Source organism: Tachysurus vachellii, chromosome 20, assembly GCF_030014155.1.
Source record: "Tachysurus vachellii isolate PV-2020 chromosome 20, HZAU_Pvac_v1, whole genome shotgun sequence".
NCBI classification, from domain to species: Eukaryota; Metazoa; Chordata; class Actinopteri; order Siluriformes; family Bagridae; genus Tachysurus; species Tachysurus vachellii.
This window is the reverse complement of record NC_083479.1, coordinates 9,738,552-9,861,526: the sequence shown is the minus strand read 5'-3', so window position 1 is coordinate 9,861,526 and position 122,975 is coordinate 9,738,552. Positions and strand designations below refer to the sequence as shown.

Here is a 122,975-nt window from a genome sequence, read left to right as displayed (position 1 = left end):
AGATGGGTGGAGTTCGGGACCTTTAAAATGTCACAAACACCACCAATCCTTGGTCAGATTTTCGGGACAGCTTAGAGACAACTCCATCTTCCTTCAGAGAACTTCCGGCAAGTTCCACTTCCCAGAACCATCTTCAGGAAGAATGTCTGATGCCATCCTGACTGAGATTTCTCAGTTACATCCAGACTCTTGTGCTGCAAGCCAATGCAAGTAACCGTTTCCTCTACCAATCAATTTAGATGCGTATTTTAAGTAGGAATCTCGCATTGAATCGTAAGGTAAATTTAAGTTTCTGTGACGATTTCCCAGTCAGGGTGTGATTAATTTTGGAGTCTAAGCTTGCCATTCCTTTCCTTCCTTTCTAATTTCTTCTTTTCCAGTCTCTTCCTCCCTTTCCCCAATCTCAATTTCTTTTGTGTAATTTTATTTTCATTTTTGTTTCCTCTATTTCTTTTGTTAGTTTGTGTAGTTAGCTTTATGTTGTGTTTGTCTCATTCATTAAACGCCATATGTTTGTTCCACAAGTGATTGTCTCTGAGTATCGCTCACAAACATAAGGTACCTGCAACATCTGGTCTGAACTACATGCTCTATTAAGTTAATTTAATCAAAATTACTGTATAAAGTAAAAGGGAAGATACCGCCTTCATAGAATTAATAAAGGTTACACGGCCTGTTCGCCGGACGAACAGACCAAATAAGTGTAACGTTAATTCCATTACCGTCAATTTCAACTTAGGTTAAAATATTTAGGAGTCACTATAACACGTTATAATTATAAATATTTACCTTGCTTTGCGAGCCAAAATCGCTACATAGACATCGATGTTGGTCATGGGCTAGTAAATCCTGACCTAACAGATTGCTCAGCTGTGCAAGAGAGAACGACATGACACTGAACATTGGTGAGGATCACCTGAGCCCTGCCAGAGGTTACAGACACCATTCTCCAATGCATAGATGCTGTCCCACCATTGCACCATACTAGCAAATGAGATGCCATCAGTGGAGTGACAATGTATGGGCCCCTGTGTGGAGATCACTATCATGACTTCATGCTGTCTTGTCCACAATGCTTGAATGGACTCCCAAGCCCCCAACCAACCACTTAAGAAGACATTTGGCTAAATAAACCACACTCAGTTCCAGCTGGTTAAAGTACTCTACCCTCACAATGGACCTCCATACTTAATTTCTCTTGCATGCATTCCCAGAGCCCAAATGGTGCTAGAGAGGCTGAAAGACTTTGAAACCTTTATGACCAGCACTGTGCATAAGCAAAGCTGTTTTGTCAGCATTTATACAATCTGGGCAATTGCCATTTTGATTCTTTCTGATACAAAAGGTGCTAAAGTAATAGTAAAAAGATCCTAAAAACCTTTTTCAGAAATATCTCCAGTTGCAGCTACAGTCTGCTCATTAGTTGACGTTGGGCATTGGACATTCACAATTAAAAGGTTTTTAAGTCTGCGTAAGTTTAGGTTTAAGTCTACTGTGAAAGTAAGCACAGAGGACCAGAGACAATCCATGGCAATAGCAGATAATGAGAGAGCAGATAACTGGTGCTCCTTGGTATACAGGGAGCTTAGACACTGCTCACTGCATCTGATTGGATACTGTAGCAAGGCTCGTTAGACACTCTGAGTCAAAGCTGTGTATAATGGAAACCAGCAAACTTGGTGTCTACTATAAAAATTATGCAGAACAATCATCCTCTGGAGAAATGGGAACAGAGGGAAACCCTACTCCAGGTCCTCCATGAGTGGTAACTGAATCTAGACACACTAAGAAAAGGACGGACAGCCAAGTGCCATACTGTGCAAGAAGACAGTACATACCTAACTAACAATGGAAACCAACTCAGTCCAGTAGCCATGCAGTTCTAAATGGCTCACTGAAGCCTGAAGAGATGAAAAGAGATGCTAGAAGTCTAACAGTAACTTTGGAAAACAGGTAGGTCTAATCACTGTAACTCCAAAACAGTCAAGTGTCATGCTTTGAGAGTGACAGTCACACATTTCGGTCTTTTGTCACACTCTCCCGCCACACATCGTATTTCTCACACAGAAAAACTTTTTGACTATTTATCATATATTTAAAATGCCGCAGCGCCCAAAATGTATCAGTCCGCACCGCTGTCTCTATGGAACCAGGCAGGAATCAAAGCGCGGACATTCACTAAATTCCAGGGGTTTTGTTTCCACGACGCCTGACACTTATCAGCCAATCAAAAAAAGAGGCTACACAATAGCAAATCAGAAAATAGCACTATTGTATATGGGTAAGATTTAACGCAACAACCAATGAAACAAAAAACATATTCATTAGCGAGGGTATTTTCGATGGTTGGTTTGAACAAAACCTCAACACGAAACAGCTTGTCTCTGGACATTGGGACATTGTCCTGAATCATGACATTAAAAATAGCTGGTCTTGAGCCGAACTGTTTTAAATGGGAGCAACACTACAAATGATAAAGGAGTCCAAAAAGGTGTCCACACACACACAGAAATTAATAAATGGAAATTAAACAAATACTTTCGGTCAGTGATCCTTACCAAACACAACTTTGTGGGGTCTCTTACCACAGATTAGATTGAAGAAAAAGAATGGGAATGGAAAGGATGTAAATGCAAGTAAGTCCAGTCGGGTCCAGACTTGATAATAATCCTGATAAAAACAAAAAAGGCATAAGGCATACCAACAACACTATTCTAATATGGGATGTTCAGGTTAAAAGGAGCTTCCTCCCTCCATGTTCCTGTGTCAAGGGAGATGAAGAGGCATAGACATGTTTGCACATTTTGTAAAAAGGAATAAAAAATCTTTCATTTTATACCAGCATCTGTTCTGTACAGATGAAAATACCAAAACCCTACAACACTTAAAAACAATTCTTTAGCAACATTAGCTTTGCTAACTAGCTACATAAAACAGCACTGTACAGTACTAATGTTGCCAGCTAGTTAGCCAGCTGTTGTTTAAAACTTGGTAACTTACTGTTCCTGCGAGACAGTCCGATCCCTCCGTTGTGCGGCTCTTTGTCTCTCCTATGGATCATCGCTGAGAAGTGGTGTCGAAATGATCGTAAAACACAAATATTTGATACATGTTTGATATAAATAAATATATAGAGTCTGTTGTGGGTTTATTTAAAGCAGTCCTGGAATAAACAGTTTTGCAATGACAACATCAGGCTTGTCAGACCCTTTTGTAGGGCTGTGAGTCCTATTGTAAAATCAACACATTTCACATTTCTATTTAACATTGATAACTCAACACCACAATGCATGCACTCAACAGTAATCGAATGTAGCTAAATGATTGTTCTTTTTCTCTGCCTACAACGTAGACACCGTAGAGGCCAAAGAATAGATTACGTACTGGGTTGTGCAAGTTCCTGTCTCAGTATTGGTTTGGTCTGTTTGTGGTTTCTGCCGGAAATCACCGTCAGTAGCCATGCTGCAGTTTACTCTATTTGGAGAGGAAGTCTTAACTTGTACGTTGTTAAAATGGTAAGTGGTATCACTAACAAGTTTTTTCCTTAAAAAAAATACCACATGTTTGTTCAGGCTAATTATATTCAGATTATCAAGGTAACATCATTTACCTGAAACACATACGCTTTAACTGAGATATTTCTTTCAGCATGTAATATCATTGCTGCTGCTGTGTGTGACTTTCTTATCAACCTGGTATACTACCTATGTAAAAATGCTCAAATATTTTATTAATTTTCTCTTTAATATTTAGACATTGTTAATCCATCAGATTCTGGGATTTTTGCTTCTGTCTTTTTTCTCAGGTATTACATTTATTTTACTTCCTTTTTCATAAAGTTATTGCCATAGCAATGATTTATTACAACAATTTATAATTGGTTTAACAATTTAAAACCATATGTCCAATTTTATTTTTGAATTTTTGTTTTATAACTTAAAAAAGAAACTTTTTTCCCTGTCTTTTATTATAACAGCATTACATAAAAACATAGACTTATTCGATGCAAACAACAATCTTCTGGCTCACACTAAGCAGTATAACAATTTTAAATCACTTCTCAAATTCTCTTTCAGCTGTGAAAACATGGACTTGCCGTAATTTTAATTCAACACAGGTAGTTCGTCAAGGATCGTCAACCACCATCAATTGTTATCAAAAACAGAACTTTTGTCTCAGAGACAAGGGTGTTGCTTTTGCAGTTGATTTGAGAAGCAAACATTTACTTTGTGCATACTTCTATATAAACCAGTCCTGGAATAAACAGTCGTGCAATAACAACATCAGATTTGTATGGATTCCAGAAACAGAGCAAATATCGTTTGACTTGCTAAATATTCAGATAAATCATTCTGCTGATTACACATGTACAGTAATTCAGTACTTCCCACCTCCTACACACTGCGTGTTAATCCAGAGGACATTCATTCAAGTAATAGGTAAGAATTTAATCATTTTATTTATTGATTTATTTATTCATTCATTTGCTCACATGAACATGCTTGCATATAGCATCGCATTGTAATGAATTATACATGTACATATATCTTGCTTAGTGCATTATTACATTATTACAAAAACATCTACTTTTAACATCTTGATCTTTTAAATTGTTTGTGAATGATCTTTGCTGAATATTCTTTATATAAATTTAAATAAAAAAATTGATTTTCATGGATGAAAGTACATTCAGCTACTCTGCAGAATTGATAGAAAGTAAAGATACTTCGCATAAAATTTTAAAGAGTCATTCGATTATTATATAACAAATACATGACCGTTATGCCTATTAAGCCTATTTCTAGACACATTTACTAATTAAGCCTAAAATAGTCTGTCACATAATTTTGCTTTTTTTGTAAAATAAATAAATAAATAAATACATGAACAGTTGAATAGAAATCATTAAAAAATATCTAGAAATTGGTTAAATAATCTAAAATTTATTTACAAACAATCTACTAATGAAAAACATTAGTTAAATTTGTGGTGTAGGTGGAAGCTGCTGGAGGAAATACAGCTGAGGGGTGATGTGCAAAAACTCGGGTAGATTAAAAATAAAATAAAAAAAAATACAATTCTGACTAGGAGTAAGTTGCTGTAGTCTACTCTGTTAATAAAAATTGGCTTAAACTACAAAAGTAGCCAAAATGGTGGAAAATGTTGCAAAGGAGAGACCTGTTGTGTATTGAGTGTATAGTTTTGCTAGTATATATTTTCTAAAGTAATCTACAATTGTAGATAACTCCCCTACCTATAGCTTTTATTGTTTTGACAAAAAAGTTCGAAGGGCAGTTCATGTTTACCCCACCCCCCACCCCCCTTTGGTCACTGCAGCATCTCCATCTGTTTCTGTGGCATGTGTGAAAGAGCCTGATGGAACTCCCACTATGCTTTGTGCTACTGAGGGCTTTTACCCTGCTGATCTGAAACAGGCCTGGCTCAGAGATGGAGAGTACATCAGTTACCTGAACACATCACTTCAAAGACCAAATTACGAAGAAAATCTGAGCACTTCTCACATCAACTGGACCTTCAAAAACAACACAGATGGGTCCTACAGCCTTATGTCATACCTTCACCTGTCATCAAACATAGCAGAGCAGGTGATGTACTTCTGCTGGGTGAATCACTCAACACTGATTGAACCAATCACTGTTATCATGTCATCTGATGAATGCACCGAGACAGAAGCGGAATTCACAGGTATGAATCTTTAATCTGATGCTTTTTATGTTCAAAGTTTGTATATTGTATATTTGTATATTAGTATCTGTTTATTGCTTTAAAAAGTTTTACTGCTACCCCACCTCTGGTATTCAGTTAAGTGCAGAATAACGAGTAATAATGTATCACGTACTGTTGATATCTTTACAGGTATTTTTGTTCGTTGTATAGTCGTGGGGCCCATCTTTGGCTTGTTGATTTGCACTGCTTTGTTCATTGAAATTTACTTTCAGCACCTCAGTAAGTTTTTCTTCACACACACACACAAATACATATGAAACATTTATATCTTATATTATTTATAACATATATTATAACATATAATCCATTAGGGGGGCACGGTGGCTTAGTGGTTAGCACGTTCGCCTCACACCTCCAGGGTCGGGGTTCGATTCCCGCCTCCACCTTGTGTGTGTGGAGTTTGCATGTTCTCCCCGTGCCTCGGGGGTTTCCTCCGGGTACTCCGGTTTCCTCCCCCGGTCCAAAGACATGCATGGTAGGTTGATTGGCATCTCTGGAAAAATTGTCCCTAGTGTGTGATTGCGTGAGTGAATGTGTGTGTGCCCTGTGATGGGTTGGCACTCCGTCCAGGGTGTATCCTGCCTTGATGCCCGATGACGCCTGAGATAGGCACAGGCTCCCCGTGACCCGAGGTAGTTCGGATAAGCGGTAGAAGATGAATGAATGAATAATCCATTAGTAAAAGCAGTAAAACTCTTTTCTGTTTATGAATGCAGCGACTGTCTTGTGCAGTTTTTTTTGAGCATCTTGCAGAATCTGTCACAGTTCTTCTGGTGATGCTGACTGTCATACCTTTTTCTGTATTTGCAGATAAATCAAGACAGACTTCATTATGATTTTTGTCTGAAATGTGGTGTATTGTGTAATATATATATATATATTTTACTGCCATACATGTTCTTTTTTTGATGCTAATACTGAAGACATAAAATAAACATGTAAAACAAATGAATATTAAAAAAAGTCAGTGTGTATCTTTAATATTTTAAATGGGTTGAGGTTTGTGAATTGAACCACTCTATATCATCTTTGGTCTACTTCTGATGCTGTGGTTACATCTGAACCTCTCTCACTCTCTCAGTTTTGGCTATTAACAACATGAGCTGAAGCAAATGCATCCAGTTCAAAAAAAGAGGTTTTGATTACTGTAAAAGTGTCATTACTTTCATGTGAGTGTATCTCCTGTGCACAGTTCTCTTCAAATCACTACACAGATTTTCAGTTGAATTCAGGTCTGGACTCTTCAAAAACTTTAATCTACTTCTGGTGAAGCCATTCTTTTGTTGATTTGGATGTATGCTTTGGGCCTTTGTCCTGCCGAATGATGAAATTCCTCTTCATCTTTAGCTTTCTAGCAGAAACCCGAATGTTTTGTGGCAACACTGACGGGTGTATGGAACTGTTCATTATTCCCTCTACCTTGACTAAGGTCCGACTCCCAGCAAAAAAAAAAAAAACAGCCTCAAAGCATAATGCTACCACCACCACGCTTCACTTGTGAGTATTGTGTTCTTTTAGCGACGCACAGTGTTGTTTTTGCTCCAAACATGCTCCTGGAATTATGGCAAAATGTTCAACCTTGGTTTTATCAAACTATAACATATTTTCCCACATGCTTTTGGGAGACTTTAAATGTGTTTTTGAAAAATTTAGCTTGGCTTGGATGATTTTCTTCATAAGAAAAAGCCTCTGCCATGCCACCTTACCCCATTGCCCAGCCAGTACTTGCCAGAAATTCCTGCAGCTCCTTAAATGTTTCCGTAGGACTCCTGGCAGCCCTGACCAGACTTCTTCTGTTATTTTTTAATCAATTATTGAGGGACATCCAGTTCTTGGTAATGTCACTGTTGTGCCATATTTTCTCCACTTAAAGATTACTGTCTTAAATGTGTTCCATGGTATATCTATTGCCTTGGAAATTCTTTTATACACTTCTCCTGACTGATACCTTTAATAATGAGATCTCTCTGATGCTTTGGTAGCTCTCTGCAGATCATGGCTTTTGCTGTATTATACGACTAAGAAAATGTCAGGAAATGCCTACTAGAACAGCTTAACTTTATTTGGGGTTAATCAGAGGCACTTTAAATTATGGCATTAAATTGTTTTTACTCGTCCAACAAAGAATTCAGTTTGTTTTTTGATTGAGTTTTACAGGTTATTAGGTTTACAGATTCATTCATTCATTCATTCATTTTCTACCGCTTATCCAAACTTCTCGGGTCACGGGAGGCCTGTGCCTATCTCAGGCGTCATCGGGCATCAAGGCAGGATACACCCTGGACGGAGTGCCATCGCAGGGCACACACACTCTCATTCACTCATGCAATCACACACTACGGACAATTTTCCAGAGATGCCAATCAACCTACCATGCATGTCTTTGGATTGGGGGAGGAAACCGGAGCACCCGGAGGAAACCCCCGAGGCACGGGGAGAACATGCAAACTCCACACACACAAGGTGGAGGCGGGAATCGAACCCCCAACCCTGGAGGTGTGAGGCAAACATGCTAACCACTAAGCCACCGTGCCCCCGGTTTACAGATTTATTGGTCTCATTTTTACTTACAGTTCCCTGCCAGACCACCAGAGGGTGCTTGCAGGCGTTTCAACATAGCTGGCGTTTCTGTTTGTTATTCCCTACAAGTTGTGCCACACCCTTCCTATTGTTCCGCTTTTCAACCATGTCACCAGTTCGCAGTTTTTTTTGTTTGTTTTGCCCTCTATACCAGTCTTTTTGTATCTCTCTGTCAGTTGTTGTTTTGTGTTTGCATTTACAGGTTCCCATGTTATTGTTACATTTTGTTACTTATGTTGTATTTGTCCCATTTAATTACTTTTGGTAATTAAAGTCGTGTTTTTACTGAATCCTGCATTTGAATCTGATTCTCTGTTCACGGGTGATCAAGATGGCCGTGCCTATCTGGGTTTGATTCCCACTTAGGGCTGTGTCCCTTGACCATCAGAGATAGTCATATTTTGTGTGTGTGTGTGTGTGTGTGTGTGTTCCTGGTATGAATAAATCAGGTAGAAAAATAATACTTACATTCTAAGGAGTGTTTTTGCTTCTAGTTTAAGTCATGTACTGCTGTTATGAAATACTGTGGCCAGTGTTTCTTGTATTCCTTAAAAGGAAGTACCATTTCAAAGACTTCTTCAGAAAGCAGAACTGACCTAAGAGTAAAATTAAGCTATTCATTAAATATTTTCATTGATTCTGTATATCTCTGTTTACAATTAGTCTCAATTTATAAATGTAAACTTTAAATACTGGCAAATCTATCTTTTAGATATTTGAATAATTTATTCTGTATATAAATGAAAACCTTTTTGTGCTCTTTACCATAAATTGTTTAAAGATTATTTTTACTGTTGGAATAACCCTAACCCTAATCGGTGTTCAGTCATCCTAACCTGAATATACATCTCAGTTATTTTTTCACTTGTAGTGGTTGTGGGTTGGTGCTCATCTGGACAGGAACTGATGTGATGTGTGTGTGTGTGTGTGTGTGTGTGTGTGTGTGTGTGTGTGTGTGTGTGTGTGTGTGTGTGTGTGTGTGTAGTAGGGCACTAGACCTAATAAATACTCCTACATATGTTTGTTTAAAACTTTCTGTAAAAATGTTTTCAGGGCTCTTGTTCTTTCTTCTAGCTCTTCATTTTTGCTACTCAAATACTGGTAAGCTATTTCATTCCCACTTTTAACTTTTTTTAAACAATGAGCCAATTTATATCATTAGGTTTTAAAATGTAGACAATAAATCTAAAATAATGGTATTTGCTTTCATTTGATTTAGATTTAAACCACATTGCAGTGTTCGTGAACTTTTGTGAAACGTTAACTGAAGTAATATGTAGCATTTTTTAAAGATGCTGTCAATCTGTTAAAAACAAAATTGTTGCTGCCAGTTAATGTGTAGCATTTGCTTTGTAGCTAAAATATACGGTATGTTGTATCATTGAAATATTTTGTTTGCCAGAAAAACAAAATTGCAAATGCGAAAATGCTTACTTTTTTTCCTAAAGTGTACCATAACTATTTATGGCAATAATAATTTAACTTTCTTATATTGTATGGCCATTATAACTGGAGAGTATGTATTTGCATCACAATCAGTTATAAAGTTCCTTAAGCATAATTCTTCATGACTGTATGATATACTAATTTACTCTTTCACTCTCTAGATGTGAAGAGCATTACAGTGTCTAGAGGAGATTCTGCCTTTCTACCAAATTCTTACAAGTTCACATACAATAATTTCCACAGGATCAATGTGAAGTGTGAAAAGGATGGAAAGAGTTTATGTGAATATGTAATTGGCTGTAGTATAAGTAATATATGTCTCCCTGAATGTACAACTCGGTTTAAAGTAATTAAAGAACCTTTAGGGCTGAATATAACAGATGTTGAAATCAGTGATGCTGGTAATTATACGTGTGTGAGTACCAGAGTAATACCACCACCAACGGAGAAAGATTCTACAACCCTGCTGCTCAAAGTTATTGGTAATTATAATCATATTTTACTCTTCATTTGCTCTTGAAAGTTTTTCTGCCACTCACTCTACTAACAGTGAATATAATATTATGTTTATCTTATTCACCCTGTATGTTGTATGTTTGCTTTAAAAAACACTTCTGCAGATCCACCATCTCTCACCCTGCAGCTGATGAACAGCATTAACTCCTCCTGTGTGGAGCTGTTCTGCTCTCTGCAGGGTTTGATACCACAGCAGGTGAACTTCACATGGACCAGAGCAGCTCAGCTTCTTCACTATTATGAGTCCAGCAATATGAGCAGCTTCCTGATGCTCTGCAAGCCCAACTGGACAGATGGAGAAACGCTCACTTGTCGTGCCGATTACTCAGTCAATCACACACTCTACAGCAGGAACATCAAACTCCCATATAACTCAGGTGAACCTTTTACCTACTGTCTGATGTGAACATTTATTTCATCAAACTAGTCCATGTGAGAATGTATGTGAATATACTAAAAGATGTTTTTATTTAGCTATAATTTCACTCATGCCCTTGATGTTCTTACAGTATGTGAAGTGTTCACAGCTTTGGAAAATACACACAAAATAATAACTACACAGCTTTATACAGTGATATGTGCCAAGGTTTTCAAGAGGCTGAAGATGTAACTGGTTGAATTCATATTAACTATCTATTGTTACTAAGGCACTTTATTAAAAAAAATTGACTCTTAATTGACTCTTATTTTTGCAGGTATTGAATTAAGTGCAGAATACAGAGTGCTCCTCTTACTATTGATATCTTTCCAGGTTCTCCTGTGCGTGTTATAGTGACTGGGACACTTTTGGGCTTATTGATCAGCACTATTTTGTTCGTCGAGATTTACTACCAATGTTTCAGTATGTTTGTGTTTATACTTATTATTACATATACATATTTGTCATGTAATATTATAAACTACTACTATTGGTGTTTTTCAGCTGCCCAACGTGGCCAGTCTACTGTTGATGGGACTGTTGCACCTGAACTTGTCTCTCACACTCAGGTCTAGTCCTTCAACACTGCAAACTGCAACCAAGAAAGACGTTTTGATGACGAGGAGTACTAGTACTATTGAATAACATGAGAGGGTACTCCTCCCTGCCAGTAGAGGTCACAATCTCCCTAATTCTAGTTCAGCCTCCACCAGCAAAACTCCATGTCACAGTATACTGTACAGTAGAAATCCATTAAGTTCAGCAACACATGCTTTGCTGAAGGAATTATGAGCCTTGGAGCCTTGGTTTTCTCTATTTGATTTTATTAGTTTGTATGCTTGGCCTTCATAATAAAGTGCTTCTGAATTTCACTCTAATCTCTGAATCTCTCAATCTAAAGGCAGTTTGGAAATTTGGAAATAGATTTACACTTACTTCTCTCAGGTCACCCAGAAATACAGAGATCAACTGTTTGGTAAACAAAATATTATGGTGGCCTTTCTTGAACAATTGCATCATAATTGGTCGAGCCTTCTGTCATCTGCCCACAATGCAGTGAGATCTTCACACTTGCCACAATGTCCCTTGTTTCCCATTATCATTGCACTCTGATCTGCCATTATCACAAGGTTTCACTACTAAAAAAACATGTTGACTTCCATCTATCTGAAGCTCTGGTCATCAGGAATAGATGAGGAGACGCCAAAAGACCTGTGAAGTGGTGTGTCTGACTACAACAAACAGTGCTTAGACAAAATTTTCAAATAGACAAGACATGAAGATTGCATTCACAGCTATGGTCTGGTTGTTCACTGGGTAACCTTTACCTGAGACAAAGTACTTAGACAAGCTGGTCCAGAATTAAACCACCTTAAACTACCATCAGCCTCTAGGCTAGCCCTTACATGTCACATGCAGTGTCTGTGCTGAAAATGTTTTCCTCTGCCTGGGGCTTGTGAAGGCTATAGAATTGAATAAGGACAGTATGTCAGGTTTGTTTTTCTGTCACAAACTTCCTGTGTTCTCATGAACTTTGCAAGTCCACCCCCGCATGTAAAGATCAAAAAAAGATCTTATGTCTCATCTCATGTAAAAATTACACTTCTGTTGTAACTCTATAAAATAACCTCGGTCTCAGACGCAATCTGGATCCGTATAAACAAAGACATTAACAATATGCCCATTGTTTCACAATAATGAAAATATTCTGTGAATGGTATATGCAATATAAGATCTATTTAAAGAATGTATGACCACTTTAGGTCTGTCCATATTATATACAAGATTATTGCTTGGGTCAAGCATTTTCTGGAGATTCAAGGGTTTCAGTTTACAGACTTTTATTTGTTGTTTCCAGGTTCTGCTAAACTGTGAATGTGTCCTGCCAGAGCTTTAAATTAAATACAGATTAAACAAAATAATTTTAAATAAAATACTGCTATTGATGCTTGGATTCAGACAATTCAACACAGTTGTAATAACGTTGTAGCTGTAAACACACTGGCAATGACTTACAAACTGCATTTCACAACAAGTAAACCGTAGCAACAGACCTGCTTTAGAGTTCACAGCCCCGCTTTATTTCACAATGTACAAGGCAGAATGATAGCCAGAAAAAGTGACATATACAGGGTGCTGTTATGCTAGACACAGAGGTGGAAGCCGAAGTGAAGGCAAACAGAGTTTTAATGCCATAAACACACTGGTTAGCAGAGACAATGATATATCCGGTGGTGTGCTAGGGAGCACGGCCCACGAAGTCCGGAAGTGAATGCAAAAGGCAGTCTGTGTCCAAATCCTAGGGAGCGCTTTAGCCGAAGCGCGAAGCTGGGCATTTACACAGGCGTGTAGTGAAAAGCACAGCCGAACCATAGATAATAACGGACGGAGGTTAGAGTGAGAGAGGGGATTATATATGGCGGTTGATGAGGTTGAAACGCGAGTCCGGTGTGTGTAATTAGTACGCCGGCGAGCCGCTCCGTGGGGGCGGGGCATGCACAGGAGAAGAGTCAGGTAGCTCCCTGACACCACCCCCTCCCTCAGGGGTGGCTCCGGACGCCCTGACCCTGCGACGAGGACGACCCCTAGCCCTGCGCGCCGGGCGGTGCGGGTGGGCAGCATGAAACTCTGCTAGCAGACCCGGGTCCAGCACGTCCTGCCGTGCTACCCAAGACCGATCCTCAGCGCCGTACCCTTCCCAGTCCACCAGGTATTCGAGGCGACCCCCGTGCCGTCTGGAGTCAAGAACCTCCCGCACTGCGTAGACGCCAGGCTGAGCTACGACCTCCGGCTGGACGGGCGCCACGGGGCCACCTGGAGGGCGAGAAATGGGCAAGACACACGGTTTCAGCAGGGACACATGAAAGGTTGGGTGTATGCGGTACCTCTGTGGCAGCTCCAGCCGGTAGGACACGTCACTGATCTTCCTGGAGATCCTGAATGGCCCAATGAACCGGGGGCTGAGCTTGCGGCACGGCAGTTTCATCTTCAGGTCCTTTGTAGAGAGCCACACTCGATCCCCGGGGCGGTAACTAGGTGCCTCCAGACGTCTCGCGTCAGCGTGCCGGACCCGGTTGCTCTCCCGGAACCAGGCGTCCACCGAAGGCACGCCGCTGGGCTGGTCCGACCATGGGAACAAGGGCGGCTGGAACCCCAGCACGCATTGGAAAGGGGTGAGGCCCGTGGAGTCCTTGCGAGGCGAGTTCTGAGTTCCGAGTTCTCCCTGATCTTCGCTGCAGTAAGTCCTCAAGTACCTGTTCAGCTCCTGAATCTTGCGTTCCGCCTGGCCGTTGGACTGAGGGTAGTAACCTGAGGTCAGATTCACTGACACCCCCAGGAGCTGGAAGAAGGCACGCCAAACCCGAGATGAGAACTGGGGCCCACGGTCCGAAACTCTCCTCCGGGAGACCGAAATTCCTGAACACATGATGAAACAGGGCCTCGGCTGTCTCGAGGGCCGTGGGCAGCCCCTTCAGAGGCACAAGTCGGCAGGCTTTAGAGAAGCGGTCCACCGCTACCAGGATACACGCGTTACCCCCTGACCATGGCAAGTCGGTCAAGAAGTCGATCCCTAGGTGTGACCAGGGGCATCGAGGGACGGGGAGCGGCACCAACTTGCCGACGAGCAGGTGGCGAGGTACCTTGGCCATGGCGCAGGTGGAACACTCCTGGACCTAGCGGGTAACCTCTTCTGCCATCCCCGGCCACCAGTAGCGAGCCTGAAGGAGCTGGACTGTCCTCTTCTCTCCTGGGTGGCCCATGCCCAGTCCCTCATGCACCGACTGGATTAGCCCACCACAGCAGGATGTGGGAACAAAGACCCTTCCCTCAGGGCAGCCTCCGGGGGCGGGCTCCTGGATGGAGGCAGCACGGATCTCGCTGTCCATGTCCCAGACAATAGGCCCCACGACGATCGAAGGGGGAAGAATGGGGTCCGGATGTCTGGGTTCCTCAGGCCCGAACAGCCGGGACAGGGTGTCGGCCTTTCTGTTAAGTGCCCCAGCTCGGTAGGTGACGTGAAATTGGAACCGAGTGAAGAAGAGGGCCCAGCGAGCCTGCCTGGCATTGAGTCTCCGGGCCTCCCGCAGATACTGGAGATTCTTGTGGTCTGTGACCACAGTAAACGGGTGCTCTGCACCCTCCAACCAGTGCCTCCACTCATCCAGGGCGAGCTTAATAGCCAGAAGCTCACGGTTGCCGATGTCGTAGTTCTGCTCTGCTGCCGAGAGCTTGTGTGAGAAGAAAGCGCACGGGTGGAGCTGTGGTGGGGTGCCTGATCACTGAGAGAGAGCGGCCCCCCACCCCCGTTGAGGAGGCGTTCACCTCCACCACAAAGGGCCTCCGGGGGTCTGGATGACGTAACACGGGAGCGGAGCAAAAGGGGAGTGGTGATCTGGCTGTAACCCTGAATGAACCGACGGTAGAAGTTAGCGAAGCCCAAGAAGCGTTGGAGTTCCTTAATCGTCCCCGGAACGGGCCAGTTCCTCACTGCTTTTACCTTCCTGTCGTTCATCTGTATCCCCCGTGCACTGATGACATAGCCCAGAAACTGCACCTCCTCACGGTGAAACTCACACTTGGAGAGGTTAAGGTAGAGCTGTTGGGAACGAAGTGCCCCTAGGACCTCATGGATGTGGTGATGGTGCTCCTCCAGGTTCCTTGAGTATATCAGGATGTCATCGATGTAAACCATGACGTAGCTTTGTAGGAAGGGTCGGAGCACCTCGTTCATGAATCCCTGGAACACAGCTGGGGCGATAGATAGGCCGTACGGCATGACCTGGTATTCGTAGTGTCCGGAGGGCGTTATGAAGGCGGTCTTCCACTCGTCCCCCTTCCTGATGCGTACCAGGTTATACGCGCTCCGGAGATCAAGTTTAGTGAACACCCGTGCCTCCCTTAGGGCTTCCAGAGCTGCTGGGACAAGCGGGAGAGGGTAAGGGAGAGGGGAGATCTGGGCGTTAAGCTGTCGGTAATCAATGCATGGACGTAGCCCCCAGTCCTTCTTCCCCACAAAGAAAAAGCTCGACGCAGCCGGGGAGGATGACTTAGTGATATACCCCTGCCGGAGAGCCTGCTGGACGTACTCCTCCATAGCCTGATGTTCTGGAGTGGAAAGGGGGTAGACTCGGCCCCTTGGCAGCTTAGCCCCGGGAAGCAGGTCGATGCAGCAGTCCCCGAGCCGGTGAGGGGGGGGAGACGAGTAGCCGCCTGGGCACAGAACACGTCCTTGAAGGCCTGGTACTCCGTGGGGATCTCTGCCTGCTGGGATGTCGTAGCTTCCTCCACCCTGGTGGCGCCTACCAGGGCATTGGGGACCCTGGATGGCAGCCGGGAGAGGCAGTGTTCCCGGCAGTGGTCACTCCATTGCAGGATATCGCAGGGGTCCCAGGAGCATGCAGGGGCATGCTGTTTCAGCCAGGGCCTACCCAGGATCACGCTGACAGTGGTCTCGTCGAGCACCATGAACCTTATTTCCTCCCTATGGAACAGCACCACGCATAGAGTCACTATGGGCGCACAGTACTTCACCCAGCCCCGACCCAGTGGGCATCCCTGGATGGTCTGGACGGCTAAGTCCTGGGAACCCCTCTCCCGGGGGAGCTGCAAGCTGTTGAGGCAGGCTTGAGAGATGAAGTTCCCTGCCGAGCCGGAGTCCACCAGCGCATCCACAGAGAGAGAGAGTTAGAAGCGTCAACGGGAGTGTGGACAGAGTAGAAATGTCAGATGGAAACTCTACCGTACTCACCGCTGCCGGAGCAGGACACGTGGGGCATCTGGCGCTGGAGTGGCCAGGGCTCCCACCATACTGGCACTTGCCTGAAGCCTGGCGGCTGTTCCTCCCCCACCGGGGAAGCCTCTGAGAACCCAGCTGCATGGGTTCGGCGTCAGGGGTGGCCGCCAGTCCAGGCTGTTCCCCCAAGGTTGGTGACATGGGGTGGCATGCGGACAGTCGCTGAGAAAGGCCGATGGATTTCCCAATGAAGTCCTCCAACCCCGTAGCGTCAAACACCGCCATGGCCTGTTTAATCTCGGGAGAAAGACCCAGCCGATATACCCCCAGTAGCGCCGCCTCGTTCCAGCCACTAGATGCCGCCAAGGTGCGGAAACGCAAGCTGTACGCCGTGATGTCATCCTTCCCCTGGCGCAAGCTAAGCAGCTGGTCCGCTGTGGATAGGATCCCGGAAGCGGCACTGAAAACTTCGCGAAAGTGTGCCGCGAAATGAGCGTATACGTCCATCTTGGAGCGCTCGGAAGGAAAGCGCTGAGGCTGCATCTCCATGTAGAGGTTCACCTGGAGTAAGGCACGCTGAAGCTTCTCCCGAAAAAGTTCCCGGGAGCGCCATGGGACTGCCGGTGATAGCGGGGGTGTCCGGACGAGCGGCGGTGGGGGGAAAGGCGGCTCGAAGCGCGGCGACTAGATCCTGAACCGGATCGGAGGATGTGCTGGGTCGGTTCTCCATGTTCCGGTAAGAAAAATCCCCTCTTTTTTCTTTTCTTTCTTTTTTTTTTTTGAGGTCCGTTATTCTGTTATGCTAGACACAGAGGTGGAAGCCGAAGTGAAGGCAAACAGTTTTAATGCCATAAACACACTGGTTAGCAGAGACAATGATATATCCGGTGGTGCGCTAGGGAGCGCGGCCCACGAAGTCCGGAAGTGAATGCAAAAGGCAGTCTGTGTCCAAATCCTAGGGAGCGCTTTAGCTGAAGCGCGAAGCTGGGCATTTACACAGGCGTGTAGTGAAAAGCACAGCCGAACCGTAGATAATAACGGACGGAGGTTAGAGTGAGAGAGGGGATTATATATGGTGGTTGATGAGGTTGAAACGCGAGTCCGGTGTGTGTAATTAGTACGCCGGCGAGCCGCTCCGTGGGGGCGGGGCACGCACGAGAGAAGAGTCAGGTAGCTCCCTGACAGGTGCATGTTCTGCGGTTTGAGATGATAAGAAAGAGTATAGTGAGTATGGTTTTCTATGATATGTCAGGAAAAAAAGTATTTGCATATACATCATTTCTACAGATTGAGTGCAATTAAAATTCTAACTTATTTTTAGCAAATAAATAAATAAATAAATGATTTTGTCTTGTCATTCTAAACCTTATGTTTTCTCTACAATTTATAGGCATCAATAAGGAAGTGCTGTTTTATCTGCTCTGTGTGGATGCTTCTGTTATTTCCCTCAGTTTATACACCCCCATTTCTTCATTGCATTATTTAATAAAGAAAAGAATTTAATATATATCACTGTTTTATTTATTTATTTATTTATTTATTTATTTAGCCACAAAAACACAGAATTGCAACGAATTGAATGCAACACAGACGGCTCATATGGGAATGTCTACACTCAGTTGTATATTTTCAACATTTCGGTATTTCAGCATATTTACTGTGTTCGTACATGTTCCTAAATAAATCCTGGATTAAAGCATCCTGTGAATGCCACATCAGATTTATTTAGATTCAAGAAACAGAGGAAATAGATGTTGGGCTGGTAAATCTTCAAATAAGTAATTCTGGTGTTTACGACTTAACTGTGGAGGAGCAGGTACCACCTCCTACAAGATGTGTAGGAAAGAAAAGGATGTTCGTTCATGTACTAGGTAAGATGACGACTATTCAAATATATTAATATTGAGATTCTGTGTAATATTGACATGATGTGTCGTCACCTGACATTGTTCAATTTATTGCAGTATTGTGTAGTGTGTTTAGTTCTGTATTGTTTTATGTAGCTCTGCACTTTATGTAGCAACATAGTTCTGGAGCAGCAGGGTTTAATTTCACTGTCTACTGCAGCAGATAAATAAGGTTAAAATGACAATAAAACTTCTTGACTTGAGTTGGAACTATATACTTAAGCTAGTCTCTTTGTATTTATAAAAAGATCCTGAAAGGTTAGTACAGAGTCCACAGTCAGTAACAACACAAAGTTCAAACCCAAGCCCTTAAGCAGAGATTGTAACCACAAAACCATGTTCAAAACCTTAAAGCTGTCTATGAAGAAAAAGCAATAATTTTCATTGCTTAAAATACAGAATCTGTAACAATATAGGGGAAGTAAGGGGAATAAATGGTAAGTGGTATCACTAACAAGTTTACCACATGTTTGTTCAGGCTAATTATATTCAGATTATCAAGGTAACATCATTTATAACAGCATTACATAAAAACATAGACTTATTCGATGCAAACAACAATCTTCTGGCTCACACTAAGCAGCATAACAATTTTAAATCACTTCTCAAATTCTCTTTCAGCTGTGAAAACATGGACTTGCCGTAATTTTAATTCAACACAGGTAGTTTGTCAAGGATCGTCAACCAACATCAATTGTTATCAAAAACAGAACTTTTGTCTCAGAGACAAGGGTGTTGCTTTTGCAGTTGATTTGAGAAGAAAACATTTACTTTGTGCATACTTCTATATAAACCAGTCCTGGAATAAACAGTCGTGCAATGACAACATTAGATTTGTATGGATTCCAGAAACAGAGCAAATATCGTTTGACTTGCTAAATATTCAGATAAATCATTCTGCTGATTACACATGTACAGTAATTCAGTACTTCCCACCTCCTACACACTGTGTGTTAATCCAGAGGACATTCATTCAAGTAATAGGTAAGAGTTTAATCATTTTATTTATTGATTTATTTATTCATTCATTTGCTCACATGAACATGCTTGCATATAGCATCGCATTGTAATGAATTATACATGTACATATATCTTGCTTAGTGCATTATTACATTATTACAAAAACATCTACTTTTAACATCTTGATCTTTTAAATTGTTTGTGAATGATCTTTGCTGAATATTCTTTATATAAATTTAAATAAAAAAATTGATTTTCATGGATGAAAGTACATTCAGCTACTCTGCAGAATTGATAGAAAGTAAAGATACTTCGCATAAAATTTTAAAGAGTCATTAGATTATTATATAACAAATACATGACCGTTATGCCTATTAAGCCTATTTCTAGACACATTTACTAATTAAGCCTAAAATAGTCTGTCACATAATTTTGCTTTTTTTGTAAAATAAATAAATAAATAAATACATGAACAGTTGAAGAGAAAGAAGTAAAAAATATCTAGAAATTGGTTAAATAATCTAAAATTTATTTACAAACAATCTACTAATGAAAAACATTAGTTAAATTTGTGGTGTAGGTGGAAGCTGCTGGAGGAAATACAGCTGAGGGGTGATGTGCAAAAACTCGGGTAGATTAAAAATAAAATAAAAAAAAATACAATTCTGACTAGGAGTAAGTTGCTGTAGTCTACTCTGTTAATAAAAATTGGCTTAAACTACAAAAGTAGCCAAAATGGTGGAAAATGTTGCAAAGGAGAGACCTGTTGTGTATTGAGTGTATAGTTTTGCTAGTATATATTTTCTAAAGTAATCTACAATTGTAGATAACTCCCCTACCTATAGCTTTTATTGTTTTGACAAAAAAGTTCGAAGGGCAGTTCATGTTTACCCCACCCCCCACCCCCTTTGGTCACTGCAGCATCTCCATCTGTTTCTGTGGCATGTGTGAAAGAGCCTGATGGAACTCCCACTATGCTTTGTGCTACTGAGGGCTTTTACCCTGCTGATCTGAAACAGGCCTGGCTCAGAGATGGAGAGTACATCAGTTACCTGAACACATCACTTCAAAGACCAAATTACGAAGAAAATCTGAGCACTTCTCACATCAACTGGACCTTCAAAAACAACACAGATGGGTCCTACAGCCTTATGTCATACCTTCACCTGTCATCAAACATAGCAGAGCAGGTGATGTACTTCTGCTGGGTGAATCACTCAACACTGATTGAACCAATCACTGTTATCATGTCATCTGATGAATGCACCGAGACAGAAGCGGAATTCACAGGTATGAATCTTTAATCTGATGCTTTTTATGTTCAAAGTTTGTATATTGTATATTTGTATATTAGTATCTGTTTATTGCTTTAAAAAGTTTTACTGCTACCCCACCTCTGGTATTCAGTTAAGTGCAGAATAACGAGTAATAATGTATCACGTACTGTTGATATCTTTACAGGTATTTTTGTTCGTTGTATAGTCATGGGGCCCATCTTTGGCTTGTTGATTTGCACTGCTTTGTTCATTGAAATTTACTTTCAGCACCTCAGTAAGTTTTTCTTCACACACACACACAAATACATATGAAACATTTATACAAAAATCCATTAGTAAAAGCAGTAAAACTCTTTTCTGTTTATGAATGCAGCGACTGTCTTGTGCAGTTTTTTTGAGCATCTTGCAGAATCTGTCACAGTTCTTCTGGTGATGCTGACTGTCATACCTTTTTCTGTATTTGCAGATAAATCAAGACAGACTTCATTATGATTTTTGTCTGAAATGTGGTGTATTGTGTAATATATATATTTTTTTTACTGCCATACATGTTCTTTTTTTGATGCTAATACTGAAGACATAAAATAAACATGTAAAACAAATGAATATTAAAAAAAGTGTGTATCTTTAATATTTTAAATGGGTTGAGGTTTGTGAATTGAACCACTCTATATCATCTTTGGTCTACTTCTGATGCTGTGGTTACATCTGAACCTCTCTCACTCTCTCAGTTTTGGCTATTAACAACATGAGCTGAAGCAAATGCATCCAGTTCAAAAAAAGAGGTTTTGATTACTGTAAAAGTGTCATTACTTTCATGTGAGTGTATCTCCTGTGCACAGTTCTCTTCAAATCACTACACAGATTTTCAGTTGAATTCAGGTCTGGACTCTTCAAAAACTTTAATCTACTTCTGGTGAAGCCATTCTTTTGTTAATTTGGATGTATGCTTTGGGCCTTTGTCCTGCCGAATGATGAAATTCCTCTTCATCTTTAGCTTTCTAGCAGAAACCCGAATGTTATGTGGCACTACTGTCGGGTGTATGGAACTGTTCATTATTCCCTCTACCTTGACTAAGGTCCGACTCCCAGCTAAAAAAAAAACAGCCTCAAAGCATAATGCTACCACCACCACGCTTCACTGTGAGTGTTGTGTTATTTTAGCGACGCACAGTGTTGTTTTTGCTCCAAGCATGCTTCTGGAATTATGGCAAAATGTTCAACCTTGGTTTTATCAAACTATAACATATTTTCCCACATGCTTTTGGGAGACTTTAAATGTGTTTTTGTAATGTAAATGTGTTTTTAAATGTGTTTTCATAAGAAAAAGCCTCTGCCATGCCACCTTACCCCATTGCCCAGCCAGTACTTGCCAGAAATTCCTGCAGCTCCTTAAATGTTTCCGTAGGACTCCTGGCAGCCCTGACCAGACTTCTTTTGTTATTTTTTAATCAATTATTGAGGGACATCCAGTTCTTGGTAATGTCACTGTTGTGCCATATTTTCTCCACTTAAAGATTACTGTCTTAAATGTGTTCCATGGTATATCTATTGCCTTGGAAATTCTTTTATACACTTCTCCTGACTGATACCTTTAATAATGAGATCTCTCTGATGCTTTGGTAGCTCTCTGCAGATCATGGCTTTTGCTGTATTATACGACTAAGAAAGTGCCAGGAAATGCCTACTAGAACAGCTTAACTTTATTTGGGGTTAATCAGAGGCACTTTAAATTATGGCATTAAATTGTTTTTACTCGTCCAACAAAGATTTCAGTTTGTTTTTTGATTGAGTTTTACAGGTTATTAGGTTTACAGATTCATTCATTCATTCATTCATTCATTCAATCATTTTCTACCGCTTATCCAAACTTCTCGGGTCACGGGAGGCCTGTGCCTATCTCAGGCGTCATCGGGCATCAAGGCAGGATACACCCTGGACGGAGTGCCATCGCAGGGCACACACACACTCTCATTCACTCACGCAATCACACACTACGGACAATTTTCCAGAGATGCCAATCAACCTACCATGCATGTCTTTGGAATGGGGGAGGAAACCGGAGCACCCGGAGGAAATCCCCGAGGCACGGGGAGAACATGCAAACTCCACACACACAAGGCGGAGGCGGGAATCTAACCCCCAACCCTGGAGGTGTGAGGCAAACATGCTAACCACTAAGCCACCGTGCCCCCGGTTTACAGATTTATTGGTCTAATTTTTACTTACAGTTCCCTAAAGTCGTGTTTTTACTCAATCCTGCATTTGAATCTGATTCTCTGTTCACGGGTGATCGAGATGGCCGTGCCTATCTGGGTTTCATAGGTTTGATTTATCTGAATATTTAGCAAGTCAAACGATATTTGCTCTGTTTCTGGAATCCATACAAATCTGATGTTGTTATTGCACGACTGTTTATTCCAGGACTGGTTTATATAGAAGTATGCACAAAGTAAATGTTTTCTTCTCAAATCAACTGCAAATACTTACATTCTAAGGAGTGTTTTTGCTTCTAGTTTAAGTCATGTACTGCTGTTATGAAATACTGTGGCCAGTGTTTCTTGTATTCCTTAAAAGGAAGTACCATTTCAAAGACTTCTTCAGAAAGCAGAACTGACCTAAGAGTAAAATTAAGCTATTCATTAAATATTTTCATTGATTCTGTATATCTCTGTTTACAATTAGTCTCAATCTATAAATGCAAACTTTAAATACTGGCAAATCTATCTTTTAGATATTTGAATAATTTATTCTGTATATAAATGAAAACCTTTTTGTGCTCTTTACCATAAATTGTTTAAAGATTATTTTTACTGTTGGAATAACCCTAACCCTAATCGGTGTTCAGTCATCCTAACCTGAATATACATCTCAGTTATTTTTTCACTTGTAGTGGTTGTGGGTTGGTGCTCATCTGGACAGGAACTGATGTGGTGTGTGTGTGTGTGTGTGTGTGTGTGTGTGTGTGTGTGTAGGAGGGCACTAGACCTAATAAATACTCCTACATATGTTTGTTTAAAACTTTCTGTAAAAATGTTTTCAGGGCTCTTGTGCTTTCTTCTAGCTCTTCATTTTTGCTACTCAAATACTGGTAAGCTATTTCATTCCCACTTTTAACTTTTTGCTGAATAACATGGAATTAAAAATGGCAATGTTTTAATAATTGAAATAACTTAAAAATAGCAAAATAAAAGCATGATGAAATATGCCGTATCATTGTAGAGCATTATTTATATAGTATCATATATGATTGTTTATTGTTTATCATTTTTGCAGCATATTATACTTTCCTTGTTTCAGTCCTCATTTTCAGTCCTCATTTCCCTGTTTTTTGTTGGCATAAACACACAAGTACATTTACATTTTCAGCATTTGCCAGACGACCTTATCCAGAGCGTATATACTGTAATACCATAAGACTGAAACACTGTTTAAAGTTTGTTTATTTATTTTTTTATTTTTATTTTTTTAATTTTATAAATACATACACACACAACACACAGGGGAGAAAATGCTAGTTCAAGCATTTCATGAAGAAGTAGGTCTTCTTAGTAGGCCCCCTAGAGGAAGTTCATTCCACCCATCTTAAGTTCCAACTTCCTTCTTTTACTCTGCAACCTTGAGGTGGTCACAAAGATGATTTGCATAATCTGAAATCTAGAAAATCAAAGCAGCCGCAGAACCCGTCTTTAAATATGTTTAATTGCTTTTAGACTTGGGGGGCACGGTGGCTTTGTGGTTAGCACGTTCGCCTCACACCTCCAGGGTTGGGGGTTCGATTCCCGCCTCCGCCTTGTGTGTATGGAGGTTGCATGTTCTCCTTTTGCCTCGGGGGTTTCCTTCGGGTACTCCGGTTTCCTCCCCCGGTCCAAACACATGCATGGTAGGCTGACTGGCATCGCTGGAAAATTGTCCGTAGTGTGTGATTGCGTGAGTGAATGAGAGTGTGTGTGTGTGTGTGCCCTGCGATGGGTTGGAACTCTGTCCAGGGTGTATCCTGCCTTGATGCCCAAAGACGCCTGAGATAGGCACAGGCTCCCCGTGACCCGAGGTAGTTCGGATAAGCGGTGGAAAATGAGTGAGAGTGAGAGCTTTTAGACTTCACTATATATATAATATAATATATATACAATATAATATTATGTTTGTCTTATTCATGCTGTATGTTGTATGTTTGCTTTAAAAAACACTTCTGCACATCCACCATCTCTCACCGTGCAGCTGATGAACAGCACTAACTCCTCCTGTGAATATACTAAAAGATGTTATTCATGTGGTGTGTACTCTTCAATTGTTTTCTGTCACAGTTCAAGTTGCAGGCAACATGAAGAACATTTAAGGTTAAGGCCCCAATGCAAACCAGAAAATACACTCAAAATAATAACTACACAGCTTTATACAATGATATGTGCCAAGGTTTTCAAGAGGCTGAAGAAAGACGTTTTGATGACGAGGAGTACTAGTACTATTGAATAACATGAGAGGGTACTCCTCCCTGCCAGTAGAGGTCACAATCTCCCTAATTCTAGTTCAGCCTCCACCAGCAAAACTCCATGTCACAGTATACTGTACAGTAGAAATCCATTAAGTTCAGCAACACATGCTTTGCTGAAGGAATTATGAGCCTTGGAGCCTTGGTTTTCTCTATTTGATTTTATTAGTTTGTATGCTTGGCCTTCATAATAAAGTGCTTCTGAATTTCACTCTAATCTCTGAATCTCTCAATCTAAAGGCAGTTTGGAAATTTGGAAATAGATTTACACTTACTTCTCTCAGGTCACCCAGAAATACAGAGATCAACTGTTTGGTAAACAAAATATTATGGTGGCCTTTCTTGAACAATTGCATCATAATTGGTCAAGCCTTCTGTCATCTGCCCACAATGCAGTGAGATCTTCACACTTGCCACAATGTCCCTTGTTTCCCATTATCATTGCACTCTGATCAGCCATTATCACAAGGTTTCACTACTAAAAAAACATGTTGACTTCCATCTATCTGAAGCTCTGGTCATCAGGAATAGATGAGGAGACGCCAAAAGACCTGTGAAGTGGTGTGTCTGACTACAACAAACAGTGCTTAGACAAAATTTTCAAATAGACAAGACATGAAGATTGCATTCACAGCTATGGTCTGGTTGTTCACTGGGTAACCTTTACCTGAGACAAAGTACTTAGACAAGCTGGTCCAAAATTAAACCACCTTAAACTTCCATCATCCTCTAGGCTAGCCCTTACATGTCACATGCAGTGTCTGTGCTGAAAATGTTTTCCTCTGCCTGGGGCTTGTGGTTGAAGGCGATAGAATTGAATAAGGACAGTATGTCAAGTTTGTTTTTCTGTCACAAACTTCCTGTGTTCTCATGAACTTCACTTTGCAAGTCCACCCCCGCGTGTAAAGATTAAAAAAAGATCTTATGTCTCATCTCATGTAATGTAAAAATTACACTTCTGTTGTAACTCTATAAAATAACCTCGGTCTCAGACGCAATCTGGATCCGTATAAACAAAGACATTAACAATATGCCCATTGTTTCACAATAATGAAAAGATTCTGTGAATGGTATATGCAATATAAGATCTATTTAAAGAATGTATGACCACTTTAGGTCTGTCCATATTATATACAAGATTATTGCTTGGTTCAGGCATTTTCTGGAGATTCAAGGGTTTCAGTTTACAGACTTTTATTTGTTGTTTCCAGGTTCTGCTAAACTGTGAATGTGTCCTGCCAGAGCTTTAAATTAAATACAGAATAAACAAAATAATTTTAAATAAAATACTGCTATTGATGCTTGGATTCAGACAATTCAACACAGTTGTAATGACGTTGTAGCTGTAAACACACTGGCAATGACTTACAAACTGCATTTCACAACAAGTAAACCGTAGCAACAGACCTGCTTTAGAGTTCACAGCCCCGCTTTATTTCACAATGTACAAGGCAGAATGATAGCCAGAAAAAGTGACATATACAGGGTGCATGTACTGCGGTTTGAGATGATAAGAAAGAGTATAGTGAGTATGGTTTTCTATGATATGTCAGGAAAAAAAGTATTTGCATAGTATATTTCTACAGATTGAGTGCAATTAAAATTCTAACTTATTTTTAGCAAATAAATAAATGATTTTGTCTTGTCATTCTAAACCTTATGATCGTTTTCTCTACAATTTATAGGCATCAATAAGGAAGTGCTGTTTTATCTGCTCTGTGTGTATGCTTCAGTTTATACACCCCCATTTCTTCATTGCATTATTTAATAAAGAAAAGAATTTAATATATATCACTGTTTTATTTATTTATTTATTTATTTAGCCACAAAAACACAGAATTGCAACGAATTGAATGCAACACAGACGGCTCATATGGGAATGTCTACACTCAGTTGTATATTTTCAACATTTCGGTATTTCAGCATATTTACTGTGTTCGTACATGTTCCTAAATAAATCCTGGATTAAAGCATCCTGTGAATGCCACATCAGATTTATTTAGATTCAAGAAACAGAGAAAATAGATTTTGGGCTGGTAAATCTTCAAATAAGTAATTCTGGTGTTTACGCCTTAACTGTGGAGGAGCAGGTACCACCTCCTACAAGATGTGTAGGAAAGAAAAGGATGTTCGTTCATGTACTAGGTAAGATGACGACTATTCAAATATATTAATATTGAGATTCTGTGTAATATTGACATGATGTGTCGTCACCTGACATTGTTCAATTTATTGCAGTATTGTGTAGTGTGTTTAGTTCTGTATTGTTTTATGTAGCTCTGCACTTTATGTAGCAACATAGTTCTGGAGCAGCAGGGTTTCATTTCACTGTCTACTGCAGCAGATAAATAAGGTTAAAATGACAATAAAACTTCTTGACTTGAGTTGGAACTATATACTTAAGCTAGTCTCTTTGTATTTATAAAAGGATCCTGAAAGGTACATACAGTAAAAGAACTAAATATTCTTCCACAGTCAGTAACAACACAAAGTTCAAACCCAAGCCCTTAAGCAGAGATTGTAACCACAAAACCATGTTCAAAACCTTAAAGCTGTCTATGAAGAAAAAGCAATAATTGCTTAAAAAAAGAAAGAAGAGACAACTGGATAGTGATTAATACAGAATCTGTAACAATATAGGGGAAATACAAATTTTATTTAGCTTGAGTTTACATATAAATAACATTTATTAGCATGATTGTCTTTTCATTTTGATCCATGTCATGTGTCAAGAGGTCTGGCAGAGCTCCCACAATTCTTTGTGCTGCTGAAGAATTTTATCCTGCTGATTTGGAGCAGGTGTTGTTGTGAGATGGAAAATACATCAGTTACATGAACACTTCACTTGAATGTCCATTTGAAGAAAATCAAAACACATCTGACATCAACTGGAATTATAGAAACAACACAGATGGATCCTACAGCCTCACATCGTGCCTTCACCTGTCATCACAAACACCACAGAAAATGATATACGTCAGCTGGGTCAACCACTGCACCCTGAGCCAACCCATCACTGCCAACATATCCTCCACTGAGTGTACTGAGAGAGAACAGGCATCAACAGGTATATATGTCTGTTAGGATACCTTAATTATACAGGTTTGGTCAAAACTTTGTACATAAATATAATTTTATTTAACTTTATTGTTATGTTTGTTTGCAGCACTTGCTGGGATCAGTTGCATTTTGTTTACTGGCATAGGACTAATCATCACAGGCTCCTATCAACGTATTAAAGGTTTATGTATTGTCTTCATGCATTTACCTGTATATTATTCTCTTTCTTGTACATATGAAACATATTCATAAATCATTATAACTGTTTCTAATAATAATATAATCTGCTTCTGTGCTTCTATTTCTTTTTAATTTGGTAATGATTTGGTGTGGATGTTTAAAAACCTCTATTAATCTCTAATAAATCACTAATAATGCTTTATTATTAAAAGCGTTAAAAGCCGTGGATGGCTGCTAAAGTGCGTGCACTGCTATAGACTAGAGCCCTAGCCTTCAGAACAGGGGACAGCAGCCCTAAGAACAGCAAGGGTCAAACTGTCCCGAGCCATCAGAGAAGTAAAGCGCGCACATGCCCAGACAATCCACACTCGACGCATGTGGCAGGGCATACAGGCGATCACGAACTACAAGACAGCTTTAGCGGCCGATGTGAGAGGAACTCTATGCAGAGTTAACCCACGGAAGGTTGCTGGACCAGACAACATTCCTGGCAGGGTGCTCAGGGAATGCGCAGAACAGCTAGCAGATGTCTTTACTGACATCTTCAACCCTTCCCTGAGCAGCGCAGTTGTTCTTATGTGCCTCAAGACAACCACCATTGTCCCTGTCCGAAAGAAGTCTACAGTGTCCTGCCTCAATGCCCATCGCACTCACACCCATTTTAATTTAGTGCTTTGAGAAGCTCGTCATGAGGCACATGAAGACCCAGTTACCACCCTCACTGGACTCCTTACAGTTTGCGCATCGTCCAAACCGCTCCACGGACGATGCCATTGCCACGGCCCTTCATTTAGACTTCACCCACCTCGACAATAAAGACACACATACGAACGCTGTTCTTAGACTCTAGTTCAGCATTCAACACAATCATCCCTCAGCAGCTGAAGGCTTCCCTCCCCCCCATCCTGACTACGTTCTACAGAGGGAACATAGAGAGCATCCTGAGCAGCTGCATCACTGTCTGTTTTGGGAAATGCACCGTCCTGGATCACACGTCACTGCAGCAGATTGTGAGGTAAGTTGAGAAGATCATTGGAGTCTCTCTTCCCTCTATCATGGACATTTACACAACATGCTGCATCCGCAAGGCCAACAACATTGTGGATGACCCGATACACCCCTCACACACACTCTCCACTCTTCACAGAATCTTTTGGGCCTTCACGACCAGACTGTGTAACAGTTTCTTTTCACAAGCCATAAGACTCCTCAATAACTGAACTGAACTGTATCAAGCACAATACACACACACACACACACACACACAATCAACTGTATGGACTGCAATGACCCATACCAAACACTCTTCCAATTTATATCAATGTCTACAGCACCATCAAATCAAATTGTTTACATGTTGTTTTTGCACACTGTTTTTGCTATTTACACATGCTGTCTTTCACATTGTAGTTGATTGCTGTTTTGCACAGTACTTTACAATACCTCATGTAACTGCTGCTATAATACTAATGTGTTCATTCCTGTATTTCTGCACATGTAATATTGTAATATTATGTAATATTACAATAATAATAATACATAATAATACATACAGTATTTACACTGGTCTGTTTTTTTGTGTATTGTCTTTTGTGTAATGTTTTGTATTGTTTGTCCTGCACTGTCTTTTTTGTCTTTTGGTCCTGCACTGTTTACACCAGGTCACTTTATGTATCTAGGATGCACTTTTTTGTCTTTGTTCTATGTAGCACCATGGTCCTGGAGAAATGTCTAATTTCACTGTGTACTGCAACAGCTATACTGTATATGGATAAAATGACAATAAAAGCTTCTTGACTTAATAATGCACTGTAAAAAAATTCTTGAAAACTTATAATCATGTTATAATACAAGTGTAAACGTTTTAAGTTATAATGTATACATTATAAGTTGTAAAGGAAGTTCAGGTTTGTAAAGTAATATGGAATCTCTTATTTTTTCTTATTAAATTATTTAATTGTATGTTGATTTTTAATTGTACTCACTGGTGTGTGTTGCTGTATGATGCCATGTAACACTGCATAAGAAGCAGTTTGAAAAGAAGCTTAGGTATTTGTCTCATATGTGACATTGCTGTTGTTGTGGGCTTTTTATGTTTTTGTTTTCACCTTCCTTGTTATTATGATTGCTATGTTGCCTAATTAACAAAATTAAAATTATTAGTGTAAAAAAAGATGCAGCGGTTATAGAGAAAGCAACTGTTTTTCACACCCTCCATGAGAGTTAGGGAGTGGGCGGAAATTTGTAAGTACAGTCTGGTAAGGAAATGACTCTTGCATTTATGTCTTAGAGGTTTTTACTTAAGGAAATGCAGGTGATTTGCATAATCTATCTAAAGAGCTCAGAAATACCTGTGTATACTACAGTTCATTTGAGTGCGTGCCACTTTACTGTGAAAATACTGATGTAACTTTTGTTTACTTCGAAAATGTTTATAACTGAAGTTGCAATTCTGACTGTTGTAGGAAGTAGACTTTATTTACTAGAAGTAGTCTCCAGTAGGAGCTTCTCCATTGCCTGAGCTTGTGTCCCAGTGTGCATCACAGACCCAGGTGTACTCTACACTGGGAAACCTTCGGCCTGTTCCATGTAAGATCAACAGCAGCCTCACCACGTCTGACTCTGTTTGACACACTAAGAAAAACACTTTAACTTGTTTGACATCAAGAAAAACAAATCCGTATACAACTGCATGTATAAACTGTTATTAGAGACACAAGTGTGAATTCACTTCAAATAACGTATGTTCTAATTGTTCTTTTTGTTCAATGTTTTCCATTCTGTTTAACATTCTCATCAAACCTGCACAGAATCAGCTTCTAGGCAGTTATCAAGTAAAAGCCAGATTATTTTTGGCTTTTTGACTCATGCCAACAAATTCTCAAAGCAAAGGTGATGCAATTTACTAGATTCAGTTCTCCTATGTACTCGTGGTTGTTTCCTGTGCTACTGACTGCCACACAATCTCAAACATAATAAATCCACTCACATGCTTAAAATTAGCAAGGGGTTGTTTTTGCTATTGCTTTAATTTCTTTAAACATACATTTGATCATTTTGGCCAAAGACTTCCATTTTTAATGAATCAGTCTATGTTTCTTGTTTCCAAAGTTCTTGCACATATACAGTACTATTGTTTTGGCAACATCAGACATTGTCTCACATTTGTAAGACAATGAGTCACAGGTAAGGGTTCCTTCTGGGGACTCTTCTGTTCAGAGCATTTATCTCATTACTCTATATAGGAGTTCTAAGTAAGAGTTTTATAAATCTTCCAGATTTTGCCTTGACTTCACTTACACACACACTTACCCACCCACCCACACACACACACACACACACACACACACACACACACACACACACACACACACACACACACACACACCCAGTTGAACATGAAATCTGAGCTCTACAGTACAGTAGTAATACTTCTCTTTTCATTCTTTTCTAATTTATAAGTATATTTAAAAAAAAGTAGAATTGAGAAATGTAGAATCTTAGGTCCCATTTTTGCTTTGTGACAGCGTGCACTCGAGCTGACATGGACTAACAAGCTGACAAGTTTCCATTTTAGACTTAAGATCCATTTTAGAAAAGACATTGGTCAAGAACACACAATTTGCTTAAATTCAAATAGTGATATATAAATATATAAATATTAAATATTCAATATATTTATAAATTCATTTATGTACAGCAACACACATACAGTATAGAGAATTAACACGTCTTACCTGACAACAGAAATATGTGCAAAATGTGATTTGGTATTTAGTCTGATAAGGTGCAGTACAGAGAAAGTTTAACCTGTACAGTAAGGTTTTTGTTGCCTTTGTTATCCTGTGGTGGGCTTTTTGTTTTTGTAGAAACTTTTTGCACTTTACTTAACCGTTATCTATGTGTGTGTTTGTGTGTGTGTGTGTGTGTGTGTGTGTGTGTGTGTGTGTGTGTGTGTGTGCAGTGTTTGTGTGTCTTGGCTAAATGTCAACATATTTTACATGCAGGAAACGCTGACCACTATGATATACCTCAGAGCCCACAGCCTTTATGTCAGGCTAAATAAGGCTTAGCAATAATAATGACAGTAGATGCAGAAAAAGGACCTATTAAACAGCGTGCGCTTGTTTTTAGCTGCAGATAAAAATGTTTTGCAGTTTGTACATTTGCTGAAAATTAATTGACAAAAATTTTCATTTCCTAAATTCTTCAGTAAACATCACAGGAAAAAACTCAGAAGGTTATGACTTTTTCCCACTTCTTGATTACATTTCCATGTATAAATGCATTAATATAATTTTCACTTAGAAATATGTTATAATATTAAAATATGGGTCATGTTTACATTTAAATTTTTTTAAATAGCAAGTTAGGATGAAAATCGAAGATAATGTGGCTAAATGCTAGAACAGCCCTTTACAGCTACCGCATGACCTTTGTCTTCTCATGATAGAATTAAGAAGGGATAATATGTATGGCACATCTTTTGCCCACTTCCTGTGCTCTTTATAACGTTGATTCGCAAGTTCACCTCCACATATAAAGAGGTAAAGGTTGTTGTATAACACATTTCCTTTGTCATCATTATCTTAGGTATCAGTTATTTTAAAAGAACCTTGTGAAACTAGACCCCTGTTTGATGCTGATCATAAATTATAAAAATGTAGATCTTGGTGAGCAGTCAATATTATATATGTGATTGTAGAGACATTTCTGATTGTGTGGTACACAGTATTGGCATTAAAGAAAACTGAGCTGTGATTTATCCTCACTATCCTCGTATCATATTATGATACAGAATAGGAATATAATTTGTATATATTTATATTTTTCACCAAAAGAAAAGTCACTCTGAAGAGTATACTATGCAGTTACTCTAGTCGTAAAGAAACTCTTGCTGACTTGCATTTCAGATAAAGGAAACTGTAGCCACAAACCTGCCTCAGAGCTAAAAGTCCTGCTTTATTTCAGGCTGCATGAAGCAGAATAATAACTAGAGGAAGGGGTCTATACAGTAAATGCTGCATCGTCTACAATTTTGAGAAAGATGTTACTGTATCGGTGTACAATAAATTTCGTGTTTTATACATCAGTAAGTATTGAGTATCACCTGTAACATCAAACCATTTTATAACCATGACTAATTTCTGTATCATTTATAGGTACCAGTAAGAAGATGCTTTATCTATTCTGTGTGGATTCTTCTGTGTTATCATTCAGGTAATATAATATTCTGTATAATATAATATATTTATTATTTTTACTATTATAAAATAATATATTTAATAGTATAATAGATTGTATAATTTACACAGATGTTGTTTTATGGCTTGTGGATGAAAAATAATACATTCATAATAATAATAATTTTCTGAACTGTTTTGTTTTCCCCAGCCGTAAGTACACAAAGTTGTACTGAGGTCAATCAGACAGAGTCCATTGTCCACCATCAGATCTCTCAGGGACTGTCAACCACCATCAACTGCCATTACAGAAAAAGCAACAGTCAATCTCTAACAGCATCTTTGAGAACAACACATAACCTGTGTATATACCTCTATTTAAATACATCCTGGACTAAACAATTCTGTACTGATGACATCAGATTTACATGGAATCCAGAAACAAAGGAAATATCATTTCAGCTCTTAAATCTTCAGATAAATAATTCAGGTCTTTACACATGTACTATCGACAATATCTTCCCACCTCCTGAAAGGTGTTTGGGACAGGAGACGATATTCATTCATGTAAAAGGTAAGTGTGTTTAAAAGACAATAATCCTTAAACTGGAATATATGTTAAACTGTGGATTACAGGCTTATAAATCTGTTTATATGATTCATAGATCATTTATTTTACATTATGGTACAGTATGTTGTTGCTGATGTTACTTAAGCAAATTAAAATATAATCTGATAATGACCTAGTAAAAGCAAATAAATAAATAAGGTGCATAATATGGATAGATGCTTTATCTATTCTGTGTGGATTCTTCTGTGTTATCATTCAGGTAATATAATATTCTGTTCTGTTATTATGTTATTTAATAGAAAAGATTACTGTTACTTAAATAATATATTTAATAGTATAATAGATATTATAATTTACACAGATGTTGTTTTATGGCTTGTGGATGAAAAATAATACAACCCTTTTTCTGAACTGTTTTATTTTCCCCAGCCGTAAGTACACAAAGTTGTACTGAGGTCAATCAGACAGAGTCCATTGTCCACCATCAGATCTCTCAGGGACTGTCAACCACCATCAACTGCCATTACAGAAAAAACAACAGTCAATCTCTAACAGCATCTTTGAGAACAAAACATAACCTGTGTAACTACCTCTATTTCAATACATCCTGGACTAAACAATTCTGTATTGATGACATCAGATTTACATGGAATCCAGAAACAAAGGAAATATCATTTCAGCTCTTAAATCTTCAGATAAATAATTCAGGTCTTTACACATGTACTGTCAACAATATCTTGCCACCTCCTGAAAGGTGTTTGGGACAGGAGACGATATTCATTCATGTAAAAGGTAAGTGTGCTTAAAAGACAATAATCCTTAAACTGAAAAATACAAACTGTGGATTACAGGCTTATAAATCTGTTTATATGATTCATAGATCATTTATTTTACATTATGGTATGTTGTTGCTGCTGTTACTTAAGCAAACTAAAATACAATCTGATAATGACCTAGTAAAAGCAAATAAATAACTAAGGTGCATCATATGGATGTTTTAAATGGAAATTCACTTTTGGAAACTAGATTATATGACTATTAAGCAAGTAAGCATCTTTCTTTATTCCATTGTAATTTATTATGTAAAATTATTGAATAAGTAATTTTTCAAGAGGCCAAGGTTTTCAAGAGGCTGAGGGTGTAACTGGTTGAATTCATATTAACTAGCTATTGTCACTAAGGCCCTTTATTAAAAACAAAACAAAAAAAAAACAAGCAAAAACTAGATTCGTAAAGTTCGTCGAGACAAACTTTGATGTTGGCTTTGACGGTGCAAGTATTCGCAAAGGCCGGTGCTTTTTGGAGGCGAGTGGACATAAGGGTTAGTGTTACTTTTGGAGGCAAGTGGACAGAAAGATTGTGAAAGCTACTGGACCGCTAGGGTGCCAATACTTTTGGAGGCGAGCGGACATGAGCATGTGACATGATCCGAATACCCATGAGGCAGTTTCCCCTCATTGTGCTGAGTGTTTTGATATGTCACATGTCCATGTTGTGCAAATTTTTTATTTTCATGTGATGACACGTGACGACACGTGACGTGACGTGACCATAACACAAGTGAGGCACTTCCCCTCATTGGGCTGAGTGTTTTGATATGTCACATGTCCGTGTTGTGCAAATTTTTTATTTTCACGTGATGACACCTGACGACACGTGACGTGACGTGACCATAACACACGTGAGGCACTTCCCTTCATTGGGCTGAGTGTTTTGATATATGACATGTCCATGTTGTGCTAATTTATGATTTCGCTTATTTTGGGGGCGGGGCTACACGTGACGTCACGTGACGTGACCAAAATACACGTGGGGCAGTTCCCCTCATTGTGCTGAGTGTTTTGATATGTCACATGTCCATGTTGTGCTAATTTTTGATTTCGCTTATTTTGGGGGCGGGGCTACACGTGACGTCACGTGACGTGACCAAAATACACGTGGGGCAGTTCCCCTCATTGTGCTGAGTGTTTTGATATGTCACATGTCCATGTTGTGCAAATTTTTGATGTCGCTTATTTTGGGGGCGGGGCTACACGTGACGTCACGTGACGTTACCAAAATACACGTGGGGCAGTTCCCCTCATTGTGTTGAGTGTTTTGATATGTCACATGTCCATGTTGTGCAAATTTTTTATTTTCACGTGATGACACGTGACGACACGTGACGTGACGTGACCATAACACACGTGAGGCACTTCCCCTCATTGGGCTGAGTGTTTTGATATGTCACATGTCCATGTTGTGCAAAGTTTTGATTTCGCTTATTTTGGGGGCGGGGCTATACACGTGACGTCACGTGACGTGACCAAAATACACGTGGGGCAGTTCCCCTCATTGGGCTGAGTGTTTTGATATATGACATGTCCATATTGTGCTCATTTTTGATTTCGCTTATTCTGGGGGCGGGGCTACACGTGACGTCACCAGTATACCCGGTGGGGTGCCAATACTTTTGGCAAAAAGTGGCTACTGAGGGTTTGGACATTTCATGTCAATACTGCAGTCATTATGGGATTCTACTTATTATTATACTGCATAGAACACAGGAGAGAAGCCGTGCCTGAGCTCTGCGCACGCTGCGTGTGTGAAAGCTTAGAGGAATTTTAGGAATTCCCCATTCAAGTCTATGGGACGTTCCATCGTCGACTACGGGAAAACCGAAAGTTCCGTCGGAACGCCGAGTCCGGAACTTTGTCCGGAGTAACGTCTTAAAGAACCTGTCCGAGTTTGGTGTAAATCGCTCGAAAACTTGCCGAGTTATAAACCTCCAAAATTTATAATGGAAGTGGATACGAAAAAAGGCCACTTTGAGCTTCCGTACCGGGAATGCCGGAATTCCGATCGCTTAGAAAAGTAGTAGCAACAAACTTCAGACCAGGGTCTACGACATATCCGAATTTGGTGCATGTGGCTCGAAAGCCCTAGGACGAGTTACTCTTGATAAATTTGTGGCTAAGAATAATAATAATAATAATAATAATAATAATAATAATAATAAGCTTATAAAGGAAATCAGAATGTTGGCTTCTACAAAGCCAACATAATTAATTGACATTTATTTTTGCAGGTATTGAATTAAGTGCAGAATACAGAGTGCTCCTCTTACTATTGATATCTTTCCAGGTTCTCCTGTGCGTGTTATAGTGACTGGGACACTTTTGGGCTTATTGATCAGCACTACTTTGTTCGTCGAGATTTACTACCAATGTTTCAGTATGTTTGTGTTTATACTTATTATTACATATACATATTTGTCATGTAATATTATAAACTACTACTATTGGTGTTTTTCAGCTGCCCGACGTGGCCGGTCTACTGCTGATGGGACTGTGGCACCTGAACTTGTCGCTCACACTCAGGTCTAGTCCTTCAACACTGCAAACTGCAACCAAGAAAGACGTTTTGATGACGAGGAGTACTAGTACTATTGAATAACATGAGAGGGTACTCCTCCCTGCCAATAGAGGTCACAATCTCCCTAATTCTAGTTCAGCCTCCACCAGCAAAACTCCATGTCACAGTATACTGTACAGTAGAAATCCATTAAGTTCAGCAACACATGCTTTGCTGAAGGAATTATGAGCCTTGGAGCCTTGGTTTTCTCTATTTGATTTTATTAGTTTGTATGCTTGGCCTTCATAATAAAGTGCTTCTGAATTTCACTCTAATCTCTGAATCTCTCAATCTAAAGGCAGTTTGGAAATTTGGAAATAGATTTACACTTACTTCTCTCAGGTCACCCAGAAATACAGAGATCAACTGTTTGGTAAACAAAATATTATTGTGGCCTTTCTTGAACAATTGCATCATAATTGGTCGAGCCTTCTGTCATCTGCCCACAATGCAGTGAGATCTTCACACTTGCCACAATGTCCCTTGTTTCCCATTATCATTGCACTCTGATCTGCCATTATCACAAGGTTTCACTACTAAAAAAAACATGTTGACTTCCATCTATCTGAAGCTCTGGTCATCAGGAATAGATGAGGAGACGCCAAAAGACCTGTGATGTGGTGTGTCTGACTACAACAAACAGTGCTTAGACAAAATTTTCAAATAGACAAGACATGAAGATTGCATTCACAGCTATGGTCTGGTTGTTCACTGGGTAACCTTTACCTGAGACAAAGTACTTAGACAAGCTGGTCCAGAATTAAACCACCTTAAACTACCATCATCCTCTAGGCTAGCCCTTACATGTCACATGCAGTGTCTGTGCTGAAAATGTTTTCCTCTGCCTGGGGCTTGTGAAGGCGATAGAATTGAATAAGGACAGTATGTCAAGTTTGTTTTTCTGTCACAAACTTCCTGTGTTCTCATGAACTTCACAAGTCCACCCCCGCGTGTAAAGATTAAAAAAAGAGCCTATCTCTCATCTCATGTAATGTAAAAATTACACTTCTGTTGTAACTCTATAAAATAACCTCGGTCTCAGACGCAATCTGGATCCGTATAAACAAAGACATTAACAATATGCCCATTGTTTCACAATAATGAAAATATTCTGTGAATGGTATATGCAATATAAGATCTATTTAAAGAATGTATGACCACTTTAGGTCTGTCCATATTATATACAAGATTATTGCTTGGTTCAGGCATTTTCTGGAGATTCAAGGGTTTCAGTTTACAGACTTTTATTTGTTGTTTCCAGGTTCTGCTAAACTGTGAATGTGTCCTGCCAGAGCTTTAAATTAAATACAGATTAAACAAAATAATTTAAAATAAAATACTGCTATTGATGCTTGGATTCAGACAATTCAACACAGTTGTAATAACGTTGTAGCTGTAAACACACTGGCAGTAACTTACAAACTGCATTTCACAACAAGTAAACCGTTTCAACAGACCTGCTTTAGAGTTCACAGCCCCGCTTTATTTCACAATGTACAAGGCAGAATGATAGCCAGAAAAAGTGACATATACAGGGTGCTGTTATGCTAGACACAGAGGTGGAAGCCGAAGTGAAGGCAAACAGTTTTAATGCCATAAACACACTGGTTAGCAGAGACAAATGATATATCCGGTGGTGCGCTAGGGAGCGCGGCCCACGAAGTCCGGAAGTGAATGCAAAAGGCAGTCTGTGTCCAAATCCTAGGGAGCGCTTTAGCCGAAGCGCGAAGCTGGGCATTTACACAGGCGTGTAGTGAAAAGCACAGCCGAACCGTAGATAATAACGGACGGAGGTTAGAGTGAGAGAGGGGATTATATATGGTGGTTGATGAGGTTGAAACGCGAGTCCGGTGTGTGTAATTAGTACGCCGGCGAGCCGCTCCGTGCGGGTGGGGCACGCACGGGAGAAGAGTCAGGTAGCTCCCTGACACCACCCCCTCCCCCAGGGGCGGCTCCGGACGCCCTGACCCTGCGACGAGGACGACCCCTAGCCCTGGGCACCGAGTGGTGCGGGTGGGCAGCATGAAACTCTGCTAGCAGACCCGGGTCCAGCACGTCCTGCCGTGCTACCCAAGAACGATCCTCAGCGCCGTACCCTTCCCAGACCACCAGGTATTCGAGGCGACCCCCGCGCCGTCTGGAGTCAAGAACCTCCCGCACTACGTAGATGCCAGGCTGAGCTACGACCTCCGGCTGGACGGGCGCCACGGGGCCACCTGGAGGGCGAGAATGGGCGAGACAGACATGTGAAAGGTTGGGTGTATGCGGTACCTCTGTGGCAGCTCCAGCCGGTAGGACACGTCACTGATCTTCCTGGAGATCCTGAATGGCCCAATGAACCGGGGGCTGAGCTTGCGGCACGGCAGTTTCATCTTCAGGTCCTTTGTAGAGAGCCACACTCGATCCCCGGGGCGGTAACTAGGTGCCTCCAGACGTCTCGCGTCAGCCTGCCAGACCCGGTTGCTCTCCCGGAACCAGGCGTCCACCGAAGGCACGCCGCTGGGCTGGTCCGACCATGGGAACAAGGGCGGCTGGAACCCCAGCACGCATTGGAAAGGGGTGAGGCCCGTGGAGTCCTTGCGAAGCGAGTTCTGAGTTCCGAGTTCTCCCTGATCTTGGCTGCAGTAAGTCCTCAAGTACCTGTTCAGCTCCTGAATCTTGCGTTCCGCCTGGCCGTTGGACTGAGGGTGGTAACCTGAGGTCAGATTCACTGACACCCCCAGGAGCTGGAAGAAGGCACGCCAAACCCGAGATGAGAACTGGGGCCCACAGTCCGAAACTATCTCCTCCGGGAGACCTAAATTCCTGAACACATAATGAAACAGGGCCTCGGCTGTCTCGAGGGCCGTGGGCAGCCCCTTCAGAGGCACAAGTCGGCAGGCTTTAGAGAAGCGGTCCACCGCTACCAGGATACACGCGTTACCCCCTGTCCGTGGCAAGTCGGTCAAGAAGTCGATCCCTAGGTGTGACCAGGGGCGCCGAGTGACGGGGAGCGGCACCAACTTGCCGACGGGCAGGTGGCGAGGTACCTTGGCCATGGCGCAGGTGGAACACTCCTGGACGTAGCGGGTAACCTCTTCTGCCATCCTCGGCCACCAGTAGCGAGCCTGAAGGAGCTGGACTGTCCTCTTCTCTCCTGGGTGGCCCGTGCCCGGTCCCTCATGCACCGACTGGATTAGCCCACCACGGCAGGATGTGGGAACAAAGACCCTTCCCTCAGGGCAGCCTCCGGGGGCGGGCTCCTGGATGGAGGCAGCACGGATCTCGCTGTCCATGTCCCAGACAATAGGCCCCACGACGATCAAAGGGGGAAGAATGGGGTCCGGATGTCTGGGTTCCTCAGGCCCGAACAGCCGGGACAGGGTGTCGGCCTTTCTGTTAAGTGCCCCAGCTCGGTAGGTGACGTGAAATTGGAACCGAGTGAAGAAGAGGGCCCAGCGAGCCTGCCTGGCATTGAGTCTCCGGGCCTCCCGCAGGTACTGGAGATTCTTGTGGTCTGTGACCACAGTAAACGGGTGCTCTGCACCCTCCAACCAGTGCCTCCACTCATCCAGGGCGAGCTTAATAGCCAGAAGCTCACGGTTGCCGATGTCGTAGTTTTGCTCTGCCGCCGAGAGCTTGTGTGAGAAGAAAGCGCACGGGTGGAGCCGTGGTGGGGTGCCTGATCGCTGAGAGAGAGCGGCCCCCACCCCGTTGAGGAGGCGTCCACCTCCACCACAAAGGGCCTCCGGGGGTCTGGATGACGTAACACGGGAGCGGAGCAAAAGGGGAGTGGTGATCTGGCTGTAACCCTGAATGAACCGACGGTAGAAGTTAGCGAAGCCCAAGAAGCGTTGGAGTTCCTTAATCGTCCCTGGAACGGGCCAGTTCCTCACTGCTTTTACCTTCCTGTCGTTCATCTGTATCCCCCGTGCACTGATGACGTAGCCCAGAAACTGCACCTCCTCACGGTGAAACTCACACTTGGAGAGGTTAAGGTAGAGCTGTTGGGAACGAAGTGCCCCTAGGACCTCACGGATGTGGTGATGGTGCTCCTCCAGGTTCCTTGAGTATATCAGGATGTCATCGATGCAAACCATGACGTACCTTTGTAGGAAGGGTCGGAGCACCTCGTTCATGAACCCCTGGAACACAGCTGGGGCGATAGATAGGCCGTACGGCATGACCCGGTATTCGTAGTGTCCGGAGGGCGTTATGAAGGCGGTCTTCCACTCGTCCCCCTTCCTGATGCGTACCAGGTTATACGCGCTCCGGAGATCAAGTTTAGTGAACACCCGTGCCTCCCTTAGGGCTTCCAGAGCTGCTGGGACAAGCGGGAGAGGGTAAGGGAGAGGGGAGATCTGGGCGTTAAGCTGTCGGTAATCAATGCATGGACGTAGCCCCCCCGTCCTTCTTCCCCACAAAGAAAAAGCTCGACGCAGCCGGGGAGGATGACTTCGTGATATACCCCTGCCGGAGAGCCTGCTGGACGTACTCCTCCATAGCCTGATGTTCTGGAGTGGAAAGGGGGTAGACTCGGCCCCTTGGCAGCTTAGCCCCGGGAAGCAGGTCGATGCAGCAGTCCCCGAGCCGGTGAGGGGGGACACGAGTAGCCGCCTGGGCACAGAACACGCCCTTGAAGGCCTGGTACTCCGTGGGGATCTCTGCCTGCTGGGATGTCGTAGCTTCCTCCACCCTGGTGGCGCCTACCAGGGCATTGGGGACCCTGGATGGCAGCCGGGAGAGGCAGTGTTCCCGGCAGTGGTCACTCCATTGCAGGATATCGCAGGGGTCCCAGGAGCATGCAGGGGCATGCTGTTTCAGCCAGGGCCTACCCAGGATCACGCTGACAGTGGACTCATCGAGCACCATGAACCTTATTTCCTCCCTATGGAACAGCCCCACGCATAGAGTCACTATGGGCGCACAGTACTTCACCCAGCCCCGACCCAGTGGGCGTCCCTGGATGGTCTGGACGGCTAAGTCCTGGGAACCCCTCTCCCGGGGGAGCTGCAAGCTGTTGAGGCAGGCTTGAGAGATGAAGTTCCCTGCCGAGCCGGAGTCCACCAGCGCATCCACAGACAGAGAGAGAGAGAGAGAGAGAGAGAGAGAGAGAGAGAGAGAGAGAGAGAGAGAGAGAGAGAGAGGCGTCAACGGGAGTGTGGACAGTAGAAATGTCAGATGGAAACTCTACCGTACTCACCGCTGCCGGAGCAGGACACGTGGGGCATCTGGCGCTGGAGTGGCCAGGGCTCCCACCATACTGGCACTTGCCCGAAGCCCGGCGGCTGTTCCTCCCCCACCGGGGAAGCCTCTGAGAACCCAGCTGCATGGGTTCGGCATCAGGGGTGGCTGCCAGTCCAGGCTGTTCCCCCGAGGTTAGTGACATGGGGTGGCATGCGGACAGTTGCTGAGAAAGGCCGATGGATTTCCCAATGAAGTCCTCCAACCCCGTAGCGTCATCAAACACCGCCATGGCCTGTTTAATCTCGGGAGAAAGACCCAGCCGATATACCCCCAGTAGCGCCGCCTCGTTCCAGCCACTAGATGCCGCCAAGGTGCGGAAACGCAAGATGTACGCCGTGATGTCATCCTTCCCCTGGCGCAAGCTAAGCAGCTGGTCCGCTGTGGATAGGACCCCGGAAGCGGCACTAAAAACTTCGCGAAAGTGTGCCGCGAAATGAGCGTATACGTCCATCTTGGAGCGCTCGGAAGGAAAGCGCTGAGGCTGCATCTCCATGTAGAGGTTCACCTGGAGTAGGAAGCCGCAAAAAGTTCCCGGGAGCGCCATGGGACTGCCGGTGATAGCGGGGGTGTCCGGACGAGCGGCGGTGGGGGGAAAGGCGGCTCGAAGCGCGGCGACTAGATCCTGAACCGGATCGGAGGATGTGCTGGGTCGGTTCTCCATGTTCCGGTAAGAAAAATCCCCTCTTTTCTCTTTTCCTTTTTTTTTTTTTTTTTTTTGAGGTCCGTTATTCTGTTATGCTAAACACAGAGGTGGAAGCCGAAGTGAAGGCAAACAGTTTTAATGCCATAAACACACTGGTTAGCAGAGACAATGATATATCCGGTGGTGCGCTAGGGAGCGCGGCCCACGAAGTCCGGAAGTGAATGCAAAAGGCAGTCTGTGTCCAAATCCTTGGGAGCGCTTTAGCCGAAGCGCGAAGCTGGGCATTTACACAGGCGTGTAGTGAAAAGCACAGCCGAACCGTAGATAATAACGGACGGAGGTTAGAGTGAGAGAGGGGATTATATATGGTGGTTGATGAGGTTGAAACGCGAGTCCGGTGTGTGTAATTAGTACGCCGGCGAGCCGCTCCGTGGGGGCGGGGCACGCACGAGAGAAGAGTCAGGTAGCTCCCTGACAGGTGCATGTTCTGCGGTTTGAGATGATAAGAAAGAGTATAGTGAGTATGGTTTTCTATGATATGTCAGGAAAAAAAGTATTTGCATATACATCATTTCTACAGATTGAGTGCAATTAAAATTCTAACTTATTTTTAGCAAATAAATAAATAAATAAATGATTTTGTCTTGTCATTCTAAACCTTATGTTTTCTCTACAATTTATAGGCATCAATAAGGAAGTGCTGTTTTATCTGCTCTGTGTGGATGCTTCTGTTATTTCCCTCAGTTTATACACCCCCATTTCTTCATTGCATTATTTAATAAAGAAAAGAATTTAATATATATCACTGTTTTATTTATTTATTTAGTCACAAAAACACAGAATTGCAACGAATTGAATGCAACACAGACGGCTCATATGGGAATGTCTACACTCAGTTGTATATTTTCAACATTTCGGTATTTCAGCATATTTACTGTGTTCGTACATGTTCCTAAATAAATCCTGGATTAAAGCATCCTGTGAATGCCACATCAGATTTATTTAGATTCAAGAAACAGAGAAAATAGATGTTGGGCTGGTAAATCTTCAAATAAGTAATTCTGGTGTTTATGACTTAACTGTGGAGGAGCAGGTACCACCTCCTACAAGATGTGTAGGAAAGAAAAGGATGTTCGTTCATGTACTAGGTAAGATGACGACTATTCAAATATATTAATATTGAGATTCTGTGTAATATTGACATGATGTGTCGTCACCTGACATTGTTCAATTTATTGTAGTATTGTGTAGTGTGTTTAGTTCTGTATTGTTTTATGTAGCTCTGCGCTTTATGTAGCAACATAGTTCTGGAGCAGCAGGGTTTCATTTCACTGTCTACTGCAGCAGATAAATAAGGTTAAAATGACAATAAAACTTCTTGACTTGAGTTGGAACTATATACTTAAGCTAGTCTCTTTGTATTTATAAAAAGATCCTGAAAGGTACATACAGTAAAAGAACTAAATATTCTTCCACAGTCAGTAACAACACAAAGTTCAAACCCAAGCCCTTAAGCAGAGATTGTAACCACAAAACCATGTTCAAAACCTTAAAGCTGTCTATGAAGAAAAAGCAATAATTTTCATTGCTTAAAAAAAGAAAGAAGAGACAACTGGATAGTGATTAATACAGAATCTGTAACAATATAGTGGAAGTAAGGGGAATAAATGGTAAGTGGTATCACTAACAAGTTTACCACATGTTTGTTCAGGCTAATTATATTCAGATTATCAAGGTAACATCATTTATAACAGCATTACATAAAAACATAGACTTATTCGATGCAAACAACTATCTTCTGGCTCACACTAAGCAGCATAACAATTTTAAATCACTTCTCAAATTCTCTTTCAGCTGTGAAAACATGGACTTGCCGTAATTTTAATTCAACACAGGTAGTACGTCAAGGATCGTCAACCAGCATCAATTGTTATCAAAAACAGAACTTTTGTCTCAGAGACAAGGGTGTTGCTTTTGCAGTTGATTTGAGAAGAAAACATTTACTTTGTGCATACTTCTATATAAACCAATCCTGGAATAAGCAGTCGTGCAATGACAACATTAGATTTGTATGGATTCCAGAAACAGAGCAAATATCGTTTGACTTGCTAAATATTCAGATAAATCATTCTGCTGATTACACATGTACAGTAATTCAGTACTTCCCACCTCCTACACACTGTGTGTTAATCCAGAGGACATTGATTCAAGTAATAGGTAAGAATTTAATCATTTTATTTATTGATTTATTTATTCATTCATTTGCTCACATGAACATGCTTGCATATAGCATCGCATTGTAATGAATTATACATGTACATATATCTTGCTTAGTGCATTATTACATTATTACAAAAACATCTACTTTTAACATCTAGATCTTTTAAATTGTTTGTGAATGATCTTTGCTGAATATTCTTTATATAAATTTAAATAAAAAAATTGATTTTCATGGATGAAAGTACATTCAGCTACTCTGCAGTATTGATAGAAAGTAAAGATACTTCGCATAAAATTTTAAAGAGTCATTCGATTATTATATAACAAATACATGACCGTTATGCCTATTAAGCCTATTTCTAGACACATTTACTAATTAAGCCTAAAATAGTCTGTCACATAATTTTGCTTTTTTAGTAAAATAAATAAATAAATAAATAAATACATGAACAGTTGAAGAGAAAGAAGTAAAAAATATCTAGAAATTGGTTAAATAATCTAAAATTTATTTACAAACAATCTACTAATGAAAAACATTAGTTAAATTTGTGGTGTAGGTGGAAGCTGCTGGAGGAAATACAGCTGAGGGGTGATGTGCAAAAACTCGGGTAGATTAAAAATAAAATAAAAAAAAAATACAATTCTGACTAGGAGTAAGTTGCTGTAGTCTACTCTGTTAATAAAAATTGACTTAAACTACAAAAGTAGCCAAAATGGTGGAAAATGTTGCAAAGGAGAGACCTGTTGTGTATTGAGTGTATAGTTTTGCTAGTATATATTTTCTAAAGTAATCTACAATTGTAGATAACTCCCCTACCTATAGCTTTTATTGTTTTGACAAAAAAGTTCGAAGGGCAGTTCATGTTTACCCCACCCCCCACCCCCTTTGGTCACTGCAGCATCTCCATCTGTTTCTGTGGCATGTGTGAAAGAGCCTGATGGAACTCCCACTATGCTTTGTGCTACTGAGGGCTTTTACCCTGCTGATCTGAAACAGGCCTGGCTCAGAGATGGAGAGTACATCAGTTACCTGAACACATCACTTCAAAGACCAAATTACGATGAAAATCTGAGCACTTCTCACATCAACTGGACCTTCAAAAACAACACAGATGGGTCCTACAGCCTTATGTCATACCTTCACCTGTCATCAAACATAGCAGAGCAGGTGATGTACTTCTGCTGGGTGAATCACTCAACACTGATTGAACCAATCACTGTTATCATGTCATCTGATGAATGCACCGAGACAGAAGCGGAATTCACAGGTATGAATCTTTAATCTGATGCTTTTTATGTTCAAAGTTTGTATATTGTATATTTGTATATTAGTATCTGTTTATTGCTTTAAAAAGTTTTACTGCTACCCCACCTCTGGTATTCAGTTAAGTGCAGAATAACGAGTAATAATGTATCACGTACTGTTGATATCTTTACAGGTATTTTTGTTCGTTGTATAGTCGTGGGGCCCATCTTTGGCTTGTTGATTTGCACTGCTTTGTTCATTGAAATTTACTTTCAGCACCTCAGTAAGTTTTTCTTCACACACACACACAAATACATATGAAACATTTATACAAAAATCCATTAGTAAAAGCAGTAAAACTCTTTTCTGTTTATGAATGCAGCGACTGTCTTGTGCAGTTTTTTTGAGCATCTTGCAGCATCTGTCACAGTTCTTCTGGTGATGCTGACTGTCATACCTTTTTCTGTATTTGCAGATAAATCAAGACAGACTTCATTATGATTTTTGTCTGAAATGTGGTGTATTGTGTAATATATATATATTTTTTACTGCCATACATGTTCTTTTTTTGATGCTAATACTGAAGACATAAAATAAACATGTAAAACAAATGAATATTAAAAAAAGTCAGTGTGTAACTTTAATATTTTAAATGGGTTGAGGTTTGTGAATCGAACCACTCTATATCATCTTTGGTCTACTTCTGATGCTGTGGTTACATCTGAACCTCTCTCACTCTCTCAGTTTTGGCTATTAACAACATGAGCTGAAGCAAATGCATCCAGTTCAAAAAAAGAGGTTTTGATTACTGTAAAAGTGTCATTACTTTCATGCGAGTGTATCTCCTGTGCACAGTTCTCTTCAAATCACTACACAGATTTTCAGTTGAATTCAGGTCTGGACTCTTCAAAAACTTTAATCTACTTCTGGTGAAGCCATTCTTTTGTTGATTTGGATGTATGCTTTGGGCCTTTGTCCTGCCGAATGATTAAATTCCTCTTCATCTTTAGCTTTCTAGCAGAAACCCGAATGTTATGTGGCACTACTGTCGGGTGTATGGAACTGTTCATTATTCCCTCTACCTTGACTAAGGTCCGACTCCCAGCTAAAAAAAAAACAGCCTCAAAGCATAATGCTACCACCACCACGCTTCACTGTGAGTATTGTGTTCTTTTAGCGACGCGCAGTGTTGTTTTTGCTCCAAACATGCTTCTGGAATTATGGCAAAATGTTCAACCTTGGTTTTATCAAACTATAACATATTTTCCCACATGCTTTTGGGAGACTTTAAATGTGTTTTTGAAAAATTTAGCTTGGCTTGGATGATTTTCTTCATAAGAAAAAGCCTCTGCCATGCCACCTTACCCCATTGCCCAGCCAGTACTTGCCAGAAATTCCTGCAGCTCCTTAAATGTTTCCGTAGGACTCCTGGCAGCCCTGACCAGACTTCTTCTGTTATTTTTTAATCAATTATTGAGGGACATCCAGTTCTTGGTATTGTCACTGTTGTGCCATATTTTCATACTTAAATACTATATCATACTTAATTATTATTATTCATACTATATCATACTTAAAGATTACTGTCTTAAATGTGTTCCATGGTATATCTATTGCCTTGGAAATTCTTTTATACACTTCTCCTGACTGATACCTTTAATAATGAGATCTCTCTGATGCTTTGGTAGCTCTCTGCAGATCATGGCTTTTGCTGTATTATACGACTAAGAAAGTGCCAGGAAATGCCTACTAGAACAGCTTAACTTTATTTGGGGTTAATCAGAGGCACTTTAAATTATGGCATTAAATTGTTTTTACTCGTCCAACAAAGATTTCAGTTTGTTTTTTGATTGAGTTTTACAGGTTATTAGGTTTACAGATTCATTCATTCATTCATTCATTCATTCAATCATTTTCTACCACTTATCCAAACTTCTCGGGTCACGGGAGGCCTGTGCCTATCTCAGGCGTCATCGGGCATCAAGGCAGGATACACCCTGGACGGAGTGCCATCGCAGGGCACACACACACTCTCATTCACTCACGCAATCACACACTACGGACAATTTTCCAGAGATGCCAATCAACCTACCATGCATGTCTTTGGAATGGGGGAGGAAACCGGAGCACCCGGAGGAAACCCCCGAGGCACGGGGAGAACATGCAAACTCCACACACACAAGGCGGAGGCGGGAATCGAACCCCCAACCCTGGAGGTGTGAGGCAAACATGCTAACCACTAAGCCACCGTGCCCCCGGTTTACAGATTTATTGGTCTAATTTTTACTTACAGTTCCCTAAAGTCGTGTTTTTACTCAATCCTGCATTTGAATCTGATTCTCTGTTCACGGGTGATCGAGATGGCCGTGCCTATCTGGGTTTCATAGGTTTGATTTATCTGAATATTTAGCAAGTCAAACGATATTTGCTCTGTTTCTGGAATCCATACAAATCTGATGTTGTTATTGCACGACTGTTTATTCCAGGACTGGTTTATATAGAAGTATGCACAAAGTAAATGTTTACTTCTCAAATCAACTGCAAATACTTACATTCTAAGGAGTGTTTTTGCTTCTAGTTTAAGTCATGTACTGCTGTTATGAAATACTGTGGCCAGTGTCTCTTGTATTCCTTAAAAGGAAGTACCATTTCAAAGACTTCTTCAGAAAGCAGAACTGACCTAAGAGTAAAATTAAGCTATTCATTAAATATTTTCATTGATTCTGTATATCTCTGTTTACAATTAGTCTCAATCTATAAATGCAAACTTTAAATACTGGCAAATCTATCTTTTAGATATTTGAATAATTTATTCTGTATATAAATGAAAACCTTTTTGTGCTCTTTACCATAAATGGTTTAAAGATTATTTTTACTGTTGGAATAACCCTAACCCTAATCGGTGTTCAGTCATCCTAACCTGAATATACATCTCAGTTATTTTTTCACTTGTAGTGGTTGTGGGTTGGTGCTCATCTGGACAGGAACTGATGTGATGTGTGTGTGTGTGTGTGTGTGTGTGTGTGTGTGTGTAGGAGGGCACTAGACCTAATAAATACTCCTACATATGTTTGTTTAAAACTTTCTGTAAAAATGTTTTCAGGGCTCTTGTGCTTTCTTCTAGCTCTTCATTTTTGCTACTCAAATACTGGTAAGCTATTTCATTCCCACTTTTAACTTTTTGCTGAATAACATGGAATTAAAAATGGCAATGTTTTAATAATTGAAATAACTTAAAAATAGCAAAATGAAAGCATGATGAAATATGCCGTATCATTGTAGAGTATTATTTATATAGTATCATATATGATTGTTTATTGTTTATCATTTTTGCAGCATATTATGCTTTCCTTGTTTCAGTCCTCATTTTCAGTCCTCATTTCCCTGTTTTTTGTTGGCATAGACACACAAGTACATTTACATTTTCAGCATTTGCCAGACGACCTTATCCAGAGCGTATATACTGTAATACCATAAGACTGAAACACTGTTTAAAGTTTGTTTATTTATTTTTGTATTTTTATTTTTTTAATTTTATAAATACATACACACATACAACACACAGGGGAGAAAATGCTAGTTCAAGCATTTCATGAAGAAGTAGGTCTTCAACCATCGTTTGAAGCTGTTCGGCCCCCTAGAGGAAGTTCATTCCACCCATCTTAAGTTCCAACTTCCTTCTTTTACTCTGCAACCTTGAGGTGGTCACAAAGATGATTTGCATAATCTGAAATCTAGAAAATCAAAGCAGCCGCAGAACCTGTCTTTAAATATGTTTAATTGCTTTTAGACTTGGGGGGCACGGTGGCTTTGTGGTTAGCACGTTCGCCTCACACCTCCAGGGTTGGGGGTTCGATTCCCGCCTCCGCCTTGTGTGTATGGAGGTGATACCTGTTCTCCCCGTGCCTCGGGGGTTTCCTTCGGGTACTCCGGTTTCCTCCCCCGGTCCAAACACATGCATGGTAGGTTGATTGGCATCGCTGGAAAATTGTCCGTAGTGTGTGATTGCGTGAGTGAATGAGAGTGTGTGTGTGTGTGTGCCCTGCGATGGGTTGGAACTCTGTCCAGGGTGTATCCTGCCTTGATGCCCAAAGACGCCTGAGATAGGCACAGGCTCCCCGTGACCCGAGGTAGTTCGGATAAGCGGTAGAAAATGAGTGAGAGTGAGAGCTTTTAGACTTCACTATATATATAATATAATATATATACAATATAATATTATGTTTGTCTTATTCACGCTGTATGTTGTATGTTTGCTTTAAAAAACACTTCTGCACATCCACCATCTCTCACCGTGCAGCTGATGAACAGCACTAACTCCTCCTGTGAATATACTAAAAGATGTTATTCATGTGGTGTGTACTCTTCAATTGTTTTCTGTCACAGTTCAAGTTGCAGGCAACATGAAGAACATTTAAGGTTAAGGCCCCAATGCAAACCAGAAAATACACTCAAAATAATAACTACACAGCTTTATACAATGATATGTGCCAAGGTTTTCAAGAGGCTGAAGAAAGACGTTTTGATGACGAGGAGTACTAGTACTATTGAATAACATGAGAGGGTACTCCTCCCTGCCAGTAGAGGTCACAATCTCCCTAATTCTAGTTCAGCCTCCACCAGCAAAACTCCATGTCACAGTATACTGTACAGTAGAAATCCATTAAGTTCAGCAACACATGCTTTGCTGAAGGAATTATGAGCCTTGGAGCCTTGGAGCCTTGGTTTTCTCTATTTGATTTTATTAGTTTGTATGCTTGGCCTTCATAATAAAGTGCTTCTGAATTTCACTCTAATCTCTGAATCTCAATCTAAAGGCAGTTTGGAAATTTGGAAATAGATTTACACTTACTTCTCTCAGGTCACCCAGAAATACAGAGATCAACTGTTTGGTAAACAAAATATTATTGTGGCCTTTCTTGAACAATTGCATCATAATTGGTCAAGCCTTCTGTCATCTGCCCACAATGCAGTGAGATCTTCACACTTGCCACAATGTCCCTTGTTTCCCATTATCATTGCACTCTGATCTGCCATTATCACAAGGTTTCACTACTAAAAAAACATGTTGACTTCCATCTATCTGAAGCTCTGGTCATCAGGAATAGATGAGGAGACGCCAAAAGACCTGTGAAGTGGTGTGTCTGACTACAACAAACAGTGCTTAGACAAAATTTTCAAATATGGTCTGGTTGTTCACTGGGTAACCTTTACCTGAGACAAAGTACTTAGACAAGCTGGTCCAAAATTAAACCACCTTAAACTACCATCATCCTCTAGGCTAGCCCTTACATGTCTGTGCTGAAAATGTTTTCCTCTGCCTGGGGCTTGTGGTTGAAGGCGATAGAATTGAATAAGGACAGTATGTCAAGTTTGTTTTTCTGTCACAAACTTCCTGTGTTCTCATGAACTTCACTTTGCAAGTCCACCCCCGCGTGTAAAGATTAAAAAAAGATCTTATGTCTCATCTCATGTAATGTAAAAATTACACTTCTGTTGTAACTCTATAAAATAACCTCGGTCTCAGACGCAATCTGGATCCGTATAAACAAAGACATTAACAATATGCCCATTGTTTCACAATAATGAAAAGATTCTGTGAATGGTATATGCAATATAAGATCTATTTAAAGAATGTATGACCACTTTAGGTCTGTCCATATTATATACAAGATTATTGCTTGGTTCAGGCATTTTCTGGAGATTCAAGGGTTTCAGTTTACAGACTTTTATTTGTTGTTTCCAGGTTCTGCTAAACTGTGAATGTGTCCTGCCAGAGCTTTAAATTAAATACAGAATAAACAAAATAATTTTAAATAAAATACTGCTATTGATGCTTGGATTCAGACAATTCAACACAGTTGTAATGACGTTGTAGCTGTAAACACACTGGCAATGACTTACAAACTGCTACTGCATTTCACAAGTAAACCGTAGCAACAGACCTGCTTTAGAGTTCACAGCCCCGCTTTATTTCACAATGTACAAGGCAGAATGATAGCCAGAAAAAGTGACATATTCAGGGTGCATGTATTGCGGTTTGAGATGATAAGAAAGAGTATAGTGAGTATGGTTTTCTATGATATGTCAGAAAAAAAGTATTTGCATATACATCATTTCTACAGATTGAGTGCAATTAAAATTCAAACTTATTTTTAGCAAATAAATAAATAAATAAATGATTTTGTCTTGTCATTCTAAACCTTATGATCGTTTTCTCTACAATTTATAGGCATCAATAAGGAAGTGCTGTTTTATCTGCTCTGTGTGTATGCTTCAGTTTATACACCCCCATTTCTTCATTGCATTATTTAATAAAGAAAAGAATTTAATATATATCACTGTTTTATTCATTTATTTATTTATTTATTTAGCCACAAAAACACAGAATTGCAACGAATTGAATGCAACACAGACGGCTCATATGGGAATGTCTACACTCAGTTGTATATTTTCAACATTTCGGTATTTCAGCATATTTACTGTGTTCGTACATGTTCCTAAATAAATCCTGGATTAAAGCATCCTGTGAATGCCACATCAGATTTATTTAGATTCAAGAAACAGAGAAAATAGATTTTGGGCTGGTAAATCTTCAAATAAGTAATTCTGGTGTTTACGCCTTAACTGTGGAGGAGCAGGTACCACCTCCTACAAGATGTGTAGGAAAGAAAAGGATGTTCGTTCATGTACTAGGTAAGATGACGACTATTCAAATATATTAATATTGAGATTCTGTGTAATATTGACATGATGTGTCGTCACCTGACATTGTTCAATTTATTGCAGTATTGTGTAGTGTGTTTAGTTCTGTATTGTTTTATGTAGCTCTGCACTTTATGTAGCAACATAGTTCTGGAGCAGCAGGGTTTAATTTCACTGTCTACTGCAGCAGATAAATAAGGTTAAAATGACAATAAAACTTCTTGAATTGAGTTGGAACTATATACTTAAGCTAGTCTCTTTGTATTTATAAAAAGATCCTGAAAGGTACATAAAATAACTAAATATTCTTCCACAGTCAGTAACAACACAAAGTTCAAACCCAAGCCCTTAAGCAGAGATTGTAACCACAAAACCATGTTCAAAATCTTAAAGCTGTCTATGAAGAAAAAGCAATAATTTTCATTGCTTAAAAAAGAAAGAAGAGATAACTGGATAGTGATTAATACAGAATCTGTAACAATATAGGGGAAATACAAATTATATTTAGCTTGAGTTTACATATAAATAACATTTATTAGCATGATTGTCTTTTCATTTTGATCCATGTCATGTGTCAAGAGGTCTGGCAGAGCTCCCACAATTCTTTGTGCTGCTGAAGAATTTTATCCTGCTGATTTGGAGCAGGTCTTGTGAGATGGAAAATGCATCAGTTACATGAACACTTCACTTGAATGTCCATTTGAAGAAAATCAAAACACATCTGACATCAACTGGAATTATAGAAACAACACAGATGGATCCTACAGCCTCACATCGTGCCTTCACCTGTCATCACAAACACCACAGAAAATGATATACGTCAGCTGGGTCAACCACTGCACCCTGAGCCAACCCATCACTGCCAACATATCCTCCACTGAGTGTACTGAGAGAGAACAGGCATCAACAGGTATATATGTCTGTTAGGATACCTTAATTATACAGGTTTGGTCAAAACTTTGTACATAAATATAATTTTATTTAACTTTATTGTTATGTTTGTTTGCAGCACTTGCTGGGATCAGTTGCATTTTGTTTACTGGCATAGGACTAATCATCACAGGCTCCTATCAATGTATTAAAGGTTTATGTATTGTCTTCATGCATTTACCTGTATATTATTCTCTTTCTTGTACATATGAAACATATTCATAAATCATTATAACTGTTTCTAATAATAATATAATCTGCTTCTGTGCTTCTATTTCTTTTTAATTTGGTAATGATTTGGTGTGGATGTTTAAAAACCTCTATTAATCTCTAATAAATCACTAATAATGCTTTATTATTAAAAGCGTTAAAAGCCGTGGATGGCTGCTAAAGTGCGTGCGCTGCTATAGACTAGAGCCCTAGCCTTCAGAACAGGGGACAGCAGCCCTAAGAACAGCAAGGGTCAAACTGTCCCGAGCCATCAGAGAAGTAAAGCGCGCACATGCCCAGACAATCCACACTCGACACATGTGGCAGGGCATACAGGCGATCACGAACTACAAGACAGCTTTAGCGGCCGATGTGAGAGGAACTCTATGCAGAGTTAACCCACGGAAGGTTGCTGGACCAGACAACATTCCTGGCAGGGTGCTCAGGGAATGCGCAGAACAGCTAGCAGATGTCTTTACTGACATCTTCAACCCTTCCCTGAGCAGCGCAGTTGTTCTTATGTGCCTCAAGACAACCACCATTGTCCCTGTCCCAAAGAAGTCTACAGTGTCCTGCCTCAATGCCCATCGCACTCACACCCATTTTAATTTAGTGCTTTGAGAAGCTCGTCATGAGGCACATGAAGACCCAGTTACCACCCTCACTGGACCCCTTACAGTTTGCGCATCGTCCAAACCGCTCCACGGACGATGCCATTGCCACGGCCCTTCATTTAGACTTCACCCACCTCGACAATAAAGACACACATACGAACGCTGTTCTTAGACTCTAGTTCAGCATTCAACACAATCATCCCTCAGCAGCTGAAGGCTTCCCTCCCCCCCATCCTGACTACGTTCTACAGAGGGAACATAGAGAGCATCCTGAGCAGCTGCATCACTGTCTGTTTTGGGAAATGCACCGTCCTGGATCACACGTCACTGCAGCAGATTGTGAGGTAAGTTGAGAAGATCATTGGAGTCTCTCTTCCCTCTATCATGGACATTTACACAACATGCTGCATCCGCAAGGCCAACAACATTGTGGATGACCCGATATACCCCTCACACACACTCTCCACTCTTCACAGAATCATTTGGGCCTTCACGACCAGACTGTGTAACAGTTTCTTTTCACAAGCCATAAGACTCCTCAATAACTGAACTGAACTGTATCAAGCACAATACACACACACACACACACACACACAATAAACTGTATGGACTGCAATGACCCATACCAAACACTCTTCCAATTTACATCAATGTCTACAGCACCATCATATCAAATTGTTTACATGTTGTTTTTGCACACTGTTTTTGCTCTTTACACATGCTGTCTTTCACATTGTAGTTGATTGCTGTTTTGCACAGTACTTACAATACCTCATGTAACTGCTGCTATAATACTAATGTGTTCATTCCTGTATTTCTGCACGTGTAATATTGTAATATTATGTAATATTACAATAATAATAATACATAATAATACATACAGTATTTACACTGGTCTGTTTTTTTGTGTATTGTCTTTTGTGTAATGTTTTGTATTGTTTGTCCTGCACTGTCTTTTTTGTCTTTTGGTCCTGCACTGTTTACACCAGGTCACTTTATGTATCTAGGATGCACTTTTTTGTCTTTGTTCTATGTAGCACCATGGTCCTGGAGAAATGTCTAATTTCACTGTGTACTGCAACAGCTATACTGTATATGGATAAAATGACAATAAAAGCTTCTTTACTTAATAATGCACTGTAAAAAAATTCTTGAAAACTTATAATCATGTTATTATACAAGTGTAAACGTTTTAAGTTATAATGTATACGTTATAAGTTGTAAAGGAAGTTCAGGTTTGTAAAGTAATATGGAATCTCTTATTTTTTCTTATTAAATTATTTAATTGTATGTTGATTTTTAATTGTACTCACTGGTGTGTGTTACTGTATGATGCCATAAGAAGCAGTTTGAAAAGAAGCTTAGGTATTTGTCTCATATGTGACATTGCTGTTGTTGTGGGCTTTTTATGTTTTTGTTTTCACCTTCCTTGTTATTATGATTGCTATGTTGCCTAATTAACAAAATTAAAATTATTAGTGTAAAAAAAGATGCAGCGGTTATAGAGAAAGCAACTGTTTTTCACACCCTCCATGAGAGTTAGGGAGTGGGCGGAAATTTGTAAGTACAGTCTGGTAAGGAAATGACTCTTGCATTTATGTCTTAGAGGTTTTTACTTAAGGAAATGCAGGTGATTTGCATAATCTATCTAAAGAGCTCAGAAATACCTGTGTATACTACAGTTCATTTGAGTGCGTGCCACTTTACTGTGCAAATACTGATGTAACTTTTGTTTACTTCGAAATTTTTATAACTGAAGTTGCAATTCTGACTGTTGTAGGAAGTAGACTTTATTTACTGGAAGTAGTCTCCAGTAGGAGCTTCTCCATTGCCTGAGCTTGTGTCCCAGTGTGCATCACAGACCCAGGTGTACTCTACACTGGGAAACCTTCGGCCTGTTCCATGTAAGATCAACAGCAGCCTCACCACGTCTGACTCTGTTTGACACACTAAGAAAAACACTTTAACTTGTTTGACATCAAGAAAAACAAATCCGTATACAACTGCATGTAACTGTATAGAGACACAAGTGTGAATTCACTTCAAATAACGTATGTTCTAATTGTTCTTTTTGTTCAATGTTTTCCATTCTGTTTAACATTCTAAACAAACCTGCACAGAATCAGCTTCTAGGCAGTTATCAAGTAAAAGCCAGATTATTTTTGGCTTTTTGACTCATGCCAACAAATTCTCAAAGCAAAGGTGATGCAATTTACTAGATTCAGTTCTCCTATGTACTCGTGGTTGTTTCCTGTGCTACTGACTGCCATACAATCTCAAACATAATAAATCCACTCACATGCTTAAAATTAGCAAGGGGTTGTTTTTGCTATTGCTTTAATTTCTTTAAACATACATTTGATCATTTTGGCCAAAGACTTCCATTTTTAATGAATCAGTCTATGTTTCTTGTTTCCAAAGTTCTTGCACATATACAGTACTATTGTTTTGGCAACATCAGACATTGTCTCACATTTGTAAGACAATGAGTCACAGGTAAGGGTTCCTTCTGGGGACTCTTCTGTTCAGAGCATTTATCTCATTACTCTATATAGGAGTTCTAAGTAAGAGTTTTATAAATCTTCCAGATTTTGCCTTGACTTCCACATCTCTTCCTAACTGACATTTCAGACTGTGGAAATTTCAATCTTTAATCAATTTGATGCTCTCACAAATAAACACACACACTTACCCACCCACCCACCCACCCACACACACACACACACACACACACACACACACACCCAGTTGAACATGAAATCTGAGCTCTACAGTACAGTAGTAATACTTCTCTTTTCATTCTTTTCTAATTTATAAGTATATTTAAAAAAAAAGTAGAATTGAGAAATGTAGAATCTTAGGTCACATTTTTGCTTTGTGACAGCGTGCACTCGAGCTGACATGGACTAACAAGCTGACAAGTTTCCATTTTAGACTTAAGATCCATTTTAGAAAAGACATTGGTCAAGAACACACAATTTGCTTAAATTCAAATAGTGATATATAAATATATAAATATTAAATATTCAATATATTCATAAATTCATTTATGTACAGCAACACACATACAGTATAGAGAATTAACACGTCTTACCTGACAACAGAAATATGTGCAAAATGTGATTTGGTATTTAGTCTGATAAGGTGCAGTACAGAGAAAGTTTAACCTGTACAGTAAGGTTTTTGTTGCCTTTGTTATCCTGTGGTGGGCTTTTTGTTTTTGTAGAAACTTTTTGCACTTTACTTAACCGTTATCTATGTGTGTGTTTGTGTGTGTGTGTGTGTGTGTGTGTGTGTGTGTGTGTGCAGTGTTTGTGTGTCTTGGCTAAATGTCAACATATTTTACATGCAGGAAACGCTGACCACTATGATATACCTCAGAGCCCACAGCCTTTATGTCAGGCTAAATAAGGCTTAGCAATAATAATGACAGTAGATGCAGAAAAAGGACCTATTAAACAGCGTGCGCTTGTTTTTAGCTGCAGATAAAAATGTTTTGCAGTTTGTACATTTGCTGAAAATTAATTGACAAAAGTTTTCATTTCCTAAATTCTTCAGTAAACATCACAGGAAAAAACTCAGAAGGTTATGACTTTTGCCCACTTCTTGATTACATTTCCATGTATAAATGCATTAATATAATTTTCACTTAGAAATATGTTATAATATTAAAATATGGGTCATGTTTACATTTAGATTTTTTTAAATAGCAAGTTAGGATGAAAATCGAAGATAATGTGGCTAAATGCAAGAACAGCCCTTTACAGCTACCGCATGACCTTTGTTTTCTCATGATAGAATTAAGAAGGGATAATATGTATGGCACATCTTTTGCCCACTTCCTGTGCTCTTTATAACGTTGATTCGCAAGTTCACCTCCACATATAAAGAGGTAAAGGTTGTTGTATAACACATTTCCTTTGTCATCATTATCTTAGGTATCAGTTATTTTAAAAGAACCTTGTAAAACTAGACCCCTGTTTGATGCTGATCATAAATTATAAAAATGTAGATCTTGGTGAGCAGTCAATATTATATATGTGATTGTAGAGACATTTCTGATTGTGTGGTACACAGTATTGGCATTAAAGAAAACTGAGCTGTGATTTATCCTCACTATCCTCGTATCATATTATGATACAGAATAGGAATATAATTTGTATATATTTATATTTTTCACCAAAAGAAAACTCACTCTGAAGAGTATACTATGCAGTTACTCTAGTCGTAAAGAAACTCTTGCTGACTTGCATTTCAGATAAAGGAAACTGTAGCCACAAACCTGCCTCAGAGCTAAAAGTCCTGCTTTATTTCAGGCTGCCTGAAGCAGAATAATAACTAGAGGAAGGGGTCTATACAGTAAATGCTGCATCGTCTACAATTTTGAGAAAGATGTTACTGTATCGGTGTACAATAAATTTCGTGTTTTATACATCAGTAAGTATTAAGTATCACCTGTAACATCAAACCATTTTTTTACCATGACTAATTTCTGTATCATTTATAGGTACCAGTAAGAAGATGCTTTATCTATTCTGTGTGGATTCTTCTGTGTTATCATTCAGGTAATATAATATTCTGTTCTGTTATTATCTTATTTAATAGAAAAGATTACTGTTACTTAAATAATATATTTAATAGTATAATAGATAGTATAATTTACACAGATTTTGTTTTATGGCTTGTGGATGAAAAATAATACAACCCTTTTTCTGAACTGTTTTGTTTTCCCCAGCCATAAGTACACAAAGTTGTACTGAGGTCAATCAGACAGAGTCCATCGTCCACCATCAAATCTCTCAGGGACTGTCAACCACCATCAACTGCCATTACAGAAAAAACAACAGTCAATCTCTAACAGCATCTATGAGAACAAAACATAATCTGTGTAAATACCGCTATTTCAATACATCCTGGACTAAACAATTCTGTATTGATGACATCAGATTTACATGGAATCCAGAAACAAAGGAAATATCATTTCAGCTCTTAAATCTTCAGATAAATAATTCAGGTCTTTACACATGTACTGTCAACAATATCTTCCCACCTCCTACATGGTGTTTGGGACAGGAGACGATATTCATTCATGTAAAAGGTAAGTGTGCTTAAAAGACAATAATCCTTAAACTGGAAAATACAAACTGTGGATTACAGGCTTATAAATCTGTTTATATGATTCATAGATCATTTATTTTACAATATGATATGTTGTTGCTGCTGCTACTTAAGCAAATTAAAATATAATCTGATAATGACCTAGTAAAAGCAAATAAATAACTAAGGTGCATAATATGGATGTTTTAAATGGAAATTCACTTTTGGAAACTAGATTATATGAGTATTAAGCAAGTATCTTTCTTTATTCCATTGTAATTTATTATGTAAAATAATTGAACAAGTAATTCCCTCTATATTAATTAGTACATTTACCGATATGTCCTCTTTACTACTGTAAAAAAATCCTATATATGTAGGATATGTAGAATATTAATATATAAACAGTTATACTTGTACTAGTAATTCATTTTAAATATCATAGAAATAAGGATAAAAATAAATATAATAAGTAATTATAAAAACATACATAATCATTTATTGTAAATGGTAATTACACAAATTATACTAATTATCTATGTGTCATATACAAAGTGTGTCGTCATTGTGTAAGTTTCAATTTTTAACAAACTACTGACTTTTGTAAAACACCTTTTATTCTAGTATCATACAGTATATACTCTCACTGCCTATGCGTTAATTTTCTTGTGAGTTCAGTAAATAACACTAGTTATGTTATTAAAATGATAAAATAAACGAAAGGCACTGAGTTGTTTGCATCAAGCACCACCTTATACCTGTCATTTTTTTTATTTATATATATTTATATTGTAAAAACGTTTAATGCAAAAGTTAACTGCTACTGGCAAATACTAAATAATATTCATTTTAAATATTTAAACAAAAAAATGACTATTTTTTGACATATCCAATATGGATATGCATGTTGCAGACATTTGTAATTACACCACACCTCATGTGCCTATTATAAAGGAAAGCAGTACCATTCATTCTTTTTATCAGTGTAACATTGTGTAATTAGGGTCTTTAATATGCACTTTCCAATTACTACAGAGTGTCTTAAAACAGAAGTTATTCTGTACATGGTAGATGCACTGTCTGTGCTTTAAATCTCCCTTTGCTTGTTGAAAGTGTTTAATTTATTTAATAGGAAGATAATTATTCATAGCATTTTTTCTCACGTAGAGCAAACTAAACACTGTTGTATGCACTGTGCACAGAGCAAGCTATCTCTGCTGGGGTCACATTTTTTAATTCATTTAAAATAATATTAACTTATATTTTGCGAAGGTTTTTTATTGATGATGCTGTTGTTGTTCATAAGGTCATGGAAAAATCATATGAGCATTATAATAAAATTAAAATGTAACTACGTGAGCTGAATAGCTGGAGGGTGGGTATTGAGTAGATTTGATTTCTTATGCTGACTTTTGACTTTTCTGACTTTTGTATGCAACTTGACTCTAGATTCTTGCTATTAGAATTGCTGGATTGTATAATATTATTGATGCTGTAGTGTTTGGAAGTGATTAGCATTGTCTATGCTAATTAGTTCTCTCAGGATCGAGTAGACCCCCTTAAGGGCAAAACTGTAGGCAAAGCTTACTAAGATATATTGAAGATTATGCATAACGGTCAGAAGCTTATTTTGCAATGGCTAGAAGCATAAATTTAAATAGAAATGTCAAGTTTAGTAGAGTGTATATCTTCTTTTTCAGATTAGTCGCTAGTTTCCTCTCAGCTTTACATAAACTCTCTAACCTCCCTCATGTTAGGCTTCAGATATGTGCCTCAATCTTTCTCAGAACCCAGAGACCCAGAAGCTCCATTAACAGAGGCTACACTACCAGTTAAATTCATCTACCCTCCTTGGTTGCCTCAGTATCAAACAGCGGTGATTGGTGGGCTCTGGAATTGTCAGTCTGCTGTAAAGAAAGCTAGTTTCATCTCAGCTTTAACTTTTATTACTTACTTTTCATTCTGGCATTAAATAAGACCTGAATATCTCAGCAGAACTCAGCTTCATTAGCAACAGCTCATCTTTTGAATTCCACACATTACCTCTCCAATCAACCTTCTCATATTTTTTATCTACTGCCCTCCTGGACACCTATGAGACCATCTTTAAGAAATAGGCACATTTTAATTAGTTTCACTGTTGCACCAAATATTTGGATTTATTTTTGAATATTATGTTTAATGTGAATACCAATTTATATTTGCTTTCTTTCATTAAATTAACTAAGAGTCTAAGATACCCAACTATCTAAAGATCTTTTAACGATACAGTGCAATGCTCAAGTCTTATCATTAGATAGAATCAATGCAAAATCTTTATCATAGGCTGTGGATGTGTGCAAATGACCTTTCTATTGTTTGTTTCTCTGCAGCACCTCCATCTGTATCTGTGTCATGTGTAAATAGTTCTGACGGAGTTCCCACATTACTTTGCACTTCTGAGAGATTTTACCCTGCTGATTTGACGCAGACCTGGCTCAGAGATGGAAAATACATCAATTATCTGAACACTTCTCTTATACTGCCAAATACGGAAAACCTGACCTACTCTCATTTTAATTGGAACTACAGGAAAAACACAGATGGGTCTTACAGTGTCACATCGTACCTTCACTTGTCTTCAGACAGAGCAGTGTTCTACTGCTGGGTGAATCACTCAACCCTGACCCAACCCATCACTGTCAATATTTCTTCCACTGAGTGCACTGAGAGACGAGGAGACGATACTCCAGCAGGTATGGAGATTTTTGGGGTAAGGTTTGATTATACAATACTTTGATGGTGCTTACTTTATGTTATTTAATTTTTATTTTTTTCAGTGGTTTTATCATTCACAGGAATTATTTGTGGTATGATGGCTGGTATTGGGCTGATTCTCTCAGGATGTTATCTTTGTTTCAGTAAGTAACTTAGAAGATATCCAAATATTGATTTTGAAGCTTATGTTCCCTCATGGAGTTTTTCCATTCCATTGTCATCTTTTGTTTATTAGTTATCTGGATCTCTATTCAAATTGCTTTAAAAAAAAAACAAAAAAAAAAAAAGCTTTGTGACTATTATCTTCCAGTAATCATTCTAAAAATGTAATTTAATTTAATTGACAGGGTTTTCTTGCAGGACTAAAAAAAAAAAAAGAAAAGAAAATAGCTTTCTTTCTCATGCTCTAACCTAATGAGATTCTGGCTTTTGTTACCTAAACCTTCTCTGCCAAGCCTGAAATGTGCAGTACTTTATTCTGCCAGAGCCACAGGCAAGTCACCCTCAAGAGTTGACAGATCTGTCTCAATAGGTGGCAGGGATTGTCACCCCTGATGTCTTCTTGCTGTGCTTCACCAGATTAGAGTAATTTAGAGATCTTTATCTCTGTTACTTTGTGGCTGCCTTCTCAGGCAAATTCACAGCCACTCCAGACAGTGAGCCATCAAGTGGGTAGGGTATGATAGGGCATGCCTCAGCAACCTTGTTCAATGAAGTCTGAGATATCTCAGTACAACTAGGGCAGATCCAGGCTCTGGTGCAGCCCCAGGTAGCCTCTGCCACTTGGCAATGTCCTGGAAGAAAGCCCCCAATCCAGTCTCCCAGAGCCAGTGTACCCCACAGTTGCTGAGACATGTTTGCCCCTAGACAGCCCTATGCTGCGCAACCAGGGTGCTGCAACCAGTTCATTCTGCAATGCTCCCTAGTATTTGAAATGCAGCCCGCACAGTTCCCTTCAGAGAGGTCAAAGATATATGATTGCTCTACTAACAGGAAAAAGCTCTGGCATAGGCTATGGCAGTGTGGCAGCATCACCTGCAAGACCATCTCACAGTTGAATCATTCATTGCCAAACTATGAAGTATGACCTAAATTCAGAAGTTCAAGCGGCTGAATCCGCAGCAGGCCAGGTGATCCTTCATTTTCACCTGGTTTGATTTCATTCTGTTCTTTAAACCTAGGTCGGGGAACATTAAGCCAGATGCACTGTCACGCCATATTGGACCCTCCAGCTGAGGACTCCAACCCCCAGCCCATAATTCCATCTCCCAAAATAGTAGTGCCTATGTGCTGGGGTTTGGAATGTGTGGCCTGCCGGGCACTCTAGCAGGAGCCAGATTCAGGTGTTGGCCCGCTGGGTAGGCTGTATATCCCAGGGACTGTCCGACCACAGATTTTCGGATTTGTTGGGAATCCTGGTGTGGTCAGAACAGTTCTGATGGCCCAACATAGAAAAATATACCTGGATCTATCTCGCAGCCTGCCAAACCTGTGCCCTAAACAAGAAGTCTTAAGCTTGTTCACATGGGCTTTTCAACCCCTTCCCATTCCGTCTCGTCCATGGTCACACCTTTCCCTGGACTTTGTCACTTGTCTACCAGTGTCTCATGGAATAAGGGTGACACTTGTAGTGTTGCACTGGTTCTCAAAAGCCTGTAAATTTATTCCACTGCCAAAACTCCCTTCAGCCAAAGAGACTGATGTGCTCCTCCTGCAGCATGTAGTAAGAATGGTCCTCAATTTGCTAGTTGACAGAGAAACTTAAGTCAGAGAGGGTTAACCAAGATTTAGTGTGCTCCCTCCATTGTCTGGCCTCCTCCAATCCCTCAACGTGGGCATAACATCAAATGTGGGTGGAGTATGCCTATAACACACTGTGGCACTCAGCTTTGGGCATGTCACCTTTTGAACTTTGGGAGCCGTCCCTGGGGGTGGGTGTACTGTAACGTTGCGGGTGTATTCTCAGGTAAATCCGCCACCTGGATGCTCTTTTATAGCCCGGCAGTCTCATGCGGGTAATCAGCACTGATGTGTGGCACCTGTGCATGCCGCTATTTAAACCTTAGGGATTTTCCAGTTGCCATGCAGACATGAGAGTAACATAGCGGTAATTTTCCTCGAGAGGTAACCTTCATGATCCACATAGATTTTTCCCTAATGATTGAAGGATTAGAAATCCTTGATCACTGGACCAATAAATAAGCCCTGATAAGCTTACTAAGCAAAGAGTGTGGTCCAGACCAGTTTGTTGAGCCACTTCTGTGCTCCCTTCATATTGTTACTTTAACGTGCTGGTTGCATAATGGGTAGAACGTTGGGTCACGGGTTGTGGTGCACAACCACCGCAGTTTAAGTCATTCGCTATCATTCCCACATCTATTATTATTAATTGATGTCATAGCTCCAGACAATTGATCTGGATTCCTGTCCACCATTTCCAACATCTTTACCCAATTGGATAATGGGCCCTGCTCAGTAGTCACTCCCATTCTGTAGAATACTTAAGAATCAAGTGTATATATTATTAGGGTTGCATAAAATCACCACAGAACTTAAGAAATCTGAATTCTGAAGTTAATGCTAATACTGACTGCATTGGAATATGTCATTATAGGAAAAAGAACTTATTTAAGGTCTCGAGTAGAAGCAGCTCCATTGCCTGAGTCTGTGTCCCATTCAACTCTGGGGACACAGAGAAACCATCATCCTGTTTCACAAGTGTACTCAACACTGGGGAACCATCAGCCTGTTCCAGAGATTTACTCAACATTGGGGAACCATCAGCCTGTTCCACAGATTTACTCAGCATTGGGGAACCATCAGCCTGTTCCATGCAGGAACAATAGTAATGACAGCACATTTCCCTCACTATGACACTCACAAAATAATCAAATTTTTAAAATTTTTAATGTACCCACAGAAAGCTATCCAGATCTAATGTAATCTGATTTAACATTTCAATCACTTTTGAGTGTCCCATGTTCACCATTGCTTTTATTTTCATTGCCATTTTTTTATCGTTATTATCATTATTATCGTTCATTTTTATAGTCTTTTATTGTCTCTCATCTAATTTTCACCTTTCCTTTCCTTTTTGTCTCATATATGTTTATATTTTAATGATATTAGAGGTGCATGGTTGTTTATGGAGGGAAAGAGTTCTGCACAAAAAAATCATTATGCACAAAACACAAACAGCTGATTATAAAAGGGTTTAGAAATTCTTGTTAAAGTTTGTTGTATTTTTTGCATTTATTGTTTTTTATTGTTTAGTGTATGTAGCTCGCACTGTTTTATTATTTGTATAAATGTACAACAGGGTTCTTCCACTTTCATAGCGAATTGTAAAGACAGTGACTGTGAAGTGAATACAAATGTAACATGTATCAAATGTAACCGTAAAATGTAACAAATGTCTTGTGTCTTTATGCAACTTTTTATTTATAGCTATCAGCTATACTGGGACTTTTCACCTCTGCAATCATTGCTTATATGCAAACCACATAAACACAGTACACAGCATGAATGACATTCAGCATAAATGACTAATTTCCTGGCAAGCGTGCAAAGTCTCCACATACCCGGTATACACGTTTTCTGGTCTTTTGCCTCAGACCTGCCTCAGAGCTCCCCCAGGGCCATCCTTGTTTTCAGGTCACATGAGACAAAACAATGTTGTTTAATCTATGTAGACTTTCTCTGTACCAACTCACAGATTCTTGAAATATATATGTCAGGTGACCTTGACTCTGTTGTCACCCACTACTAATGTTTTCATGAGCTTTCTCTTTCAAATCCACCCACATATGTAAAATGCTGCCACTAAATGCTGCATTCAATTACAGTTCACTACTCATATTCACTACATCCAGCTAGGAAAACAAACAAACAAGGAATGCTTCCTTAACTAAGAATTCCTACTTGGGAAATAGGGGTGGTCTGGTAAATGCTTGAGTTCATCAATGAAACAGCAAACCGATCGTTTTAAGCATCAACAGTATGTGCTTTATACCAAATCAACATATTCACTTCCATCTAGAATATTATTTAAAGAGTTTGTTTTGAATATGTTCTTTTGAATGAATTTAATGCTATTCTGCCTCTCTAATTGAGAAACATCTCAATTGCTTTTTGTTCTAAGCCGGCTCAAATATTTCATTGTGTGCAGCTGGGGTTAGTGTTTCATTCATTTTACTGCGGTCTATTTTGAGAGCAGAGCCACCACAGAGGAATCACCTTTTCAGGAGTGACTTAATGCAAATGCAAACTAGATTTGTAAAGTTTGTCGTGAGAAATTTTAATGTTAGCTTGTCGGAGCAAGTATTCCCAAAGGCCGGTATGCTAGGGTGCCAATATTTTTGGAGGCGAGTGGATACGAGCATGTGACATCATCCGAATACCCATAACACAGTTCCCATCATTGTACTGTGTTTTGATATATCACATTTCAATGTTGTGGAAAGTTTTTTGATTTTGCATATTTTGGGGGCAGGGCTGCAGGAAAACTGAAAGGCCAGTCGGTACGTCAATTTAAACCTTTGTCCAGAGTACCACCCTAAAGAAGTTTGGTGTAGATAGCTCGAACGCTTGCCGAGGTATAAACCTAAATTTGTCTAAGAACAATAAGCCACAAGCCAACATAATTATCAGAGCAGTAGATATATAATATGAGACTATGTAGTAACAGTTATAAAATTAAGACAATGCATGCTAGATGCTCACCTTAATGCATGCATTATACAGTGCTGTGGTAGTAATTCTCTATGCATCTTATAGGGTTCTGTGGATTAACCTCAGATATAGTATACAATAATGATTCAATCCAGAATAGATAAGAGAGATTGCATCTTCTGCAGTGTGTCAGGGATCTGCGGTGAGGAAGGGATCTATTGTTTATAAATAAATAGACAGTATAGCTTTAAAATTTACTTTGCATATTTTACAGCTGTCAAATCAAAAGATTTATAAACATTTTTTGTTTTTATTCATTAATTATTGTTTGGGTGTGGGTTATAATAGCAACAAACTGAAAAGGTTAGCCGAGACTTCCCGATCCTTGGTAACAGGGACATTAATTAACAGGAATTAACAACAACTTTTGCATAGTAGTGACCTAGATCCGTTTACCAAGGGTGGTCCTATTGCAAGAGTAAGCTCATGGTGATATAGCTGTCATGAAGTAACCTGAATGTGACTGATGGTTTATGAGGATGTTCAGGGAAGTGGGGGATCAGTGGTTAAGGTGTTGGGTCACTGATCAGATTTTTGGGGTTCAAGCCTCTGAACTGCCAATCTACCATCCCTGAGCAAGGCCCCTAACCCTAAGTGCTCCACGGGTGCTGCACAGTGGCTGACCCTCTGCTCTGCTTAGCTTATTAGCTTCCTAATAAACTAATAAACTAATAAGCTTCCTAATAAATTGGGCGGTGGTGGTTCAGCCGGTTGAGGGGATGTTGATTGAAGGATCAGGGTTCAAGCCCCAGCACTGCCACTGTTGGGTCCTTAAGCAAGGCCCTTAAATCCTCACTGCTCCTGGAGTGATGTATCATGGCAGAGCCTGCATTCTGACCCCAACTTCCAAAGCTGGGACATGCAAAGAAAGAATTTCACTGTGCTGTAATGTATTTGTGATTAAATCTTCTATTCTATTCTATCAGCCAAAGTCGACTGTCATTTCAGCAGCAATTAAAAAAATAAAAAATAAATAGAATTTATTCTATTGCAGCTTTATAACAACACCAATAGTAATAATAATAATAATAATAATAATAATAGTTGCACATTGGTGAAATAACAAGTTTATATCCTTATGGGACAAAAAACGTATCCAATGCATGTCGTTTTTTTTCACCTCAAACTTTTTCCAGTCAGCTTCTTGTTTGATTCTGACCACACTAGTGAATTAAACCCAATGGCGTAAGTTTGATTTTGACATTGGTGGGGACATAATTTATTTGACATTGGTGGGGACATAATTTATTTGACATTGGGGGGGACATAATTTATTTGACATTGGGGGGGACATAATTTATTTGACATTGGTGGGGACATAATTTATTTGACATTGGTGGGGACATAATTTATTTGACATTGGGGGGACAACATTCTCCGTATTTCGTGCATATAACTGTTGTTATAAGAATACTTTCTTACTCACATACCGGTAGCTGCATAATCACGTTGCATATTGCTTCATACAACGGAATATAGCTGCAGCCTCCGACCTCAACACATTAGCGAGAAAGACAAAGCCAATCAAACAGCGACGTGGGTTAGAGAGGCGGGACTCAAAAAAGGGCAAAGGCCAATCCTTTTAGAGAGGTGAGTTACAGAGGCGGGATTCATTGCAGGGGGTAGATCTGTTAACCGTTTGTGTTCCACAAGTTGCGCTATTTTTTACAGAACGCTGTTGTAAAATATTTTTCACCTTATTTAATGATTCCTGGATAAATGTTAAATGAAATAAGTAAAAAAGCACAAGACACAGACGGACATCAGTGGTTATATATATATATATATATATATATATATATATATATATATATATATAAGGCTTTGTCGAATTATTGCTAGGGACAATTAATTGAGTGTTCCCTGGATATTGGTAGGGACATGTCCCTACCGTCCCTACCCAAATCGACGCCCTTGATTAAACCAGAAAATAAATGCTGCTAATTTAAACTGCACCAATATTTACTTAAGTCCTAAGATGCCATGCATTATTATATTTTTCCTTTCTTATGTCGTGATTAACGACTTCATTTTCTCAGGATCTCTGCATAAGAACTAGAGGCATCAACTCAATCACGTGACTGAAAACTTCCACCTTAGTGTTCTGTGCTTAAGCAGGAGGCTGTAATGTCTGCATCTTTATCTTTATAGTCACCCTACTGCTGTTAATCCAGCCGCTTTTTCTAAAAGCAGTTAAAATATCCACACGTATATATTTTAGATTCTTAGCGTTAATAGCGCTGAAAGACTATGTAAACATACACTCAAAGGTGGAACCATTAAACTCTGGTTTGAGTTTCACGTCGGGAATGTTTTCTAGTCGAGCTTCATGTATGTGGACGCTGCAGGTAGATTTTGACTGCGTTAGCTACACATTAGCTGTCAAGTTTAATGTAAATTTACATGATGTGTGATATTATGTTGCTGAGTTGTTTATCAATAAAAACTATTTAACTAGCGTCGCAGATTTGTGTATATGCTGCTACATGCTAGCAGCTAAGCGCTGTGTTTTGGTACAGAGTCGGTAGCATGTAATGCTGTTATAGAGCCAGCTGCAGTTATGATTAATCTTCAGACGGGGTTTAGTTCTGTTTTGGGTTAAAATTAATTCAACAGCCTTCACTTATAGACTAATAGATTGAATTAATTGAATCGACTGCAAAATACGACATTGTTGAGGTTGTTAATTAGTCTAGTTAGCTAAACTGTGCAGCATCGGCTGTACGTGCAGTCTGTAAAAAAAAAAAAACAGTTTGATTACAACCTGTTTAAATAACCAGCTAATTAAAAAGGCTTTATGTTGCGTTACAGTGTGTGTTAGAGCAGGAAAACACACAAATGTGCAGGACAGGAGGTTTTCCAGGACCAGAACATGTGCTTTAGTACTGATGTAGCATAATAGACATGAGACATAGACATTTTAATACAGTGATTTTGTTCTCTGTATCAGCACAAATCCTTCAGCTATGTCCACAATATCCCATGGCTTTAAAAGCAGCAAGCAAGACTTTACATTTGGGCCATGGAAAGTCACCTCAGCAAGAACACACATCATGAAATCTAAAGATATCGAGCGGTGAGACACTTTTTTTTATCTCCCCCCCTTCAGAACTACAACAGTGATTGGTAGAGATTTATTAGATGCATATTAGATTAGATTCATCTTCACCCAATCGGTAATTTGTCACACTGATGTTACTTTGCTGATTTCTCTGAGAAGGTTAGCGGAGGAGATGCATATGCCGTCTCTCCCAGAGATGCTTTTTGGAGACAACGTTATGCGCATTCAGCACACCGATGGCTTCGGCATTGAGTTCAATGCTATTGATGCCCTCAAGCGGATCAACAATTTACAACATTCAGTACAAGTGGCTTGTGCACAAGAGTGGCAGGAAAGCAGGTGAGACTTGATTAAAAAGTCAGTTAAACCCATTTAGTATGCTTTTTTCTTTTTTCTTGGATTGTTTCAGCATTCTGTTTTGCTGCAGAGCTGATTCTGAGCACAAGGAGGTTGTAAAGCATTATGATTGGACATACACAACAGATTACAAAGGGACATTGCTTGGTGAAGACCAGCAGATGAAGGTAATTTGGCTGATTTGAGTGATTTAATGATTATACTCTTTTATACTCTCAACCCAAGACCTTAAGCTTTAAAAAAATTTTTGGATACTTCTTATGATGCCCAGGTGTCTCCTACATCAGAGCGGATAGACCTGGAGAAACTGAAAGCTCGAGAACAGATCATGTTCTTTGAGGATGTGCTGTTGTTTGAGGATGAGCTCCATGATCATGGTGTATCTATGATTAGTGTGAAAATTGTGAGTGACTACAGCTCTATGTAAAAGTAATATTCAGAAATGGTATTTAAACATTTTTATTTTCATAAGTACCTAGAGCTAAAAAAAGGTAGAGAGAAATATGATCATTTCTATGTTGTTGTGTAATCCTGACTCTGCTCTGCTGTGTTTTACAGAGAGTGATGCCCACTAGTTTCTTTGTGCTGCAGCGCTTCTTCCTGAGAGTCGATGGAGTTATGATTCGGATCAATGACACACGGCTCTACCACGAGGTTAGTAAAGCTTGTCTGGTTCAAATGAAGAAATAAAGCATACAAACAGATTAATTGCCTAATACACTTACTGAGCACTTTATTAGGAACACCTGCTCATCACCTAGCGTTTTTCCACACAACAGTCTCTAGATTTTACTCAGAATGATGTAAAAAAAATGGATATTGTGATTCATGTAAATGTGCAGAAAAGCATTTTGTCATGCACAAAACAATATTAATTGTATATTAACACACAAAACAATATTAAATGTTAATATTGCTCTGGTAGGACTGATTCTGTCCCTGGGACTGATTTTTGATGCACTTTTGATACTTCAGTGTGCCTGATTGACATGTAAAGCAACCAATCATAGTTGGTTGTGTTCAGGGTTGTGTTTAGGGGTATGAAGACAGTCATGCTACTTTAGCATAAATTACAACTTTTGACTAAGAAAAACACACAAAAAAGGTCTTTGACTCAGAATTCCTCCTCAGGAACTCAAGATGGTCCACAAAACCCTGAGTTCAGCAAGTGATTTGAAATCAGCATGACTGCTCACAGCATAAGCTGTAAACAAAGCAAGCGTTACCTTTAAGGGAGTGGTGCTGTATATCCAAGTAAAGATTAGTTCAACATAACACTGACTAGATACAGCTGTTTTGAGAAGGTAAACTTCACTCCGCTCTATTATCTTCTCTGGCTTGCTTCTTGCCAGCAAAAGACAAAAATCTGTATCATCTCTCACACCACACCCAACATTGTGGCTCATATTCACATATATGATATCACTATAAGTTCTGACTTTCCACTTCAGAGGCAAGATGACTGAAGCAGAAGCGTTTCAGAAAGATGGATAGAGGAGAAAGATTTTCAGTCGGAACGTTAGTAACAATAAAAAGTTGGTTGCATAAATTCTGTTAAAAACTGTTTTTGCTTACAGGCTGGGAAAAACTACATGCTGCGGGAGTATAGCTCACGAGAAAGTAAAGTGTCAGCTCTTCAGGTGAGAGACGTGCTACTAATCTAGACTCCTTGTACTGCTGGGAAGTACATTTGTGTGTTTAACAAAGGAAATTGTCACAAAGCAGCTTTACACCTGATTCACTGGCTAGAGAAGAATTCACTGTTTTCTGGAGGCTAAAATGCAGAGCTCTGGTTTGGTTTGCACAGAGTGATCAGAAATCACATTTAAGCTTTAAATTCAGTTCTAGTGAAAGGAATCACAATACTGATAGTTTAAAAGCAAATCTATATGATTGTAATTCCATTCCATTTCATATGCAGTAAATATATACATTAGCCTTTTCTTTTAGTCTAATGACTGAGACCTTCAGCAGTCTTTTTATACTTGATACCCCATCCCTAATTTTATTTATATAAAAAATGCTAAATGTTTGATTTTCTCTATAGACTGTTTTGAATCCTTAATCCCTCTATTGTATTCTCTGTATTATTAAATACATTATCACTTACCTTTATAACTTATGCTGAGCAAATATTAAGCTGAAACAGCCACCAGCTGCTGCACTGGTAACCCAGTATACATTACTGCATCATTAATGGGTGGTTTTTAAATCGTATACACTCACCAGCCACGTTAATAGAAATGCCTGCCGGTTCACGCCTTAAAGCAATCAGCCGTGTAGCAGCAGTGCAAAACGGCATGCAGATGCAGGTCAAGAGCCTCATTTCAGTGACGTTGACTTTCACATGGTTAATAATCTGGCTTATGGGTTTTAAAATATTTAGTTTGCAGTGGTTTTTAGACAGAATGGTGTGGAACATCCAGTGAGCAGCAGTTCTGTCGCAGGAAACACCCCAAGAGGTCAGAGGAGAAGAGCCAGACTGGTTTGAACTGACAAGAAGGCTATGAGGCTATTAAAATAATCATTCTGTACACCATGGTAAACAGAAAAGTATTTCAGAATGAAACACATGAAACATTGAGGTAAATGGATCTCCATCCTGTTAGCCAAGAATCTGAGGCTATGTTAGTCACAGACATGCCAAAAACGGACAGCTGAAGAATTCCGTTATTGATTATTCAAATGCTTCTGGAGTGGTGGGAGGAGATAACAAGGGATTACAACAGTTCCCCAGGAAACTGGGGTCATGGGAATCCCCAGGTCATGATCTTGCTATATCCTTGCACAACGATCTGATCTCCCCTTCAGCCACAGCTCGCAACCTTGGGGTAACCATGGACAATCAACTGTCCTTTTCCTCTCATGTTGCTAATGTGACTCGCTCATGTCGGTTTCTTCTCTACAACATTAGAAGGATTCGACCATTTCTGTCCACACAGGCTGCTCAGGTACTTGTTCAGTCTCTTGTCATTTCTAGACTGGATTACTGCAATGCACTGCTGGCAGGTCTACCTATGAACGCAATCCGTCCTCTGCAAATGATCCAAAATGCAGCTGCCCGGCTTGTTTTCAACCTGCCAAAGTTCTCTCATACCACCCCGCTGCTGCGATCCCTCCACTGGCTTCCGGTAGCTGCACGCATCAGATTCAAAACACTGATGCTGGCCTACAAAGCCAAAAATGGACCAGCTCCCTCTTACCTCAAAGCCCTCATCACTCCTCGCACTGCACCCCGCACCCTCCGATCTACCAGCACTGCTCGACTGGTTCCACCATCTCTCAGGGTAAGAGGCAAGTATACTACAAGACTCTTCTCTGTACTGGCACCAAGGTGGTGGAACGAACTTCCCCTAGAGGTCCGGACAGCTGAGTCACTGGCTATTTTCAAGCGGCGGTTGAAGACCTACTTATTCAGGAAACACTTCAACTAGCACTTCTTTCATTATCTTTTGCATTTAAAAAAAAAAACAAAAAAAAAAAACACACCTTTGACACTTTCATTGTAACTTTGAACAAATGTTTTAAACTCATGGTATCTTAAGTATGTAACTTAGTGAGCCAGCATTAATGTATTCAATGTTAGAGATTTAAGCACTTATGTACGTCGCTCTGGATAAGGGCGTCTGCCAAATGCTGTAAATGTAAATGTAAATGTAAACAGTTACACACACAGATTCAGTCAACACACAAAACTGATCACTTCATTAAATCTTTAACTAAATCTATAGCAGATGTCCAGATATTAATTGTTTGAAATGTTGAAGTCGGGCTGTGGCAAGTTTCAAAATTGGAAGCAGTCTGTGCTACCATTAGTTCTCTTCTGCTGTAAACTAAGCAATAAAAATTTTTGGCATTCCCAAAACATGTATGTAATCGCCATAAATGTTACATTTATCACAAATTTTGTCATGGGAGTTTCATCACGTCGGTTCTGCATGGTGTTATGTAAATTCTGTGACCAAACTTGAAGTGTATCAATTGATGGGCCAGACTTCTGAAACCTGAATATAATGTCAAATAGTTTTCCAGTCAGGTTCCACACCAAATGCTCTCTGGACTGATAGAGAACCTACAGTATGACAGGATCATTAAGCCTAGTGAACAATGGATCGGTTTCTGATATACCCATCTGATGCAAACAACCAAGTCTAAGTCATAGACGTGACATTTTTCTCCATTTTGTTGTTTGATGTGAACTTTATCATGCAGCTTTGTCCTGCTGTCACATGATTGGCTGATTGCATAATTGCTGAGGATGCATGAATCTTCACTGCATAAGACATTTAATCTTCCAGAGTATACAGTATTGCATCATATTTTGAGGAATTATGCCTGTTATTATTATTATTATTATTATTATTATTATTATTTATTTTGTTTCCTCATGTGGTTGTTTCTGTTCAAGTCACTTTCCTTTCTCTCTGCAGAATGTTCCTCCTGCCTTGTTCACAGACCCTAATGAGATTGTTCAGCATTTACCGCTGACGCTCACAGAGTGTGACAAACTCGAATTCCCAGAGCCACAGCAACCTGCCGAGTCTCCACAGTGACGCAGATTACGACGTGTCAAACCTCAGAGTGCTGATCTCGGAGCAGTCTGCTGCAGCACACTGAATACTGCTATAGGCGCAGTGACGGCTGAACCCAGATCAGCATTCAGACATTGAGACGGTTGATGCCAGTGAACCCAGAAATGGAGCTGTAACAAGCAGGGATGTAACTTTCTAGAACGCAGGTCCATCAGTTCTGTTTTCTTTAAATACTTTTATAATGATACAAACACTTAACTGTCTGCCTCAGTCACTGTTACTAGATCTTTAAAACTGTTAGAGTTGTATTTTCTCTCACACACAATGTCACATATCAAAGCTTGGTTGCGATGATGTTTTGATTTTTTTATTTTTTTTTTTAAGAAACCAGTAGTGTGTGTTGAACAAGACAAATTGCAGAATGATTTATTAAAATTATTTGTTTGTAACGTCACTCTTCTGTGTGTTTGTGTTTCACATAATTGAGAGAATAAAAATGGTTCTGTAAAAATGGTGGAAATAATTCTGCTGCTGTTGTAATTGTGGGCGGTGTAGTGTGGTGGTTTCTTTAAAAGATATAAGTTCCATTAAAAATAAAAATGATTTAGTGATAAGAGCTCACCATATAAGTTCAAAGCTGTTGACGTTTAGTATGTGCAATTACACAAATTATTCCTGTGTGCTGAACAAACTAGATACAGAACACAGCCAATAACATCATTATGAGAGTGACATAAACCGCCCTTTATAACTATGTGGAAAAATCCAACCTGGTAAAAATGTGTATATATGTTTTTTATAGGAATAACTATGGGGAAATTAATGTAGCTCATCTGTTTTAGTCAGTTTAGACACTAGATACGTTTACATGCAGTTTCTAAATGAATTACAGCTCATAATATATTCCTCCTAGTATATATATAGTTTGTTCAGTGAGAACAATAATATACAAAACACAAAGTTGGGAACGCACAATAGAACACAATGTCTGTATGCATTATAATTCCCCTTCACTGGAACCAAGAGCTTAAAGATGTTACAGCATGACAATGCCCCTGTGCACAAAGCGAGCTAAGCTACAAAACACTGATTATTTGTTCACAGGTACCTCGTATTGTTTATTTTATTGTTTTTTCTTTTTATTGTCACTTTTCCGATGTTTATTTCTATTTTCAATGCTGTGGCAATACTGTAACTACAGCGCCATGTCAGTAAATATCATTCAATTGAACAATCTGTGGAACTTCAAAGAGAAACGTGTTTCTAGTCGGAGGTTTAGCGGTGTGACACACGGCTTTCACGTGGGGCGCAGTGCAAGTAGGAGCGATTTGTAATTACTTGTTACATTGAGTTAGTTCAGCGGCATCGTTATCGGAGGTAATTTTACTCTTCCATCTGTTTATCCAGATAACATCGATTCTAACGCCTAAAGGTGTTAATATCTGTGGACGTGAAAGAGTTACTTTTAAGACAAAGTGAACAGAGTGCGATGGTTTTACTGCAGTTACTAAAGCAGTGCTGTTTGTGTATCGTATCTAACCTTGTTCTACAGTAGCATCTGTGTTTAAACAGCACAAATCAAACAGTGCATCTGGAGAACCTCCTGTCCTGCACCTCCTTGTTCATGTTCCTTTTGCACCTCCTTGTTCCTGCTCCTCCTGCACCTCCTTGTTCCTGCTCCTCCTGCACCTCCTTGTTCCTGCTCCTCCTGCACCTCCTTGTTCATGTTCCTTTTGCACCTCCTTGTTCCTGCTCCTCCTCCTTGTTCCTGCACCTCCTTGTTTCTGCTCCTTTTGCACCTCCTTGTTTCTGCTCCTTTTGCACCTCCTTGTTCCTGCTCCTCCTGCACCTCCTTGTTCATGTTCCTTTTGCACCTCCTTGTTCCTGCACCTCCTTGTTCCTGCTCCTTTTGCACCTCCTTGTTCCTGCTCCTGCTTCTTTTGCACCTCCTTATTCCTGCTTCTCCTGCACCTCCTTGTTCCTGCTCCTCCTGTACCTCTTTGTTCCTGCTCCTCCTGCACCTCCTTGTTCCTGCTGCTTTTGCACCTCCTTGTTCCTGCTCCTCCTTGTTCCTGCTCCTCCTGCACCTCCTTGTTCCTGCTCCTCCTGCACCTCCTTGTTCCTGCTCCTCCTGCACCTCCTTGTTCATGTTCCTTTTGCACCTCCTTGTTTCTGCTCCTTTTGCACCTCCTTGTTCCTGCTCCTCCTGCACCTCCTTGTTCATGTTCCTTTTGCACCTCCTTGTTCCTGCACCTCCTTGTTCCTGCTCCTTTTGCACCTCCTTGTTCCTGCTCCTGCTTCTTTTGCACCTCCTTATTCCTGCTTCTCCTGCACCTCCTTGTTCCTGCTCCTCCTGTACCTCTTTGTTCCTGCTCCTCCTGCACCTCCTTGTTCCTGCTCCTCCTGCACCTCCTTGTTCCTTCTAATCCTGCACCTCCTTGCTCCTGCACCTCCTTGTTCCTGCTCCAACACACACTTCAGTTCAAGAAGGTCTGATTATCTGATTAGTTGAATCATGGGTGCCAGTGGAGGGACTTCAGTAAATGTGCAGTATACAGAACAGGAATCTGTGATCAAGTTCCAGAGATTTGTTTTGAGGATAGTTTTAGAATTATGTCCTAATTATTTTCATATGAGGATGCCAAGAGTAATCTGTTGTGTGCTGCACAGACATTGAGCTGGTTGATGCCAGTGAACCCAGAAATGGAGCTGTAACAAGCAGGGATGTAACTTTCTAGAACGCAGGTCCATCAGTTCTGTTTTCTTTAAATACTTTTATAATGATACAAACACTTAACTGTTTGCCTCAGTCACTGTTACTAGATCTTTAAAACTGTTAGAGTTGTATTTTCTCACACACAATGTCACATATCAAAGCTTGGTTGCGATGATGTTTTGATTTTTTTTTTTTTTTTTTTTTAGAAACCACTTGTGTGTGTGTTGAACAAGACAAATTGCAGAATGATTTATTAAAATGATGTGTTTGTAACGGTCACTCTTCTGTGTGATTGTGTTTCACTGTAAAAAATGTGGAAATAATTCTGCTGCTGTTCTGTAATTGTGGGTGGTGTAGTTAAAATTTGTGTGGTTTCACAGGGATGCCTAAAAAAGGCAGAGCAGCAGTAATTGGTCCCGTGAAGAAGGATGAGGACATGGGAGTGGCTGCTAAACACAGAAAGACGGACACCTCGAGCCCTGCATGTCCGCTGTGCTTCGACTCTCCTGCCAGCCTCTTCCAGAGTCTGATCTCACCCATGACTGTGGATGAGTTCTTCCGTGAGTACTGGGAGAAGAAACCGTTGCTGCTGCAGAGATCAGACCCAGCACTCATGTCTTACTACCAGTCCCTGTTTCAGCTGTCGGATCTTAAACAACTGTGTGTCCAGGGCCTGGAGTACGGCAGAGATCTGAACATTTTGCGCTGTGTAAATGGCAACAAGTTGGTGATGAACAACGAAGGGAGAGTGAAATACAGCCAGCTGAGAAAAGATTTTAATCAGAATAAAGCTACCATTCAGTTCCATCAGCCACAGAGGTTTAAGGTAAGCTCTGGAGATTTTTAAACCTGAGAATAAACACTGTGTTTTATTTAGGATAAGCAAAAGATCAGGCTTTTTGATGTGTGTGTGTTTGGTCAGGATGAGCTGTGGCATATCCAGGAGCGTCTGGAATGTTTCTTCGGGTCACTGGTTGGATCCAACGTCTACATTACACCTGAGGATTCTCAGGGTCTGCCGCCTCACTATGATGACGTGGAGGTAGTAAAGAAGAGCATGACCTCAGGCTCTTATGATTTTTACCTGCTTATTTCACCAAGGTACTCTCAAGTGTCAGCAGTCGTACAGGTTCCTTCACACTGAGAGTAAATGAACAAGACAGACTTCATTTTATAACTAGAATGACACTATTGGTTACACAGTTGCACATTTTAACCATATAGTACAAGGTTAAAGAGGGGGATTTGTTGCCACCATCGCATCTACCTTGATCATTCATTAGGGATCAAATAAAATTTAAAATTGATTCTGATTGAATGATGTTGTAAAGCTCCATTGATAAAACATAACACATAACATTAACTGTTATTGTAGCAAATAAGTGCAAGGAGAACTCATTCATTCATCTTCTACCGCTTATCCGAACTACCTCGGGTCACGGGGAGCCTGTGCCTATCTCAGGCGTCATCGGGCATCAAGGCAGGATACACCCTGGACGGAGTGCCAACCCATCGCAGGGCACACACACACACTAGGGACAATTTTCCAGAGATGCCAATCAACCTACCATGCATGTCTTTGGACCGGGGGAGGAAACCCCCGAGGCACGGGGAGAACATGCAAACTCCACACACACAAGGTGGAGGCGGGAATTGAACCCCGACCCTGGAGGTGTGAGGCGAACGTGCTAACCACTAAGCCACCGTGCCCCCCGCAAGGAGAACTGTTGTGATCTAAAGTGTGGCGGCATGAAACAAAGTGAACCAGAGTTACTATTAGTACTAAAGAGAATAAGAAGCCTTTGCTACCAGTTCCTTTATTTATTGGGTCTCTGCTATTGCAGCAATGTAATGATGTATAAACGTAGTATCTATAGAGTGAAATATAAGGCAACCAATAGCAAATATAAAGACTGTCAGTATTTGAAATAAAAGTAGGTCTTATATGCGAGTTATAAGGTTTGTTGTGAGTGTGTAAGTTCATGACTGTGTGTTCTGAGTGCTTTCTTTCCCCCAGTGTAGGTGTTTATTCTGCAGTTGGAGGGTGAGAAGCACTGGCGCCTGTACAAGCCGACCGTCCCGCTGGCTCGTGAGTACAGCACAGAGCCTGAGGAGCGTATCGGAATGCCCACTCATGACATCATCCTCAAGGTGACTACACAGAGCTTGTACACTGATCGCATGTGATCCAGCAATATGATACATAGATAGTGAACTCTGCTGTCCTCTGCTGATCATGCAGTGAACTGCAGTTGTGCTCTGAGGCGTGTTACTGAGGTGGTTTTCACAATGGTTACTGTTGATGTGGTCTACATCTGAGCGCGATGTTCTCTGCAGTGTTTGTCTTGAGGCTTGATGACAGATTCATGGTCAGAAATGCGCATGGAGAACACAGCTCGAATCACTCATCACAATTCAAGTACTCTCTCCATCTCCATTTCATCTGTATCCCACATCATGCTGCTGCTACTCATATTACATATGTGTGTTGTATGAACACGTTCTGCACGTTCTCTGAATCCTAACATGTTTCCAGTGCCAGCTAAATCGCAGCACCACCTGCAGGTAGTCTGAGGGTCAGAACTCCAGCGCTCTTCCTGCTCCACATGATGGCTTTCACATTACCAATATAGGTTTAGACTAAATTGCCAGTGTTTGAACCCCCTGAGAATTTTTTCACTTCAGTTTCTTTGAAGATTATTCAGTAGTCATGGAATGTTGTGGTCAATGTAATTCTTGCATTAATTTAATGAAATGTTTGTACACTGTGTGATTTATTTCTGTCTCCTGTGTGATTTTAAAGTGAATATATGGATTTAAATCTACATTTTATTCCAAAGATAGCGTGTGTGTTCGTGTGTGTGTTTAGGCGGGTGACCTGCTTTACTTTCCCAGAGGAACCATTCACCAAGCAGACACACCTGCAGGAGTGGAGCACTCCACACACCTCACTCTCAGCACATATCAAATCATGTATGTGTACACACACACACACACACACACACACACACACAGCTTCTTCTGTATAAAGTATCTAAACTTATGTCTGTCTCCTTACTGTGTTTCTTTCTCAGGTCATGGGGGGACTTGGTGTTGGACGTCTTCCCTGGTTTGATGATGGACTCTATAAAGAATGACGGCAGCTTGCGTCAAGGTTTACCCAGAAACCTCCTTACTGTAAGCATCGCATTTAATGCTCTACACACATCTAGGACTTTTTCCTGATTGGGCAGAATGACGTACCAAAGCAGTGTTGAATTCATTGTTGAGTAATTTTTTATGTCAGCATGGAGGAGACACTATTGCTGAAAACACATGACAGGTTGCAATGAATATATTCTTTTTAATGTAATCTGTAGCAACTCTTTGTTCAAAAGAACAGACAAACAGAAGAAACCGAGACAAACAATGAACAAGTTTCAAAAACAGGGTGTGGTGATGCGCTGAATATTTTTTAAGAAAGTGTGGACATACAGTGCATTTGTAAAGTATTCAGACCTTTCTTCTATTTTATCATCTCCCCGAAAAAGAGAAGCCAAAGAGGAAGCGACTCTTGGTAGCCACAACATTAATGTAAAAGGATAATAATAGAAGGATAAAAACTATAACGTGACTTTATTAACGTTTGTTGAAAATTCGCTGTGGTGTAAGAGGAATAAACACTACAGCAGGTATTGTATGTGGAAAATAATAACTGGGTTTGTTCTCTACTCTGCACCTTCATGCCTCACAACTCCACTGTGGATTATTTTCCTTTTAACAGCACGGCCTTTTGGGATTTCATCTATACGTTTACATTCATTCATTTAGCAGATGCAATTAATTCAAAATCATTTACAAATGAGGAAATACAAACAAAGTGATCTATCGAGAAGAGGACGATAAGTAGAGAATAAAGATGCAGGTGCAGATCTGTATCTTTTGCACTGCCAACACCCCTTTTGCCCCCTGATAATGGTGCTGGATTCTGCTATTTGGATTAAGGGACCGTATGACAGTCGGTTTGAAAGTTAAGAAGATTACCAAGCATCGGTTATAAAATGATCACAAGTTGTAGGAGGGAACATGTACCTCAAGGAGTGTTTTGATATAAGGAGGTGCTGCTGTTCCAGACAGAGTTTTGTATGTAAGCATCAAGGCTTTGAAAGACTCGCATCAAATAGTGCTTTAATTTGACATTTATCATCACAGCATGGTGATGTTAAGAGGGACAAAAACAAACTTGTTAGCACTGTTACCCTTGTGGGAAGTAAATATTTGGAGATATCTGTGAAACGCACCATTTCGGACTATAGACATGAGCATCATGGGAATACAAACATGTTAAAGGAAGACATTTCTAGACATCTGGGCCCAAATTCATAAAGATTGTATGAATGATCTCAGAGAACTCATAATTTAGCTTAAAGCTTTCTAACTAGGAATCTCATCTTAAGAGTGATTCAGGGTCACTCTAATCCCAGAGCAGCTCTGAGCAGCAAGAAAACTACAAAAACCTTTATCTTAGAGAGGAGACGGGGCTAAACCTGTTACTAGGTATGACACAATCTTTTGAAGACTGTGATTGGTTGTCCAATAAAAAAATTATATAAAGGAAAGGATATTAAAATATGATCTTTTATAAGCCTTCATTTGTTTCTCTGTTAAGATATTTGAGGCTATGTCATGTCAGGATTACGTTGGTCACCGATCACACACGCTAACAACTGTATGTTACAAATGTAAGAAAAGTACATGCAAACATCTCAGACACAGAGCAGTAATTTCATAGTGCCATATAATAATAATTATATATATCTAATTATTATGATTTATGCAACTATGGCAATTGGCTCTGTTTTGGAGATGTTAGCATATCTCTAAATGCCATAGCGGCAGAATATACTTAATATATAAACATAGCATCTTATTAACTCTATTAAATATCGTAGGAAATACATTGCTTCACTTTCAACTTTCAGCCATTTTCTCCTCATTGATGTTTAAGTTGCTTTATGAATAACTTTTAACACTCCCTTTAATTTTAAGGGAAAACACCCACATTTCTAAGAATTGTCTTAGAACTTCGTCACTAGAAGCAACTCTTTGCATTAAGAATTTTCATGAATTCATGATCCATATTCTTATTTTCACTTATTTTTAAAAGCTAGTGTGTACGTTTCCAGGTTTTCTATAACATGCCAGTTTCCTGATTGTTTTGTCTACCTTTTATATAATGCCAGGATAAAGTGGTATATATGGCTGAAGCCTGTTTTAACATTGACCCTCTGTCATTACCCTCTTTGATGTGTCTGTGTCAGGCTGCACACATGGGCTCTGAGGTAAAGAAGCAGGTGTGTACGATTCTGAGGAGTCTAGCAGAGCGACTGGAGCAGGATGAACAGGATCTGCGTTCCTCTGAAATGAGGAAAGACTTCATCTCTAACAGACTCCCGCCTTACCACTTGCAGGAGGAGGACCTCGCTCCAGGTGTGTGTGTGTGTGTGCAACGTGTTCTGGTGTACGGTGGCAGTAATGTTGTAAAGTCCAGCTGGCTCCAAATACTAAATTAATTTAGCCACAAATGGACCAGATAATGGACTAGAATGTGTGAATCTACACTTGAAAGTCTAAAGCAGAGTAATGAAAATGCTAATAGAGTTTTTGGGTTTTTTTTTTTAAGTTGGAAAGCTGCCAACGCTGGAGGACTTTGTGTGTGTTAGGTTCAGAGAGCACATTGTTCTGACCCTGGAGCCCAGTCCAGACAATACAGTAAGTCTATCTCTGTTGTCTGCCTTTAATTTTATTATTTTTTTTTTTAAATTCACATTTAAAAAAGGACACAATTCGAAATGTATATATTCATTTTAATTTTCTGTTAGGATGAAGCTATGAAGTTGGCAGCATTTGTGCTGCACTCACTGAGGAACAAAAGGGAGACACACATGATGGGGTCTCAGGATCTCCATGAAGAGGAAGATGATGTTGACGATGAGGAGGAGGAGGAAGAGAAGACAGTACAGGTGACGTACACTTGCTTAGTATAGTGATAAGGGCATAAAAAACTAGTCTCTGATTTGTATATAGCTGAGTAATTATTTAATTAGACCAAGTTAATGTGATTAAGAACCAAACTCAGTGATGTCCAGACAAGTAGGGAACAGGTTCAAAGCCCACAATTAAATATTATTATTTTTAAATATTAAAAACATTGAAATAGCACTAGATATTGGTCTGAGGAGAACAATAATTTTAATACAATTTCAATTAAAAGGTTTGAAAAAAGAACGGATGTTAATAGGATTACTAACATTTTACAAGTAATTTGGATTCTGTGAATGGAAATTAAATAAATAAATGAACTAAGCAAGTGCGTAATAGGCTTAATACTTGAGCAGTTGGAGTTTTCTGAATAATCACACTGTCTAGACTTTAGTCATTCCTGTTTTTAAAAAAAGAAGTTTCCCTTCATTTGTGCTGCAGGGTCTGGACTTCCCCATGTCGCACCTCCCTGCTCTACAGCAGCTCCTGAGTGGGGAGCGACTCCATGTGGCCGATCTGCCACTGCAGCAGGACGCTGATAAACTGGGCCTGGTGTTGGGACTCTGGACACAGGGTTTGCTGCAGGTCTGCTAACTAGATGTGCTGATATTTGCATAAAAATTATATGATGGGGTAAAAAAAAAAAAAATTAAAACATTTGCTATTCCTTGGTATAAAAAAGCAATCTTCTGCCATTTGAAAAGAATTTTGTGAGCCATAATTTGCCTTACATGAATACCATTATGCTGTCTTTTGAAAGGAGTGATCATGTAAAGTGTACAACTGATAATCAGCACATCTAATCATGACCTCACCTCCCAGTGTGTGAACGTGTACATCCACAGCTAATAGACTCTTCATAAGTCATTAACAACACTGAGTTGCTTTGCATCTTTGGACTGTAGGTACAGGACCAAGCTGCCTTAACCACAACGTCAGCAGATGGATGTAATTAGTACATGGGAGAGAGAGACACGGGTGTGTGTGTAACAGGAGAGGTATTCTTCTGGTACATACTGTGCTATTGTGTAGTGATAGTGTGTGTGTCTGTGTGACGTGTAGTGAGGATCCTCTCAGTACCATTGTGAGAACATCACCACACACACAGTAAGTCTCCTGTCTTCATTGTGTGATTGTTTCTGTTATGTTCTGGGATCTGATGTCCACAGATAAAAGGCTAGAAACTGGACATGTTTCACTGTCATCCATTCATTCAACCAGAACATGAGAATGTAATACATCTTTAATATGAATAACATTTAAAAACAGTAAGCTTTTTTTTTTTTTTAACTGTACACATTTTCTTTGCACATGGCATCAATACATACATCTTTTCCTGAATATCATACACTCAGTGTTCAGTGATAAATCCAGTGATCTGACGAGCTTTAAATAATTCTCTGTACATAGCCTGACTAAGAGAAGTAAGCACTTGCTCTTGGCCTGTGTTTGTCTGAGTAAAGGGAGGTTTGACATCATTTGAGCTTGAAAGAGTACATCATTTGTTATATCCAGTAACAGTGCGTAAGGGGAACGCTCTAAACATATGAAAGTGCCACTCCTGTTCAAATGAAGATCTTTGTAGTGCAAATGTGCTTTGGAGAACAAGCACAAGCAAGCATACAATTCATACTCTTTTATATTGCCTCAAATAGTAACTGCACACAGCTCCTTTCTCCTCAGGTATTCTGCCATTGAATAGTCATAGACTTGTGTAGTGGTTTTGGTTGTTGGGGTTTCCTCCTCACTCAGTCAGGGCTTCAGTGTTTTGTTCCAAGCTTTAACACAAAGAGAATCTCCAGCTTTTCACGGACATCAAATGTCTGGTTTCAGATGCCAAAGCTTGAACACCCGGTTTTGCTCATAACCTGCCTAAACATCGCCTGATTGAACAATTTGGTGTTTTAGGCTCAAGATGATGATTGGGAACTGCTGAGGCTGCTAAGGGCTAGGTTTTAAGGGACAGTGGTTTTTGACCTCCTTTCAGCCTGTTCCTCTTTAAGTGGGTGGAGGCAGTGCTTTTTAGGTTGAAACTGTCCAGCATGTTTCAGGGAAACTGATTCTTGGCTTCAACACTAAAGCACCACTGTGTCCCAGAATTGTGTCGCTCTATCGGGACAAAACTCGTTCAGGATCAGGTGGTCCTTGTCTATTCCACTACCACCTGAAAAAAGAGCAAAAGGCTCCAGTCAGCCGTCCACATGACGTGCAATCATCAGAAATTACTGGTTGTTATTGTAAAATATTGTACAACAATATTGTAAAAATAAAAAAATTGGTTAAGTCCAAATGATGTAAAGACTTACCTCTCTGGTCTAATACTAGGCTGTGGTTTAAATGAGAGGAGATGGTCCCATTTTCATTTAAACTCCACTTCTGATTCAGTCTCCCATGCTCTTCCCACAAAGCCACTCTGGCGCCCACACAGGCCTTCCCACCAATCACGGACATGCAGCCCTTCCCCACCTGCACACACATTTACACTTACAGTATTTAGCAGATTCCCTTATCTGTGTTGATTTACAGGAAAGCTTTGCTGTGTCCATCAAAAACAAATCCATATGCTTGTACAAATAGGTCAGGGTTTATACACAGCACAAGTGCCATGGAACTGTAATGTAGCACTGTCTGTCAATTTCTGTCTGTCAATCAAAATGAAAAGTTTGGAATCGATACTGTAATTTCAGAGATCCTACATTTTATAGCAGCTATGCTTATCCATGCCTCAGGTTTTGCTGACATGTGCAACACTGCAATTGGCTTAAATTTCCATAACGCTCTATAGTTAGAGCTCTATTTTTAGCCACTTGGCAATTTAGACCCCGAGACGGTGAAACAGGAAAGCAATTACTGCATAGTCCGTTATGTTAAGCTGAATCTGTGAATAAATGATAACTAGAGCACATATACATATTTAAATAGCATGTTTCCAACCTGAATATATATATAGAAAATTAATATCTTGTATATTTTATCTTCAAAAATCTTCACTGTGATATCCCTATTTAAATGTAAGCAAATATTCGATATTGTCCTTGTTTAACGCAAGGAAAATATTTTGTTTGTACAAAAGGTCAGATGTTCTGATCTCTTCTACTGAAGCATGTGTTCAGACGTGCACTGTCTGATTTGATACAAAATTTGAACCATGCCAGCTTGAGTGCAATAAGAAACATTTTCACTAGAATACTGGAACCCGACGTCACTGGGATTTTTCATAAATGATCAAATGTTTATACAACCTTTTCAACAATCTTTCGCTTTATTCATGTGAGAATTTCACTGCTGACCTTGCTCTTCAACTGAGACTGTGAGTACACCCATTGTTGTGTGTGTAGTGAGTGTTCAGCAGGACACAGCGAGAGTCTGGCTGGACATGGGCGTTCCCCAGTTCTCTCTACAGTCAGTGCCATCCCCAGAGCTCGGTTCTGCACCTGCACATACGCCCTTCGCTGAGGAGAAAGAAATCATTCGTCATGTAACAAATAGCTGTGTATATTCACCAACCTCCTAACTAGGGCAAGAGAGAAGTGCTAGCTGTGAGCACAGTTGTACATAAACACATCACCAATAAAATGATTGATATGACCATTTTGAATGAACTTTTCTTCTATCTAGACCTCAGCTTTTACTTCATTTACACTGAGGTGCTTTTAAAAACCTAATTAGGATGGACAGAAAATAAAAATCCCAGAAACGCTCTTCCTACGTCTTCACTCCCACGTTTGCTGTCTCTAAACATAAACACGTAAACAGACCTTGCTGTCAGCACTATCTAGTTATGTAAATGCAGAATATCTTTTTTAGGCACGAGTGGGTTTTTATCAGGGCACTACAGACCACCTCTCAGTCAAATAAACACACACACAAAGTCCCAAATGACTGCAGAAGTCTGATAATGAGTGGGTGAGATTTTGAGCAGAATAAATTTTGTATGTCAGAAAAAAACAAGGAGTGGGGAAAAAATATATGTATAAGAGCTTTAGAAAGTACTGCTGGTGGGCACTGATCACCAAACAATAACTTGGAAAGTAATTACTTTAGTCCAAATTTGATTGCAATCTCCATTTTGATACAGCAGACATATTTTACAGTATTTATTTTTGTTTCCCCACACACTAAGCAAGATTGTCACTTTCCTTCCAACAACCGATGAGGTTTCATCCCATTAAGACCGCAAAGCAAACCAACTGGCTGGAGCTCACCTGTCTAAGTGGGCGGAGGGAGCCGACGGTGTCCCAGCCACTGTAATCACTCCAACATGGATACTCGCCCTTCTGCAGCAGCATCTGACGCCCCTTAAACTGGCTGAATTCGTACACCACCCACCTGTAAGGCGCACCGACATAACCCATTAACATGTGGACTCGAACACAAAAATATTTAAATATACAACAACAAAAGTCTGAAGGAATTACAGGCCACTGTTGACTCGAAGAGACTGAGTAAAGAAGTTGCTCATGGTCTCCATGGGTAAATCTGTCATAGTCTCTAATCCCTCATACGAGCTCAGTGAAAAAAGACTGATGGAGGGCTCCGAGAAGCTCTGAGGTGAAACACACACATACAATATAAATATTGTAATTTACTGTGACTGCTTCAGATTTTCATCTGACAGCTGACATTTAGACTGAGATTTAAAAATATATTCCAATGTCAAAATATAGAGAGATAATACTAATGCTATTCAATACACTCGCTGTTATTATTAAATTCAGCACTTTCAAGAGCACTCAAATTTAAAAAAATTAAAAAAAAAAATAAATCTTTCATGAATCAAGGACTCACATATTGAATGGGTTTAAAGGATTTAATGGATGATGCCATGCAGCCAAAGGAGGTTTGGTCTGGATAAAGGCCCTCTTCAAGGACAAACTGGTTACCACAGAAACCACTTTCATCATACAGCAACCACCTAAACATTGTAAGACAGGGACACAAGGAGACCTTGTTGTATATGTTAACTGTATCTGCTGGCTTCCTGCAGCAGTGGAGTTGTATAGTACAGTACATGGTGTTCATGTCAGTGGAACTTGAAGTATCTCACCTGCCCTGAATTATTCGGAATGATGTAGGATTTAACGTGGCACAGTCTGCCACTTCGCTTACAAATTCTCTACCATCTCCCACAAAGCATGGTTTGCTGTAGGCACACAGCTACACACACATACAATAAGCAAACAAGTACACAACACTGAATCAGAATGACAGAGCAATTATAGACTGGCATTATTATAGACTGGCATTACATATCACACAACTACAAGTAGTTTCATACTGTTAAAGCACTATCTAACTAAAGTTTAATAAACTTACCATGAACTTTGGATCCTGTTCTCCACAAAGCTCCTTATAGAGACAAAAGATATTTTGCAATCAGTTATGTTCATTTTCACTGAATGCATGAATAGACCACTGATGTTATGTTGAAAATGAAAATGAAAAATTAGAAACTAAATAAATGACTGTCAGTATTTGCAGATTAGAGAAATATTGCTGAACCTCGACCGTCCGTATTCCAGTGTGTACTTACCATCCGTACAGCCCGGATGGAGAGAGGTGAACTCTGCCTGTCACCCCAGTCTACTGATCCGGAGTACTTGCCCTTCTCGAGAACACACTGTTCTCCTGTGAAATATCTCCCACTGTAGGCTACCCACCTAAAACATTTCAAATATTCTGGTTATATCCAACCCCAGCTTTGGAAACCTGAACAGTTTAGACTTTATTAAGGCTTTACTACCACATCTAAAGCTTATTATAGTATGTAAGCTGTTCCCATTGCGTGAAGCCTCATAGAAATGCTTGTTTGTAAGCATAAGCCAGTACATTACCTGTCATACTCTGTGTATGTGTGACTCGTTACCTGTCACACATACTCGTTTATTACCTCAGAAAAGGATTTTAACACTTTTTTAAAGCGAGTTATTTTGAATATTTGCACAATATTTATAAAGAGAACCTCATTAACAAGTAAGAAAAATGGCTGGAAATGTAGGTGGTGATGGCGCAACAATAGAGATAGTTGGCAGTTCAAGCTCCATCACCACCACGCTATCACTGGTGGGCTTTTAACCTGCCCTGGGGTGCTGTATAATAGCTGATCCTGCACACTGACCCCAAAACTGGGATATGTACTATAGTGTGTACGTCAATAAATAAGCCTTAAATGTAATAACGGCTTCTATTTCAAATCCAGGCAAAAAAAGGAGAACAAAATAATTTTGTCAGCTGAATGACATTATTCATGATGCAGTAAATAACCAAAAGACTAAATAATGACTAAAATAATCATTTTAACTAGAGAAAAAACATGTGAGAAACCGCATGCATTAGAAATGTCTATAACAAATTCATTATATGTGGGAAGTGTGATACTCATGTAACAAGGCTTGGTGGATGTGAATCTTAATTAGCGTTTTAAGACTGCTTCAGCATCACCAGTAAAGATACTGAGGATTGAGCATGAAAACACTACTGGACTGTCGTCATCAAGTGTACCGAGAGTAGATCTTCAATGGCACTGAGCCCAGAATATTTCAGTATGTTCTCTAGACCCCATTACACACATACAGTATATTAAAATGCTGATTAATTAAGACAGTTCTTTTATGTCTTACTCACACTCCACTTTGAACATGGATGGTGTTTGCTTCATTCACTAGTCCAGTCTGCTGCAGGTCTGCCACATCCTGGTCCACAATCTCAACCTTCTCTTCACAATTATTAAGGGTAACCGCAGGCTCAATGAAATCCTGGAATAACCACAAGAACATTTCCAACTTAACATCCCCACAGTAACTTTCAGGAACCATTACCCTAAGTATTATATTATCATTTTTTCCTATTCAAGTACAGACAGAGAGGGTTGTTGTACATTCTTATTTGGGGGGTGGCGACTATACAATTAAATTAAAATTAATAATTTTAATTGTATTTAAACATTCCTTTTTAGCTCACTAGAACGCTAAATGAATGTGAACCCTGAGCTTGTTTCTTTGCAACCATCCATCTGGGTTCCATCTGGGTTCCATCTGGGGTAATAGGAGACAATGACACCCGAAGTGTGTTGCTTATGTCCAGTTTATTCCATTGTTTTGTTTTGGTTGCTGTCACTGCAGAAAACCCCGCTACACAGATAGCATGTCGGAAATGGCAATAGGGATTTAAGTGCTGTGGTGGCAATCTCAGGGTATTCCGCCATGACTTTAATCCAGAACACCACCAGAGATTCTAACTTTCTAACGGCGTCTGTTTCGTACTCATTTTTGCTAATTTGTTTGCTAATTTGTGGGTTAAATTTGAGCAAACACAATATACACGTACTTACGTACACGTATATTACGTACACGTAATATACAAGTACTGTTAAACATGAGAAAGTACCGGTGAACAGAGAGAAGAGCGATATACACCTTCTCTCCACCAAAGCTACAACGCCACTGCCGCTTGCAGCCGCTCAGCTCCAGACGTCACCTAAACCCGGCCCGATATCACGATATTTTGCGCATGCGCGGAATTGGTGCGGCTTTAGGTGACGTCTCTCAGCTCCCGGTTAACCTCTCCTCCAGGGAAAGTTGCACAAACCCGAGAGAAATACACCACAGTAAATAAAATGGAAATAATTTAATGTTCCTTGGGCGGCCCGGTACCATTTGGCCCACGGACCGGTACCGATCCGCGGCCCGGGGGTTGGGGACCACTGTTCTATACCACACCCCTTACCGTAACCTCCATTGTTTAATCCATTTTATAAAAGGTGGCCATTGAAAATACTTGCTATTGGTTATCACCTGCTTGTTATTGAAAGTTACAAAAGTGAATCAAACTGGGTCAAAGCCTTAGAGCCTTAAATTCAAAATCTGACCCATTTTTAGCCTTCACCACACAGACAGATATAACTTCTCTGAGCATATTTGGAAGTGTTAAGTTGGAACCTGAATATTTGGATACTGTTAAAAGAGATAACAGGCACATGTTTAAGTCTCATCTTAGTCTCCTAGCCTGCATGTACATCAGTGGTTGCATAGATTAGCCATCGAACACATTTCCAGTCACCACTGTGGGGATGTCAAGTGGCAGTGCAGAAGACGATAAGGGGTTGCAGACGGACTGTAAAGAAATGTTGCCCAGTTAATATTTTAGACTAGATGGAGGGATTTTTTCAGTTGAAAACAGCATTTTTTTTAGAATTATTTTGCTTTAATGGGCCATTAACACTTTAATATCACTTTGCATGAAGTGGAGAGATAAATCAGATTGGCGAGGCATGCCGGCTCAATGGGGCACATCCAGTCGCCGGGCACTAATGAGGCTAGAGTTGAATGAGTGCTGTAGACGTTGCGTCCTCTAGCCATGAATATGTTATAAGGAGCTTTCGCACTGCACACTCTCAGTTTCAGGGATTTCATCTGAGCCACCAACTCATCAATATGAGTGCACTTTAGAAATTGATATGTCCTTAAGTAATGTAAAATGATATACAGGATTATTATTCTGCCCATTTCTTGTTTCTCTCGGTGTGTGTGTGTGTGTGTGTACTCACAGCTTGAAGGAAGCGACAGGATTTTAGAACATTTCCTGGTCCACTGAAGAGTGTGTTACAGTCGCTATATTCGCCCTCCTCCAGCAGACATTGCTGCCCTCTGTAGTTTTCAGAGGAGTAGCCCACCCACCTGCATCATAGTGCACATAACTTTAACCTTTGCCACAGTAACCGCACCCACCAGCTTAACACAGAACACTTACAGTACGCTCATCCATCACACACTTCATATACACAAACATTATGTAAATAATTCAGAAACCCGTATGAAGAACAAGCCCATCAGTGAAACATGGGGCAAAAAGCTCTTTTCTCTCAGTACTGCTATTAAAGTGTATGACTAAGAGTCATGTAAAACGAGCCCGTCGCCAAGAACTCTTGGGTTAATAAGGTTAATAGATAATGAATATCAGAGAATGTCAGAAAGACAAAGAAACCCATATCAGCCTTCTTCCACACCCAGCTACTAGAGATCACTGATGAATTATGTTTATACGCTAACTTAAACACACGTGTCCTAAAGTGAATTAACAGATCTTGCTCTGTTTGTAGAAGGAGGAGAACAGGAATTGTTTGTGTCTTGTACACACAAATGTTCATCTGAGGTCATTCTCACTGCAGAAACTGACTATGTTTAGGAGCACATTCTCACAGACCCAGACACACACACGCATACACACACACCGCATGACACATCCTGGCCCAAATCTGCAGGTCATTCTGGAAAATTGTGCTTGATTTTGTGTTAATGTCTGTGCTCGCAAAATCCTGGGGGACTGTGTTATGCACATGAAGCCCAGTTTCCTTAGAAACGTCAACTTGAACAAAAATTCATATGGAGCATCTCATTTCCTATAACAGCCATTAGCAGCTTTGGGGGTTTTTTGTTTGTTTGTGTGCATAAGAGAAAAATACTCACACTCCTCCAGTGACTCGTAGAGAGGAGACGTGTATTAATCCTTCGTCAGTTTCTAGGCTGGATGCGTTTTCCAGAAGCTCCTTGCACTGACCCTGAAAGAGTGGCTCCTCATACATCACCATCTATGCAGGGACACAAAAGAATATCCATTCTCACTGACGCATGAAGCCACATTAAATTTGCAGTATGAATACCAGTGTGTCCCAGGGTGTTCCTGCGAGAACCGAAAGTCCATTTAACTTGCAAGGTTCTCTGTTTTCACTAATTTCACACTGTTTAAATAGCCTGTTGATATACGTAATGAGTTGTTCTCTTGGCTGTTTTTTAAACTGTATGGAAATTAAACTCTATATTGAAATGTGTATACTGGCCTCTCACATGCGTTTCTTATTACTATTATTCTCGGGCTCCTATCTGTGTCTATAGGCTGTATCTAAGATACAAGCACACAGAGGTTTTATATTTGTCAGCATACAAGTTTAAGACTAAATGTATGTATGCAAACCACATTTTATTTCAGTTTTTACTTCCCTATCTTCCCCTTACCTCAAACATGAGTAGCCAAGCAAATTTTACACAAAGGCCTCATGTCATATTTTAACATTTTAAGTAATTTCAGTACTTTTATTAGATTATGACCTGAGAACACTTTACAAATTTACTAATGAAATAGCATCTAACAGCTCTTTATATGAGGTGAAACTGCATATATGTAAATATATATATAAATACACACATTGTACTAACAAATGAGCTATTAATGTTATAGTTATCTGTTAATTGAAAATGTAAATGGTTTCCCTGAATTGGGCCTTGTTTTCCTTACCTTCGGATCCAGAGGTCTTCGTACTCTCGGACCTCCCTGCAGGTAGAAGAAATGGGAAATACAAAATAAATGTATGTACATGATAAGCAGGACAGGACATGATATGTCTGACTGCATGCAACCAAGGCCAGACCTTTAAAATATACATGGCTATAAAAGTATGAAGCATGTTATTACACAGGCCCATCACAAGAACTGGTTTAAACACTACACAAATGCTGCAATGATATAATCTGATCTAATCTGATCTACATTGCCAGATGTAAGTGGCTGTCAAGGGTGAGAGAGGTTAATGTAGCCGCACCATTCTCAGTGGACGTAGTGACCGCACACAGGAGATGGGAGAATTCTGTAGAACGGGTGTGGTCAGGCCTCCAGCTTCCAGAAGCGTGTGATTTCCTGTGAATCCAGCTCCATCGTAGGCCACCCAGCTACAGTCACAAAAAGAGCAGAACTGGCTTTATGTATGGAAAGAAATTTGGCTGCAGCTTAAGAAGCAGACCACACACACACAGACACACACAGACACACACAGACACACACAGACACACACAGACACACACAGACACACAGACACACACAGACACACACAGACACACAGACACAGACCACACACATAGACACACACATAGACACACACACAGACAGACACACAGACAGACACACAACAGAAGTCAGCCTGGAAAACAACTTTGTGACTGTGACACCAAAGTGAGTTATATTATAAATAAGTATGGGGTCACTGTAAGCATTTTATTCCCAATGGTAATTTCAAGAAATTGAAATTTGCTACAAGATGTTAACACTCATTATGTTAACCCTGATAAATCAGCACACATTATTTTATTTATTTGCGTAAAGAGGAATACAGACTGACAGTTTGTTTGTAACTCACACCGAGTCAATCACACGGTTGAGTGTGTATAAGGATACATTTCAAGTGCTTTTTTTGGCAGTCCACCTTCTAGAAAACTTCCAGAATGTCTGCTCTAGTAGCTTGTTTTTACTGACATGCCTACAGGGTATAAAATGCATATTCACCAGTTTAAAAAAATAATAATAATACTGCCACAGTGACAATGGTTTCACGGTATTACAGTTACCCTGGCAGCCCTGTCCGAGGCTGACCCAGGAATATCTGTCATTCCAGCCCTTTAACTGACAGTGTAATTAATCATGAAAAATGACCCTTTGCTACCGAAACCGCCTTATCTCCATGCCCATAATGAGTGTTAGATTTGTCCAGGGAGGAGTTACCACTTTAGCCTTTCCCAAAGACCCACTTTTACACGCAGAAGAACAGGAACAGTGGACCAGGAAGTGGCCTTTCCTTCACAGGTGCAGCTTTCAGGAACACACTTATGACTCAGCACAGAACAATGCAACACAGCCAGTTGGCACAGACGCCCCTTCAAGCTCGGACAGTGCTGCAGTAGATTTAACGTAGCAACGGTAAAGTCAACTGAACTTGAGCTGCTCTAGTTGCTGTTATGGAAACTATCAGCAAGATCTCTGACTGATGTTATGGAAAAGCCTGCATTAAACTTGCTTTTAACTACAACTGCATGTAGTATCATGTGATACAGTCTGCAACTGAACAAACAAACCAGCCTTGTGTCATAAATGCCATAATATTACTGAGTTACTGAGTACGAACACTAACTTGTGTAGTTATTAGTGTTTAAGTTCGAAAAACCTCTCATGACTCGCACACCAGTTTTCTAAATACCTTTTGAATATAACTAAAATGCAACTCATGACGACGGTCACAACAACAGCGTGAGGTTTTTACAAAGAAACAAAACTCGTCTGTGAGTTAAACCGCTTTATGAAACTATTAAACATTTTACATTTAAAAACCTGATGATAAGTATGCAGAAGTTGCTTCAATGCCCCAGACGTACATAAAGTATGCAGGAAAGTATGCCGTTCACGTTGCTACTGCAAGGTCATACATCAAGTATCAGCCACGACTTACCATCCGGAGCACACACTGAGGTCAGACAGGTGGACAGGTACATGTGCACCGATGTCGTCAGCTTCAGAGTGAAGACAAACCGGCTCAGTCTTCTTGATATTCTCTAAATTGAGATGAATCTCTGGAACAGCATCATCCTAGAGACAAAAAAAATGCCAAGCCTTGTCTTGTGAGATCCTTTAAATTAGGAAATTATATGATGTTGTTGTGTTGAGCAGTGCACATGTTATGAGAGAATTCTACAGAAAAGGTTTACTTCAATTTACCATTAAGGGCAGTTCTACATGTTACAGAAATACAGGGTGCACTTATTTCCCCCCCCACCTGATTTATGAATACTTTATTTTTTGGGACACATACTGAAATCTATTATGATTTTTGACACTTGAGGTTATTAGTTTGTTTAGAGGAGTTGGTGAAGACCGCACAATTGATGGTGCAGTTAAATAAAACCACAGAACTGAAGGAAGGTGTACTTTCTTTTTTCAAGACTGTACATCCTGAAAGTCGAAAGACACCTCACCTGCTAATTTAGGTTTATGGTTCCATTAATGTAAGGAAATCACCAGCTGTGTCTCACTCCAAGTCCCCAGGTCTAGATCTAGTGACCTGATTTTGAGTTTTATGCTAAGTCATTTTATGGTGTGCAATTAACAACATGCTGGGGTGAATAATTCATTATAGCTCCAGCGCCATTGTCCATCATGTAATACATTATAATCTTGCCCTGGTTTCACTGCATTTAAGCAGAAGCACCAATATTTCACAAATTCTCTCAACCACCAAGCAGCTGAATACCCTGAAATGCTACAACCGAAACACTACACTCAGCTCTCCAACTCAATTCTTTTAACTTGTTTCTTTTCAGTCAATTTAAAAAAATTAATAAAATGTTTTTGGCTAGTCAGGAAATGTGTGTCAGGTGCATTAGAAAACCACTGGGATCATTAGGATATAAGAGTCAGATATAGACAGAGATAGAGGAGGTTTAGACATATATACCTTCACTGCTCTCCTAATGGAGCCAACCGACAACGTGGCAGGAGCAGGGGAGCCATCTTTCGCTCTTGTCTCTCCACTGGTCTGTATAATCTGTCCCTCCTCAAGCAGGATGCAAGACCCCTGGTATCTCTGTTCCACATACAGCAGCCAGCTGCGGCACACACAAACAGTCTGTACTTCCATAACTCCTCACACAAAAGATATAACAGCAACCCAGATATCGCCCATAATGATACACAAACAGCTCCAAGGACATTTCCACAGGGACTAAACTGCTCCTTCTGTTGCAGCGCCTTTAGTTAGCACCGTCCCCTGCTAGCTTTCATTGTCAGTCCAGAGAGACTGACAAGCTACTTTAGTAGTGGCAAAAAAAAAGGGAGCTAAAATTACCTTTCCTAGCTTTTCTTTCTTTCTCTCTCTCATTCCTTTTAATACAATAAGCTTTGCAGCATGACTATCTTTACTTAGAGGATTGACAAAGTGACTACAAACCAACAACTTTTGATTCAACCTGATTCAGTTTGAGATAAAATGCTATCAGAAGTATGATGGTTAAGTAAAGCTGCAACTTGAAGAAGGCCATAGTGATCTTGTGACTGCCACATTAATAATCCATCAAAGTATTGCTCGCTGCTGTGACACAGAAGGAATCATCTCATCGATCCAGACGGAAGGATTTGTGTGAAAAGGCTACTGCAACGCTCTCTTGCTCCTTGCTTGGCCTGTGGCATGATCAATAATCAGAATCACAGCCAGTAAATCAAATTTGAATGAAAGTCCACTAAGTGCTAGAATACAGTTTTTAGCTCCTATCCGATTTCCCGCTGAACCACACATCTACAGCCAGCACAGCCAGCTCAACAAAAGCTTGCTTGAAAGAAAGGATTAGATGGACTCTTACAGAGACTAACTGCCAAAGAGATTCAGCAACCACCAAACACTCTATAACTAGCATTCCAAATGCCATAAATTCAACCATCTGAAAGTGCCCATATAGTTTTAGGGGTAACGGTATTTCGGTAGTTAGTTAAAATGTTAAGTTATAAACTCATGTTTACAAAAACAGTCATGTTACAGATAAATACATCCCAGTCTAACTGGGAGGAACTTCATCATGCAGCAAGGCGATGACACAAATCACACTGCTAACACAAGATACGACTTGTGGAAGGGATTAGACTGACCAGCACCAACACCAAACCATAACCTAATTGAGTAGCATTTCACCTTCTGAAAAGGAGACTGGCAGAAAAACTGTTGGGCTCAAAACAGAAGAAAGCAGAAGAGATAAACAGAAAGTGCACCCATTGGTGAGGAACCACTGCATAATCTCTGACTACGGTTCAGTGTGGTTCAGTTCTCTACACAAGTATAACATACAGAACAACCCAGAGAGAATGGAGGCACAACATTATCAAAGAACCATAAAACACTGAGATGCACACACGTACGCACACTTACACACATACCCCTACACTCTCAGCTTACTATGACTATAAGTTAACTGTAGACCTACGTTAAATTAATAGACACATACTTGTAGCAAGCGGCACCCAGAAGCAAATAATATTTAAAATGGAGATTTAGTACACACTGGCAGTCTGCCGGCAGTGCTTCTCCAATAGAAGATTTACAGAACTGTTAGTATATTAAGGAGAGATTTCTAAAAGTCATACTGCACTTACTTTAGGTTGAAGCCCGTATACTTCTTAAACCCATCCTGATTACTTTTATTGTCATACATTAACCAAAGGTTCAATAAATATCCTTACCACCCTCTCTGGGCTTGGATTGTGGCTTCTTGTGGAAACAAAATTCCCTTCACGTCCTCCGTGTCCCGACAGATCTCAATCCTTTTCCCATATGGTGCCAGACCCTCGTAGATGTGCAGCTGCGTCATTAGGCATGGCCATTAAAGATTCATCGTCAGTATGCAGTCATTAGAAATCCCTCATTAGGAAACAGTGGGGTAACTATATACTTTCTTTTTGCAATTTTTAGCTTTTTCAATAATAGCATCAGAATCAGTTGAAAACAGAGACAATACAGCCAGCGTTTAACACTTAAATGAGATAATATGCCAGCTAATCATCCAAGAAGCATCTAAACGCCAGATTTAAGGAGACAAATTTGATCACTTTTAGCATTAGACATTTCAATCATGTTCAGTTGTAGGGAAAAATCAACTGTGTGGAGATTTTATGTTACAGATACGTGCTTATTTATTCGCCCGTTAAATAAAGCTCATATGTAAAGCTCTCTGTTCTGTTTTTGCAGATATCGTATCTAGAGAAAGAATCTTTATTTGGCACAGTAAATGACTGAATAGTAGTTAAAGGTAAATCAATAAGATGTCTAATATTGTTGGACTGCAGTGAATAATCAGTCATGAAACAGGGATTAAATCTGTGACAATGCAAGGCTTTGAAGCGATTAAGCCATCTGATAGAGCACTTTCTATCAGATGGCTTAAATCGCTGCAAAGGATGTAATCCTCTAGTTCAAATCCTCATAATGGAATGTAGTCTTGAATATGAAGTCACGTGTCATTTCATTATAAAAAATAATACACTTCTTTATCATACAATGAGATAAGCAATTAGGAAGAAAGAGTTGGATGTGAGAATAATACAGAGCATAAATGGGAGAAGAGACAGAGCCCTTACCAAAGTAGGTCGTGGACTGACTTTCCCAAACCCGCCCATCTTTACCTGTTGAGCCAAGTAAGAAATATCCTCAAACTTAGACACTCACAACTGCATGAATTGTAAACAATAAAACACTAAAACTTGTACAACATTCTTACCACAGAATTAGCAGTTGAACTTTCGCTATTAGGAAAAGCTTTACTCTCTAGTGTCTCTGTGGCAAGTGATGGCACAACATTGGATTTCAAATACTGATAAAACGGAGTATGTGAGGTCTTTAAAGCACTGGTCAGAGGCGTTTCGCAATGCTTTCCCCCCACATCTCCTTCCTGTGAGTCAATGGTTTTCTGTTGTGGACTAAGGTTGGGAGGAGAACACTCATCGTTTGGAGCTTGTGTTCTGAGGAAAGTTGTCCAAGTGAGCTGTTGGTGTAGCAGCAAGCCCGACTCTCCATCAATGGCATCATCATCATTAACATCATAGCGATCCCAAAGGGGTCTGGCAAAACACTGTGGGTACTCTGGTTCATCTGGCCTGTCTTCCATATCCTGCTCTGTCTCAGAGCTGCTAAAGGTGGATGATTGCAGCCTCTCACTGACAGACTGCAAAAGCGAAAGGATGGAAGAAGCTTGATGTTCCTCACTTCGCTGCTCTTCCTCTGTGGCTGGGGGCACATGCAGCCCATCATCCCGTGAGGCATCGTCTCTTCCACTGTCTTCCTCGTATATTGGGGAAAGTGAAAAGGGGTATATCTTAACCCGCCGTGTACTTGGACTCAGTAGAGGCCCTGTGTCATTCACAAACACTGTATCATTCTCCTCCTCCTCACTGATGATGGCAAAGGTGCCAGGGAGATCCAAGTGAGGTCTAGATGAGACAGATAAGGCTGCCAGCTTGCCAGCTGCTCCGTCCAGGCTCAACCCTATTGAATCTGAATTTAGTGTATCATCTTCCTGGCTCTGGTCATCATTAACAGTGACTTTAACTGCTCGGAAACACTCAGGATCATCGCCGGAATCAACTGATGTGTCCGAACTGGGCAACCAAAGAGGTTGTACACCAGCAGAGACCTTCCTTTCCACCTGGAGCTCACTGTCCAGTCCCTGTTCAACCTCATAAGCTAAAGATCCAACATCTGGGACTAAGCGTAGCTCCCCTGTGCCTGCACAGGTTGATGACCCTTGTGTATCTATGCTTTGTATATCCTGAGCAGCCAATATAGACCTCTCACAGCTGATCAGATGAGGTTCTGAGATGATGTCAAATGCATGGCTTTGGACAACTAACAGATTTGGTTTGTCATCTTTTTTAGGGGAATCTTTTAATGGAACTACAATATTTTCAGCTAGCTGTATGGAGTCTGGGTTAACTTGAGATAAGCTTTTTCTAATACTCTCAATCTGGCTTGATTCCACAGCATTAATGATTGTAGATACATCACCTGAGTTCAAGTGCAATGCATGACCATGATTATTGCTTTCTGGATTGTCTTTGGCTGAATACTGAAGCCCTGTGTCATTCATTTTCTGTAAAAAACAAATGCACTCGCCCACAACACCCTGTGCCCGCCCTTTGTTTGCCTCACATAAACCGCCAAATGCGGCTGGCTGTACAGATGTTATATTGCTATCACTAAGAACATATTTTGGTAATTGTTCATTGTTTGTCTCAGTTTTGGCAGGTTCTCCCATCTCTACAGGATTTACCCCAAGCAGTAAAACATTGTGATGCAGAGAGTCCTGTCTATGATTTTGAGAGGCAGAATTCCTTTCTATGCACAGCTCCAGCTCATGTGGGCAACATCCGTTCACTGCTTCCTCTTTGAGTTCCTGCATGCTGAATAGTCCACAAGCGGAGGTAATATCAGCACTAATAGACCCGCTGTTCCGGATGTCTGTGTCTGAACCAGCAATGGACTCGTAGCCTGAGGAGGGAGTGGACCGACTCCCATCTGCCTGCATCCTGCTGCTTAAAGTCCCATCTGAGATAGTTGAGTGAGGATTTCCATCACCATGAACAGGTAAATGTTCTCTTAATGTCTGTCCCAAGCTGGCCGCTCCATCCATGCTCTCCTTTGCATCCATAAAAATTAGATTCTCCATACTTTCAATAAACTCATCTCTTGATAGAGCCTCATTTTCACGTTCAGAAATGTCAATCCTCTCCAGGGCAGCCAGAGCATTTGTGAGAATGGTTTCTACTATCTTTTTGGACTCCACTTGTAGTATCTCTCTATCTCCACCAAGCTGCTGTGTGTCTTCATCGTCTAGGATGAACTCTGCCTGCCAGGCAGCATGTCCTGATATTTCTGCTACAGATGAGAACTTAGGGGCTTGAGTTTCTTTATGGTCCCAACCTTCTAGGCCAGAACTAGACAGCTGGCTATCTGGGCAGAAATCAGGAGTGATTTTCAAACCACTGAAGTTTGTGTGCATGTTGGAGGCAGTGTTAATTTTAGCAAAATGAGTGTTTAAGTTTGTGGCAGTATTAGTGTTGGGCGGCTGTATTTGGGGTGTATCTGGGGTTTCAGCTAAAAAATGAAGCATTAGCTCATCAGTATAGTGAGACTCTGACTGTAGACATGCCTCAAGGTCTGATTCCATTGTCAGAGGTAAAGATTCAGACTCTGATGGCTCCGAGTTATTAGCTTCCCCATCAATAACTGACTCTAAAACAGTAGACCTACAGAGACTATTTTCATCAGCACACAGCATCTGACCTGTTACCATTGGATTAAATTCTAAATAATTTATATCAGCCTTGGTATTTGTCGGTAAGGCACTTGAGCTCATGGCACTGTGCATTTCATCTGTCTTTGCTGTACTGCAAGTGTTGAAGGTTACAGTGGAAGCACCCACTGAAGCATATTTTTGATGATCAGAGCAAACACTATTTGAAGATAAGAATGTTTTCGGGTTAGGCTGTCCTGAATGGATCTCTGGGGAGGAAGTTACGACATGGCTGCCTGTTTTTGCCTCATTCTGCTCTGTTTCTTCTGAAGCAGACAGACCCACATCAACCTCGTAATGCCCCTCCTCTCCCTCTGAGATTGGGGAGTGGAGTCGAACTTCCTGGTTCCTCTGCATCTTCCTGATCTTCCTAAGGCCACGGTATGTCACATGTGTCACCACCGGGGGGCATGCCAGAGCACGGCGCCGTTCCTGCACTTCTTCTGGTTCCGTGTTCTCTTCTTCCACAGTAGCAGACGAGCTTTCTCTTACTGTATTTCCATCCTCTTCAGCCAAAGCCTCCTCCTGCAGCCTGTGAAAAAAGGCAAGGACAACAGTTAAGACTACACAAATCTGACCAAGGTGCAATCATTGGTTTTATGATATTGACAAAAGGTGTGGACTGGTTTGGTTAACTGTGAAATAAGGATATATGGAAGTCATAGTTAAAAGCACCAAGAGTTGTAACATTAATAAATTCAGTCTACTGGTCATTAAACAAGTATAAAACAAATTTAGAATCATAGCTGAGGAAAGCAGCATCAGAACACCCAGTATGACTCATTTGGTGTTGACACCAAGTCCATACACAACCGCTGTTCTTAGCAGGTTCTCCACGGCATGTCCAACAACTGATGTGTAAAAGCACCTACTCAAACAGCAGTTCTAGAACAATTTTCATTAATCATTTATAACCAGCTGCTAAACAAAACCCCATTCTTCCCAGGGGCATGGTGCTGAGGCACTCCAAATACAGCTTTACCTCACAGGCTTAACACTGCTCCTTAACAAGATTAAAGGTTTTATTTTTATGAGGACGTTTTTATAACTCATCGACGTGAAAATATTTACTGATCGTCCTACACAAGTCTGAAAAGCTAAAAAAGCTTTTCTAAAAGCTTAAAGTCCTTGATTTCTGAGTGACTGGTTCACCGGTATAAAAGAACCTCACTAAAGGATCATGCTGCTGCATATTAACACCTTATTCTCTATCTATTTTAAAATAATTATACAGCTGACTTTCAAATAGAGCAAGATATGCATTCTGTCATAGAATTGCAAACGACACACGGTGACAGTAAAATTGCTAGAAAGTAGTCTAAGCACGTTCATAAATGAAAGACACTGGTGTTTTTATTATAAAAGACAATACTAATTTGAACTCAAAATCTCAGTACTTTAAAATAATAACAACACCAGTAATAATAAAGCTCAGAAGAGAGGTGCTAAAAATACACATCATTTCATGCAGGAAAGAGAATGCGTGTGTATGTATGAGAAAGAAAGAAAGAAAGAAAGAAAGAGAGAGAGCGGAGCAGAACAGAACAGAACAGAGCTGGCACACTGTCACTCTTCAGACTATTCCTAGCAAGCCGTGCATTGAGGCTTTCTCGACTGTGCCTGAAGCCCACAGTCGGGTCTGAGCAAAACTCATCCTGGATTCATGCTAACTAGCAAAAAAAAACTGTACATTTTTATAAAAACTAATTTTAGTTTTTAAAAAAAAAAAAAACAACAACAACAAAAAACATCATATTTTAAAGTTTTATAAGCTACAATGCTTTACAGTCTTTTTCTCCTGAAATTGATGAGATAGAAGCTAAAACGACAGTGAGATAATGAGAGTGCAGCTCCATTTAGAAGTCAGTTCTATTTTTTAGGCACAGATTTTCTCTTGTTTCTGTCATTAAGCCAAAAACCTTCTACCTCAAGGCACCAGTGGGGGTTATAGACCATATGGAACATAAGCAGCATATGGGCCATAATTTTATCCTCATCACCATACCATGAGTCATCAATACTCAGACAGGGGGAGAGAGAGAGACAGGGAGTTTCAAATTCCACACAAGGTTTATCTGTGGTCCTGTGCCTGTCCATTCATCTGTATAGAGGAACTGGTATGCCGCCATGGGTAACTACACTACCATGCGTGCACACATGCCAGCACACACAAACACACACATGCACTATCCTTGTGAAGACTTTCCACTGACATAATTAATGCTATACCTAGACCTAAACCTACAAAACCTTGTTTAAATAGCCCACCAGTTTAAATGGTCACTTGTTGTTCTCACAAAGATAAAAAAAAACAATTAAGTTATGAATAGGTTAATTTTTTTTTTTAAGGTATATATAGAACAGTAAACTGACATTGCAGTATAAAAGGAGACAAGTGTCCAGACACAGAACTGAAGCAGATGGCCTGCCTTGCTCATTGTGACAAACCAATCTGCAGACAAGGCAAAAGCTTATATAAACATATACTATCAGTTCAGACAAAACTGACTTTCACCCAAAGGTTTAGCTCCAAAACCCACATTCTACAGGGCACTCATTTAATAGTCCACAATTTGCGCTGTTCAACCAGTCTTGTCCATGTAATGTGCACAAACTGTTATGGATAAGATTCTTCGCTGGAGCGGCCTGCTTGCTATGCAGTGCTGCCTCTTCTCTTTATTGGTGCGTGGCTCTGCACTCAGAAGCACTTCTACCTCAGTCAAAGTAATTCTATCTCTGTAATTTTAGTCTGAATCACTTTGCTCTCACAATCAAATCTAATTATTTTCCGCTCTTATGCCGCAGGAGATTTTTGGATACAACGCCACACACTTCAGACATTCACCGACATCGGTGATTCAGGTAAAAAGACCTCCTCCTGGTTTGCTATCGTCATCTTTTTCAGAATGTACATTAAGTCAGGTTTCTATAGTTAATTGCGTAACTATGAATAGAAGCTCTCTTTGGCCTATTTCAGTAGCAGAGCAGAAATCAGCTTCAACTTCACTCCCACTCTCACTTTCTTCACTCGGACTCAAGGCTCTTTTCCTTTCTCTTCCTTTGTTTCTACTGTCAGGGACCAAACACTCAGGCATATTCACACAATCATACACTCAGAGCGCACCTTGTGTAACACTCAGGAGTTCTGAGAAGTCTTTGTGTTCTCACACACCATTTGGCTCAGATGCCTCTCCCTGAAGAACTCACCAGAGAACAGTCAAGGATGTGAGTTTTTCTTGCAGAGCACTTGACGTAATCTGAGCATGTACAAGAAAATGGAGGCATTCAGGCTTCTCCAAGCATGATTAAATGATGCTGTGTCTAAAGATAGATCACCAAATCATGCTCACAAACACCGAGCGAGAATACTGATAAGAACAAATGTTTCTCTGTGATGATTATTTCAGCATTGCTATCAGATTATTCCTGAGTCATATTCACATCCCATGAGGGACTTCTGGGTAATGAGCACTTGCTTGAGGCCCTTGCTTAAGTTTGTTTTCCTCTGGGTGCGAGAGATTTCTACCAAGAGACAGATTCAAGTGTACATGTGCACCATTCCCATGACACCTACTGTACATTTACTGTCTTGAAATCTCACAACAAGGATGCAAAAGAGAGAGAACTGCTCAAAAGTGTGTACACAGCAGGAAGTAAAGACTGCCTTATTTAATAACTGGATGCTGGATGAGATTAATGTAGAGAATTCATTTTCATCAAGTAGATTACTGTCAGAGCTGTAATCTTTACAGACAGCATTATGTGATTAATCTGATGACCTTACATGCTAAGAGACCTTATAAAAATAAAAGAAGGTAGAGTGAAATGCCTTTTTAAAGTATTTTCATTAGTACATTACTTTAATAAAGTAAATATAGTCTTTTGGTTAAAAGTCTAACAATTAAGCACATGTTGATTTGGCAATGTTCTATTCCTAGCAATAAATGCTTCAGCTTGCAGGCAGATCTTGTGTCCTTTTAAAATCGTTCCATGAGTGTCAAAAGGATTTAGCTGTTCCAAAATGCTAATCATCATCATCATCATCATCGTCATCACAAGTCATTTATTTGTATACTTGAATTTGTGCTTTGGGTTGTTATTGTGCAAGTGTATGACTGCAGCCAAAAGAAGCCGTTCCATAGTATGATGCTTCCACCACCATACTTCACCATGTAGGTATGGGATTCAGTGGGTGATAAAATAGACCAGAACACATTGTCACATGTTTTTTCTGGTGACTGGATATTTGTTTTGTCAATTTATTTTCTTGAAAGATATTGACGCAACCTCCCTGTTAAGTTTTCGTCTTGTACTTTCGTCAGTTTTGGAGGAACGTCCTGTTCTTTGTAATGTCACTTTGTAATCAGAATCACTTAGCTGATGACAGGGGTGTGATAATTACTTTTAAATCTGAGTTTGAATGGGATTGGTCAATTCTGAGCAGCCAAGTGCCCTGTAGTTAAAAGGTGTGCAGGATATTTTAATTTATTTCTCTATTATTCACCATTTTGTTGGCTGCTATAATACTTATATAAAATCTACACAAGCTGATATCTTTGATCTTGCTTTCATTTTTTTTTACAATCACAAAAACCTGCTACTTTAATAGGGTGTGTAGACTTTTTAAATCCAATGTAATTACTGTATAGACTAATTGTCTTATTTTGTCTGTAAAAAGAAACATATCCCATATTAGTGAGGTGTGAAATAAACAAGTGCACAGCTGTGTTTACAGTGTAGTGGCTTCAGCATGGGATAAGACTGTAAGCAGCTCCTGCAACATGTAAACATGCTGTCGTTGTCTTCTTCCTCTCTTCTTAAGGGCATAACTGAGACATGTGAGCCAACCACCCTACTCGTTTCCCATTTGGTTTATTTTCTCCCTGTCTGGGTGTGTTTGTATACCTTTCAGTCTTGTCTGTGCTTCACAAATGAAAAGCAGTTCTGTAAAGTGTTCGTACTGCCAGGAACATGACATCATCGCACATCAAACAGATGTTATCACATGACATGGGGAATGTTCTTGGATAAAAGACACGCATATATGCACATTTACATACTCACTAAAGCGTGGAGGCCTGCAGTGCCCTATGTTTCTAGTTAGGTCTGTGATCCATCTCGCACAGCTCAAATCGCTTTGATGCTAATAGTGTTTGGGATTTTAGATCCTCCATGCTTATTGTTTACAGGTATTAGCTACTGGAATGGAATGTGACTCTAGGTGAAGTGCCTTCCACAGCCAAATGTTCTTCACAGACTCAGGTCAAGAATCAGGACCATGATCAAGATTTGTTCACAGAAACCAGATTAGTCCTGAGAGTTTATTGGTTGTCCAAAAGCACAGCAAGGATGTGAAATCATCTTTATTTCTTCCTTTAATCAGACTCAGGGGCCTGCATGACCTTTGTTTCAGTGAAGTTTTATTCAATACTACATGATAGATAATGTTTCTTTCTAATCTGTGCTTCATGTTCTTTTGTCTGTCAGAAATTGTTCAGATGAACAAGACGGGGTTAACAAGCTAGCTAAACTGAGCCAGATGGTTAAAAATCACAGGTCATGTAAGCAAAGGGTTTCAATCACTCACCATCACCTAGTAATAGTTTGAAATACAAAATTACAGAGAAACTCGCTTCCTGTTATCACTGGTCTATTATCATGACTTTGTCAGCTAAACCTCTAATGGGTTATGATACAAACTACAGATATGCACAGAACTGTTAATCCCCACTCCTTTTCTATCCCGGAAGGAAGTGACCAATCTTGGCCACTCCTGAAATTATTTTCTGTTTGTACTCACCTGCAATATTTTCTAATGAAAACCAGTAGAAAACGAAATACTTGAGTGATTTGCCAATATATCAATCGTCGGATACATTCCCGTGTTAATGAATATGCCCTTTGTTCATCCCTTGAACTTCTATCTGACCATTCGGCTGCAAGTCAGATCCTGTGACTTATTTGTCAATCACAAGTAATCTTGTAACTCAAACGTCAAACTCCTAAGTCATCTGACCATCGTCATTAATTCATTCATCAGTAAGTAAACCCCTTACCTGTTCAGCCAGACAAACATTAAAATGCCATCATTCCTGAATCATTTTTTCCTCTTATAATATAATTCAGGACTCTTTCAGTCTCTCACTCCTGTTTGGTGTTTTTATGCTCCAAAGATCTTTCTCACTCCTAAAGGCTCTGTTTCCTATCAGTCACTGCGTAGATGGATGTCTTCCGATGGAGCATGGTAATGTTTGAATCACGAATCCTGCCAAAGGATTGGAACTGCAAGGCCAAGGTTTTATTTCTCCTATACAGTGAATACATTTGTACATAACGTGGCGCAAAATATGAATGAGAATTTCAACCTATCTAGATAAAAAACTTACAACATGGCACCCTTGCTGAGACTGAGCCTGTAACTAACCTGGTGTATGATGTATGAGTAAACAAATTTCCTGTCTGAATCAACACTGCTAACACATTACTGACTGTGAGACAATGTAATAGTAATGCCAAAATAATTCAAAACCTCTCAGCAGCATTATATTATAAAGTAGATTTTTTTTCCCAAACTCTCGCATTGCCACCTTTCATCTCTAGAAATTCTATTTAAGTTGGCTGGTTTATTTTTTTCCACTTAATAGGCAAGATATTTTAGTTGCTCAATCATAAATTAGGTGGCTACTGAAATTATAGTCAGCCAACTTACTCCACTGTTAACTAAAGAAATAAGGGTTCATATAACATCCAAATTAACTTTAACCAACTAACTGGCTAATGGGGTGTTTTGAGTGAGTGAGGAGAGACAAGTACTTTTCTGTTTGCTATGCTGTGCAGAATATGTATGCTATAGCAGCATTAGCTACCGCTTGACACAGCTTACACAATACCAGTATGTGTGCAGCTACAATTTTTCTCATGTCTCATCTGACCACTACTGTATTTCTGTGCAATTGTGTATTGTTTATTTTAGCAATAACTGTGACGAATCTAACCAGCTATCGTTCCTTTAAGACGCTTTTCGTGGCTACGTTCTTCAGGCTTTTTCATCTACGGTTGCACAAAAATGTTATGAAAGGTAGCAATTTGTCCACTGCAGATACCTGTTGAGACTTCTCACACTTCTCACAATCTCTTACACCTTGATATTTGCAACAGTAGATTAACCAAGGCGAGGACAGAGTGTTAATCTACAACTACTAAAAAGTGCTTCCTTAATACCATAATTCTATTTGAGAGGTCTGTACCTTTCCTCTTACCCCAATGTTAGGTACACAACTTAATAACAAACTCAGTACAGCTGCCAGAAAAAGAACAATCAGCTTTTTTTGAACAATTAACAGTAACCATAAGAAAACCTTAAGAGTGTTACAGTGCTTTGGAGAAACTTCATCTCTTGCTTCTTCTCTCTCTCTCCATCAGTCACACACATCACAGGCATGCAGCCATGTATAAGGTCATACTCACTGTGTGTCTTGAACATCTTGCTCAGCTTGAATTGTGGCTTTAACCTCTGGATCTGCAGTACACAGAGACACCTCGTGAAGCCTCAGTGACCGTGTGTGCTCTTCTTCTTCCACATTTGTCTCTGCATCTTTCTTTACTGCATGCTGTGTGTCCTCCTCTCCGGGCTGAACTCGAGTGAAAAGAAACAGGCTGCCCAAGCGCCTGAAGAAGCTGTCTACAGGGGGCAGTGGAGAACAGGGCTCAGAGGCAGGGGGGGTAATGGTAGGAGGGTCACTCTCTGCATCCCCCTGAACACTGCCCTCGTGATCACACACACCGTCTCCCTCCAGTGCACCGTCCTGTTCCGGGTGCTCCAGTGCCTTAATGTTGCGAGAGAAACAGAGAGAGTAAGAAAAAAAGGAAAATGCAGCCGTATTAGATTTTCTGGGTCTAGCATTTAGCCGGTAGTGTGATTAGCGGTGATCGCTGAAAGCACCTCATTGGCTCTCTCGGGCTGCACTGTTCCAGCCTCCACTGCTTCTATACTGCAAATGGAACTGAGACAGCAGCATGTTCACCCTCCCCCCCTCCCCCTTCCTTCCCCTCACCCACCAGTCCTGCCCACTGCAATGTTAACTCTTTCAGGTCCATACAGCAGAGAGGGTTTTAGAATGAGTTTGCCATGATTTCAATCAATAGCTACATTGGTAGCATTCTGAAAAAATATTTGAATAATCCATGATTCATTAAGAACGGTCATCTTTGGTGCCGATGTTTTACGCCGCATATAGCTGTTAAACAAAGTCCAGTAGCTTTTAACAGACTACTGAGGTCAAATTTAAGACCACTTCCTTTACTTGAACAAAACCACCTGATCTGGTTGAGCTTCTAGAAAAAACATTACCCAATGAATTCAGGTACCAAAGACTAACTATGTGTTCATATACAGTAGATATAAAAAGTCTACACACCCCAGTTAAAACTACAGGTTTTTGTGATGTAAATAATGAAACCAAGATAAATTGTGTCTGAGCTTCTCCAGCTTTCGTGTGGTTTTGAAAAACAAATATGGATTTATTTTTCTCATTTGTGTGTGATTTGGAGGAGAGTTTTTATAATAAATTCATCTGTAAGTTTGTATACCCCTCTCAATAGGATTTAGAGCTGGGCCATTCCATAATGCTGATCATAATAACGCTTGAATTTGTGCTCCTCTGGGTTGTTATCGTGCTGGAAGACAATAGACAGTCTAACTATAACACCAGGGGTGTGCAATGCTATCAGAAAAAGGCAGGTGAGGAAACAGGTTTTCAATCCAATCAAGCAAGAGCCACGCCTGATTCCACGTGTTTAATCACTCGAGCTTGGCTACCAGTAGACTCAGGAGTGTCTTATGCCAAATTGGTCTGAAAACCTGCACCCACACCGGCCCTTTGCAGATAATATTGGACACCCCTTTTCTAACACACACCTACAGGATTTATGTATAAACAGATTGGTTTTTGGAGCTTTCCATGATTCCTTCCATCTTGCCTTAGTCCCAGCTGGAGAGAAGCAGCTATATTGTCTCTACACCAAACATATCTTTCAGAATTATGCTCAACCTTGGTCTAATCAGACTCTAACACATTCTTAAAACGGGCTTGGATGGGGGCTTTTTTGTGTGTGAAAACATTTTTACATTCAGAGAACAACTGGTAATACCCAGATATTCTTGATGTTCCTACAACTCATTGAAGGTTATCATAGGTCTCTTGGCAGCCACTCTGATTTTTTATATTGGGATGCCCAAAAGTTGGTAAAAGTTCTGGCATAATTTAAACTGGTCTCATTTTCTAACAGCAAAAAAAAAATATGCAATTTTATCAGCATTGTGTAGACATTTAGAATACAATTAATAATACAGCTCCAACTTAGATTCAGCACTATGCTACTCAGAGGAATGAAAAATAATGTTTATTTTTAGATGATTATAAAAAATATACATGCCAAGGGAATGTAAATTATTGCTTAGCCTTCCTCATTTCATGCTAGTTCATGTCTCAGGAGAATTCCAACAACAAGCAAAACACTTTCTAATCCGATGAGATTTGAAGCTTAGCATATTTTGGGCACTTCAGGCAGCTGTTTCCCTGTGAGCACACAGAATAGGTCTACAGTAGAGAGGCCCTAGTTCCTATTCAATAAAATATCCCAGTCATTAAAAACGTAAGACAGCAGTATGAGGTCATGTACGAGAACATAAGGAACAAAAATGGGGGCATTGTTTGAGTCTTTACACAGCATTATTACACATATTTGCTCACGATCATATCTACACCTAATCCACATAGCACCTGAACAACAACCCACGATGACGATCCAACCCACGACAACAACAAAACGATGTCATGTGCGAGCTGCGCCACTCCCGTTTCAACATTGAGTGCTGCAGGAAGCTCGTCAGGAAGCTGAAGAGGAAGGAGAGCAAGTTTCACAGTGGCCTTAGCGCTGATGAGCGCATTCACAGGCTGTTTGTACTGCTGACACAACACCCGTGGAGGAAAATCAGACACAGGCTTAACTTGGCTGATGCTGGCCCACATAGCAAGCTGTCTGTACCGAGAGGAATGGTGTTTAAAAAACAACTCCGAAAACCAAGTACAAGACCTCAATTTCGCTGCCTGCTGTGGTGACACTGTGGATACAGCTCTGAGCAGACGATCGTAACATTGTGAGCTCAAATCCCAGTACTGTCAGAAAACCACCACTGAGCTGTTAAGCAAAGCTGGCAGCTGCTCAGGATTAGATCCTGTCTCAGATGTAAGTCACCCTGGGATAGAGTGTGAAATCCATACCAAGTTAATCATCAGAAAAAACAAAGTCAAATTGGGTAAGAAATGGAACAAGACTTAATGCAGGCTGTAGTTTATTATTTACTGCTAAGAGTTAATGTTTATTTGTCGTGTCTAACTGAAAAGCTGAAGTATAAAGAAAAGACTTAAGCAGCTGCTAGTAGTCAGGTCTAACCAGTGATCTGTGAAATCTTGTATCTGGGTGATGAATTAAAGCTCAACAAACACATCTATGTGGCAAATTTTCCAGGCACATTGCACCTTCAAGCCATACATTCAAGCCATTAACATTCAAGCCATTAACTTTCTATCCCTACCCAACCTCATTCATACACACAAACCCTAACATAAGATCAGTTTTAGAACTGTACAATTAATTTTTCTAATTATGGACTTGCAGATAGGTCATAGAGGCAAAAGCAACAGGAGTTACTTGTTACTTAATTTGCAAGTGTTTGCTCTTAGAAATGAACGGTCTAACCCACAGATGAACACTAGGATTTAAAAGGAATGCATGCCAAGCTTTTAAGATGCCCCGGAGCTGTATTTTATGTAATCATTTGCACACAAATTTAGAACACATGAAAATTTAAAAGAATTCAAGCGGAACTGTAAAACAGATTTATCAAAGGTGTTGCGTAAAAAATTGAGTGTCCTGCACAGAACCCTGACCTCCACCTAACTGAACACCTTGAGAAGGAACTGAAACACTGACTACATGCAGGCCTCCTCAATAGGGCTGGGCGATATGGCTGAAAACTGTATCACAATATCAGTGTTTCATATCGGTCGATATCGATAATTATTGCTATTTTTTATGACCCATTTAAAATAAGGACCAGGAGAAAAAAAAATTTACATTCAAACATTTTTATTTTAAACGTAACCTTCCTCTGATCATAATCCCCTCAGTTATTAAGACAGAAATGTGAACAACCATGGAAATATCAAATAATTAAAATGTAAACATAAGTCTAAAGTCACAATGAAAACTTAATTATCTCTTAACATTTAAGGTGCAAAACGAAAAAAAAAATGTAAGAAATGTTTAATAAAGTGTAATAAAATAGCGGGACAACGTTCTTGCATAATTTGCAGACGACATTGGTCTGACTATGGTCAGACTTATAATATCCAAAAAACTGCCATACTGGCGAGCTGACTTTTCCTCTTTTATTTACAATTTCCTCGCTCGCTGCGGTGCTCATTTTCTGCTTATCAGTCGCCGGTTACTGAAGAGGAATCCAGCAGACCAGCACGAGACAACGATATGGCGCAACCAAACATGATACTGATACATGACTGGCTGTTAGTGTGTCACTCCCTACGTTGCTAGGTTACCAGAGAGCGAGTGCCTTTGTTAATGCAACCAAACTTGCTTCGCCACCTCTGTTTTCTTCTGACGAAGAATAAAAAACTAACATAATAAATAAAATAAAACATAAAAAAAAAAATTTATAATAAACTTAACATAATAAAAAATCGAACGTTTAATCTAACATTTTTTATTGATATCGATCACGTGTCTATCGTGATACATATCGTTATCGTTTTATTGCCCAGCCCTACTCCTCACCAAACATCACTAAATAACCTCACTAATGCTTTTGTGGATGAATGAGCACGAATCCCCACAGCCATGTCCCAAAACCAAGTGAAAAACGTTCCTGAAACAATAGAGGCTGTTATAGCAGCAAAGATGGGACAATCACTGGAATGGGATGTTCAAAAAGTACATATGATTGTCCTGGTTAGTTTTACACATTGTTTTAACTGAATAAGATCAACTAAACTAAAATAAATTAATACCAGGGGAAGAAGCAAACTGAGCACAAAGGAGCATACTGTAACTGACTCAAAGCACGCATGAATTTAGAAAAAGTGATACCAAAACATTGCAAGAGGTTCATCTGGTGCCGAAGGTTTAAAATAAAATGAACTCTGTAAGCCAAATATTAATGATTTAATTGTACAAAATATTTTTCAAATGCAATTATTATTTAATAATTGAATAAAACTGTTTAAAAATTTGTTGTTCAAAAAATTTACTTTAATTTTGCTTTTTTTGTTTTTTGCCTTATATACAGTGCATCACGCTTCACTTTTTTCTACATTTTGTTATGTTACAGCCTCATTCCAAAATGGATTAAATTCATTATATTCCTCAAAATTCTACAAACAATACCCTATGATAACAAGGTTAAAGAAGTTTGTTTAAAATCTTTGCAAATTTATTAAAAATAAATAAATAAATAAATGAATAAATGAATAAATAAATAAAACACATGTACATAAGTATTCAGTCTCGTAGTTTGCCATGACACTCAAAAGTGAGCTCAGGTGCATCCTATCATCCTTGAGATGTTTCTACAACTTGATTGGAGTCTACCTGTGATAAATCTGGAAAGGCACACACCTGTCTATATAAGGTCCCACAGTTAACAGTGCATGTCAGAACACAAACCAAGCCATGAAGGCCAAGGAATTGTCTGCAGACCTCTGAGACAGTAGTGTATCGAGGCACAGATCTGGGGAAGGGTACAGAAAAATCTCTGCATCATTGAAGGTCCCAATGAGCATAGTGGCCTCCATCATCTGTAAATAGAAGAAGGTTTGAACCACCAGAACTGTTCCTAGAGTGGGACGCCTGGCCCAACTGAGCGATCAGGGTAGAAGAACTTTAGTCAAGGAGGTGTCCAAGAACCCGATGGTCACTCTGACAGAGCTCAAGCATTTCTCTGTGGAGAAACGAGAACCTCCCGGAAGAACAACCAATCTCTGCAGCACTCCACCAATCAGGCCTGTATGATAGAGTGGCCAGACGGAAGCCACTCCTCAGTAAGAGGCACATGATGGCCCATTTTGCCAAAAAGTCACATGAAGGCCTCCCAGACCATGAGAAACAAAATTCTCTGGTCTGATGAAACAAAGATTCAACTCTTTGGACTGAATAGTTCATAACTGTTCACTTGGACGATACCATCCCTACAGTAAAGAATGATGATGGCAGCAGCATGCTGTGGGGATGTTCTTCAGCAGCAGGAAATGGGAGACAAGTCAGGATCGAGGTAAATATGATTGCAGCAATGTACAGAGACATTTTTGATGAAAACCTGCTCCAGAGCGCTCCGGACCTCAGACTGGGGTTCATCTTCCAACAGGACAAAGACCCTAAGCACACAGCCAAGATAACTAAGGAGTGTCCTTGAGTGACCCAGCCAGAGCCAAGAACCCAACTGAACATCTCTGGAGAGATCTGAAAATGGTTGTGCACTTGACCTGATGGAGCTTGAGAGGTCCTGCTGATGGAGCTTGAGAGGTCCCACAAAGAAGAATGGGAGAAATTGCCCAAAAATAAGTGTGCCAAGCTTGTAGAATCATACACAAAAAGACTTGAGGCCGTAATTACTGCCAAAGGTGCCTTAACAAAGCATTGAGCATAAGGCTTTGAAGAATTATGTACGTGATTTTTTTTTTCCTGTTTTTTTATTTATAATAAATTTGCATTTTCAAACAAACTTCTTTCACATTGTTTTTATTGGATATTGTTTGTAAAACTTTGAGGAAAATAATAAATTTCATCCATTTTGAAATAAGGCTGTAACATAAAATGTGGGAAAATGAAGCACTCAATTCTTTCGGGATGAACTGTAGCATTTTTCCTTTTGCAATCTTTGCTTCAGACATTTTTATAGGGGACGGCAGGTTGTAGAACATGTTCACTTTAAATCTCTAGTGGCCAACTGATTTTGGAGTGGGAGTGTGCTCTGACAGTTAGACATGCCCACCTCATTAACAGTAAAGCATTCTGAGAAAGATTATAAAGAGATAGCTGTACTAGAAAAAGCTGAAAAAGAATACACTTTGTGAAGGAACTGTTTGTAGATGTACTCACACACATCTCTTTATCATACAGTCTTCATTCCATCAAAACAACTCATAATACAAGAGACTTTGTCATACTTTACCTGTGCTCCAGGTGATGTACTTAGGAAAGGTTCAGGTGACAGACTTGAGTCATATGACTGGCTGGTAGTGCTATCATCTTCAAGTATCTCACTGCAATGCCAAAGGGAGAGAAGACATATAGCAATGAGAAAAATCATACAAATGACAGAACTACAGCATTTGAAATACGGGCAAAGCCATGAATAGTTGGAATAGTCACTAAGGGCGTTGACCAGATATACCTGGTAACCACAGTAGAGATGTTTGAATGCACTGGACAGTCTTGGAGTAGTGTGGTTTACATGAATCTTTGGTGTTGCATGGAAATCTAGAGAAGTGTCTTTGGACAGATTAACTGTGAAACTTTTAAAAATAACAGGGGACCACAGGGTCTCCTCAGCCTCACAGGAGGAGTGCAGGAGTACAGGGTATCAGGATCATTATTTTGTACAATCTGGTCACCGTATGAGTGCATTTAGTGTTGACCTTAAGTCAAAACTTAGGCTGTGATCTCACGGGTGAGTCCAGAACCTGCTACTAGTTGATATTGGATCAGCTGGGGATCCCCCAGGAAGAGTCAGAATCTATCACGGGGGATACAGAAGTCACATTACTGACCTTCTCACTCTTTTGAACAACAATCTCCAACCAGGAGAAGCAAAAGAAAACAAACCAATGAAGAAGCAAACAATAAAACAGACGAATGAATAAATGAGCAAGTGAATAATTTTTAACTCCTATTTATGTAAGTGTAAAAAAAAAAAAAAACAACAACTTTAAACCACAGAACAAGCTGAAGAGATTTGAACAATAAAATTGCATGAATAATGCAAAATAGCTTAGGGGCCACAGGAACACAAATTCTCTGCACTTTCATGTTATGTACAGAGCAATGACTTGTGTGGATTTGAGAAATGCCACAACACAGAGTCAGGGGGAAAAAGTTGCTCTATGAGGAACTGAAGATCTTTTTGAAGAGTCTCAGTTCGGAGTGCCTTCCTGTATAGCCCCATATTTTAAAGGAACAAAGCCCCAAAAAAATCTAACGTGTCTTTGATATATGCAACATTTATGGGTCTTGATTTTAGTCAACTGATTTATGGCGGGTGCTAGTCAGTGAATTTTTCAATGTAACTTTTATCACAACATTTCATATAGACCCAATAATGTTATTGTATTTATGTGGATTTACTGAAGGTTACAAGAAATCATTTAATATCAGCTTACACACGTGTCACTTTCCAGGCCTAATTTACTTTGTACATATTTTTGTCCAATAACATTAGCTTGTTAACTGCTTGCTTATCTCCGCTATTTTGGCAATCTGCCACAAAAGATGTGATTTGGTGGACACCAGGGAAAGGTTGATGAGGTGATTTGTTCATTTAGGTGGGTAGTTAGTTTAATTTACAGAGTGTATACTTATGTACTTCCTACATACTTTTTATTTCAGGAATTCAAATAGAAATTAGGATGGCCAAGTATCAAGAAGTAAACTTGCAGTAAAAGACAAAAAGAGCAAATTAATGTTGTCAACTGAGTTCATGTTGTTAGTAAATTGTTCATTAAAGATATGGAGTTTATAACGGTCATCAACCAAACAGTAAACAATTATAATACCTTAAAAATGTACAGGGGCAATTTTAGCTTATCCCAATACAAATTAAAATGTAAAATTGTTGGGGGGGATGAATGATTTAATTTTATATACATATATAATACTCTGAGCATTAAATTCTTAATAAAAGAATCTTTTTATTAATACTTAAATAATTAATATCTAAATAAAAGCTGAAGTACTTTGAAACATCTGTCTAGAGAAACTTCCATTACTTCTGACTACTTTAGCAACTAAACTGGACTAAATGCTAAAACTTTAGAAGTCAATTTAGACAAAATCGTCTAAGATATAAATAAATGTAATGTGAAATGGAAATGTGAGTGTCAGGTTCCTTGTGATCTCCATCGGGCAGACACAGGAGTGAGTGTTAAAGGATGCAATACAAGCAGTGACAATGCTAACTGACCCACCCTTCAGTGTGAGACACAGTATTGAGTTACCCAGCAGACAGAGCACTTTCCCCTGCTCATGTACCTGCTCTAGCCCCAAAACGCTTTGTATTGTGGCTCTTGTACAGCTTCCTCTCATGTGATTGCTCTTAGTGTAGGAATGTTTAGTGTTAATGTGGACACTGTAAAGCACTTAATTAATTAAGTAAAGTAATTAACAATGTACAAACTGATGCAGGAGGGAAGTCACACCTATTCACACCAGACACACCTATTCACACCAGACACACCTATTCACACACATACATAAATACATATATATATATATATATATATATATATATATATATATATATATATATATATATATATATATACACACACACACACACACACACACACACACGTTGTAGGGCTGTCACACAAACAAAAACAGTTCTTCCCCACAGTTAATCACTTTAGAAGCCTTTGCTAAGTTAAAAGAGCTCACCTATGTTCACACTCCGGCTCTGTTTTGTCTTGTTCTCCTGGTTTATTTTTTGAAAACAATCTCAAAAAGTTCCTCGGGAAGTCTTCATGCCACGACCGCTGTCTTTTCAATCCGGCCATTTCTAGTCCAAAGAACCCAGCGACACGTGAGTATAATAAATATAAACACAATGAAAAGTACTACTTTAAAACTTCAGTCCCATGTTTAAACGCTCTCAAAACGCGGTCTACGGGCGTTTTCATTAGCTGGACTTGCTTCCACTGTGTCGGCGTGGTGTTGCATCCAGACAGAGGCTGCGTCCTGAAGCGCATACTAGAGTACTACACGTAAAGTAGTACAGTAACTAACACTATACCTACACTCTAGACATACTATTTAGTAAGCTAGTATGCTGTTCAGGACGTAGCCGTAGACTTTTAGAGGAAGTGAGGGAGGAGTCAGCTACAAAGTAACTCCACACAACGTTAAGAAAAGGTTCAGTTGTTGTTGGGTTTTTTTTTATCCCATTAATTTTACTTAAGCATTATAGCACTAAAATTTCTGATTTAGCTTTAACCTAATGTGCATTTTTTGTGGAGTAAAACTTTAAGCTGAAATAGTTTATGGGTTTAAATACCCTTTGTATTTAAAGACACATTATAGAACATTATATAGTGGAGAAAATGCATTTCTAAAGTCTTTATTAGCATATGCATGGTCAAGTGTGGTCTTTGTTTGTTTGTTTGTTTGTTTGTTTGTTTGTTTGTTTGTTTGTTTCTCACAAGAAACCACTGTGTCCTGACAGAATAAGTCAGGAAGACAGACACTACATACATTCTGCTAGTGTTATATTATATAATAAGGCAATGGACTTGACTAAGAGGGAGCTTATTTCTTCTGTAATGCAATTGGAGTCCATTTAGAGGTGAAGAACCTTTCCAGGTTATTTAAGGACTGTCTCACAAGCTTCCAGCCTCATGCTCATACCTGAGACAGATCAGTTGTCAGCCAAGGTATAATGCATCTGTTCTGCAGTTTGTGGGTCAGACACATCATCTCTAATGCACTGGCTCCCTCTGCTGCTTAGTGCTGAAACACTGCCATGGTCATTTATAAGGTTATTAACTGTCTAAGACCTCCACTAGACACCATTACACTGATATTACATGTTTACACTATGGTATGATTGTGTACTTTGGTATGATGATAAATAAATCTTAAATAGTAAATGAATGTCAATAATATTTTTCTATAGTGGACAGCATGGTGATACAGAGAGTAGTGTCAATCACAGTATCTATCTCTGGTTCCTCCCACCTCCTAAAATCATAGTATTCCCAGTTTTCTAGGATGCGCTCAGGATTCACCACAACACCGACCAGAATAACTAATTTATTGAAGATGAATGAAGGAACTTTAAAAATGAATGAATTCATTAAAACACATTTCTAGGTGCATGTTGTCTTAAATATGCCTCAAGATTTAAACAATGTACTTTACATATTAAGACAAGATAAACTCTAATTAAAAGTGTAATTTAGGTTAGTTCAGAGTCAGTATAAGCATGTTTTCCAATAAATAATTAATATATTCACAGGCAGGTTACATGAACATTACACACACACACAGAGAGAGACAGAGAGAGAGAGAGAGAGAGAGAGAGAGAGAGAGAGAAAATATCTGGTAGTATTGCTCCCTGCATGTGAAAATAATTCCTTGTGTTCTGCACATTATTCTTTGTGTTCTGCACATTTCTGGGCTGTGGGTTAAGAAGGCTAGACAGAAGCCCTTTCATCCAAACCTGCAAACATTTTTGCTACCAAACGTGTTAGAATGTGATAGGACAATGTTTGGCACAATAATACGACAATTTATCACCTAAAGAATGCCACAATAAAGCATGGTAGAGGCAGCATCATGGTGTGATTTAAGAGCCCAGATATAAATCCTACACAAATCTTGTGGAATGTTTGAAGAGGAACGTGCACAGGAGATTTTCACACAATTTGATCATTTCAGCATAGGTTTTTTGCATGAAACAATGGAATAGAATTTCCTGAACAAAATGTGAGTTTCTTTTACAAAAAGACTAAACAGTGCTTTATTACAAGCAAATGGCATTTACTTTTAAAGGGTATTAGTTAAAGTGGTCTGCACTCTTATGCAACCAGTTTTTTGCAAGTTGATTTACTTCTTTTTTCTGTCTTTTTACAAAAATATTTTGGCAAAAAATTGCTTTTTATTTGTTTTTCCACTTGCATTTTTTGGTTGCGATACATTACGATCAAGTGCAAATTGAAAAATTATAACTTGTGAGGAATTCTATGCAAACAAAATAAGGCAGAAGCTTTTAAGTCTATACCCACCTTTGAATAAAAGGCTTCTAATTTGAGTAAATGTGAGCTTGTTTAACTAATTACCCTGTAATCGTGCAGGTCACTGGGGTGTAAGGGACTGCGAGTATGGACTAAGAGGCTTCAGCATTCTCCACGTCTGTAAGGCTCTTTCAAAATGGAAAATGGGAGCTTGTAACATTGCACAGAGCCAACACAGATAATAGCTATAATTTTAAACAGACACTTTCTGAAATAAAACATTGTTGTTGATTTGCAGGGGATAAAAAGAATGGCTTTAATTACAGGGGCATTTATAACATTTATTAATACAAAGCTGAATCTGAAAGCTATTCCTGTTCCCCCACTAACAGGCAAAGGAAACAGAACAGTGTAAGTAAATTATCTGTTTATTTTAACCTTAATAAATCTTAATGCAAGGCTTGTTCTCAGTACAGCCAGAGCCAGCAGTGTGCTTATTTTTTCTAGGGGAGATTCATAGGAAACATGTTTAACTAAAGGAAAAGGAGTCTGAGCCAATGCTGTCCTTTATCACTGCTGTGCTCCAGTGCCTACTTTATATCAGAGGGTTTCATTGCAAACTCAGCAAGACAACACGTATGCACACATTTATTCTAGATATCTTGTTTATCCACTCTCCCTGTTTGCTGTTTTAGCTTTTAGTGGAATTTTCTGTTGATGTTTGAGGCAGGACACATGGAACTGGGGTTTTAGCCTGTGTCTATAAACCAGCATG

The 122,975-nt window shown here is 39.8% G+C and overlaps 8 protein-coding genes and 2 long non-coding RNA genes across 17 annotated transcripts; 8 read left to right on the top strand and 2 right to left on the bottom strand.

The window, feature by feature from the left end:
- The first annotated feature begins 3,398 nt into the window (after nt 1–3,398).
- LOC132863749 (uncharacterized) lies at nt 3,399–6,601 on the top strand. Its single transcript, XM_060896713.1, has 6 exons — nt 3,399–3,515; nt 3,754–3,805; nt 4,077–4,439; nt 5,338–5,706; nt 5,878–5,967; nt 6,559–6,601. The coding sequence occupies exons 1-6, from the start codon at nt 3,513–3,515 to the stop codon at nt 6,582–6,584; spliced, it is 903 nt and encodes a 300-aa protein (XP_060752696.1). The 5' UTR covers nt 3,399–3,512; the 3' UTR covers nt 6,585–6,601.
- Nucleotides 6,602–9,293: 2,692 nt separating this feature from the next.
- LOC132863623 (sodium channel subunit beta-2-like) lies at nt 9,294–37,734 on the top strand. 4 transcript variants are annotated; one of them, XM_060896535.1, is made up of 6 exons: nt 33,273–33,410; nt 33,481–33,538; nt 33,713–34,075; nt 34,502–34,864; nt 37,196–37,256; nt 37,367–37,734. In XM_060896535.1, exons 1-6 carry the CDS (start codon nt 33,366–33,368, stop codon nt 37,392–37,394), a joined length of 918 nt encoding a protein of 305 aa, XP_060752518.1. In that variant the 5' UTR covers nt 33,273–33,365; the 3' UTR covers nt 37,395–37,734. The 4 variants fall into 4 exon arrangements, with proteins under 4 accessions (XP_060752519.1, XP_060752518.1, XP_060752517.1 ...); XM_060896534.1 differs by having other exon boundaries at nt 37,196–37,285; XM_060896536.1 differs by lacking the exons at nt 33,273–33,410; nt 33,481–33,538; nt 33,713–34,075; ... (1 more) ...; nt 37,196–37,256; nt 37,367–37,734 and adding exons at nt 9,294–9,429; nt 9,936–10,256; nt 10,395–10,667; nt 11,042–11,131; nt 11,213–11,580.
- On the top strand, nt 18,869–21,146 carry LOC132863312 (uncharacterized). Of its 2 annotated transcripts, XM_060896045.1 has the most exons (4): nt 18,869–19,333; nt 20,231–20,599; nt 20,771–20,860; nt 21,053–21,146. In XM_060896045.1, the coding sequence occupies exons 1-4, from the start codon at nt 18,898–18,900 to the stop codon at nt 21,076–21,078; spliced, it is 921 nt and encodes a 306-aa protein (XP_060752028.1). In that variant the 5' UTR covers nt 18,869–18,897; the 3' UTR covers nt 21,079–21,146. The 2 variants fall into 2 exon arrangements, with proteins under 2 accessions (XP_060752028.1, XP_060752027.1); XM_060896044.1 differs by lacking the exon at nt 21,053–21,146 and having other exon boundaries at nt 20,771–21,028.
- LOC132863736 (uncharacterized) lies at nt 23,570–30,123 on the top strand. Its single transcript, XR_009650136.1, has 2 exons — nt 23,570–28,145; nt 28,245–30,123. It is a non-coding gene; the product is annotated as an uncharacterized LOC132863736 (long non-coding RNA).
- A 7,281-nt stretch (nt 37,735–45,015) lies between the features above and the next one.
- On the top strand, nt 45,016–47,369 carry LOC132863624 (tapasin-related protein-like). Of its 2 annotated transcripts, XM_060896539.1 has the most exons (4): nt 45,016–45,551; nt 46,454–46,822; nt 46,994–47,083; nt 47,276–47,369. In XM_060896539.1, the coding sequence occupies exons 1-4, from the start codon at nt 45,116–45,118 to the stop codon at nt 47,299–47,301; spliced, it is 921 nt and encodes a 306-aa protein (XP_060752522.1). In that variant the 5' UTR covers nt 45,016–45,115; the 3' UTR covers nt 47,302–47,369. The 2 variants fall into 2 exon arrangements, with proteins under 2 accessions (XP_060752522.1, XP_060752521.1); XM_060896538.1 differs by lacking the exon at nt 47,276–47,369 and having other exon boundaries at nt 46,994–47,269.
- A 6,791-nt stretch (nt 47,370–54,160) lies between these two features.
- On the bottom strand, nt 54,161–58,492 carry LOC132863747 (uncharacterized). Its single transcript, XR_009650140.1, has 3 exons — nt 58,354–58,492; nt 57,058–57,208; nt 54,161–54,291 (listed from the first exon to the last, which is right to left on the bottom strand). It is a non-coding gene; the product is annotated as an uncharacterized LOC132863747 (long non-coding RNA).
- A 1,077-nt stretch (nt 58,493–59,569) lies between these two features.
- LOC132863396 (tyrosine-protein phosphatase non-receptor type substrate 1-like) lies at nt 59,570–66,858 on the top strand. 3 transcript variants are annotated; one of them, XM_060896181.1, is made up of 6 exons: nt 59,570–59,696; nt 59,767–59,824; nt 59,995–60,357; nt 62,729–63,091; nt 63,194–63,256; nt 65,728–66,858. In XM_060896181.1, the coding sequence occupies exons 1-6, from the start codon at nt 59,652–59,654 to the stop codon at nt 65,985–65,987; spliced, it is 1,152 nt and encodes a 383-aa protein (XP_060752164.1). In that variant the 5' UTR covers nt 59,570–59,651; the 3' UTR covers nt 65,988–66,858. The 3 variants fall into 3 exon arrangements, with proteins under 3 accessions (XP_060752164.1, XP_060752163.1, XP_060752165.1); XM_060896180.1 differs by having other exon boundaries at nt 63,176–63,256; XM_060896182.1 differs by having other exon boundaries at nt 62,729–63,108; nt 65,728–65,867.
- A 3,198-nt stretch (nt 66,859–70,056) lies between these two features.
- On the top strand, nt 70,057–76,305 carry tiprl (TIP41, TOR signaling pathway regulator-like (S. cerevisiae)). The gene is made up of 8 exons (XM_060896183.1): nt 70,057–70,192; nt 70,795–70,920; nt 71,065–71,244; nt 71,333–71,429; nt 71,534–71,665; nt 71,821–71,916; nt 72,840–72,902; nt 75,693–76,305. Exons 2-8 carry the CDS (start codon nt 70,811–70,813, stop codon nt 75,813–75,815), a joined length of 801 nt encoding a protein of 266 aa, XP_060752166.1. The 5' UTR covers nt 70,057–70,192; nt 70,795–70,810; the 3' UTR covers nt 75,816–76,305.
- A 756-nt stretch (nt 76,306–77,061) lies between these two features.
- riox2 (ribosomal oxygenase 2) lies at nt 77,062–85,729 on the top strand. The gene is made up of 11 exons (XM_060896439.1): nt 77,062–77,171; nt 78,891–79,336; nt 79,433–79,552; nt 80,533–80,661; nt 81,380–81,483; nt 81,585–81,687; nt 83,811–83,979; nt 84,173–84,261; nt 84,372–84,512; nt 84,973–85,116; nt 85,437–85,729. Exons 2-11 carry the CDS (start codon nt 78,893–78,895, stop codon nt 85,485–85,487), a joined length of 1,494 nt encoding a protein of 497 aa, XP_060752422.1. The 5' UTR covers nt 77,062–77,171; nt 78,891–78,892; the 3' UTR covers nt 85,488–85,729.
- Nucleotides 85,730–85,758: 29 nt separating this feature from the next.
- Nucleotides 85,759–120,265, bottom strand: LOC132863563 (uncharacterized). The gene is made up of 22 exons (XM_060896437.1): nt 119,907–120,265; nt 117,427–117,517; nt 110,646–111,004; nt 100,608–103,710; nt 100,468–100,512; nt 99,574–99,692; nt 97,802–97,952; nt 96,800–96,936; nt 95,126–95,252; nt 94,822–94,857; nt 93,996–94,117; nt 93,077–93,206; nt 91,156–91,286; nt 90,065–90,191; nt 89,848–89,880; nt 89,579–89,688; nt 89,320–89,446; nt 88,950–89,077; nt 88,737–88,860; nt 87,822–87,983; nt 86,838–86,997; nt 85,759–86,695 (listed from the first exon to the last, which is right to left on the bottom strand). Exons 1-22 carry the CDS (start codon nt 120,023–120,025, stop codon nt 86,607–86,609), a joined length of 5,730 nt encoding a protein of 1,909 aa, XP_060752420.1. The 5' UTR covers nt 120,026–120,265; the 3' UTR covers nt 85,759–86,606.
- Between the last annotated feature and the right edge of the window lie 2,710 nt (nt 120,266–122,975).

Coding starts and splice junctions, on each gene's coding strand:
- LOC132863623 (XM_060896534.1), top strand. CDS start 33,366: ATGTTACTGTATCGGTGTACAATAAATTTCGTGTTTTATACATCA. Junction 33,411..33,480: donor ATTTCGTGTTTTATACATCA/GTAAGTATTGAG, acceptor TATCATTTATAG/GTACCAGTAAGAAGATGCTT. Junction 34,076..34,501: donor GATATTCATTCATGTAAAAG/GTAAGTGTGTTT, acceptor TATTTTCCCCAG/CCGTAAGTACACAAAGTTGT.
- riox2 (XM_060896439.1), top strand. CDS start 78,893: ATGCCTAAAAAAGGCAGAGCAGCAGTAATTGGTCCCGTGAAGAAGGAT. Junction 81,688..83,810: donor TACCCAGAAACCTCCTTACT/GTAAGCATCGCA, acceptor TGTCTGTGTCAG/GCTGCACACATGGGCTCTGA. Junction 85,117..85,436: donor GGACACAGGGTTTGCTGCAG/GTCTGCTAACTA, acceptor TTTGGACTGTAG/GTACAGGACCAAGCTGCCTT.
- LOC132863749 (XM_060896713.1), top strand. Junction 5,707..5,877: donor GACAGAAGCGGAATTCACAG/GTATGAATCTTT, acceptor ATATCTTTACAG/GTATTTTTGTTCGTTGTATA. Junction 5,968..6,558: donor AATTTACTTTCAGCACCTCA/GTAAGTTTTTCT, acceptor CTGTATTTGCAG/ATAAATCAAGACAGACTTCA.
- LOC132863624 (XM_060896538.1), top strand. CDS start 45,116: ATGCAAACAACTATCTTCTGGCTCACACTAAGCAGCATAACAATTTTA. Junction 45,552..46,453: donor GACATTGATTCAAGTAATAG/GTAAGAATTTAA, acceptor TGGTCACTGCAG/CATCTCCATCTGTTTCTGTG. Junction 46,823..46,993: donor GACAGAAGCGGAATTCACAG/GTATGAATCTTT, acceptor ATATCTTTACAG/GTATTTTTGTTCGTTGTATA.
- LOC132863396 (XM_060896180.1), top strand. CDS start 59,652: ATGTTACTGTATCGGTGTACAATAAATTTCGTGTTTTATACATCA. Junction 59,697..59,766: donor ATTTCGTGTTTTATACATCA/GTAAGTATTAAG, acceptor TATCATTTATAG/GTACCAGTAAGAAGATGCTT. Junction 59,825..59,994: donor TCTTCTGTGTTATCATTCAG/GTAATATAATAT, acceptor TGTTTTCCCCAG/CCATAAGTACACAAAGTTGT.
- LOC132863563 (XM_060896437.1), bottom strand. CDS start 120,025: ATGGCCGGATTGAAAAGACAGCGGTCGTGGCATGAAGACTTCCCGAGG. Junction 111,005..117,426: donor GTACATCACCTGGAGCACAG/GTAAAGTATGAC, acceptor CGCAACATTAAG/GCACTGGAGCACCCGGAACA. Junction 89,881..90,064: donor CCATCCGGGCTGTACGGATG/GTAAGTACACAC, acceptor TGTCTCTATAAG/GAGCTTTGTGGAGAACAGGA.
- tiprl (XM_060896183.1), top strand. CDS start 70,811: ATGTCCACAATATCCCATGGCTTTAAAAGCAGCAAGCAAGACTTTACA. Junction 70,921..71,064: donor AAATCTAAAGATATCGAGCG/GTGAGACACTTT, acceptor TTCTCTGAGAAG/GTTAGCGGAGGAGATGCATA. Junction 71,917..72,839: donor ACACACGGCTCTACCACGAG/GTTAGTAAAGCT, acceptor TTTTGCTTACAG/GCTGGGAAAAACTACATGCT.
- LOC132863312 (XM_060896044.1), top strand. CDS start 18,898: ATGCAAACAACAATCTTCTGGCTCACACTAAGCAGCATAACAATTTTA. Junction 19,334..20,230: donor GACATTCATTCAAGTAATAG/GTAAGAGTTTAA, acceptor TGGTCACTGCAG/CATCTCCATCTGTTTCTGTG. Junction 20,600..20,770: donor GACAGAAGCGGAATTCACAG/GTATGAATCTTT, acceptor ATATCTTTACAG/GTATTTTTGTTCGTTGTATA.